Source organism: Dendropsophus ebraccatus, chromosome 13 (genome assembly GCF_027789765.1).
Source record: "Dendropsophus ebraccatus isolate aDenEbr1 chromosome 13, aDenEbr1.pat, whole genome shotgun sequence".
NCBI classification, from domain to species: domain Eukaryota; kingdom Metazoa; phylum Chordata; class Amphibia; order Anura; family Hylidae; genus Dendropsophus; species Dendropsophus ebraccatus.
The window spans coordinates 66,657,303-66,801,481 of NC_091466.1; the positions used below are offsets into that span (position 1 = coordinate 66,657,303).

General features: G+C 44.1%; 1 protein-coding gene across 3 annotated transcripts; it reads right to left on the bottom strand.

The window, feature by feature from the left end:
- Positions 1–56,910: 56,910 nt before the first annotated feature.
- On the bottom strand, positions 56,911–98,746 carry LBHD2 (LBH domain containing 2). Of its 3 annotated transcripts, none has more exons than XM_069950529.1 (4): positions 98,540–98,746; positions 68,046–68,133; positions 67,543–67,723; positions 56,911–56,989 (listed from the first exon to the last, which is right to left on the bottom strand). In XM_069950529.1, the coding sequence occupies exons 2-4, from the start codon at positions 68,130–68,132 to the stop codon at positions 56,928–56,930; spliced, it is 330 nt and encodes a 109-aa protein (XP_069806630.1). In that variant the 5' UTR covers position 68,133; positions 98,540–98,746; the 3' UTR covers positions 56,911–56,927. The 3 variants fall into 3 exon arrangements, with proteins under 3 accessions (XP_069806630.1, XP_069806632.1, XP_069806629.1); XM_069950531.1 differs by lacking the exon at positions 98,540–98,746 and adding an exon at positions 98,198–98,289; XM_069950528.1 differs by lacking the exon at positions 98,540–98,746 and adding an exon at positions 68,355–68,416.
- Between the last annotated feature and the right edge of the window lie 45,433 nt (positions 98,747–144,179).

Consider the following 144,179-nt stretch of genomic DNA (forward strand, 5'->3'; position numbering starts at 1 on the left):
CGACCATCGTTCTGTGTAATATGGTGATCGATTTCAGGTTAACGATAAACAATCTCGTTTGCGATTGTTTGTCGTTAATCGTTAAAAATCGCTCCGTGTAATAGGACCTTAATGCTGGGTTTACACGGAGCGATAATTCGCCCGATCGTACGATTAACGATTTCGAAGTAAAGATTTTTTTTTTTAACGATCAGCGTTTAGACGGTACGATATATCGTACAGAAAATTCGTTTTGCGATCGTTTTGCGATTGCTTAAGCCTATCTCACGCATAGGTAAAATCAGTGAACGACTGTTTACACGGAACGATCGGCGAATTTTTTGCGAACGACGATTTAAGAACATGTTAAAAGATCAAAATGAACGATTTTTCGATTGTTCGCCGCGTTTACACGTACGACTATCGTTCGTATTCAATCTTTATCGCGAAAATTCGCCCGATAATCGTTCAGATTATCGTTAAATTGTTCGAATCTAAACGATAATCGTTCGGTTGAAATGCAGTTAACGATTAGCGACCGAGAAATCGTTGATCGCTTTATGAGACCTGGACCTATTTTAATCGTTGCTCGTTCGCAAAACGTTCGCATTGAAAAAGACATCGTTCGGCCGTTCGCAATAGATACGAACGCAGTACTGAATAAATAGCGAAGAAAAACGATCGCAATTACGATCATAAGTAACAATTATCGTTCCATGGAAATGAGTGAACGTTTTCAGGTCTTTCGCAATAGCGGTCGTTTGAGATCGTTAACGATTATGCAAACGATAATCGTCCGGTGGAATTACCCCTGCCTAATGCTGGCTTTACACATAGCGATAATTCGCCTGATCGTACGATGAACAATTTCGAAGTAACCTTTTTTTTATAACGATCAGCGTATAGACGGAACGATATTTCGTACAGAAAAATCATTTTGCGATCGCTTAAGCCTATCTCGCACATAGGTTAAATCGGTGAACGACTGTTTACACGGAACGATCTGCAAATTTTTTTGCAAACGACCAACGACGATTTGAGAACATGTTCAAAGATCAAAATGAACGATTTCTCGCTCGACGCTTGATCATTCGCTGCGTTTACACGGATGATTATCGTTCGAATTCGATCGTTATAGTGCAAATTCGCACGATAATCGTTCCGTGTAAACGCAGCATAAGTCTCCTATTACAGGGAGCGATTTTTAATGATTAACCACAAGATTGTTTATCGTTAACCTTAAATCGTTCACCATATTACACAGAACGATGGTCGTTAGTTATGATCGTTACTACGATCGTTATTGCAATCGTTACTATGATCGTTTATTCCTTCTGGTCCCAGCAAAACAATGGACAATGTGCAATTACACTAAACGATTAGGGAAAAAATGCGGAACTTGAGCGAACGAATGTGGAATTACAGCGAACGATTAACGATAATTTTAGGTCCAGATCTAAATCAATGACATACAAGCGATTTTTCGATCGTTGCCTGCAATTACACAGAACGATTACCGTTAAAATTCGAACGATATAAGGATTTTTCGCACAATAATCGTCCCGTTTAATAAGGTCCTAAGAGCCTGAGGAGCCAATGTAGTCTGTCTCCCCCATATGAGACAGCCAGTACTATAAATAAAGCATTAGAGTCAATGGACCCTGGAAGAGCTTTCGCACTGGGACCTACTGGTTCTATGTTACCCCCCCTGACTGTAACTGAACCAATCTGAAATTCTGGTGGAGCAAATTATTTTCTACTTTACTATCAGCCCAGATACGCAACTTAACAATTACTCAGAACTATCTGTAAGACCCAAAAGACATAAACTGTCTGCAAATACCCAATTTCCTTCAATGTCTACTTACTATAATAGAATGAGTGCAAGCCTGGTGGACAAGACATGACTTAAGAAATTAAAGTCACCTAGCTGCAGTACCACTTTCTAACCAGCAGGTGGCAGGGTTTAATTACAGTCAAAGACAAAAAGTTTCCTGGTTGCTTTGGAAAGAACATTCTGTTTCCATTTTCTTTCCCTTCCATAGTAATTGTTACATTGATACGAAGCTTTTGTATATGTGTACACGCAGATATATACAGCGTCCTCCGCGGGGAGAACGCTTTGTATACTGACTTTTTAAGGTGACCTAAGGTAACTGTACTAGAAATGCCATGGACTGACAAAGAGACACCTGTGATTGCCACCAGTCTTGGATACCATTGCCAACATTGCACAGCGCCTCCTATAGGTGGCATGAAGAATTCATTGCTATAATATCCAAGTTAAGCGCAGTTTTCCGTATGTGTCAGTTAAGTATAAAATACAGGCCTCTACTCCATATCCTGGCAGATTAATGACTGAAATGTTTTACGTCCTACAATTTACCCCGGCAGGGAACTGGTCGCAGTAAATTGCTGTTTCTAACCTGTGATTTCTCTGATGTGTTTGAGCAGAATGAATAAACTGCTACTGTATGTGCCATTATATAGCATGATCTCAAGAGCGATCCGCATGATACTGATGCTCTATATCAGGGATGGGGAACCTTCCGCCCTCCAGCTGGGGCAAAACTACAAATCCCATCATGCCCAGACAGCCAAAGCTAAAGACCTGTCACTCGTTGCTAGGGACGCCGTCGGGTCTCCGTGACGTCACTCGGCTCCGGCGGGCGGAGCGACTACGCGCTCCCGAGCCGACCGCTGGAGCTGAGTTGGAAGGAGACGCCGCTGGAGCCAGGTAAGGTGAGTTCCTGACACATAACATACATTACAAAGTTGTATAACTTTGTAATGTGTGTTATTCTGTGAATAATTTTTTACCGCCGCACTACCCCTTTAAGGTGAATGGGCTCTGAGGCAGAGGGGCCTGTTCAATTTCACATTGCACTCTGTTGTGGGGGTTATAACAACTAGGGCTGGGTTGCAATAGGACTTAAAGGACTTAGAGAATGATCTGTACTCATGACAATAAAGTTCTATCTGAGCTGGAGAGATTATGAAGTGCCAAATCCAGTAGTATAGACCATGGGGTTGCACGACTGGGTAAAGCTAATCCCTCAACTTATTCCTCGTGAACCAAGCAGGGTACATCGGCTTAAGCAACTTCTCCAACTGCTTCAGAATAGTCCCTGTTAAGACTTGCAGGACTTTATAAGAACTTGACAGGAACATGAACAGTTGTGGTCCCTTCGCTTTTCATAGCTACCTCCTTAGTAGGTTGGCAGGCCATAGCCTGGTTTCCAGGAACGTAAAAAAAAGAAGTCTCTTAGGTAATCAGACACCTGGCCGCAGGGCCAGGCCCTGGAAAGAACTCTCTCAGGAACTTTGCTCTGGTGCAGAACTACTCAGGAACAAAAACTACTCAGAACTGCCCTCAACTTGTCCTGTGTGTCTTATCAGTAAGGGACAGGACTGGTTTCCTATTGGTGCAGCAGGCTGTGTGGTTACTCGACACCTGATAGGTAGAGAAACTTCTAGAAAGGCCTCTGATATGACTAGAGATGGCTGACAATCTTCCTGCCACGCACTTAAGCCCCTATTACACGAAGCAATTGTCGGCCATTCCAACTAATAATCACTTGGTGTCATAGGGTTCGTTGAAAGGTCACAATCAGCCGACTTGCATTAGGAGCGGTGGCAGTAGATCAGCGTGCTCTCCTATGGGCCACCCGGATGATTTAAAGATCATCTGGACAGCCCCTCCCCCCAGCTTCCCATGGCCCCCTGCAATGCCCCACTCAATGTCTGTATGTGAAATAGCAAGCAAGCAAGTGCTGATCTGAAAGGTCGGACGTTTAATAGGCCTGAAAGAAATAGCTAGTGCCATCTTGTGGCCAGGAAGCAGTAGAACACTCCCCAGTGCCGACCATAAGTATACACTGATATAATTGGTACACTGGGATCTGGGACACTGCAATTCCATTTCCCAAGATCAAGAAATACTATAGCTTTTAATTGCAATATAATGTACAAGATATTAAATTACTAAACCGACCCGGGCATGGTATCTAGAATTATATTGTGTGATGTCTTCCCATCATGTGTATCTAAACCATTTATGTGTGATACTGTCTACTGATCCTGTGAACCTAACCCTGCCATGGGTGATACTGTCTGCTGAGCTTGTATATCTAGGCATGTTGTGTATTATGTGCTGCTGAGTCAATGAATCTATACAGCTGTCATGTGTGCTCTGTGCTGAGCCAGTGAATCTAATGCTACGTTTACACGGAACGATAATTCGCCCGATCGTACGATTAATGATGTCGGAGTAACGTTTTTTTTTTTTCATAACGATCAGCTTTTAGACGGTACGATATCTCGTACGGAAATTCGTTTTGCCATCGCTTAAAGCCTATCTCACACATTGGTTAAATCGGTGAACGACTGTTCACACGGAACGATCTGCGAATTTTTTGCGAACAATCAACGACTTGTTGAAAGATCAAAATGAACGATTTCTTGCTTGTCGTTTGATTGTTCGCTGCATTTTCACGCACGATTATCGTTCGAATTCGATCGTTATCGTGCGAATTCGCACGATAATCGTTCAGTGTAAACGCAGCACAAGCCTATTGTGTGATACATGCTGAGCCAATGTATCAAAGTCTTTTATGGGCGATACTGTATTTTGGGCCAAAGGTTCTGTATTTTGTAGATTTGTAAATTAGTCCTATTTAAAAAATCTCCAGTTTACTTACAATACTTATCAGCTGCTGCATGTCCTGCAGGAAGTAGTGTATTCTTTCCAGTCTGACACAGTGCTCTCTGCTGCCACTGGAACTGTTTAGAGCTGGAGAGGTTTTCTATGGGGATTTGCTGCTGCTCTGAACAGTTCCTGACATGGACAGAGGTGGCAGCAGAGAGCACTATGTCAGACTGGAAAAAATACACCGCTTCCTGCAGAACATACAGCAGCTGATAAGTACTGGAAGACTTGATATTTCTTTATAGGAGTAAAATACAAATCTGTATAACTTTCTAACACCAGGTGATCTGAAAAAGAAAAATATTCTCCGGAGTTCCCCTTTAAGCCTATTGCTTGTAGTGCTGTCAGCAGTGTGGGCTGAGGTTATCATGTGTGATACGTTTAGCTTAGCCACTGTATATAAGCATATCTTGTGTGATACTCCCACCTGCACCATTGTATCTAAGCTTATCATGTGTGATACTCCCACCTGCGCCATTGTATCTAAGCTTATCATGTGTGATACTCCCAGCTACACTAATGTATCTAAGCTTAAGTGTGATACTGTCAGTTGAGCAGATGAATCTAAGCCTATCATCTTACAATACAATACACCTGTAATGACTACTATATGTGAGGCATACGGCTACATAGAAGAATATTCCATACATCAGGATTTGTGGGCTGTATGGAAGGAAAGGGTAAAATGTTTTCTGAATCGGTAATGTAAGCGATTGCCGCATGGGGTTTACCTCGTACTATTCCTGTATCCTAATGTAAACATGGCGCTGATGTATCAATCTGTCATCCTCCATATGATGACAAACCTACAGACTTATTTATAGAAGGGAAAGCAGAATGTCAGACAGGAATACATCAGATGTAGCGCATCTGTGATGTCTCGGATACGAGGTGCGAAGCTGCTAATGCTGCCGAGCCCGGGCCGCCCCCTGGGCTTTCTATGTCCTGGTGATTGTCGTGACATCCAGTGAATTACAGGACAATATCTTCTAATGAACAATTGCATCTAGTCATAGACTCAAGGCAAAGAGCAGACAATGGTCCATGGATGAATCACTGACTTCTGCGTCCATCAGATTGACTGTCATCATCCTGAAGGCTGCATGACTATGACTGTAGATTACATGTATAGAACACTTGTTCCGAAAGTCGAATATAACCCATTAAGATACTCACACCAACACAATCCTGGTCTAAACGATTATAACTCTCCATAGGAAGAAAATACTATAATGTAATTACAATGTATATACCTATATATAAGAGTATAACTACTATAATACTGTTCCTATATACAGGAATATAACTACAATAATACTGCTCCCTATATACAAGAATATAACTACTATAATACTGCCCCTATATACAGGAATATAACTACTATAATACTGCTCCTATATACAAGAATATAACTACTATAATGTGAAAGCGGATAGAGCTAGTCTGCACTGCTACAACGTTAACCCCTACTGGGCAAGGCAGAGCGTAGATGTGTCTTGCATGGAAACAACGGGGTGCTCAGCAGAAAAGGTAAATACAGTGCAGTATGTGGGAGAAATTCAAGCACTCACCGTTGTTATCTTCCAAGTCTTTATTACGTAGAGATCATAGCAGGGAGGGGATGGTGGATCAGTGAAGGTGCAGGCGCATCACCTGGTAATCCCCTCCCTGCTATGATCTCTACGTAATAAAGACTTGGAAGATAACAACGGTGAGTGCTTGAATTTCTCCCGCATACATAACTACTATAATACTGCTCCTATATACAAGAATATAACTACTATAATACTGCCCCTATATACAGGAATATAACTACTATAATACTGCTCCTATATACAAGAATATAACTACTATAATTCTACTCCTATATACAAGAATATAACTACTATAATACTGCCCCCTATATACAAGAATATAACTACTATAATACTGCCCTCTATATACAGGAATATAACTACTATAATACTGCCTCCTATATACAAGAATATAACTACTATAATACTGCCCCCTATATACAAGAATATAACTACTATAATACTGCTCCTATATACAAGAATATAACTACTATAATACTGCTCCTATATACAAGAATATAACTACTATAATACTGCTCCTATATACAAGAATATAACTACTATAATACTGCTCCTATATACAAGAATATAACTACTATAATACTGCTCCTATATACAAGAATATAACTACTATAATACTGCCCCTATATACAAGAATATAACTACTATAATACTGCTCCTATATACAAGAATATAACTACTATAATACTGCTCCTATATACAAGAATATAACTACTATAATACTGCCCCTATATACAAGAATATAACTACTATAATACTGCTTCCTATATACAGGAATATAACTACTATAATACTGCCCCTATATACAAGAATATAACTACTATAATACTGCTTCCTATATACAGGAATATAACTACTATAATACTGCCCCTATATACAAGAATATAACTACTATAATACTGCATCCTATATACAAGAATATAACTACTATAATACTGCTCCTATATACAGGAATATAACTACTATAATACTGCTCCTACTGTATATACAAGAATATAACTACTATAATACTGCCCCCTATATACAAGAATATAACTACTATAATACTGCTCCTATATACAGGAATATAGCTACTATAATACTTCTCCTATATACAAGAATATAACTACTATAATACTGCTCCTATATACAAGAATATAACTACTATAATACTTCTCCTATATACAGGAATATAACTACTATAATACTGCCCCTATATACAAGAATATAACTACTATAATACTTCTCCTATATACAGGAATATAACTACTATAATACTGCTCCCTATATACAAGAATATAACTAACACACTTTACACTGCTGCTCTGGGATCTTCAGTTCCCAGTCAGGTGGGTGGTTGACCAGTCATATACGGTATATTACATCACACAGTAGCTTCATTGCCCCAGGAAAATTTTGAGCTGTAAAATATTTCCAGGGTATTGGATTGGGAAATGTCTGCTTGGTGACAGGTAATTTAATTATACAATTGCAGAACTGTTGTGGGTTTCTGCTGAATGCCCATAGGAATGCAGCTTGTATCATCCTTAGGTTTGATTCCTCCAGTAAACAATCCACCATTATAACAGAACACTACACAGTGTATCCAAATCTGCAATATATGATCGTGTTATTTCTTTACCTTTTTTATAAAGGAACCAGTAATGTGGCTTGGGAGGTTTTATGCTGGTCAAGTTTATTTTGTTGTATTTCAGCATCAATCAGCTGCAGTTAAAGGGGCCAAGGTCTTGTCTTATTACTTTTACCATACTGATCCTGAGTTACATCTGTGGTGTCCCACCACGGGTGCTGTCTAGAGCACCTCAGTAAGTCACTCTTTCAGGTTAACAAAGTGGGAGATGTAGTACTTTGTCTTCCCCACTAGGTGTCACCACTGTTTTATGTCTCCAATGCACAGCTGAAGAGTCAAGGGTTAACTGTTTTTTACCATGTGTTTGTGTGCTGACCTGTCACAGGCGTTGTTTCCTCTAAACCTATCCTATGCTTTTTCTCTCACACCCACCACTCACAGTAAGTTAGTTCCATGTGGGAGGAAGTACAGTAAGGGTGGTATTACACGGGTCGATGGGGGCCCGATAATACCTGTAAACGAGCAGCGATGTCCTTGCAGCCCTTGTTCAAACTACATACATTACCTATTCATTCTCTAGGGCTGCTTCTGCGTTCCGCTTCTCCACAGGTCCCGCGCGTTCTAGCTTCAGAGTGGCCTGTCAGCTGACAGGCCGCTCAGCTAATCACAGGCCGGTGAGAAGACCACAGGAGCAGCCCGGGAGCGTGGATAGGTAATGTATATCGTCAGTCGCCGGCCGCGCACCGCTATTACACGTATCGGTGCGCGGTCGGCACCCGACGAAAATAGGTCAGAACCTATATCAACGATCAGCCGATGATCGTTGTCATCGGCTGATCGTTGTATTTATTACATGGAGCAATAACCGATTCAGCCGATTATCGTTCCGTGTAATAGTACCCTTAGTCTTTGGAGACCAAAGCAGACAGACTAGCGAGACACTAGCTTGTTAGAAGTTATCCTGCTATACACTAAGTTCACTATGCAGTGCTAAGTTTACCTTAGGGGAGAGAAGCCACCTAGAATTACCCACGCCAGGAACCTTTCTAAATCATGCAAGGCAGTCTCCTGACATTATAGAAACTGATCCCAGTAGGACAAAGCTACCAAGGAAAAGGTCTACGTATCCTACTGCACAGGATGACTGGGAAGTCTCGGGAACCTGCTACACCCAGATAACCGATGACTGGGTCTCGTGCTGCCAACCTACGACGGGTTCTACACAACTAGGGGGCATAGGCGGTTCAGAGCCACAAGTAGGCATCTGTGAGTATAAGTATCTCTTCTTTCTACACTCTTTCTACACTTTCTGTTCTGGCAGAGCATATATACTACATTGGGCAGGGCTCCTCTGGCAACGTCTCTCTTCTTCCTTCTCTTTGCACAGCACTTCTACAAAGCACCTACTGTACCTCAACAAAGCACCTACTTCTACAAAGTACTGGTTCTACCTTACTGTCAGCAACTACATTTCAGTGTCAAAATTTGCACTACCTGTATTACGTGTACTGTTCACCTCAAACCTTTCAATAAAGTGTTCTATTTTTCTACTAAATGCATGGGACTCTGTCTTGTCTACCTGCATCCACGCACACCACTGTTTTCCTTGGGTTATTTTTCCCTTTCTGTGGGTGGCGGTAACGTCATTCCGGGTGGCTATACAACCACTCCAGGTTACCGTGACAAGTGCCCAAGTGACCCTCAACCCTCCCAGAGATTACCGACTATTGGAGATAGACAGGTATCAACATCACACCTGTATACACCTGCACCTGAGGAAGCCAGCTGAGCTGAGCGCTCTCTCCCCTCCGCTTAGACCACCACACATCCTGAATTATACTCCAGAGCTGCACTCACTATTCTGCTGGTGGGGTCACTGTGTACATACATTACGTTACTAATCCTGAGTTACATCCTGTATTATACTCCATAGCTGCACTCACTATTCTGCTGGTGAGGTCACTGTGTACCTACGTTACATTACTGATCCTGAGTTACATCCTGTATTATACCCCAGAGCTGCACTCACTATTCTGCTGGTGGGGTCACTGTGTACATACATTACATTACTGATCCTGTACTGATCCTGAGTTACATCCTGTATTATACCCCAGAGCTGCACTCACTATTCTGCTGGTGGGGTCACTGTGTACATACATTACATTACTTATCCTGTACTGATCCTGAGTTACATCCTGTATTATACCCCAGAGCTGCACTCACTATTCTGCTGGTGGGGTCACTGTGTACATACATTACATTACTGATCCTGAGTTACATCCTGTATTATACCCCAGAGCGGCACTCACTATTCTACTGGTGGGGTCACTGTGTACATACATTACATTACTTATCCTGCACTGATCCTGAGTTACATCCTGTATTATACTCCAGAGCTGCACTCACTATTCTGCTGGTGAGGTCACTGTGTACATACATTACATTACTGATCCTGTACTGATCCTGAGTTACATCCTGTATTATACTCCAGAGCTGCACTCACTATGCCAGGGATTAGTTCGGGACCAGGATGTACCCGTACCAGAAGACAAGAAATCCTGTGATATAATAAGTCAGCTCTGAGTAATACAACATTATATAAAAATGTCCAGAATTCATGAAGCGTACGGGGCGCTGTGTGACTATTCTGAGCTGCGAGCCGTGTGATCTCGGAAGCTTTTGTCACCAGTAAAATGAAAGATTTTCTCTCCCATCATGTGTAATAAACCACGTTCAGATGCAAGTTGTTCCAACATAAAGACCCCCAGCCTTGCTCAGTGCACGCTCTTTCCAATCTCTGGGGGAGGCGCGGAGAAACAAAGCGGCAGCACATTGTCGCGCTCAATCCCTCCAGCGTGGAGTGTTTCTGCAGCAATGGAATATTCAGCTCTGCAAGGTGAAGTGACTGAGGGGGAGTGCGCACAGTGGAGCGCGCTGTAATGGATACGCTCCGCTCTAATCGCTGCTCCGCGTATTGGTATGCAGAGAAGAATTAATACTCTACCCGGCCCAATGCGCCCAACAGACAAAAGATTCCTGAATATGATCCTTTGTACTCGCACGGGGGGGGGAAAAAAAAACTCCCGCTGAGAATCAATAAGTAAATAGTAACGCAGTGAAGGGCTGAAATACAAGGTTTCTAGGAAAGCGTGAAGATATAGGCAATGGAAGAATGGGTGGTAGTGTCTGAATGCACTATAGGAGCTTAAAGGGGTACTCCGGCAAAAATCAACCGGTTTCAGAAAATTATATAGAGTTGTAATTTACTTCTATATAAAAATCTCCAGTCTTCCTATACTTATCAGCTGCTGTATGTCTTGCAGGAGGTGGTGTATTCTTTCCAGTCTGACACACTGCTCTCCGCTGCCACCTCTGTCCGTGTCAGGAACTGTCCAGAGCAGTAGCAAATCCCCATAGAAACTTTTCCTGCTCTGGACAGTTCCTGTCTTAGACAGAGGTGACAGCAGAGAGCACCGTGTCAGATTGGAATGAATACACCACTTCCTGCAGGACATACAGCAGCTGATAAGTATGGAAAGACGTCAGATTTTTGAACAAAAGTAAATTACAAATCTTTATAACTTTCTGAAACCGGTTGATTTGAAAGAAGATGATTTTCGTCTGAGTCCCCTTTTAAAGGTGTATGAAAAATTAAAGGGTTGTTCCATTTTGGAAGTGAGGGGGATCCTCATGATGTGCTGATAGCTGGGACAACTACACAACAGACAGGAAACCTGATATCACTCTTTATTCTTAATAGTACTTAAATAAGTTTGGGGTGTTAGCCAGCAACACATGCCCGAGCCACTGGGTGACTACTTTGTATCTCCATAACTTTGTAGAAAGGAATCCTGTCAGCCAACATAATATGACAGGAACAAAACATGTAATAAATAAGGAGCAGGGTTCACGGAAATCCTGTTTAAAATATTTCACTGCTCCTCAGGGGCGGGGCTTGGTTTCAATCTTGGCTTGGGGATGATTTATAATACAATACGATAGATGGCATGGGGAGGGGGAAGAGAGTTATTGATGCACTGGGCTGTATTAGCAGAAAGGAAAATAGCTACAGTATCACAGCAAGACAGGGGTTACATGACATAAGCAGCCCTGGTGTAAGCAGTAAACTGATGATAATGATGGTAACACTCTAAAGGAAGGGGAAGAGGAAATTACATCAAGTAAGAGGGTTACATTACAAAGCAGCCCTGGTCTAAGCAGTGAATAGCCATTGCTGCCACTAATGGTTATAATGACAAGCTACATGAGAGACAGCTGACCACAACTTTATGGGTCTTCAAACATAAAGATTTTACATTTCAGGCACAGAGTGGACTTGTTGTAGGAGGCAGACAGGCTCAGTTTGCATTCACATAGTCCAAGCTCTTTCCTGCACCTAGCAGTATCTAAGCCCCGCCCTCACTTCCTGCATTCTCTCTTGGTGTCTCTGTTACTAGAGATGGAATGAGCGTGACAACTACAGGGAAGTGAGACCCCCAGTGGGTACAACTTGAGACACATTTCTAGGGGGTAAGAAAGACAATACATTTGAGGTTTTGTGAGCACTTCTATTATTAGAGTAGTATATGCCCTGGGTTTTCCACAGTGGATTTGGGTGTAAAAAAAAATAAGATAAGATTTTAAGAAAACTGAAAAATCCTGCATAAAAATAAACCTGCGGTATGGATTTTAAAACCATAGTACGTCAATTTCCAGAGAAACCTGTCCAGAACAGGAGAGGTTTTCTATGGGGATTTGCTCCTGCTCTGGACAGTTCCCGACATGGACAGAGGTGGCAGCAGAGAGCACTGTGTCAGACTGGAAAGAATGCACCACTTCCTGAAGGACATACAGCAGCTGATAAGTACTGGAAGACTGGATATTTTTTAATAGAAGTAAATTCTATATAACTTTCTGACACCAGTTGATTTGTAAACATTTTTTTTCAACGGAGTACCCCTTAAAGGAGACAGACTTCTCCCCCTGGGCAACAGGGTTTTCAGCCTCTAGATCCATCTGTTCTAACCTGTTGCAAGACAAGAGAACCTGACAAGTTTCCAGCAAGCAGATGCTTTACTGAACTGCACCTTGAATGAGCAGATTTAAAGTGTCACTGTCGTGTTTTTTTTGTTGTTGTTGTTGTTGTTTTTTTCAGAAATCAATAGTCCAGGCGATTTTAAGATTTTTGTAATTGGGTTTATTAGGCAAATCTGCCATTATCTGCATTCAAAAAGCCTTCCCCAAGCCCCCCCCCCCCCTCCTCTCTCTCATTCACTGCTCATTATAAGGAAATTGTATCAGACATGCCCCTGTTTAACCTATGGAGAGGGGAGGGGGGAGGAGGGAGATTAGTCGGCAGCAGAGAGGAGAGAACAAAGGATTACACAGCGGGAGCTTTGTGAAAGCCTCTATTCAGAGGTCAGAGAGGTCAGTGCTTACTTAAGAGAAGATAGGCCAGTGATGTAGCTGTAAGTTAACTCTTTGTTGCCCTGTTTTGGTCTCCCCCCAATGAAGACAGGGGGGAGAGCTTCAAACTGCTTTCTCATGAATAAAATGTATTTTTGGCTAATAAACCCAATTAAAAAGTTTCTTAAAATCGCCTGTACTATTGATCTCTGGGGAAAAAAAAAAAAAATTAAATGACAGGTACACTTTAAGACCATAACCTCTTGCATGTAGATTTCAAATAAGCCCCGCCCACTTCAGCGATGACATCACACCTTCCAAGCATTCAATGCATCAAAGCAAGGCAATGCCAGACTCCTTATTCTGTATTTTTTTTACATGGTACATAGGTGTAGCTATCAGAAGTTGTAGTTGCACTTGGGCTGTGGTAGCTGAAGACCCCTCTGCCATATAAGATGCTGGGATAATAGATTGCCCCTGGTATATAGGGGGCCCATTACTAATTTAGCATTGACACTTAGTAGCTATATGTCACACCTCTTGTGGTTGCTCTACTTTCCCACTAGCACCTTTATGTATCATATTTATAAATAGGTCTGTAGGTTCCTCATAGAGAGCCCATAGTGTCACGTCCCCCACCCCTCCCCCTCCGATAGAACTAGGACATCTATAACCAATGTGGAGCTTCATGTTCCATCGCCTCTTTCCTCAATATGCAAAATCTCGGTGCACCTGCTCATCAAAGCGATTACCCGGGGCGGGGGGATACTCTTGACGTGTGTCACATACCATAGACATGTGCGGAGCAAAATCTCATCGGAATTCCAGGCTGATGCCGCCATTAAACCCCGTCTCCCCCTGTTTATTAATTCCACACGTCTTGTCCCATGCAATCACCTTCCCCGGACCACCGTATAGATGACCCCGGCCAACCGCGCTGTTGGACGGCGGCGTCAGGCAATCGCTCTCATCTCGCAGCGCTGAGATCTATTTGCACAGCTGGAGAAGAGGCTCTGATGATTTAAAGAAACAAATTGCTTCTAGATTCGGAGACGGTAAATGTAGGTGCGGGGAAGACGCCTGGAAGCTACAGCTTTTTAAAGGAGACTGCCACTGGAATAGTGAGGGGGGGAGGGGTATTTATAGTATATTTTTGTAAAAAAAATAGGGTTGATCATGCATGTGATGTGCAGAAGAAATTTGGGATTTATGACCTTGTTTTTTTCTTCTTCTTTTGTAAATTTGTATTTCCTAGTCCTATGATGGTTGGGTGGCCAGCGTCTGGTGGGTTGTGAAGATGGTCTGAGCCAATTAAATCTTTCCCTATTCCTTCCCTCTCCAAGTAGGTTATTATACTGTAATTAACGCCAGACTGACCATCCAACAATTTGGGCAATTGCCAGATGGATCAGTGCCCTCAGTGGGCTGATATTTCCCTGCAAATCACCAGGAGCAGACTGGCCATCCGGCAATTCGGGCAAATGCCAGATGGGTCAGTGTGCTCCTTGGGCTGGTCTTGTCTGCCTCCTGGTATTTCCCTGCAAATCACCAGGAGCAGACTGGCCATCTATCAATTCGGGCAAATGCCAGATGGGTCAGTGCACTCCTTGGGCTTGTTTTGTCTTTCTTCTGTTATTTCCTTGCATATCACCAGGAGAAGACTGGCCATCCGGCAATTTGGGCAAATGCCAGATGGGTCAGTGCCCTCCTTGGGCTGGTCTTTTCTTTCCTCCTGTTATTTCCTTACATATCACCAGGAGAAGACTGGCCATCCGGCAATTTGGGCAAATGCCAGATGGGTCAGTGCCCTCCTTGGGCTGGTCTTTTCTTTCCTCCTGTTATTTTCTTGCATATCACCAGGAGCAGACTGGTGCCATCAGTAAATGAGCGAATATAGTTAAACGCCGCACACTGACACAGAAAGAAGCTATTGGCTTCACATGCACCACCAGCCACCACCACTGGTCTTCTTCACATCTCCAGCTTCCCTTATGCTAATGTGTTCTAATAAAGTAACAACTTGATTCTCCGTCATTGTTGAGACTATACATTGTCAACTTTTAGGTCGGCATCTACGGGACTACAAATACGAAAGGACCTCGTAATATACTGATTTCATAAAGACGAGACATTCGACATTTCAGCATGGATGTTCTAGGTGACAGGGTCAGCTTCCAGTATGATAGACTTGCTGTGTTGGTGATATGTAAATACATATATGATACATTACCATATATATTGCTCTGTTTTTATTGCATCTCTTTGCGGCTCAGTCCATGTTCCAGAGAATTCCTGGGGGTGTTTGATGGTAATGGTACATTCTAGAGGTGTCATATTTGTCCACTTTATAATGTTCCTGCTGCTCACAATTGTCCATTGGAACATATATGTCTGTATATCTGAAGAGGGGTGCATGTACAGTAATGTACAGTATAGGGACTACCTGCAGAGAGTGGAGGGAGGTATATAGTATGGGGGGTACCTGCAAAGGGGGGGGGAGGGTATACAGTATGGGGAGTACCTGCAAAGGGGGGGTATACAGAATGGGGAATACCTGCGGAGGGTGGAGGGAGGTATACAGTATGGGGGTACCTGCAAAGGGGGGGGTATACAGTATGGGGAGTACTTGCAGAGGGTGGAGGGAGGTATACAGTATGGGGAGTACTTGCAGAGGGTGGAGGGAGGTATACAGTATGGGGGGTACCTGCAGAGGGGGGGAGGTATACAGTATGGGGGGTACCTGCAGAGGGGGGGAGGTATACAGTATGGGGAGTACCTGCAGAGGGTGGAGGGAGGTATACAGTATGGGGGTACCTGCAAAGGGGGGGAGGGGGTATACAGTATGGGGACTATCTGCACAGAGGGAAGGAGGTATACAGTATTGGGAGTACCTGCAGAGGGTGGAGGGAGGTATACAGTATGGGGAGTACCTACAAAGGGGGGGAGGGGGTATACAGTATGGGGGGTACCTGCAAAGGGGGGACAACAGTGAGACAGTGGGCTAACTACCATGTAGAATGGGGCTACAATGTAGGGGTGTTTCTAAACACATAGTATTGTTTACATTCCTTGAACCTTATGTAAGTAAACACTAGTGCTATGCAAGTAACTCTTTTCGTACCTCGGCCAATAAAGTGCTGACACGATCCTTAGTAGAGGAACAACACCCAACCCGGATATATATACTGGCTGCCATCTTTGAATAAACAAGAATCACCTGTACCATCATTGTGTTAGTGTGGTTATTCAGTTCACACTATAAACTTTATAACTTGTATCTTGGAACAGACTGTACATAGTAGTATATAACAGCACTCTTGAGGTGCATCGTTTATATTTGTCACCCAACATGGGGCAAGTAGCGAAATATCATCTAGAGGAACGGCCGCAATGCATTCACACACTGTACGAATACATACGAGGGGGAGACTGCAGCTCCAAGATAAGGAGGTAAGAAAATTATTTATCTTACCTACCAACACCCTCCTATGTCTCAGCTCTGTGCTGTGTGTGAGACGGTCATCCGGCCGGACACCTGACCACATAAGATAAGCCCTTGTCCCAAAAACCTGGTCAAAACCGGATATTGACTGCCTGTGTATCACTGCTATTTTAAGGAACTTTGGACTGGATATAGTATGAAATCTGTAAGCACTGTTACACACCAGCTCCGACCTCGAATACCATTAGTTGTGCCTAACTTTCTGTGCAGTGGATTATGCACTCAGGTCTACTACAGTAATAAAGTGTCAGAGAGGAGTTGTTTGTGCCGCACTCTGGCACACCTCACCACTCCTTCCTCCTCCCTCGTCTTCATGAATAATCAATACTGCCCGGCCTCCTGCTCGCTCAGCTGTCAGCCAGTGTCTCTGATTGCAGACCAGTCCTCTGTAGGCAGGTTATGTCTGAAAGAAACACTCAGATATAGTGGAATCTCTGACCGCAAATGTGTGGGAGCTGTGGTTTAGGGTTAATTCTTTCTTTTTACAGACCTGTCAGCCATTCATCTTTTGGTTCAAATTTCCTGATAGGGCTTTTTTTTCAATATTGTATCTTTAAAGGCTATGTTCACACAGTATTTTGCAACCAAAACCAGGAGTGGATTGAAACCACAGAAAGGCTATGTTCACACACTGTTGAAACTGAGGAGATGGCCACCATTTAATGGCAAATAACAGCTATTATTTCAAAACAACGGCTGTTGTTTTAAAATGACGGCAATTATGTGCCATTAAATTGTGGCCATCACCTCAGTTTCAACAGGTATTTGAACCAAAGGATAAACTGCTGGCAGGTCTCTGACAGGTGAGTTACCTCTTGACCACAGCTACGACACATTTAGGCTTTGAGATTCAACTATATCTCAGTGTTTCTTTCAGACATAACCTGCCAACAGAGGACTGATCTGCAATCGGAGACACTAACTGACAGCTGAGCGAGCAGGAGGCCGGGCAGCATTGATTATTTATTAAGAAGAGGGAGGAGGAAGGAGTGGTGAGTTGTGTCAGAGTGCGGCACAAACAACTCCTCTTTGACTATTACAGTAGGAGACCTAAGGTTGTACATAATCCACTGCACGGACAAATTACCAAAAGGCACCATGCTCACTAGGGGACTGCCGGCTACAGCACACTGTCAGCACCTTAGGTGGGGCTCGGATTCTAAAAGATGTTTTGCTCCAGATAAGAAGATAGAAGAAAATGAAGCATGATGGTACATGACTATCTGCTATGGAACTACAAATCTCTTCTTGACCAGCAACAGCTTTGACAGTAACGCCCCCCCATCAGGAACCACATTGTACCTATGTCTGTGCACGGCCACCATGTATCTGAGTCATACGTTGCCCTTTATATTATTTTTATTGCATGACTAATGATTATGAACCTTGTATCAATAGCCCCATCTTCCCCTCCCTCTCCTCCTCTGCTTTACCTTGAATGCGCCGTATAGTTCCTCCTTTAGCTTTTACACTTGTTATATTATCTTCCATTTCCCACATTAGCTGTAAAAGGATTCTGACATCTTGGCGGCGTTGAACGATTCGGTAGAAGAAAAAAAAGAGAACTCTCAGTTTTATTGTGTGCGAGATGAATGTCGTGCTGTCGCCTTCTCCAGCTAAAAGGATCATTCGTTTCATGGGAACATAGACTCCGAGCAAAAGTTGGGGGCTGGATGACGAAGCATCATCACAGATGTAACGGGAGATGAATTTATTATATGGAGGAAGGCTGATAGAGAACAGATGATAAAAATGGGAGGTGTATGACTGGTCTGTAGTAGAGTATTAGGGTGTACCCCAAAATACAACTATTTAAAACTTAAAGGGATTGTATAGAATTTGTCATATAGCTGGGAGATTAATGGGTCCAGGGACCACCAGAACATTTCTTGCATAAGTGGAGAGAGAGATCCAAACCCTTTGCAGTAACTATTAGAGAAGGGAGAGGAGGGATGTGCAGCTGCAGTTTCTCTTTCTCTTTGTTTTTGAGACTCTATGCTGTCAGATAGGAAGGGGAAGCAGACGAAGAAAAAGATTTAAAGGGGTTATCCAGCACTACAAAAACATGGCCACTTTCCCCCTCTCTTGTCTCCAGTTTGGGTGGGGTTTTGAAACTCAATTCCATTGAAGTAAATGGAGCTAAATTGCAAACCGCACTGAACTGGAGACAACAGTAGGGGGAAAAGTGGCCATGTTTTTGTAGCACTGGATAACCCCTTTAATGTGCTCAAGCCACTTGTTATCAGAATGCAGTGCCTTTGGCCCATAAGACACTACAGGGCACGTGTAGCACTGTTTTGTACCATTACTCTGGTGTCTTTTGTTTTTTTTTTTTTGCGCAGGAAAATTTTCTACGTCATTTATGAAGCAGTTTGCACAATTTTGAGCCTATTATACTCGGCTGTTCCGTTTTTGTTTTTTCCTTTTGAAGGGAGCATGGTGGGGGTGTGGTTTTATGTTAGCAAATGCTCCTAATGAATAAATTTTGCACAAGGACCAGAGTGTTTTGTGCAGCCTGTGAAAAGTGTGCAAACACAAAATGTGTTGTATGAATAATTCATACCCCCCTATGTCTACTCCACCCATTAGGGTTGAGAGCACCAAGATCACCACTGGTACCCTCATACATACTGGCCCAAGTATCTGTCCATTCCTATACAAGACTTATATGAGAATCTATGTCTGTACTTCCTATAACCTTCTACGGCAATACAGTAACTAGTTGTTTTGTTTGGCTCAAATCACCTTCATTTAACAATTCGGAGTCTTGAGCAACAATTGAAGCTCTGTTTCTTGACTCTTGGGTTGACATGTATTGAGAAGGCTACCATGGGCCCACCAAGCTCAAGAGACCGAAGTATCTGCGCTTCCCCAGGGTCAGGCGACTATGATCAGTAAATTATGGAGTAATAGGTCATGCATAGTTCTCAAACATTCTGATACCTTTCTAGATCTCCGCCGGTGATCCATCGTACCTTGGCCCATCTTGTACCAAATAATTTAAGGCTCACAGCCAGAATAAGCCTCCCACTGAGGATACAACCTCACCATTTACCACAATTGCTCCATCCACCCTCTAAAGAAACATATCCCATCAACTATCAACGCTGAAATCTTTATTTTTTTTTTCATTTCCTCCAGACACTAAAGAACAAACACGTTTAACAGGAACAACCAAGTGTGAGTAATGACACGGCGCCAAGGAGGATGGAGTGGAGCGTAAGGCTATTCGCTACCGGCTTATTGCTCGCGCCACATGTTGACTCCAATCAGAAAAAGACAAGAGCTCTTCTCACTCTTCGCCATCTCATCTGCATTCATCACCCGGCACGTGGAGAGTGTGTACATAGGTGTCCTCATTTTATTCTCCTGCAATTAAAATACCAGATAAGGGCCCTTGAGCGTAGACAAATCCAATCCTTGCTTCGACCATAGGAATAGCTGGGAGCTGTAGAAACGCGTTTCAGCGTTGATAATACATCTTTCTTTGGATATTTGTTATTTTGAAAGAAAACTGACAATGGAGCATAATGCTGAGGATCAAGACTGAGCAAGGCAAAATCTGGGGGGAGTCTTGTGTATCTCCAACCTTTAGTTTTGTCCATATCCTAAAAACTCTAGAAGACCTTGCTGATGGTGTCTGCGGAGCAGTAGTGTAATTTTTAATTATTATTATTATTATTATTATTATTATTATTATTATTATTATTTTCAGTTTTATTAGGTACTCTATTCCTAATGATTTAAAATGAGGCTTAAAGAAGATGAGTATATTGACTTTAATGACACTCACCACCACCAGCTTCTGATCCATGCCGACTTCACTGCCCAATCGGCTCAATGTTGTTTCTTTCTCTGCTGCTGTGCCCAGTCTGGATTGTAAGGTGCACACTCTTGCACTTGCCCAGTCTGGATGATTGGGTGCGCACATGTGCTCTTGCCCATTCTGGACCATAGGGTGCACACACACTTGCTCTTGCCCAGTCTGGATCATAGGGTGCATACATGCACTCTTGCCTAGTCTGGATCATAGGGTGCATACATGTGCTCTTGCCTAGTCTGGATCATAGGATGTGCACATGTGCTCTTGCCTAGTCTGGATCATAGGATGAGCACACTAGCTCTTGACCAGACTTGATTATAGGGTCCACACACTTGCTCTTGCCCAGTCTGGATCATAGGGTGCGCACATGTGCCCTTGCCCAGTCTAAATGATAGGGTCCGCACAATTGCTCTTGCCCAGTCTGAATCATAGGGTGTGTAGATGTGCTCTTGCCCAGTCTGGATCAAAGGGTGCGCACACTTGCTTTTGGGCACTGTTATTTGAAAAACTTTTGACATGTCCTAGGAACAGTTGGGTTCTGGGTGTTCAAACCTCCATTTAGAATAAATGGGGAGATATGTGTGCTTTTTCCACTTGTGTACAGAGCAGGGTGAGGCAGCGCAGTCATGTGCTTCTTTCTGCTTGTTTTAAAGTTGTCCCAAAGTCCTGAAATTCAAAAAAGTGGGGAAGGCATGGGGGTGCAGGAAAATATTTAAAAAAATAAACAAAGTAAACATACCTGTCCCTGTGCCTCCATAGTGCCGCCCCCAGGTCCTGCTGATGGTCACCGGATGTGATTTTCAGCTGGAATCCAGGTATGTCATGTACCCTGCTCTTCCAGCTGCAATGTCACAGCCCGAGTGATTGCCCGTTCAGCCAGTCAGTGATTGGGCTGGCGTCTGACCCTAGTTACTGATTGGAAGAGAGAGGAATCATTCAGCTGGATATGTAGCAGCTGGACCCGGGAGTGGCACTATGGGGCACAAGAACGGGTAAATTTACTTTATTATTTTCCCGCACCCCCGCCTCTTTCCCTTTTTTTTTATTTTGTGGGACTTCTCCTTGAATGATTGTTGGACTAATCAAATGATCCTTACTTGCTCTACCTGACCCTTTGGGGCTTCACACCAGTTTGTTTATTGTCTGCTGGACCAGCCACTACCTACACAAAGGCCACTAGTAAAGGGGAACTATCAGCAGGTTAGACGAATCTAACCTGCTGACAGCCCCCTATTGCCCCCTTTTTACCTTCCTCCTGGGCGCCATTCCCGTGCTGTCAGCAGTATAATCCTTGGTCCAGAGCACCGTCAGAAGCACTCCCCCACCCCCAGAACGCCGTTCTGACCCACCTGCTCCATTGATTATCATTCGTAGGAGCAGGGCTCTAACTTGATGGTCCAGCACTTAAACAGGAGTTGAACTTTAATGAAAATAGCTATAGTACAATACAGTGTGTAGATAGACTTTTGAGGTAGACTGAAGTTAGTTGGAAGAAGGAAAAGACTGTTGTGCGAGGGTAGTATAAAGGGGCTGGATAGAAGCCCTTGCCTAATTGGTAACAGTACTCTGCCAGGATGTGTGTTGCAGGATACTTGAAAGAAGAACTTCTCGTACTCACTTATAGATATATTCATATATCTGTCTGCCTTCTGCCTACACAGGTTCATTGATTCTTGAGGTAATACAAGTCCTAGGTCTCTATCCCACTGAAAATTTCCCCAAGTGGATGAGGGTGTATCAGTGAGGTACTTCGGCTCTTAGCATCTTTGCCTTACTGGGGGTCAGTCCCTCTGCCTTTTCTTAGGGGGTGATAGTCCTGACTGGAGAATCCTCAGTGTAGTCAAGGGTTGGTCCTAATCTTCCAGTTACCCCTCCTCTGAAGCTTAGCACTTCATAAGGTTACACGTGTAGCCTAGACTGGACACTTTTTTCCCTTCTTTGGCTAGATCACAACTTACTAACTACAAGAACTAAGGGTAAAAGAGTGTAAGAGGTGTAGAGTGGAGGCACCTGTGATTGGTCAAACATAGCTAAACCTTGAGACACTTCAATTGTGAACAGGGAAGAGTGAGACACCTAGTGGCTGGAGTGGAAAACACAGCTGCCAGCACTTGGAGTGACACTTGAGAGTGTTACATTCTAACAGGCAATAAAAAGCTGTACTGTACTGGGACACTACATTTGTCTAACCTGCTGATAGTTCCCCTTTAAGAAATGTCCTTGTATTACCTGGACTTCTAGCAGCAGAGATCCAACTGAGCGCTTAAAATCCAAACTTCAGCTCCTGCAAAAGCAGACTCCACCCGTTTAGGCCATCTGTATCCCCTTCTCTCCCGATCAAACAACATAAAATTAGTAATAGTAACTACACAGAGGCAGCATTATGGTGGAAGTGGGGGTCGCCACAGCTTTATTGATTGAATAACACATCGGAGAGCCTTGCCAATAACTAGACAAACAACACTTGCCATCTCACATGCCAGCCGCAGGCTCGGTGAGGAGTCAGATGGAATTGATCAGCTGTGACTTCTGTAAGTAGAAACAGCAATAAATACGAGGAAATATTAATATAGACATTAAAAGTGTCACACTACAACCACATCTCATAAAGAGGAGGAATTTATAGTTATAGTTAGAGGAGTCTGTAGGGTTACACAGTAGCAGTGGCAGACACAGCCCCCCAAACTGCCCACATCTGGTCTTGTCCTGCCGCTGCTGGGCCATCCCTGAGTGCATGCAATATCCAATTGTGCATGCACCGGGCACTGACGGATGGCAGAGACCTCTACCGCAGGCAGTGTCACAGTCATGTCACGCGCACTGTCCATGCCAGAATACAGTAAAGGACAGCAGCAGCAACTGGGGAGCGTTGGGGTTTTTTTTCTCCCCATTTTTTATTATCAAGATGGGGGGCATGTACTAAAGAGGGGACCAGCAACCAAAAAAGGAACTACAAAGAAGGGGGACTAGATGGTAACCATCTACTAAAGGGAAACTACACAAGAGGGGGCTATCTCCTAAAGGGGGACTATATTGGGGGCCATCCTCTAAATGGGGACTACATTGGGGGCCATCCTTTAAATGGGGACTACGTTGGGGGCCATCTACTAAAGGAGGACTACATTAAGGGCCATGTACTAAAGGGGGGCTACATTTGGGACCATCCTCTAAATAGGGACTACATTGGAGACCATCCTCTTAATGGGGACTACATTAGGGGCCATGTACTAAAGGGGGACTACATTAAGCGCCATGTATTAAAGGGGGACTACATTGGGGACCATCTACTAAAGAGGAACTACATTGGGTACTAAAAGTGGACTACACAGGGGGCCATCTACTATATGGGAACCTACATAGGGGGCCATCTATTATTGGATGACACAAGCGCTTTAGGGCCCCGTTCAATGCGTCTGTGTATTGGGGGGGGGTGCAGGATGGGTGGACAGCCCGGGGCCCAGGGTACATTTAATCCGCCCCTGCACTATAGCAGTGGCAGATTTTCCTTTCCTCTGGATCATTCATTAGGGTCTGACAACAGCCGCGAGTAAGGGACCTCAGGAACTGCTGTGTATCTACCTTTACATAACGTCTAGTATAGAAGAACGGCCTCCCCCACACTTTTTTTTTTATTGCACTTTGTAGATTGTTACTACGTACATGAAAGAGCGAGAGCGGAGCTATGAGTCAGACGAGTACCGCAGGTATTGAGCCTGAATACCTCATACAGGCAGGGATTCCATTTATCCGTACATTTAGTCATCATGGAATCAATTAATAGCGCCATTTATAATGGAATGCAGAATTCTTTCATTGTGTCTCATGTGTCTGTAGATTTACAGGGATCGATCAGTCATATACCAGTTACACAACATACAATGGTATAAAGAATATCCAGGGACAGTCCATGTATCTAAGCCTTTCCATGCGTGATGCTGTAAGCTGACTCACTGTATCTAAGGCTAGATTCACACAGCATTACTGTGGTATATCCCAGGTATACATACGTATCCCATCAATAAAGGGATGCTAACATATACCGTGGCACAGTGTAGCAGGCCCAATTAATTTGTTGGCCCTAATGTAGTCGCCCGGCAAGATGTGTGATACAGTGTGTTAAGCTGTTTTGTCTGAGCTTATAACCTGCAATACTGTCTACTGTATCTAAGCCTGTTATGTTGGATACTGTCTTCCAAGTCCCTGTATTATCTAAACCAGTGCTTCTTAATTCCAGTCCTCAGGCCTCACCAACAGGTCATGTTTTGAGGATATCCCATACAAAGAACACCTGTGAGAATACCTGATGAACCGAGTATAATTATATCACCTGTAACATACTAAGGAAATCTTGAAAACATGACCTATTGGTGAGGCCTGAGGACTGGAATTGGACTGGAAGATCATCTCAGCCCATGCTGTGGACTAGAAGAGTCACAGTGCAGGACAGTATTCACAGACAGCAGTAAGCTAGGAACTGATCCGGATAGAGCAAAGTTGCTAAGAGCCTAGGAACTCTATCTCGCAGCGCGTTTGTCAGCTGGAAATGCTCAGCATTCTGCTCATCCCAGGTAACGAGGTTTGGGGCCTTGTGTCACCCGACACTTGTGGGCATTAGGTGGTGCGAAGACCCAAAGGTCAATACACAGGCACAAGTATTCTCTTCTCTAAGTATTCTCTAAGTATTCTTCTACCTCATCCTCCAACATCCTGGCAGAGCACAGTACTACATGGGTTCGGACTCTCACGACATCCTCCTCTCTGCTACTCTGGTTCTTTGTATCTCTCAACACGCAACTCAGTCAGCACGACTGTGCTCTTCCCTGTATCCCTACCACAGATCTGGTTGCTGTATTATCAAGTGTACAACCGAGTGTATTATCAAGTGTATTAGCAAGTGCTTTCGAAAGAGAAATGTACCCTGTCAAGGGAAAGCTGTATAACTTGCTGCACACAAGTACTTTACCAGTAAAAACGAGATTACTTATGGTAAAGAGACTCTGTGATTCTTCACCTCACACCGACACAGTGTACACTACATCCTTGGGACATTTCCCCTTTCTGTGGGTGGCTGTGTCTGGGAGGGTCACTACACCCCTCCGGCCCACTGTGATATCATCCCAAGGGATCTCGTAGCAGCCCGGCAGGACACTGTCAACAGGCGAACAAGGTACAACCGGCCCTTAAAACTAAAAGTAGGTAAGCCACCGTGCCTGTGTGCCCAACTGGCACTGGCGTCACGACACAACATCACTGGGCTTGGCTGTATCTCTGCCAACCACCACCGGAGTGGCGTCACACCTTACCATCTAGTAAGTGACCGGCCGTACCTCCTCCATAACACCCCAGGGAACACCACAAGGACCAGAGTCCAAAAATTGAATATAGTGGATCACTGCCTTCCATTAGTTCTATGGAATATCAGGTGCACACTAAAGTCTACTCCATCAGTACAGACCACCTGACTATCATCCCTGTCACATCCCAGGACATATTGCTGATGGTTTTTCACATGTTTTTCACCCGCATCTTCATACTTCCCAGATGTCACTTGGTGTTACCTTTATAATTGCTGGATAATTACCGTTTTAATGTATTCTATTATTAGGTGAGCCGCCACAAACGTCGCTCTCCGTTCCCTGACGAGATGATTAAAGATTTGCTATTCAAAGACTTTGTCGCATTTCTCAGGGCTCTGAATCTCGTGTCTTCAGATCTGTTCCCACGTACTGCTAATTTATTTATTCCTTGGATACTGGAACCTATACATTATGTTATTATACAGAACAGACTGTGACATTGTCACGCTGCTGTCCCTCAGGGGCTTCTGGCTTGTCCTAGGAATACAGCGCTGAAAAAAAGTATGTGCCCCCTTCCTATTATTCGAACGAATGTTCAATCCCATTATAGTCTATGGGGAAAAAAAATTCTCGGCATTTGGAAATTCAGGTTCGACCACTTGGAGGTCACCAAGTCCCCCCATGAAACCTCCCTAAATGATGCCAACACCTCCGGAATGACACTGGGACATTAGGGGGAGCATGCCTGGGTGCACCCAACACCCCAAAATCGCAGTATAATGCCACTCTCCACAGTTGCGAATGAAAAATATTTGCAAACGCTTTACGAATGTTTACAGCAATGTTTACATATTTCCTTCGTATTTCTTGCGCAGCGTTACATACATGTTTCCATTGTGCGTGCATAGAGCGTCACGGTATTCGCGCTTATCACGCATCATGCTGTACGAACGTTACTGGAACAGTATGTGTGACGTGCCTTTTATTGGGCTGCTGGAACAATAGGTATAACGTTTACGTGCCCTTAGTGGGCTAAACCAGGGACACTATAAGTCACTTGTACACACAGGGTACTGGAATGAATACACCTGCTGATGCTGCAGCTGTTGCTGTTATCATCTATGTCTTAGCAATGAGAAGTGCTTTGGATTCAGAGATGACTTTTTCGCTAGATCTTAGCCCTAAAAAGGACTTTTGGGTTCCGTAGTAATCCTGCCTAACCAAAACGCTACTAAAACCTATCTCTCCCTGCTCCAAGATCTTTCCCTGACTAGGTTGAAAGCGCATCTGTGGTTCAAAGGTGGAAGTCAATTATTAAATATTCGAGGTCATGTGGTTCAGCCATCCAATGAGGGCATACGCCGTTTTCGTGTCCCTCACGGCCTCCCTGCATGGTGATTGGATTAAAAAAAAGCGCCAACTGCGATGGGAGGGCTTTTGAATGTTTCCCGCGTATTCGCCTCACTACTCGATAGAATTCGAATCTTTCGAATACCGCAATATTCTATCAAATACCATCTTGATCGAATCGTATTCGCTCATCTCTCTCTCTCTCTCTCTCTCTATATATATATATATATATATATATATATATATATATATATATATGTATATATACGCACTTCTATCCTACATCACCATTCCCCTGTCATATACACATGTACATATATATCTTTATTGAGGAGAGCAGGTGCTGCAACCTCACATAGTCTGCAGTGAACAGGGCCGGATTAAAGGGAGGGCACCAGGGGCATGTGCCCCGGGGCCTACACCACTAGGGGGCCTCCACCAGCCCAAACATGGAAGGAGGGTTTGTGAAAAAAAAAGCAAACAGTAGAGGATACACAACCTCACACAGAGTGTTGTATATCCTCACTGTTTGCTGCTAACCATGGCTACAGCAGCCTGTGAGTCCTGTGACTCCTGCTCCTCCCTGTGAGGACTGTGATATGGCTGGGAGACAGGAAACCAGGGCAGCTGCAGGACGGGAAACCCTGCTCAGTGTAAGCTAAAGGACCTGTGGTGATGTTAGGCCCATGTGATGTGGGAGGAGCCAGGCTCTGCAAGGTGTCGGAGAGGATGTGTATGGAAAGGACCTCATGTCCGTATGAGCAGGTAACCAGCCCTTCAATGTACACACAAACACCACAGCACAGCACTGCCTGTTACACACACACACACACCTGCCGGTTACACATACATATCTTTTATTAATGCTCACACACATACAGCTCTGCTACTCTCCACATTGCCCCCTTAATGCCATCTCCCCCCCCCCCCCCCCCCAGTATCCACAACATTGCCCACATTTTGCGGTGAGACCCGCTACCCCTTCAGTGGCTCAGTGCACAGTATTGCTGTACTGCTGGACAAATAGCCTCTGTCCCCATTACCACATAGTGGCTGCCATGTTGCTGTTATATAGCATCTACATTAACCAGGCTGAAGTTGGTTTCTTATTCAGCAGTTTCTTATTCAGAGGATTTTTATTTTTCCTGTTTTAGCCATTATTCCTACAGAAAATTATATAATATTAGTATAATATTATATATTATTAGTAAATTATATAATATTAGTATAATATTCATAACCTGCCTGTAAGTGAGCTGCCCTGTAATGCATTGTCCCGGAACCCTACTGTCCAATGCTGCTAAGTGTGCACTGTATATATGTCAGGCAGCAATGCTTATATCTTTATTTAAGTCTAAGGGCAGCCTCACATGCAGCCATGGCACCGAGCTGGTAATGTATGCGGTGGGGGGTTAAAGGGGTCGGGTTACATACTACTGCGGGTATGTTACCCCATTGAACTTCACAGTACGTCGTTATCATTAATATACGAAGGATAATTGCTCCATGTAAACAGACCATTAAGCTCCACCACTAGTTAACAGCCAAGAAGTCCATCAGGAAGGGTGAAGAGAGCCAAGTCTAATGGTTCGTTTACATGGAGCGATTATCGTTTGAATTTTCCCGATAACGATTGCATTTTAAAGAGAATCGCCTCATGTAAACACAGCAAACGATCAAGCGATGAGCGAGAAATCGTTCATCGTGATCTTTCAACATGTTCTCAAATGGTTGTTGGCCATTCGCTATAAATTCGTAGACCGCTTCGTGTAAATCTTAAAACGATCGCAAAAACTAATTTTTCTAACGATTTATCTCTTTGTCTAAACGCTGATCGTTATAAAAACCAAATTGTTGCTTCAAAATCGTTCAACGATCGATTGGGCGAATTATCGCTCCATGTACACGGACCATAAGTCAGTGTGTAGTAGAGGAGCGTACGCTGTTCTTGTTTCCAAGAGTTCTTGCTCCAGCTTATTATGGCCTGCTAAGCCACACGTGAGGTGACTTCTGCCAGAGGGCTATACCACTGCTGGGTTTACCTAGGGGTCACCCCGACGGCTAGCTCTACCCATCCCTGGATGTGTGTCACTCATGCCCACAGATAGCATTAGACACATGTCCATGCTAAAGGGGTTCATTATCAATTCCTTCTGCAGTGTCCCAGAATGGGTGGCCACTGCTGTTTATAGCCACAAGTGTAGGTCGGTACTTATGTGTTTATATGCTCTGGGCTAAAGTATTGTAGTATGCTACTCCCACCACTTGGTGTCACTGTATCTTATGTCGTTCCTAGCACAGCTGAAGTAAAGTGCCAAATGGTTAACTGCTTTGTGATTGATTGATTGAATGTATGTATGTATGTGTCCTATGCCAATGTCTTGTACAATTTTATTGTTAAGCCAATGCTTTGGCTGGTTACCTCATGCAGTCTCAGAGCTCCTCAGCAGTATAAAGGGTAAGGTAACAGTAGTTGGAGTGTGTTCTAGTCAGTGTTATAGAGAGAAGGAGCTCCTGCTGCAGTAACTTCCAAGGCCTGGAGGCCAGGTCCCTTGTGCGGGACTATCTATGACAGACTCTATTCCTCTTCTGTCAAGTCAAGTTATCCTAGCTGTGTCTGGCTAGTGCTCAAAGGCGTGAGACTGAGGTGAAAAGGGGACAGAGGGACAACCCTATCTATGCTGGGCAGCTATTCTTTTCTTCATCCCAATTCCAGGATATTCAGTCAGTAGTTAGTTAAGTGCAACTAAGCCGAAAACTCTATTGCTTTTGGTAGCTCTACCCACCTCTGGATGTGTGTCACTCATGCCCAAAGACAGCATTAGGAGAATGGTCATACCCGTGGGTGCAGGAACTCTTTCCCTAACCTCCACCCCCCCTGACTCTCTGCACTGGGGGCAGGTTCGCCATTTACAGTGTGGCGAAACCCCCTCCCATCTGTGACGCGGCTCCATTGGAATCAATAGAGCCGCCTCAAAGAGTAGAAGGGGATGTGGTCACACTGGGGGGCAGTGGGCCCACCCCCAGTGTATAGAGCCACGCCGGTACATGGACAAAGAACGGCGTGGAGCACGGGAATTAGGCCTGGTTTCAAAAAAAGGGCTGTGCCAGCGGGATCCATGCTAGTGTAAAAAAGAAAAAAAAGCAATGTACCTAATGGTACTTTCGTTTTAAGTAGTAAAAGCAAACCTGCAGTAAGTACAGCAAAAATAAGAGAGTCCTGTGTATTATAAGGAAGTCTTATGCCTTAAAGATGCCTGAGCCTGTGTAGGGATTTATTCTGATTCTAAGGTTAGGTGTAATAAATGGAATACAGGAGTGAGTTAATCCCGCTCACTTACAGCCATCATGTTCTAGGAGCCGTATTATTATTTCATACTCGGGGAGATCAATGTAAAGCTTCGTCTCTCGGCTGATTTGTGCCGTGTAATGATCCCGCCGACAACTGACGTTTCAGAAATAGCCGTCCCCGAGCGTTGGCTTCTATTCTGCATGATTCATAAAGGCATGTGAATGCAGGGGGGGGGGGGGGCCGGGGATGTGTACATTCTCCACCAGCCGCGCACACAATGTCGATTTGTCATCTTCTTTGTTACAATCAGAATACAAATCCAGCGTTTAGTGGATGTAATTATAGAAAATGACGATGAGGAAGGAGAAGGGGGGGGGGGAGGGTGAGCGCAATGTGCGGCAGATAGTGGAGGCACATCCACCATATCCAATGAGTGTCTTGTTAGGAAGAGCCACCATCCACTGCACTTTCTACAACTTATTAGTTACATTGTGTTTGTCTATAATTGTGACAACCAGACCACAGTTTAAAGTGAACTACGACTATCCCCCCCCCCCCCCCCCCCATAAAAAAAAACAAAAACCGGCTGGTACTGTTACATAGCCAGGTTCAATGCAAGACCCCGTTTGGCTGCTGATGCCTTTGTTTTCATAAAAAACATCATTTATTAGGGTGACACAGTGTCACGGAGGCGGGACCTAGGCCTGCGTCACCTTTCGAGTCTTCCTCCCTGCCCTCCTCTAAAGCAACGACCCCTGGGCAGGCGCAGTGGCAAGGTAGCCTAGAACAAAGAGCCTGACCTTGTCCGTGCATGTGCGCAACTTGGCAGCAATGGTGCATTCTCAATTCTGTTGTTGCCAAAGAGGATAATACTGGGGGCCCTCTAGGCCCCGCCTCTTATTTAAAAAAAAACAAAGGCATCAGCTGACAAACAGACCCCAGTACACCTCGCTATGTAATGGTACCAGTAGTTTGGTTTGATAGGTAATGGTACCAGCAATTTGCTTTAATAGGTATCATTGCAGAAATTCACAGATTTCCAAAGGGTTTGATTACTTTTTCTCTGCCCCGTAGATGTTTATTCATTGTGCTCAATAATAATCATGTACGGAACAAGTGTGTTCTTTTAGTTTCATTGTGTTTGGATTACAGTCATTGTGGATTACAGTCAGATCACATCTTATTAATAATCAATGCAAAAATTTAGGTGATTCCACATTTACTTTTTTTATGTTTATTCAACTCAAGTCCGACCATTCGGTATGTAAATACCTGTAGCTGAAGAAGTTGGGTGCAGCTCTAGGTATTTCGGGAAAACATGGAAACACTCTATTGCATATGGCCGTGTCCATGTTTTCCCAGACTCACTAGGACTACATCCAACTTCTTTAGCCACCAGCGTTCAAATGCCAAATGGTCAGACTTAATCATGGTCAAGTTGCGCTCATCTCTGGTGCTAATGCATTAGTTTGGTTACATTGTCTATATTGTTAAATTTTATTGTTGGTAATAAAGTAATTGTTTCCTCTTGCATTGTGGATGTTTACTGAAAGAGTGCAATATGGACACGAACAGTACAATTGTTTGCGTGTAATTTTTTAAACTGCATTCAGTTTGCTTATAATTATCACTTAGACCATGTTTTATTAGTAGTAAATACAGAAATCTTTTCAGTTCCAAATGGTCCACATATTTTTTTCTCTCTGCACTGTGAATGTTTACTCAGTAAGCTCAACAGAGGACATGAACAGTACACTTATTATTCAGTTTGCATATAATTATCACTTAGACCATGTTTTATTTGTAGTAAATACAGAAATCTTTTAAAGTTCTAAATGGTCCACATATTTTTTCTCTCTGCACTGTGGATGTTTACTCGGTAAGACCAATAGAGGACACAAACAGTACAATTATTTGTGTTTTATTACATTGTCTTTAGGGACAGTCCTACTGTCTCTGGCTGCCACTCACATCCGTTCATCGCAGTCTGAACCTGGACTCTCTACTTTTAGCAGGGGCCTCCCACAATTCGCAGCAAACTGCAAGCCACTTTGGTAGTAATCAGTACAGAAATGCTTCTAATTCCCATGGGTTCACTTACTTTTTCTTGCAAAAGTATAGTGCTGGAGAGAATTAAATTGCATTATCTAATCCTATTGTTTACTGACAGCTGGAGCCAATTCTTCATCAATGCCCCGGAGTAAGGACTCTGCCCTGTGGTTATACATGATAGATACGGGTGCAGAGATCTTGTGTGCTGTATGTCATCAGGCAGCTGTGCTTTCCTTCCACTACGCTGACAAGTCGTTGAGCTAGTCTCCGCTGAGCATAGAACAAATTGAGTAAAAATTATTTGATGTGGCTGTAATATGTTCCAGATAAGAGTGGAAAGTCACGTGAACCGTGGGCTGCTAAGTGCTGGCACGCCGAATGACTCCGCTTCCCACCCAGACACCTGCAGCTCAATCTAAGAAACACGGGATAGTGCAATGTCTTCTGTCTTTAAATGCAGCAGTCTCTAATACAACTACCTGACAAAGACGTCCTTCAGTCATCTGGGCATGCTGGGAGTTGTAGTTTTGCAACAGCTGAAGGGCGGCTGAGGTTGCATTAAATTAAATCGTAATTTTGGCTTTGCTTCTGAATGTTTCAGGGTAAAAGTGCGAGAGGAAATTGCATGATTCTGTATCAATGAATATGTTCTGGGCTGCTCATATCATTTCTCTGGGAAGTTTTCCTGACATTGTGTGGGCTGCAAGCTGCTGGTTACAATGGGAATGATTAAAGAGGAGAATGATTGTTTAATGTTCATGTAGCAAACGATAATTCATAATCAAAGCAAAGTTCTCAAGGAGGAAGTCGTCCGAGAAGTCTTAAAGGCGGCCATGCAGATCACAGGCCATCCCCATTTCCATACGGTAAAACAGACATGCTCAATTCCAACCATCAAAAATTTTAAATTTTTTTTATTTATTTTATTTTACTATAAATAAAAAAAAAAATTAAATCTTATTTATCCACTTACAAAACTGTCTGCGGGCTCAGTTTTTGCAACATGATCCATCATTTTTTACAGTGCAATTTTTGGATCACTTTTAATTCTTAGAAAAAAAACTTTTTCATTCACTTTTGGATCACTTTTAATTCTTTTGATATTTAATAACTAGTATTGAGCAGACTTGCTGAACTGTCCAGGTTTGGCAACGTTCTCCAAACCCAAAATTTTAAAATTTGACTCCCAGCGGCTGGAGAAGTTGGATGCCCCCCTAAGGAGTCCTAGCTTGCATCTACCTACCTTGTTTCACTGATAACCCCTAAATAAAGAAGGCATGGGCTGGACTTACCTGAGCTCTTGCTGCGCTGGGGAATTTCTGGAGAGGAAGAGGATTTTGATATTTTACAACACAGTCCATAGGGTTCTTTGTGGTACTCCCCGAGGAGGGATACACCATTGAAGGGGTTATCCGGGTAACAAAAACAATATTCTAAACAATCCCCCTTCCCAATACCACCCTATGTCTAATATACATGTCTAACCTATCTTGCGTCCTTTCCCTGTTTTTTTCTTATTCTTATGAACTCTTGTTGTCTCCTCTACTTTCAGTCCACTCTGACCACGCTCTGCTCCCTCTTCCTTTGAAGACACAGGACATGTGATCTACTCTCTGGGGGTCGGGTTAGCTGCTACTTCCATAGACTTACATGTGTCCCTGAGGCTAGGTTTCTGTAATATAAAAAGATATAGTTCTATCTCTGCTTGCTGTCAGTGAACGCAGGGATATGTACCTGTCTTTGTGTCACAGCTGTTTGTTTTGTAAGTGTTATGGATGTTCTTTGAGTCTCGATGGAACTAGAATGTTTTCATTTACAGTCAGCAAGCAGAGATCTAAACCTACACTACCCCCCACCACCACCACCTCCGGTAAACAGATGCCCGTTATGCAGCACAAAGTTAAACCATGCATGTGTCAGCTCTGCTACACCATATGCGCGTCAGCTCTGCTACATCATCAGCTAGTATTGAATACATATTGAGGTGATGTGATGCAAAATCAGTGAAAAAAATGTCCTGGGCAATAGTAATGATAGCAAAGGGCAGGAAAGAAAGCTTAGGGAGCGAGTACACAAATGGACCAATCAGGAAGATGCATGATGGGAAATGTGGTTTCCTATCTTGGATATAGATCGGCTTTTAGAAAAACTTGTAACTCAGGAACGGCAGCAGCTAGAAAGACAGAAGACGGCTTAAAATACTCAGGGGGACTTGCTGAGTAAGACCAGCTAGCGTTGTATTTTTTCGCTCTTAGGTGGATAACCCCTTTAAATCCCTCTATAAAGTATCATGGAGCAGGCCACCATTTTTTCTTTTGAAAGTTGGGCATGCAGTAGGAATAACCCTGAGAATGTCTAATATATATACATATATATATATATTAGCCTTGGCCGGAAGTCAAATGCTGAGTGTTTGGGTTTGGAGAACGTTGCCGAACCAGAACCATCTACCATTCCCTATCCGATCCAGCCATGTCATTATCCATGTCATTATCAATAGGAATGCAAAGAAACTGCGTCTTCTAAACTAAGATTCTTCCCTTCAGTCTTCTTTAGCTTCATCTTCCAAAAAAAAGGGAAAAAAATCTCTCGGCAGCAAAGAGAAGGTTAAATTGGCGCTGGTGTCTCTCTTAGCTCATACATGCTAATAATAGATAAGATTAATGGAAGGGACTCAGCAAGTTGGGAGGAAGAGCCGCAACAACTTTACGGATGAAATAGGGCAGAGACGGCAATGGAACTTCAGATGTCTAACAGGTGAACAGACGAGATAGGGAACATTGTCTCCAAACCTAATGTCTCCTTCTACCAGTCTAACCAGATCGTTAACCAGACGCAATGTGTTACCACTCTGAGCTGAGGTTGACCATCCACAGCAGCACAGAGTATTTCGGAAGATACCCAGGGCTAAGATTTGTTATGGCGGCCTCCTTTTCCCCCATAATGAGGGGGTTGTGTGCCATGTGGGTGAGAGCAAAGCAAATCATGGTTCTTGTTACCAAGATGCACTACTACCCTGGGGTTGTAACTTGTGAACTCCATTTACTGGCACCTCCTGCCAATTGTTGTTATGGTAATTTCTGCCCCCTAACGTACACTATGTAAATATCATCAGACCCCTCCCTTCAGACCCCTGAAGCATACAGTCCCAAGTAAATAACATCAGGCCCCTCACTTTATACCCCTGAAGCATACAGTCCCTTGTAAATAACATCAGGCCCCTCCCTTCAGACCCCTGAAGCATACAGTCCCATGTAAATAACATCAGGCCCCTCCCTTTAGACCACTAAAGCATATAGTGCCTTGTAAATAACATCAGGCCCCTCCCTTCAGACCCCTGAAGCATACAGTCCCTTGTAAATAACATCAGGCCCCTCCCTTTAGACCCCTGAAGCATACAGTCCCATGTACATAACATCAGGCCCCTCCCTTTAGACCCCTGAAGCATACAGTCCCATGTACATAACATCAGGCCCCTCCCTTTAGACCCCTGAAGCATACAGTCCCATGTACATAACATCAGGCCCCTCCCTTTAGACCCCTGAAGCATACAGTCCCATGTACATAACATCGCTCACTAGCCCTTCAACCTGCTCCACTGTGCAGTCCCCTCCTATCAGTCCCTCCAACATGCAGGTCCATGTAAAGAACATCACCCCTCCCTTCAGACCCCTGAAGCATACATTCGCATGTACTGTCCTGTCAAAAAAGAGTGGACTCTGCTGACAAGGGTCTTAACAGTTTTGGCTTGGCTAGAGTTTTGAAAGAAGAGAGAAAAGCCTGAGACCAGAGAGGCGCATGCAGAAATACTTGGCAGCAACATAGCTGGTAGACGTCAACCTTGGTTTTAACCAGAACTGACTTGGCAAAAGCAGGGGGGCCCTTCAGTAAGATCCAGCTTCTCCAACCCTTGACTAGCCTGGCTCTGCACTTTGCAGGACTTGACTTGAAGACGTTCACCCACTCAGCGTGGACAGGCTAGATCCCTCAGCAGTAGATGCACTTTTGGTGTTTTACCACTGCATACTCAGGAAGGCGGGAACTCAGGAACAGACAGTACAGACAGAACAGACTGGAGTCTACACTCCAGTACCACAGTAGACTAAATTCTGGACTGAACTGAACACATTACTCTCTCCACTTCTAAATATAGACTCAAGGGCTTGTTCCATATTGGTGGAGAGAGGCCTGAGATTACCTAAGAGCTGATTGGCTCAGGGGAATGAGGAGATAACTTGCTTTGCCCTGATAGGCTGAGAGATGGGAGGAAACCCAGACAGACTGGCTCCAACTTGTGGCAGACAATTTCAATCAGAGTAAACACTATCAGCTCATGCTACCTGTCAGTGAATATAAACCACATAGAAAGTATAAGAAATGCAGAATCCCCCTGAGAAACAGAATAAAGTGTTAGGACTGTGTGCGGCCTCCCATGCTCTGCGCCACTGCTGCACCTCGCTCCTCTCACTGTGTGTTGTGGGCAGACACCAAAGCCATGTGCAAGGGCCTCTTGAGAACCCTTGGGCGTCTCACCTGGCGACGATCCAACCTGCTTCTTTTCCATCTGGTGCATGCATCCCCACCATCCATGGGGCGTGCGCCCTAGGCACTTGTGATATAAAGGGCCAGTGCACCCAATCACCTGTGCCTATAAATGTGCATCTGCCCTGTCCTTCCCTGTTGGAGCCTCTGCATTCTTCCCATAGTGTATACTGCCAGCTCTCCTGTGATTCCTGCCCAGGGTTCCTGACGTTTCTGGTCCCTGTTGCCTGTGGTCCCAGTCCATGATTGCTGTCCTGCTTCCATCCATGTGTTCCTGCCTACGTGTCTCCAGCTGCACCTCACCCACTGCCACTAGCAAGCTAATCCAGGGGTAGTGACCAGGGGGTGGTCTGCCGCAGCAAGTCCATGCCACCTTGCGGTAGGTGCTGGTCAAGACCAGCTGCCTCTTACATTCCGCTCCCTGCTGCAGCTTATACCATCACTTGCAGTGGTACAGCGGATCCACGACACTCCACAGTCCTATATAAAAAACATCACTCAAATGTGCAGTCCCATGTAAATAACAACAGTCCCTCTAACATACAGTCCAAAGTAAAAATATAACACCACTGACCCTCTTCACTCAGCCAATCCACTGTACAAAATGTGCCTTTAAGTGGTTGTCTGATATATACACGGGGTATAGGAGCGAAGTTCCCTACTCTATAAGCTGCCTGTGGTCCCAGTCCATGATTGCTGTCCTGCTTCCATCTGTGTGTTCCTGCCTAAGTGTCTCCAGCTGCACCTCGCCCATCGCCACTATCAAAAAATGACCAGCGATATGAATGATCATCATGTAAACTGCAGTTTGTTTGTCCTGCAATACCTAATTTCTCCAGTAGTGGCTGCTGCAGGACAGGCAGTGATCAGCCGATTACGCTTTGATCCACCCATTAGAATTATAAGCGGCTTTAAGGAATGTTTGGTTATATATTCACATGTTATGTACTGTTTCAATGTTTATGTGACCATTATTTTTTCTTATACAAATAGCTGTAAAAAAATTCTTCAACACAGGACAATCAGATATTCTAGGCAGGGCCCTGAGCCATAGCAAGGGCATAGAGGTACGCTGGCCAATGCAGTGGCTTGCTGGTACCCCATGGCACCTAGCATACGGCTAGGGAATAGCTGGTATGGAGCATTGATCATGGCCGTTACACCCTCCCCCCAGCCAAACTTCCGTCTGGTTATTGTGCGAGGAGAGAAAATCGTCCCTGACATTTTTTTCCTGGTTTGATGATAATTGGACATCCAGTTGCTCATATCTGAACAGAATTAGACACGATTCTAGAATATTGAATAAAACTTAAATACAGTAATTTAATTGTCAGTGTCAGGATAAAAGCTTGTCTGAGGTAATGGCCGCCCTCTAGGCAAACCTTTCCATATATAAATTCTGAGTGTTACGCACTAACTCCCTGTAACTCTATGTTCCTACATGAGCCAGGGGGTGAAAGATGACAATAAAGAGACTAGAGACAGGTCTAGAGAAGCATAGCTGAGTTCTACCAAAAACAGCGCCACATCTGTTCTCAGGCTGGGAGCGGTATTGCAATTTGGCTCCACGTGAACTCGTTCTGAGTTGCAGTAACATACAGTAGCGCTACCACCACAGAGTGAATGGAGCCAATTGCTTGTGGCCCAATTCAGTGTGTAGCGTAGAGCAGTGCTGTGACGATCAACGACTGAGTGCTGATCCTGAGGATAGACCATTGGCATATTAGCCTGGGAAACCTTTTTTAAAGAAGTATTTGTTTCCCATATAATAAACACTCACCTTCACCAGTGTCATTTGTTTCATACCATCCATGTAGTCATTATTTTAACTGGGTCATGTGATTAACTGCCAGACCCACAAAAAAATCACAGTGTTTAATGTGTCAGAGCAAGTAGCCTATCCCAGCTCAGATGACCTCCTGTGAACTTCATGTTACATCACCACCTATTAGATCCATTCTGGCTGCTCAGTTAGAATCCCCTATGACCACCTACCTCTATATATCTAGATGTACTTAAGTGGTCACCAAGACAGGAAGCAAAGTGATAGTGATAGTGACAGTCAACCTAAGCGGAAACTCTGCATAATACAATAGGAGGGCCTATGGGAAGAGGGAAAAACATGAGTAATTGTATTCTCTGTACTATCTAAAGTTATATAGTGAGTTGACATAACATCCCATACATCTACTGTATAAACTATAATGTGCTGCAAACAATACAATACTAACACTGAGGAGCCCGAGGAGGGAACTAACACAGAAAGACCTGAAATCCTGACTCAGGCAGCCGAGGAATCCAATCCATGTAATAAATGTTCAACTTCATGTTCTACCAGAATTTAATTAGAGAAGCTTGTTTCACTGTGATACGCGATTACTGCATACCTGTCACAGGCGCTAGGGATGATAAACCAGATATAGAACCGAGCGCAACGTATGAAACAAGCTGCTAACAACTTCAATATTCTCTAAACAATCCCCCTATAGCTATCTAATAAAAACAGAGAGACATCTTCAAATAGCTAGTATTCCCAAACCTGAGGTGTGTACAGGGGCAATATAATTCCCAATGAATAATAACGGGAGCTGTGACCAAGTTTCTACAGTTTCCTATGTGCATAGTAATAAATGCTATAATACTGCCCCCTATGTTCAAGAATATAACTACTATAATACTGCCTCCTATATACAAGAACATAAATATTATAATACTGCCCCCTATATACAAGAATATAACTACTATAATACTGCTCCTATATACAGGAATATAATTACTATAATACTGCTCCTATATACAAGAATATAACTACTATAATACTGCTCCTATATACCAGAATATAACTACTATAATACTGCTCCTATATACAGGAATATAATTACTATAATACTGCTCCTATATACAAGAATATAACTACTATAATACTGCTCCTATATACCAGAATATAACTACTATAATACTGCCCCTATATACAAGAATATAACTACTATAAAACTGCCCCCTATGTTCAAGAATATAACTACTATAATGCGGTTCAGGGAAGAAACAGAGTGCTGCACCTCACACCTATGGCTGATACTAGTGCCGCTAGGCTAAATAAAAAACACATCAGAATTTAGTGTATGAATTGATCAAGCCATACTGCCCCATGTACCTCGTGCCGGTATCTGATACACATGGGTCCCTACACCGTGCCAGTCAGCGGCCACCAACCCCGCAGGCGTGCACAGTCAGGGAACGGGGGCCATGGGACGGCCCTGCAACCCCCATGCCACAGGACCAGACCCAAAAACACCACACCAGAACCCGGCCAGCACCGCCGGCGGAGAAGGTCGCCCCCAAACAGCACAAGTCTGGATAAGGAATTACACTCACCAGGGCCGTTTCTAGGTAGTTTTGACTACAGGGCGAATCTTGCTAAAAGCGCCCCCCCCCCCCATCCCCTCTCAAGTGATGTCGGGGAGGGGGGTGAGGGCGTTGTTGCTATGAAGAAGCAATGTGTGTATTATGGCATTGAGCAGTGTTATTTAACCATTTTCAACTGAAACAAAAAAAAAGTCAGTGACTGACAGGTGACGTCTTCTTTGATCTGAGGCGTCATTTTCCTTTCCCTCTCCATCTGGCCCAGGCCTCCATGATGATTTCTTGCAGCTACAATTTGTCTCTTCTGAACCTGCCAGACAAACATCTTAGGCTCCGCACTTTTACAACAACTTCCCCTTTTTATGACGTCTGTGCTCTGCCCCATAGTAATAACCCCCCCCCCTCCCGTGCTGTCCCTATAATAATATGCCCTGTGCTGTCTCTATAGAAATAATCTTCCCTGTGGTCTGCCCCATAGTAATAATCCCCCCCCCTGTGCTGTTCTCATAGTAATAATCCCCCCTGTGCTCTATCCCCATAGTAATAATCCCCCTGTGCTTTGCCCAATAGTAATAATCCCCCCTGTGCTCTATCCCCATAGTAATAACCCCCCTGTGCTCTGTCCCCATAGTAATAATCCCCCTGTGCTCTGTCCCCATAGTAATAATCCCCCCTGTGCTCTATCCCCATAGTAATAATCCCCCTGTGCTCTGTCCCCATAGTAATAATCCCCCTGTGCTCTGTCCCCATAGTAATAATCCCCCCTGTGCTCTATCCCCATAGTAATAATCCCCCTGTGCTTTGCCCAATAGTAACCCCCCCCATGTTCTGCCCCATAGTAATAATCCCCCTACAATGTTCTGCCCCATAGTAAACCCCCCCATGTTCTGCCCATAGTATTAATTACCCCTCCCATGTTCTGCCCCATAGTAATAATCCCCCTCCCATGTTCTGCCATATAATAAATAATCCCCCCTCCCATGTTCTGCCATATAATAATAATCCCCCTCCCATGTTTTGCTATATAATAATAATCTCCCCCCCCCTCCCCCCATGTTCTGCTCCTTAGTGATACCCTTCATTGCCGCAACACAACACAAAAAAAAACAAAACATTATACTCACCTTCTTGCACACAGCGGATCCCTCTCTCTCTCATCAGATCTTCTCTTCTGGCCTGTGAGGAGCCGCTCCTGCCTCCCCGCCCAGCGGCCACATTATCTACCTCCCCCGACCGCAGCTCTTGCCTCCCCGCCCAGCGGCCGCATGATCTGCCTCCCCCGCCCGACCGCAGCTCCTGCCTCCCCACCCGCCGGCCACATTATCTGCCTCCCCCGACCGTAGCTCCTGCCTCCCCACCCGCCGGCCACATTATCTGCCTCCCCCGACCGCAGCTCTTGCCTCCCCACCCGCCGGCCACATTATCTGCCTCCCCCGCCCGACCGCAGCTCCTGCCTCTCCGCGCGCCGGCCGCATGATCTGCGCAGATCGCCGGACTGCAGCTCCTCCCCGGCCCATCACCTGACAGCAGGCCGCCACCCCCGAACACATCTTCTCTATCCTCCAGCAGGCGAATTACGTCATATCACGGCGCCTGCTGGAGGATAGAGAAGATGTGTTCGGGGGCGGCGGCCTGCTGTCAGGTGATGGGCCGGGGAGGAGCTGAAGTCCGGCGATCTGCGCAGATCATGCGGCCGGCGCGCGGAGAGGCAGGAGCTGCGGTCGGGCGGGGGAGGCAGATAATGTGGCCGGCGGGCGCGGAGGCAGGAGCTGCGGTCGGGCAGATAATGTGGCCGACGGAAGGGCTGGCGGCTGGCGGGGGCGTGCGCAGCTAGGTGAGGTCTGGGAAGGTGCCACCAGCGCCCCCTAGCTGTCGGCGCCCCGTGCGGTCGCCCGGCCCGCCCACCGCTAGAAACGGCCCTGACACTCACCATAGCTGCAGCAGACAGAATGGGAAAAATAGGAGGGATTAAAACCATGTGCACTCAGGTGTCTCCTGCTAATTGTGGTCATGTGGGTCTCACCAGGAGGAGTGCAAAACACGGAGAAAAGAGAGAAACAAAATGCGGTTCAGGGAAGAAACAGAGTGCTGCACCTCACACCTATGGCTGATACTAGTGCCCCTAGGCTAAATAAATAACACATCAGAATTTTGTGTATAACTATTATAATACTGCTCCTATTTACAAGAATATAACTACTATAATACTGCTCCTATATACAAGAATATAACTACTATAATACTGCTCCTATATACAAGAATATAACTACTATAATACTGTTCCCTATATACAGGAATATAACTACTATAATACTGCTCCTATATACAAAATATAACTGCTACAATGCTGCTCCTATATACAAGAATATAACTACTATAATACTGCCTCCTATATACAAGAATATAACTACTATAATACTGCCCCTATATACAGTAATATAACTACTATAATACTGCACCCTATGTTCAAGAATATAACTATTATAATACTGCTCCTATATACAAGAATATAACTACTATAATACTGCCCCCTATATACAGGAATATAACTACTATAATACTGCACCCTATGTTCAAGAATATAACTACTATAATACTGCTCCTATATACAAGAATATAACTACTATAATACTGCTCCTATATACAAGAATATAACTACTATAATACTGCTCCTATATACAAGAATATACTATAATACTGCCCCTATATACAGGAATATAACTACTATAATACTGCCCCTATATACAAGAATATAACTACTATAACACTGTACGGCTATGATATATATAATGATGGGTGTAGGCTTGTTATTATACACAGGATGCTCACATTGATCTCTCTATAGCGGTATATATATATATATATTTCCTAAATCTAGGGCCTGGTGAGTCTCATCTCTCGGGTTTACATTCCATTGCTGAGTCTTGCAGTTTTGTTGTTTTTTTTTTTCATGTAAATTTTTCAGCCTTCATCCCACGGTTTGCTAACCCATCCATGGCTAACATCCCCGCGAGGCTGGGAATTGGCTTTAAACGCGTCTTTTCATGAATATTACTGATGTTGAAGATTCGGTGATTATAGGCTTTTTTATATTCTGTCAACATCCGAGGAAAAACACTGGTTAAATCCACTCGAAATCTATTGTTGATGAATTGCGGTTTAATTGATTAGAGGGCAGGGAGTCTGTCACCCACCGAAGTGTCAATCACTGGAATGACTGGTCCTTTGAATTCAGGACTCCGGAGGTGTCCATGTTTGATTTACGATGCCAATCATGAGGAGTGGAAGCCGAGGTGCATTCATGATTCATTACTAATCTTCTTGGCTGCTGAATCTCCCGATTTCTGCCAGTGTCTTATGGTAATGTACTGGAGGGACGTAAGGAAACACCAGGCTTTGAGGTCTACAGCCCCAGGAATAACATGTAATTACTGCATCCAGCCCCATAACTGGGGGGGGGGGGGGGGAGGGGTGTTACATTAGAGCACCGTCAGGTGGATTATTCCTTCTACAGGTTATAATGATACCTCAAAATACACTGGTTTTATCTAGAATAAAAATCCAATAGGTTGCAAGCTTATTTTATTTTGGAGAATTATCCCTTTAAGACAATCTTTTTAATAGGATTCTTCAATAGGATTCCGCACGATATCCCATTCTGAGATGCCCAACATGATCTGTATTCTTACATAATATGATGACATTCCCTACAGTGCCCCCATAGGAGAAACAAGGTATTACATGGTGTCTATGGAAATCTATAGGCTTGTATAATGTAGGGATATGCTGGGGCATCCGGGGCAAGATGTGGCTTTGGTTGCTCTTCTCTGTTCTGCTTAAAGGGGTAGTTCACCAAATTTTTTATTTATTTATTATATTTCAAATCAACTGGTGTCAGAAAATGCCAAAGAATTGCAATTTACGTCTATTAAAAAAATCTGCAGTCTTCCAGTACTTATCAACTGCGGTATGTTCTGCAGGAATGGGTGTTTTCTTTCCAATCTGACACAGTGCTCTCTGCTGCCACCTCTGTCCATGTCAGGAACTGTCCAAAACAGTAGCAGCAGGAAAAAAAATACCACTTCCTGCAGTACATACAGCAGCTAATAAGTACCGGAAGGCTGGAGATTTTATAATAGAAGTAATTTACAGATCTCTGGCACTTTCTGGCACTAGTTGATTTAAAAGAAAAGATTTTTAGGTGAACGACCCCTTTAGGAGTGTGGCGGTTGCTTGGCCAGTGATGTTATTTGTCGTGACGCCAGTGCTAGTCCAGCACACAGGTGTTGTGTTGATACCTGCTTTGTGTATGGCCGGTCTCTGTCCCCAAATGGTTGGTATACTTACAGATTTGTGCGGGTCCCTTGGGCTCTTATCACAGCATCCTGCAGTGATAACTTACCCGGGATGTCGGTACTGCCACCCATAGAAGAGGATAGAAATAACCCATGGTGTACGGTGGATGTCTGTATTAGTGCAGGTGGGAACAGAGGTAGAAATAGTTCTGTGCGTTTGATGAAAAAAAATAATGTCTGACCACCATGTGTCCCCTAGTGTCATTGAACCCAGGTGGGTAGCACGAGCCCCAGTTGCCGGTTATCTGGTAGTAGCTAGGTATCCAAGATTTCCCAGTTACTTGCACTACGCAGTAGGATACGTGGACCTTCTTTACGGAGTAGCTTTGTCCTACTGAGATTAGCTCTTATTGTTTCAGGAGTCTGTCCTGCACTTTTTAGAGGAGTTCCTGGCATGGGTTAGGGTATTTATTGGTGGCTGCTCTCCCTTACTTTTGCTTAGCACAGCATAGTATAGGTAGTTGTTGCTTTAGAAGAAAGTCTTTTTCTGCATCTGTCCCTGTCAGGGGTCCTGGCAAAAGCCAGGCCCTGACTTAACTACAGCAGGAGCTTGGTTTTTGTGTGTCGTCTCTCACTAGAAACTGAAACTAAGCTAAACCCACTTCCTCCACCATAATAACTCCTCCTACAGAGGTACTATCTAAACCCTCCTGTGAGTGATGGGGCTGAGTGTGGGTAAGAGTAAGGCTAGAGAGGATAAGGTAGAGAGAAAGAGCACCTGTAATAGGTCAGCAAATAACACATGACATAATTTAACCTACAACCTTCCTTCAGCTGTGCATAAGAAATACATATATATATAAAGAACAGTGACACCCTGTGGGGAAACCAAACACTTCATCCACCATTTTACCTGAGTGCACGACTTACTTGCGTGCATGTACACAACACCTGTGGTGGGACACCACGGGAGAACCACAGGTAGAGGAACATTGCACTAGTCATGATGGGAGCTGAAGAGTTACAGGTTCGGACATGCTGACCTATGCACAGGTCACAGGTTACATGTTACAGGTTGTAGGAAGCTGCTCTAGGCATGATGGGAGTTGTAGTTTTGCAACAGAGGGAGACTGACAGGTTGTAGAAAGCTGCTCTAGGCATGATGGGAGTTGTAGTTTTGCATCCAATAAAGTCATCCTGTGTGATCATGCATCATCACCATATAGAATAACACGAGCAGCATGACAATTGGCTTTTTATGCGTAATGTAATCGATTTCATATACATTTCATTTAAGGTTGCCATTGAGTTATACGAGAAGACTTCCAGCGCGCAGATATAAATAGATGGCAGATGAACGATCCAGACCAAGACTCGCTGACCTGTGACAATGTCACGGCAGGGAAGTATACATATTTGCTTAAGGTGTTGGCGTGACTTCTCCAAACACTACAAGCCAAGGATACACTTATTGTCCAGGTGAATTTAACGGAACGAGATCTGGATCACAACAATGCCTTCCCTATGTTCTCACAACAGGAAATCGAGAACTTCCTTTGTTTCATTAGTTCAACTCAATTTAAGTTATTGGTTTAGTCTTATTGGGATTTAAAGGGGCCTCAGAATTTAAAGGGCCATCCCTTGAACTTTTTAAGGGTGATTAGCAGTAGATGGGGTGAGTTGCAATTCCAGTAGAGGCCATCAATGTCATAGTACGGAAAAAAAAATAGAGATTTTCGTTTCAGGCACAGTACAATTTCTCTTGTTCCTTTTGCCAGGAGATAATTCGCTGAATATGAGTAGGACATGGATAGCAGTGTGTGAGAAGAGTGGAGGGGTCATTGTGAGCTGTGTGTGAGAAGAGGGGGGTCAGGAGGAGCAGTCTGTGAGAACAGTGAGGGGTCATTGTGAGCTGTCTGTGAGAAGAGGGGGGTCAGGAAGAGCAGTCTGTGAGAAGAGTGAGGGGTCATTGTGAGCAGCCTGTGAAAAGGGTGGGGGGGACATGGTAAGCAGTCTAAAAAGGGTGAAGCCATGAAGAGCAGTCTGTGAGAGGTGTGGATTACTAGGAGGAGCATTCTGTAAGGGTGGTTATACATGGTAAGCAGTATGTGAGAAGGGTGGAGGGCTAGGGTAAGCAGTGTGTGAGAAGAGTGGGGCCATGGAAAGCAGTCTGTGAGAGAGACGTAGGGCCATGGAGAGCATTCTGTGAAAAGGATGGAGGACCATGGAGAGCATTTTGTGAAAAGGGTGGAGGGCCAGGGTGAGCAGTCTGTAAGAAGGGTGTAGGGCCAGAGGGTAGCGTTCTGTGAGAAGGTTGGAGGGCTAGGGGAGCAGTTTGTGAGAAGGGTGGGGGGAGCAATGGAGAGCAATCTATGAAAAAGGTGGGGCCATATTGAGCATGTAGGGGCGTCTGTGAGAAGGGTGGATGACCATGAAGAGCAGTCTGTGAGAAGGGAGGAGGGCCATGGAGAACAGTGTGTGAGAAGGATGGAGGGCTAGGGTGAGCAGTCTATGAGAAGAGTAGGGGGCCAGGATGAACATTCTGTAAAAAGGGTGGAGAGGGAGAGGGAGCAGTCTGTGAGAAGGTTGGAGGGCTAGGGGAGCAGTCGGTGAGAAGAGTGGGGTCATGGAGAGCAGTTTGTGACAAGGGAGAGGGACATAGTAAGCAGTCTGTGAGAAGGGTGGAGCCATGGAGAACAGTCTGTGAAAAAGGTAGAGGGCCATGAAGAGCAGTGCCTGAAAAGGGTGGACAGCCAGGGTGAACAATCTGTGAGAAGGGTGGGGCAATGTAGAGCAGTTTGTGAGAAGGCTGGAGGACCATGGGGAGCAGTCTGTGAGAAGCCTGGAGGACCATGGAGAGTAGTCTGTGAGAAGGGTTAAGGACCATGGAGAGAAGTCTGTGAGAAGGATGAAGGACCATGGAGAGAAGTCTGTGAGAAGCCTGGAGGACCATGGAGAGTCGTCTGTGAGAAGGGTTAAGAACCATAAAGAGCAGTCTGAGTAGGGTGGAGGACTAGGGTGAACAGTCTTTGAGAAGGATGGGGTCATGGAGGGAAGTCTGTGAGAAGAGTGGGGGGCCAGGGTGAGCAGTCTGTGAGAAGGGTGAAAGGCAATGGAGAGCAGCACCCTGGAGTTACCACCAGCAGTGTGGTGCTTGGTAGTCATGTGGAGGTGCTCACCGTATGAGGCCTTAAAGGGGCTCTATTAATGTGTGGAGGACATACTGTGCTTCATTTACGTGGGGCACTATAGGTTTGGTTTATCTAGTGCTATAGTATTGAATTATACCTAGAAGAAGTCATCATTGCATCTGGGTGTTATGAAGAAGAAAAAGTAGTTAATAACTCCTATCAGTGAAGACATCAGCTGTGAGCCCAAACCTTTCCCAGGGAAGACGCTATTTTGTGTTGTTGTTTTTTTAACAATGCTAATTTTTCCTTAGATCAAAAATGCTAAACAAATACACGTACATGTACATATACACATTAAGGCAGATTTATCAAACAGCTGTAAAGTAGAATTGTCTCAGTTGCCCCTAGCAACCAATCAGATTCCACCTTTCATTTTTTAAAGAATCTGTGAGGAATGAAAGGTGGAATCTGATTGGTTGCTAGGGGCAACTAAGACAATTCTACTTTACACCTGTTTGATAAATCTGCCCCTATGTCTTCAAAATCTTTTTAAGTGTTGGTGGGTAGTCTTCCATTAGCATTGGACATTCCAGTGGACAAGTAGGTAGCACCATAGGGCCGCCAGCTGACCCCACAGCTGCCAACACCCATAAGGTCCTCTAGGCCTCAGATTCTACCATGAATGGACGTGCATAGAAGTTCCTCAAAGACAGCAGCTACACACCGGGTCAACAAAGAAGGTAACTATGGAGAATGATGGCTTCGTATTGTGCAGCCAGAACCTTGAGTCCTCCTTAGATACAAATGGACAAGTGGACGTCTGTCTAATAGCCCAGTGGATACAGATGGCCGGCCCTGGAACGAGCAAAGAAATCTCTGAAAATCTCAGTAACCGAATGAACAGATGATCCTGCGATTTTACATTTCTGCCATCTTCCAGATTCGTTTCCATAACAACCTCTTTTTTGTTTGATATCAGGACTATGTGATAGATTGCGATCCTGTTACTCTTAACCCAAATTTACTGAGCCAGAAAGCAACATGGCGGATTGTCTGCAATTTCTCAGTACAGGGTGTTATCTGCCACAATATTGTCCTCAAACTTAGTTAAAAAAAAACCTGAAATTGTAAATTGTTGGTGCCTTGTTTTATTCCAAGATTTTGATGACATAGTAATATAGAGAATGAAGATACAATGTATTCCTTGCTGCTTTTAATTAAAGGGATTGTCCAGTATGATTTCATACTTCAAATCGTGCCGGGCTGCTGCGCTATGTCAGTAATGTATACTTACCTGTCCCAGTCCCCCGCCACTGTCAAATTTCAGGCTGGCCGTTCTCCACAGCTGTTAGTGTTTTGGAAACATCCGGTGACGACCCGCTCCCTCCGGAAATGTCCGTTCAGCATAAATCCTATACTGTCTATGCTGATGACCATTTTCGGAAAAAGTAGGACGGTAAGGGATGTTTCCAAAACACTGACAGCATTGGAGAATAGACGGACCAACAGTGGTGGGGGAGCGGGACAGGTAAGTATACATTACTGACATGGGCGTAGCTACCATAGAGGCAGGGTAGGCAGTTGCTATGGGGCCCATGCAGAATGGGGGCCTGGGGGAGAAGGTAAAAGAGTATGTCCTTCTGCTTAACCCCTTATGTACTCTAGTGTGTAAGTGACCCAATGTTTACTTACATGCTGCAACACAAAAAAAAGGGGTTAACAAGCAGAAGACAAAGATCTCTGCTTCACTGCTCTAATAACCCATGACCACTGTTCTCCAGCAGGCAATCAAGTAGGAAAGAAAAGTGTGCAGAGCCCCTTGCAGAGGTCAGGGGTTATTAGTGCACCAACAGTAAAGCATATATACAGTATATATATATATATATATATATATATATATATATATATATATATACACACACACACATATACGCAGCGTTTTGTGTTAAGCTTAGGGGAGGGGGCCCCCTAAAATTCTTTGCTATGCGGCCCTGTGAATCCTAGCTACGCCCCTGATTACTGACAAGTCCCCCGCAGCCCAGCAGGATCCGCATACATCATCATTACATCACACATGCATCACAATTACATCACACATACATCACACATAGAAAGCTTCATTCCATTCCAACCATTCTTTCTTGATCCCCAAGCGTCAGTGTTGCACTTTAAGTGTAAGAATTGGTGACACCTCTCTCCCCTGACATCACCTTTCCTGCATGGCGGTAACACATCCAAGGAGTGGAGATATCTCACCTGTCTGTGCATTGCAATGTAGTGGCCATATTTGAGTTGCTGCTTTCTAAATAATGGGGGGGGTCATACCATTATCCATGAGGGAATATTAAGGACTTCCTAACACTGACACCAGAAACCCCCCCTCTAGCTTAGAACCGTCTTCACTTTCATAATTTTACGGAATTTGATTTTCAAGAATTCTGTATTTGACTTTTTTTTCTTTGTTTTCCTTTTTTTCAGATCTTTTAATTGTTCCACATTTAGATCGGCAGCTTGGCATATTTTGCAGCCCGGTAATACAATGGCACAGCGTGCTCCGCCGCAGTTTATTTTTGCAATGCATATTTCTGGTCTTCAACAAGATATTAGGAAATGTAATTTTCGGGCTCCTACAACGAAGCTGGCAGTGAAAACAAAAAGGCTTTGCGTTTATTTGCCTTTGTGGCCCGATTTCTTTTCTGGAAGAAATTACAGGGACCTGTCGGGGACTGGGTCATCCTAACAGGAAAACAGCTCTGTTGGGTTTTAGTTAAACTTTATCCTTCACTAGCGTTGGTTTTTGAGACTTGTTGCCGTGACCGAAAAAGCATCAAATATAATAGGTGTGAAGTAACAAGTCCACATCTACTGTCATCTGTGATCCAACGTGTTTCATGGATAGAATCTCCCTTGAAGCCCTTACTTCGCAATACAAACTAGGTAATAGTCCATCACCCCCCTTATATAACTTTATCATATTGTCTTCTTATGTGGGTAAGGGCCAATAGACCCCAGGGGCACCAAGGCTTAAAGCGCTCACTTGTTCCTCTTTCCCCTATTACACACGGCGGCAGCGAGCGGGTAAGTGGGGAGGGGGCGGGGAGCTGGGGGGGGGGGCTGCCCGTGTGATCGCTAGATCGTCTGGGCAGCACATAGCAGATAGCAGCGGTTTGCTGCTATATTAACGTGCTGAAAGACAAACGACTGCAACCAGGGCCGATTCTGGGGTCTCTGCCGCCTGAGGTTTGCCCCTCACTAGCAACATCTCCCCCCCCCCCCCGCCGTAACCAAACCACCCGCGCCCGCACAACCCGACACCCTCCCCCGCACCTCGCCTGTCCTGCAGCAGCCGTCCCGCCGCCAACGCTCACCGCTGTCACGCGCCGTCACTCAGCAGCTGTCATCGCCGCCAGCGCTCACCGCTGTCTTCCCGGCCCTGCAGCTGCTCACCTGTCCTGCCGCAGCTGTCCCTTCCCCCCGCCAACGCTCACCGCTGTTCCCTTCCGTGCTCCCGCGCCGTCAGTCAGCAGCTGTCATCGCCCTCCAGCCATGAGGCCCCCACTGACCCCGGGCACTCATGACTCGCTGGAGGGTGATGACAGCTGTTGACTGACGGCGCGGGAGCACGGAAGGGAACAGCGGTAAGCGTTGGCGGCGGGAAGGGACAGCTGCGGCAGGACAGGTGAACGGCTGCAGGGCTGCTGTCTGCCGCCCCCTGCAGGGGCGCAGAATCTGCCGCCTGAGGCGGAATACTCATTCCACCTCTTGGCAGAAACGGCCCTGACTGCAACGATCAGCCGACATGATCACTGCCTTCTATTACACAAGACGATTATCGGCTGATATCGACCCAATACGGACGATAATCGTTTTGTGTAATAGGGACTTTAGTGTACTTCTGGACCACTTTTAGTTTTTATCCTCTTAGATGTGAGTTCCCTGAAGAACATTGACCATAGCCAGAAATATGAATCTCAAAATATGAATTTTCTACTTTTCCTTAAATGCATCGCCTGTGGGCCCAGACTTCGCTACCTGATTGAAGCTTCTTTGGAACAACACGTTTCATCGATAGACCGTCCTCTTAGGGTGGGTTCACACTGCGTTTTTGCAATCGTTTTTTTTAACGGTCAAAAAAGTAGTGTCAACAGTACTTTATTGTGCGTCAAAAAAACTCATCCGTTTTGATAGGTTTTTTTTTATAATGGAAGTCAATGGAAAAAACGGATCAAAAACGGATGCACACAAATGCATCCGTTTTTTGCAATCTGTTTTTTGCAAAAAAACGGATCAGTTAAACGGATGCTAAAAACGCAGTGTGAACCTAGCCTTAATCACAATTTCCCTTCTCACCTGCTTTAGGTTTTGACGAATAGCAAGGTGTTTCTTAGCTGGGATCTTCCTGTTGGTTTTTACTATCTGAATACGCCTTTTTAGGATTTTTGCTGCTGACAAGGGGCGGCACGTTTTACATCTCTCCTGTTTAGCTGTCATCTAATCGGCAAAACACTATTGTAACATAGTCAGTGCAGTCACATTATTGTGGGCACTTCCCACTATCGACATCAGTGCCGTGTAGCTCATGAAGGAGTCGTGTATGGTGGGTATACGAGAGGTGTGATAGTCTGCACACATACCTGTCACTGCTGTCAAGGATGATTAATCAGAGTTGAAGAAAGGGATGGTTATTGGCTAATGGGTGGTGGTGGTTTACTGGCACAGCTATCAAATCCCTGATTCTATCATTTCCCTGCAACATATATACAATAGGTCAACATTCATGGTGGCTAGAAAGTCTGGGTGACCATATCTAGGCTGCTATTATTATTAGGATTGGACAAAGACAACGCGTTTCGGGGCCAGAGCGGTCTATTCATCAGGTTTCATCTTACACTTTACCGATCAGTTCTCATAAATGGGGAGACTGATAAAGAGGCATTGGCCAATGACCCAGCTACTGGGTGCAGCTGAACCCATTCATCGGCCTCTCTTAAGGTGTTTTCTCTCCTTGGCGCTGTCTCTTTAAGGATTTTGCAAGATGAGCAGGTTGACATGGAAGACTAATGAAAATGTACGTCATACTCGAGATGCTCCAAATCTCCTGGTATAAATCTGAGGGAGCTGGTTGGAAATCAAAGGGCTGATTACTACACATCTCGAAAATGAATTGTGAGTGTTATCTCCCTCCTCCGGCCCCTTGTGCCTACTTTATGTTTTATAGGAAAATCAAGAGCTCCCATCCGCCGCTCTCATCAGCCGCCTGCACTCACTTGAATTTTGATGATTTATTTCTCCACTTTGTCAATTGTGGATATAAGATTCTGAGGGTTGTAAGAATGGAACGTAGCTGGGGCCCCTGTGTAACAGCCATATATTGGCCCTCGTGTGTTATATATGCACCGTGTAAGAACCCATAACCCCCCACACACATACATTTAAGAGCCATATATGGCCCCCCATGTAAGAACTGTATATGGGCGCCCCCCACCCCCCGTAAGAGCCATATATGGCCCCCCTGTAAGAGCCATCAATTGTCCCTGTATAAGAGCCGTATATAGGCCCTGTATAAAAGTCGTTCACGGGCCCCCATGTAAGACCCATATATTGGCCACTGTGTAGAAGGCGTATATTGGCCCCTCGTGTAAGAGCCGTATATGCACACACACCCCCAGTGTAAGAGCCATAATTTGTCCCTTTGTAAGACCTATATATTGCCCCTGTGTAAGAGCTGTATATGGGCCCCATGTATGAGCCATATATTGCCTCTGTGTAAGAGCCATACTGTATATAGGCCCCTGTGTAAGAACCGTATATGGGGCCCTTGACAGTGATATGATGATACTGCCCACTGGAGTTCCTATGTATGGGGCCTAATGCATCATACTTAGCACCATTTAGAGGCCACTGTATTCCCGCCAGTCTACAGTACAGTACAGACTGGTAATGTATTGAGACAGTGCTTCCCAACCTGGGGCACTCAAGCAGAGAATGAGATGAGCGAACTTACAGTAAGTTTGGCCGACACTGAAGCGGATCACGCGGCCAGACTTACTGTACAACATGGCCCTATATTTTTATTAAGTGAGCACCAATCTTCTAGATCGACGCTCGCTTACAAAGCCTTTAAGACGGCCTGATGGTCATGAAGCTCGGGCTGCACGGACATAGTTAGAGGTCCATCTCCACGCTCCCTGGTGTCCTTCTAGCTTCACTCAGCTCAGCCCGCCTGCCACTGGCACTGCTGAAGGTGTCTCAGCCAATCACTGACAGAGGAGGGACGAGCCGCGGCCAGTGATTGGCTGAGCAGGCTGTCACTGCCCCGATGGCTCCAGATGGCTTTATTATCGGCCTGATTCAGCAGATTATCGCTCTGTGTAATAGGGCCCTCATCTCTACTCTCTACTTCAGGGATGGGGAACCTTCAGCCCTTAACTACAATTCCTGTCCAGGCATGATGGGAATTGTAGTTTTGCAACAGCTGGAGAGCCAAGGTTCCGCATCGCTGTTCTACTTATTGCAAAACTACAACTCCCATCATGCCAGTTCTCCAACCTGTAGCTCCCCAGCTGTTGCACAACACTGGGAGTTGTAACTCTGATCCATGTATTTCCTTTCCTCCTCTGTATTGCAGTATAAGACACGGCGTCTCATCCCTGAACCCTAATCTTGGCGTTTTCTTCTCCTCCTACTCGCTGGAATCGCCGTCACCATCAAATATTCATGAGCGAGCCCTGTGCAGCTGCCGGGAAATCTGTCACCGGCGTCCTCACCGCTCTCCCAGGCCTCCATAGCCCTGGATATCATCAAGATATATAATAATCCCCAAATATAGCCGCACAGAATGGGAAGCGCTAGTTACGCCTGCTCCGCCATTGTCCGACCGACGCCTGCTCCGACAATGGAAGCTCCGACTATGGGAGGAAGACAATGGGCTCATGATGGCTGCGGAGCTGCCTCCTCTCCTGACACAAAGGAACGCAACAGATGTACTAATCATCCCATGACTACAAGTCCTGGAAGCTGAGATATAAGGAGCTATTTGAAGGGGTCCTCACACTGTTAGGATCCTCACAATATCCCTTTCTTTGTATCAGACGGCCTGGAAGCTGAGATATAAGGTGCTATTTAAATGGCCCCTTACATTACTATTCACACAATATCCCTTTGTGTCAGGCGGCCTGGAAACTGAGATATTAGGTGCTGTATGCTGGGGTCCTCACAGGATCCTCACATTACCCGTTCCTGTCAGGCTTCCTGAAAGCTGAGATATTAGGTGCTGTATGCTGGGGTCCTCACACTATAAGGGCCCTCACAATACCCCTTCCTCTATGTCAGGCTTCCTGGAAGCTGAGATATAAGGACCTGTTTGCAAAGGCCGCACATTGTTAAGATACATAAAATGTGTCTTACTCTCTGTAAAACAACTTGGAAGCTTGGGGACAAGATGCTACTTGCTAGGATCTGTCTGCAAGCTTAGATATGAGGAGCTTTTTGTTGGGACCCTCTCATAGTGTCAGTCTGTATGGAAGCTGAGATACGCAGTGCTATTGTGCTGGGATCCTCACATTGATGGAGTCTTCACAACATCGCTTCTTCCATGCCATAGTGCCAGGAAGCTGAGATAGGTGGAGTTCATTGCTGAGATCCTTACACTCTTGGGATCCTTACATAACCCTTCCTACTGGCTGGAAGCTGAGATATAAACAGCTGTTTGCTGGGATCTTCCTCTCCACAGTGTCCAGCTGCCTGGAAGCTGAGATACAAGGAGTTATTAACTGGAGTCCTTACACTTCGAAGGAATCTTCTTGATTTTCCTTCTTCCATGTAACACTGGCAGGAAGCTGAGATATGAGGTGCTATTTGCTGGGATCTTCAAACTGTAGAGAAACGTGAGCCATGTCCATCAATATCTCCAGACCCATGTCCCTTCTCCCCACACTGATGTCCCTTCTCAGACTACCAATGAGTAATCTAATAGGAAACATGTCTCCCAGCAGCACAGAGTATTTCAGAGGCTTTCATTACAATGCGAAGGATCTATCCAGTCTATATGACTATTCTTCAAAGGAAAATCTACCAGGACACTTAAAACATGGTGTAAAGTGAAACTGGCCCAGTTGCCCCTAGCAACCAATCAGATTCCACCTTTCAGTTTCCAAAGAGTCTGTGAGGAATTAAAGGTGGAATCTGATTGGTTGCTAGGGGCAACTGAGCCAGTTTCACTTTACACCATGTTTGATAAATCTCCCCCTGGCGCAGTTGCCCCTAGCAACCAATCAGATTCCACCTTTCATTCCTCACAGACTCTTTGAAAAATGAAAGATGGAATCTGATTGGTTGCTAAAGGTAACGGAGCAAGTTTCACTTTACACCATGTTTGATAAATCTCCCCTTTAGTGCAAACACCAAGCAAGATAAATCTTTAAGTCCCCCATTTAAATGAATGGGAGGAAACAAAGCTGCAGTCTGCGGCTACTAGCCCCATGCATTTCCATACAGACTATAGAAAATAATGACGCGCCATGACATTTGCAACCAGAATGAATATGTATTTAGTCACATCTTCCATGTAAATTATCGTACAGTGAGACTCCTAAACGGAAAGCTATATACATACGGAGCGGGATTTCCAATGGCGTGATGACGAGGAGGAGCAGGGTTCAGAATTTAGTTAGGATTTAGTCAGGATTTGCTAAGCCCCCTGCTCCCGGCGGGGGTTATACTGCGCCTCGCTATCGTTCGAGGCCTTTTCAGCTGAGATTTGTACATGTTGGAATCTTCTGCTTTGTGATTCAGCTCGACAGAAAGTCCAATCCTAAAGCTGGAGGGGGGGGGGACTACGCGGAATAATCGGTGCCGAGCCATCCCGGCGATTTCCTGGAAAAATCAGTGTCGTCCCAGCGCTAACTACTCCACTGATACTAATGGGTCTCTGTTCTATTCCTGCCTATTCTCACAATGATGAGAACTTAAAAAAAAACAGAGAGAGAGCGAGAAAGAGAGAGAGAGACGATCTTTAAGGCTTTTAATTTGCGCTGTTCCCCCCCGCTCTGCATCCGGCGTAATGTTCCTCATCACGTGCGGCACCTGCAAGAAACACACGAGAACATTATTCCTTCCTGTACTTTGCCTTCCGGTTCTTATTGCTACGGAGTACAGCGCCACTGCTGTCCTCAGTTTGTATGTGGTACTGCAGCTCAGTTCCATTGACGTTAATGGAGTAGAGTTGTAATACCAAACACAATCTGAGGGCAGGGGTGGCGCTGTTTTCATGGGAAAAAAAATCTCTGTTTTTCTAATCCTGGATAACCCATTTAACATCAGTGGTAGATGGTAGACGGTAGATCAAAATAATTTCAACACCTGCAGCGGCTGCGTTCAGCCTAGAGAGTATTCTATGGATTGGATACCACTCAACCAAAACATCAGCTGTGAGAAAGTATTACAGAGGCGCCCTATGAGTAGCAGCAGCCAATGGGCACATGATTTTGCCCACCAGATATCACCAGGGCACAGCACATATAACCACGGCACACCACATAGCACCAGGGCTCACCACATATACCCAGGCACACCACATAGCACCACGGCACACCACATAGCAGCAGGGCTCACCACATATACCCAAGCACACCACATAGCACCAGGGCTCACCACATAGCACTGGGGCTCACCAGATATTATCAGGGCATACCGCATAGCACCAGGGCTTACAAGATATCACTAGGGCACAATGCATATCATCAGGGCATACTACATATCACTAGAGCCCATCAGATACCTCCAGGGCCCACCGGATATCACCAGGGCACACCACATATCACCAGGGCACACCACATATCACCAGGGCACACCACAAATCATTAGAACCCACCAGATATCAGCAGGCACAACACATATCACCAGGGCACACCAGGTATCACCAGGACACCCCACTAATCACCAAGGCCCACCACTAGTGGTGTACCTACTATAGAGGCAGACCATGCCACTGCTAAGGGGTCCATGCACTAAGTCGGGCCACAGGCCCTTTAACTTTGAGCGTTCGTGATGAATGATCAAAGTTAAATGCTGCAATGCCATTGGCTTCCTGCCCTTCTATTCTCTCTTGTGGCTGGAGGCAGCATTGCACCTCCAGCCACAAGAGCCGACCACCACCCCTCACCAGGGCCGTATTTACCACTAGGCACCCGTGGTCCGGTGCCTAGGGCAGCACCTTGCAGGGGGGCAGCACCAGGGGGACAGAAAAAACTAATTTTTTTGTTTTTATTTTTTTAGTTTCCCTCCTCCCGTTCAGACTTGCCAGTAAATCTGGTGTCTTTTCCAGGGGGGTGGGGGGTATGGTGGTTTTGGTCAGGTCTGGTATCGCCAATAGGTGCGTGTAGATGGGGCATCTTCAGGTTTAGTGCCTAGGGCAGCAGCAGCTGTTAATACAGCCCTGCCCCTCACCCTAAGCACATACTCACCTTTCCTGACACAGTTCCCTGGTGTTTATTCGAGGGTCAGGTCAGATGAGTAAGGGGGGGGGTTCATGGCGTACAAGATTCATGGGGCCCCGTTCAGTTTTTTTGCTATGGAGTCCCATGAATCCAAGCTAGGCCCCTGCCCACCTCTTTTCACTAGGGCCTACTAATATCACTAGGTCAGACCACATGTCACTTACTCTCTAGTCATCTCCCCTCAGCTCCCCTGCTCCAGGCCGTTCAGCTGGTAATCCGGCTGCAATGAAGAAAGTCCACCGCTCCATATAACGTCTTACCTTTATTTTCTCATCCTTAAAATGACAAAGTAGTAGTACAAAGTCATGGCTAAGGGACTTTGTCCTGAAACACGTCGGAATGTTTTTATCTACTTTGTATGATTTTAAGGATGAGAAAATAAATATAAGAAGTTATGTGGAGCTGTGAACTTTCTTCGTTGCATGCAATTTTAGAGCCTTCTAGTGATTTGACTTACAAGACATCTCCCACAATGCAATGCAGCAGAGTTCAGAACAGGGCACTATAGAGTGGTTTGTCTCTATGGCCCACATGTCAAGGCCAGCTCTGCTCCTCCTATACCAGGGGTAGGGAACCTTGGCTCTCTAGCTGTTGCAAAACTACAACTCCCATCAGGCCTGGACAGCCAAAGCTTTAGCTTTGGCTGTCCAGGCCTGATGGGAGTTGTAGTTTTGCAACAGCTGGAGAGCCAAGGTTCCCTACTCTGTCCTATAGCGACACCCCTGGCTCTCAGCATAATGGGTGATCCATCCCTTTAAACCCTCCCTGCTTCATCATGCTTTCAAGTGTAGAAGCCAAAGCTGTAGAAACATGTGTTTTTCGACATATTTTTGGAGCAATGATGATTCAGCTCTACTTACACAAAGCTTCCCCCCTCCTCCCCCTCACCGCACATCCAAGGTTTAATCTTTGCAAATAATGAACATGCAAATCGTGTTTTCTCTTCTCTTTCCGCAGATCGCAAAAACCTATGTAAATACAGATCGATGGCTTCCCAGAGCCCAGGTACAGACCCAGTCCCATAGGTCGCCTGCATAGCGGTAGATACAGCCGTCTCCAACCTGGGGCTCTTCAGCTGTTGTGAAACTACAAGTCCCAGCATGCATCAGCTGAAGAACCATATACTGGAGCAGAATGCTCTAAAGCTTAGGCTGTCCAGGCATGATGGGAAGTTTTGTAACGGGGTCGTGAGTTTGACCTCCCGCTTTACTACTATGTCTAGGTCTCTTGTGCTTCTACTGTACAGCAGTCTGGGGTTTTTGGCTAGATTTGGACCATATAGCAAACCACTATAGGACTCTCTTCACATATACAGAGTTAACCACCCCCTCTCTTCTCCCTCATCCCCCTCCCCCCAGGAAGTTGTATTTTATGAGAAAAAATTTTTTGCACTGACACTGCATTGGCTTCCAGTTTCATGTAATTAAAGCTTAAAGGGGTATTCCTGCCTTGAGCATTAATGGCATATACCTATGATACCCCACCCGTATATATCTAACATATGCATTTATTACCTTTGTGAAGAACAGTGGTCCCCCAACAAGGAACTTTCTAATATACTTTGTGCTTACTGTCAATAAATAGGCACACAACACTCATAGGTATATTTGTAAACTGAAAATCCTGGGTCTTAAAGGGGTAGTTCACCAATTTTTTCTTTCAAAATCAACTGGTGCCAGACATTTGTAATTTACTTCTATTACAAAATCTCAAGTCTTCCAGTACTTATCAACTTCTGTATGCCCTGCGGGAAGTAGTGTATTCTTTCCAGTCTGACACAGTGCTCTCTGCTGCCCCCTCTGTCCATGTCAGGAACTGTCCAGAGCAAAAGAAAACCTCTCCTGTTCTGGACAGTTCCTGATATGGACAGAGATGGCAGCAGAGAGCACTGTGTCAGACTGGAAAGAATACACCACTTCCTGCAGGACATACAGCAGCTGGAAGTACTGGAATACTTGAGATTTTTTTTTTTTTTTTTTACTAGAAATAAATTACAAACCTCGTGCACTTTTCGGGACAAGTTGATTTGAAAAAAAAAAGGTAAACTACCCCCTTTAATGCAAAACACCATTGGGGATATTTATCCAGGGCGTTGCTCCTACCCCACGTTCACATACAGTTGTGCTCAAAAGTTGACATTCTCCAGCAGAATGTTTGCCTTTTTTGGCCTTTTTTCAGAGAATATGAATGATAACACATTTTTTTTCCATTCATGGTTAGTGGTCTGGTGAAATTATTTATTGTCAAACTAAAAAAAAAAAAAAAAAATATCCAAATGACTGTGATCAATAGTTTACATACCCCAGTTCTTAATACTGTGTATTGCCCAACATCAATGACAGCTTGAAGTTGTGGATGAGTTGTGGATTTATTTTCTTTGGGTTTTTTTTTTTTGTTACAGCTGTTCTACTGTACAGTTCCTGTAAATTTCTGGGCTTTCTTGCATGAACTGCATGCTGGAGATCTCTGCAGAGCGGCTCAATGATATTGAGGTCAGGAGACTTGAGCTGGCCACTCCAGAACCTTCACTTTGTTGTGATCAGCAGTGATTAAATTGTGGTTAACAATAGGCTTTGTAAAAACCAAACCACAGTCAGGTAGACCAACAAAAATTTCAGCCACAACTGCCAGGAAAATTGTTTGGGATGCAAAGAAAAAAACCCAAACAACATCAGCTAAAATACAGGACTCTCTGAAAACTAGCGGTGTGGCTGTTTCAAGATGCACAATAAGGAGGCACTTGAAGAAAAATGGGCTGCATGGTCGAGTCATCAGAGGAAAGCCAGATGCCACAAAGTATCTCGCCTACAATACGCCAAACAGCACAGAGACAAGCCTCAAAACTTCTGGAACAAGGTCATTTGGAGGGAAGAGACTAAAATGGAACTTTTTGGCCACAACCATAAACATTACATCTGGAGAGGGGTCAACAAGGCCTATGATGAAAGGAACACCATTCCTACTGTAAAGCACGGAGGGGGATAGCTGATGTTTTGGGGATGTGTGAGCTACGAAGGCACAAAAACTTGGTCAAAGTTGAAGGAAAGATGAATGCAGCCAGTTATCAGCAAATACTGGAGGCAAATTTGCACTCATCAGCCCGGAAGCTGCGCATGGGACGTACTTGGACATTTTAGCATGAAAATGATCCAAAGCAAAAGGCCAAGTAAACCTGATATTAGCTACAGCAGAACAAAGTGAAGGTTCTGGAGTGGCCATCTCAGTCACTTGACCTCAATATCTGGGGAGATCCCAAGCACGAAGTTCATGCAAGACAGCCCAGGGATTTACAGGAACTGGAGGCTTTTTGCCAAGAAGAATGGGCAGCTTTACCATCTGAGAAAATAAAGAGCCTCATCCACAACTACCACAAAAGACTTCAAGCTGTCACTGATGTTAGAGGGGGCAATTCACGGTATTACGAACTGGGTATGTAAACTTTTGATCAGGGTCATTTGGATGTTTTTGGTTGTCATTCTGATTTAAATAGAGAAAACACAGAAGTATGACAATAAATGGCTGAGTGGGAAAAAGTTTTTGTGTTATCATTTATATTCTCTGAAAAAAGGGAAAAGAAAGCAAAAATCTGCCTGGGTATGTAAACTTTTGAGCACAACTGTAGATACTAAAGTCCTGACTGCTCATATAACCTCAATTTAATTCACATAATATATTTTTAAGGTGGAATTTTTTTTTATTCCTGATCACTATTCTTACATAATAATGAAATTAGACACAATTTCCTTTAGGCTCGTTCTTTAAAAATACATTTTATCCGCTTTAGAGAGGAACGAGAATCAGAGTCCTAAATCACAGATCATCCCATTAGCCGCACAGTCGGAGATCTGTGAATATTTGAACAGGAGACTAAATGGAAGTTGTAAACGCAGGCAAATCGCTCGGTACACACATAGAGCGATATGCAAACAATATATGGCGGCATCGACTGGCGGCTGCATATGCAGTACCGGACAGGAGACTGAGGACAATGCACTGGCATCAGCACCACTTTAAACATATAATACACAAAGTACCAGACAGGAGACTGAGGACAATGCATGGGTGTCAGTGCCGCCCTAAATCTATAATACACATACAGTACAAGACAGGAGACTAAGGACAATCCACTGGCATCAGTGCCGCCTTAAAGGGGTATTCTGCTTAAACATTACTTTTGATAAGTTGCTGCCCATGGTGAGACTAACAATTCCTTACATACTTATTATCTATTCAGTCTCCTTCCCCCAGTTCTGAGCTGCTGCTTTCTGCTGAAGACGCAAAAATCTGTATGTGAGCTTTTCTCTCCATCTCTCCCCCCCCCCCCCCCTCTTTTCTGAGATGGCTAATGTAAACAAGTCCCTATCTGCAACTTTGTAGCTTCTTTGTAATGCTGGGAGGGTTGAAGCGGTTATCCAGCATTAAAAAAATATGGCAACTTTCTTCCAGAGACAGCACGACTTTAGTTGAACTTACCGTGATTATCCCTCCTGGCATTACAAAGCTGCCACAAAGTTGCAGTTAGGGACTTGTAATAGATTGAATGAGAAATAGTTGTGCACCATGGGGGGGGGGCTTACAGGGGCTGCATAGCAGCAGAGGGGGCACTAACATCTCCTGTCACCCTTTTGAAAGGTTACTGTAACAAAACCAGGCAGGTGTATAACCATGTTTTTAAATGACAGGTACGCTTTAAATATTATGGTAGGTACATGAGATATTATAAATGGATATGATACGATGCCAAGGATATGACATATGAAATCTTTAAATGGGATTTGACTATGATATATTATAACAGGGATGTGACATGTGACAAATAAGAGACCTTTTGCTGAAATTTGACATATTACACCATGGATATGAGATATTATATAAGAAGATGGGATGTGACAGGGATCTGATTTATTACTCTGTGCATGAGAATATGCCGTATTACACCAAGGATAGGAGATAGATAGAGAGATAGATAGATAGAGAGATAGATAGAGAGATAGGAGATAGATAGATAGATAAATAGATAGATAGATAGATAGGAGATAGATAGATAGATAGATAGATAGAGAGATAGGAGATAGATAGAGAGATAGATAGATAGAGAGATAGATAGAGAGATAGGAGATAGATAGATAGATAGATAGATAGATAGATAGATAGATAGATAGATAGGAGATAGATAGATAGATAGATAGATAGATAGATAGATAGATAGATAGGAGATAGATAGATAGATAGATAGATAGATAGATAGGAGATAGATAGATAGATAGATAGATAGGAGATAGGAGATAGATAGATAGATAGATAGATAGATAGATAGGAGATAGGAGATAGATAGATAGATAGATAGGGGATAGATAGATAGATAGATAGATAGATAGATAGATAGGAGATAGATAGATAGATAGATAGATAGATAGATAGGAGATAGGAGATAGATAGATAGATAGATAGATAGATAGATAGATAGATAGATAGATAGATAGATAGGAGATAGATAGATAGATAGATAGATAGATAGATAGATAGGAGATAGATAGATAGGAGATAGATAGGAGATAGATAGATAGATAGATAGATGACATATTACACCAGGGATATGATATGAGCATATGGGATACGACATATTACTCTGGGAATATAATACAAGAATATGGAATATGACATACATATTACTCTGGTGATATATATATATATATATATATATATATATATATATAAATATGACATATTACATTACTCTGGGGATATATATATATATATATATATATATATATATATATATATATATATATATATCATATTACTTAGGGGATATGATACAAGAATATGGGATATGACAGGGATATAACATTATGCAGGGATAAAACTATGGCATATTACATTAGGCATATAATAAAAGAATATAGGGTATGAGGGGGATATGACATATTACTCTGGGGATATGAATAAGATACATCACAAACAGGAATGTGACATACAGGGTAAGCAGATATTCTGCAGGGATTTGGTATATTACACCAGGCATATAAGATATGTATATTACAATGTAATGTTATAAAACAGACATTACATACTCTGCGGGTATAGGAGATACAAGATACAAGGTATTCTGCAGGGATACAAGATATTATGCACAAGTATGACATGTTATAATACAGACATTACATATTCTACAGGTATATGTGATTTGACACATTATATTACATTATTATAGAGATCTGAAAGTGACATATTATGGAGGAGATATGAGAAATTATACAAGAATATGATATATTATGGAAGACATATGAGATATTATACAAGAATATGATATATTATGGAAGAGATATGAGATATTATACAAGAATATGATATATTATGGCAGCGATATGAGATATTATACAAGAATATGATATATTATGGAAGAGATATGAGATATTATACAAGAATATGATATATTATGGCAGCGATATGAGATATTATACAAGAATATGATATATTATGGAAGAGATATGAGATATTATACAAGAATATGATATATTATGGCAGCGATATGAGATATTATACAAGAATATGATACAGTATATTATACTAGGGACATGACATATGCTTGGCATATGAGATACTATAAAAGAATATTATATATTATACCAGGGATATGAGATATTTTACAAGGATATGTGATATTATACAAGAATATGGGATATTATAACATATGAGATATGCACAAATATCAGTAATGTGATTTATGCCATGGACATTTAAATTTATTTTAAAAGAATTTTAATGTGACTTAATATAAGATAGCATACAAGAATATAACATGTTATAATAGGGATACGACATATACAAGAGATTTGAGATATTCCGCAGGAATATGTCATATTACACCAGGGATGTAAAATCTTCAAGGATATGGGATATTATAACAAAGATATACTGTATTATACAGGGATATGACACACTGTACCACAAAGGATAAATGTATGTATATGTATACCACTGAGATAGTATAAAAGGAATATGACATGATCCCTGAGATCGCACCCAGTATAAGATATAAGTTTTTACATCTGACATGTTGTAATAAGGATATATATATATATATATATATACCAAATATATATATATATATATATATATATAATGTGTGTATATATATATATATATATATATATATAGGATATTCAAATAAATCGGCATGGATATCAGATCACTCTAGTTATATGAACCATAATAGCACAGATGCACAGCAAAGAAAGGGTTCCACCAAGCACTGAACTGCTAAGATGAGAGGGAAGTCTTAATTTACCTTTCAAACACAGAATGGGTCCCCTAGATGAGGCAGACAGCCTTACAGATTGCAGCTACACAGCCAAGGCTCTCTTTCTCTACTGCACATAGCACATGCTAAGCACCATCAACCTTTTCCTGTGTTCTGTCTTGATTTGTCGGTTGCTGGAGATGGAATGAACCCAACAACAGGCAGTAAATTGTAGAATTTCTAGGAAGTTAGAGACCTAATGGCTGAGACTTTAAGGGGTAAGGAATCATTTTTGGTAAATAAAGTGATTTTAAAAAGTTACAGATCACATAGAGGGAAGTGTTTAAAATGATAGTGACCATTCAGTCTCATAGCTCTAAAATCACATCAAGGGACCATAGAAGGTACAAAGAATATACTGCAGTAGATGAATAGATACAATACGCTAATGTAGTGTGCAGCCAAATATAGGTATTCCGTCCCCTCCTGCCCAAATCCGGCATTAAGCGGCCCCTTTTAGACGGTGTGATGTGTAAGAGGTTAACTGTGGTGATAGAGCAGGAGATCTTGTGAAGATTAAAGCGACCAGGCAAAAAGAAAGATTCGCAGAAAGACCACTGATTATAGGATTTAGCGATTTCACAAAATGTGGGATTGCTGCAAAACACAGTCTGTCTTCTTGGCCTGAAAAAAGAGGTCAAGAGGGGATTTTAAGATATATTAAATAGGAGAGATTTCGCTGTTAACCGGAGAGCTAGCCCGTGGCGAGAACGCAGCGCTCGAGGTGCAGCGTACTGCTGTATACTGGGTGACAGCGCAGCAATTATACGCCGGCCAAATAGATACAATTACAGCGAGATCTAAAAACAGGCAATCTCCATAGAAATGTCAATACTCTAAGCGGCATAGGATTGCTCTATATAAAGAAATGGACTTCAGAGCCACATTCACAGTTCTGCACGCTTCAGTGCCTGCACAGAGATAGTTCACTGTTGGTACAGTAGGTCTGGCGAAAAGCTTGCTGTTTGTAGTAACAACAGCAGAATAGTGAGTGCAGCTCTGGAGTATAATACAGGATGTAACTCAGGATCAGTACAGGATAAGTAATGTAATGTATGTACACAGTGACCCCACCAGCAGAATAGTGAGTGCAGCTCTGAGGTATAATACAGGATTTAACTTAGGATCTGTACAGGATAAGTAATGTATGTACACAGTGACCCCACCAGCAGAATAGGGAGTGCAGCTCTGGAGTATAATACAGGATGTAACTCAGGATTAGTACAGGGTCAGTAATGTAATGTATGTACACAGTGACCCCTCCAACAGAATAGTGAGTGCAGCTCTGGAGTATAATACAGGGTGTAACTCAGAATCAGTACAGGATCAGTAACGTAATGTATGTATACAGTGACCCCACCAGCAGAATAGTGAGTGCAGCTCTGGAGTATAATACAGGATGTAACTCAGGATCAGTACAGGATCAGTAATGTAATGTATGTACACAGTGACCCCACCAGCAGAATAGTGAGTGCAGCTCTGGTGTATAATACAGGATGTAACTCAGGATCAGTACAGGATAAGTAATGTAATGTATGTACACAGTGACCTCAACAGCAGAATAGTGAGTTCAGCTCTGGTGTATAATACAGGATGTAACTCAGGATCAGTACAGGATAAGTAATGTAATGTATGTATACAGTGACCCCACCAGCAGAATAGTGAGTGCAGCTCTGGGGTATAATACCGGATGTAACAGATAGCAACCAGACACAGTCTGTTCTGAGAAACACAGCTGAGTTGTAATTCAGCTTTTTAATTAGATATCTACTGGTGAGACGAGAGGCAGGTAAGACACCACTATGCCCGTCTTACTTTCAGCCGACACCCGTTCTTACCTTCAACATCTGAGCGTCCTTGGCATGACTTTGCTTCTCGCTTGTCATCTGTGGGCGAGATGTCCTCTGGAGGCCAGCGGAGTTCTCCACTCTCTACATCACCGGATTCTGTGGGCTCCACTACTATGGATGGTAACCTCTTTGTAAGCTTAGGGTGCTTGTCATGGGAGTCTGGAAATATCTAGAATAAAGGAATGATACCTTAATCTTTCTGGTCCCCATTGACTTTCTCTTATACTCCCCCCGCCCCATCAGCTGGGATACACACCTGCTATAGAGGTATCCCAAGTGACTAGTATGGGGTTCTTGAAGATGAAGGGGCCAGCTCAAGGTTTGGCCCAATGAACCTAAGATGGTTAACTACTTTATGGCCTAGAACAAGTGAGGGCCAGAAGACACCAAATCCTTCATGGACTATACGATGTCATTGACCATTTTTATAGACGGGGCCCCCCTTTAACTACATCTACTAAGAGCCCAGATGATAGGAGCACTGACCATACCTGAACAGCATGTCCTTCAGCCCCAGATGGTGCACTAAGCGTAAACTCTTCCATCCCAGGTTCACACGTATTCATCACTTCCGTCATTCTACAAAGAGTCAGAACAATAAGAGGGTTATTAAAGTAATAAGAGAGTCAGAAAATGTGCTGCCTGCGCTGACGGCTGACACCCTGAGACATCGCAGACCGCTGACCCAACACCTATCCCGCCCCTGTCATTCTCCTCAACTGCAAAATGACTCCTAATGTTTCCAGATGAGATTTTACAGGAATGTTTCCAGTTAATCCGAGGTCGAAAGATTTATTTACCGAAGGTTTAGCTTCATTTGCTCAGTCAGATTTTGCCCTGATTTCATGGTCCCGTCACCCAGGGCGTCCCTCAGAACTGACAGGAGCGTCTTACCGGGCACAGAGATCTTCTAACATATAGGAAAATCTCTGCATGACAATCCCCAGCCCACAAAGCAGTAACTAAGGGAGTTTATATATATATATATATATATATATATATATATATATCCTAGTCCAGAGTTATCACTACAATATAACTGCTCCACATTTCAGCCGATATGGTGAGTGCGTTTCACTTTCTCTATTGCTGCAAGTTATAACTACTATAATACTGCTCCTATATACAAGAATATAACTACTATAATACTGCTCCTATGTACAAGAATATAACTACTATAATACTGCTCCTATATACAAGAATATAACTACTATAATACTGCTCCCTATATACAAGACTATAACTACTATAATACTGCTCCTATATACAGGAATATAACTACTATAATACTGCTCCCTATATACAAGAATATAACTACTATAATACTGCTCCTATATACAGGAATATAACTACTATAATACTGCTCCTATATACAAGAATATAACTACTATAATACTGCTCCTATATACAGGAATATAACTACTATAATACTGCTCCTATATACAGGAATATATACTATAATACTGCTCCTATATACAGGAATATTACTACTATAATATTGCTCCTATATACAAGAATATAACTACTATAATACTGCTCCTATATACAAGAATATAACTACTATAATACTGCTCCTATATACAAGAATATAACTACTATAATACTGCTCCTATATAGAAGAATATAACTACTATAATACTGTCCTCCTATATACAAGAATATACCTACTATAATACTGCTCCTATATACAGGAATATAACTACTATACTACTGCCCCCGTGTATAAGAATATGATCCTAAACAGACAGACATTTGCAGGCACTGTATAACAGGATTAGTGGGGCTGTTCCCCTTTAAGGTACAGCTTCTGTATAATGTACATTTCTCCAGATTATTTTAGAATGTATATAGGTCAGAGCAGAGGATTCGGCTCTGGTGCAGTCAGATGCCGGGCGCAGTGGCACTATATTATTTTTCTCTCATCTAATGACTAATTTAGAACGCGTCGCAGCCAATTAGATCTTATTTACTTCTCATTTACTAAACCTTTAGCGAAAACATCGGCTCATCTGCTGGTTGGCGCAGCAGATGTATAGCTGACACGAGCTCCGCCGCAGACGTCCCGCTGTCAGTTCCAACATCACAAGATCCTTGACTGCAGCTTATATTGGCAAATTGAAACTGAAAAGTAATATAGAGAGATATATAGCAATATAAATATTATTACACAGGGGTCTGCAGTAGTGAATCTATAACTCCCAGCAGACCCTTACGTCATGTACACTGGAGTCCGTCAGTCGCCCTTTTCTCTCAAGATGATAAAAATTCAATTTACTGACATCTGATCAGTTATATCTGTTTTTAGGAAAGCTGCCTGACAACCAATATGGCTGCCATAATCAGTCCGACAATGGTTGTCAACTAGTTTACCTATAATCTGCTTAGTAATACAGTGATGCATCCCTTTCTTTCACCAACCGATATATTTAGAAGCTAGACTTCAGGTAAGCTGGGAGGATCCACATCAGCCAGTAAATGAATGGGCATTTTCTGTAAGGAAGTGGGGAACAGGAAGTGGAGATCAGTAGGGAACAGGAAGTGGAGATCAGTAGGGAACAGGAAGTGGAGATCAGTAGGGAACAGGAAGTGGAGATCGGTGGGGACCAGGAAGGGGATATCAGTGGGCACCAGGGAGTGGAGATCTGTGGGGACCAGGAGGGGGAGATCAGTAGGGACCAGGAAGTGGAGATCAGTGGGGACCAGGAAGTGGAGATCAGTGGGGACCAGGAAATAGAGATCAGTGGGAACCAGGAAGTGGAGATCAGTGGGGACCAGGAAGTGGAGATCAGTGGGGACCAGGAAATAGAGATCAGTGGGGACCAGGAAGTGGAGATCAGTGGGGACCAGGAAGTGGAGATCAGTTGGGACCAGGAAATGAAGATCGATGGGGACCAGGAAGTGGAGATCAGTGGTGTCCAGGAAAGGGAGATCAGTGGTTACCAGGAAGGGGAGATCAATAGAGACCAGGAAGTGGAGATCGGTGGGGACCAGGAAGGGGAGATCAGTGGGGACCGGGAAGTAGAGATCAGCAGGGGCTAGGAAGAGGGGATCAGTGGGGGACCAAGGAGGGGGGATCAGAAGGGACTAGGAAGAGGAGATCAGTGGGGGTCCAGAAAGAGGAGATCAGTAGGGACCTGGAAGAGGAGATCAGCAAGGGTGAGGAAGAGGAAATCAACAGTGGACAGGAAGAGAAGATTAGGCAGGTGCCAGGAAGAGGAGATCAGTGGAGACCTGAGAGACCCGACCCAAGGACCAAGATGAGGATAACAGCAAGGACTAGAAAGAGAAGATTAGCAGGGACCAGCCTATCTACTTAGAGACTAGCCTTCAGGAAAGCTGGGTGGATTCACCTCAGGCAATCATTGTGGGCTTTTCCTTCATTAATGCGGGGATCGGGAAGTAAAGATCAGTGGCAGTGTAAGGACTGTACCTGTTGGATCCTCGGCACAGTCCTTAGGTCGCAGAGCACGACCATGATTGCACTTTTGGTTTTATTTTGTGCTTGTTCTATGTTTTGTTTTGTGTTAGGCCTTATTCACACTTTCCGTAATCTACGGATCCATATTTCTGTACTCGAGTTAGTGCACATTGATGTCTATTCGGCTATTAACACGACCAGTAGATTACAAGGACACAAACCAATCCTGGAAGAACATGTCCTAGCACGGACCCAGATTTTATTTTGTGGATTCTCTCAAAGAAATCAATGGGACCCACTATATTCTATGGATTGTAAGCTTTTGGCATTCGTATTTCCGTAAATGCGGATTCACTACAGATGCCCATTCATGTCCAAATCTCCGGACATGAAAAAAATACTGAACATGTGCACAAGGCTTTAATCCCCTAATACACGGGGAAACCTGTCAGATCAGCGCTTGCTTGCAACTTGTTCGCTGTCGGCTTGTGTAATAGCGCCGGCAGCGAGCAGGTAAGTGCGGGGGGGGGGGTTGCCTTTTGCCTTTTGGGCCTTGTTTTTGGGACAGTAAAAATAGTCTGTCTGGTGATAGGTACAGTTCAGGGTCAGTCCTTATATTTGTTTGGATTCATCATCTTCGGCCTTTCTGCTAGTATTGATGTCCTTTCACGTCATCTTGTAATACTTTTCAGTTCTACTGTAAGTCCTGGGGGTATTTAAGGGCCACATACAGCATTTTTTACACATACAGGTAGGCAGTTTAATAAAGGCCACAACATGCTGTAAAACTGCATAAGAAGGTCAGAGATGGCGCATTTTAAATATAACAGATTTTTGCGATCGATGCAAATATTGACTTTCTGCAGAGACTGAGAAAAACACGCGACCGCTCAATCTCGCTCATGAAATATTTTCCTGCAGCTCCCGCTCAGTCCCTGTCTTAGAAAACATGGATTTTCCTCGACGATCTGTCCGAAGCGATCAATACTAATGACTGTGACAAAGTCATGGGTTACCTCCTAAAAGGGCGATAAAGCTGAATCGCACATGCACATATACAAATGAGGCGCGAGGCACGGGGCGCCGCGGCTGACGCTAAGCACAACGCTTTTTATTAACCTCCTGTCATGGGTTAAAGGGGAAATCTGGTAAAAAAAAATTCTTTCAAATCAACAGGTGTTAGAAAGTTATACAGGTTTGTATATGACTTCTATTAAAAAATCTCCAGTCTTTCAGTACTTATCAGCTGCTGTATGTCCTGCAGGAAGTAGTGTATTCTTTCCAGTCTCCTGCCACCTCTGTCCATAAGAGGAATTGTCCAGAGCAGGAGAGGTTTTCTATGTTCTACTGCTCTGGACAGTTCCTGACACGGACAGAGGTGGCAGCAGAGAGCACTGTGTCAGACTGGAAAGAATACACCCCTTCCTACAGGACATACAGCAGCTGATTAGTACTGGGAGACTGGGGATTTTTAAATACAATTTACAAATCTGTATAACTTTCTGACACCAGTCGGCATGAAAGAAAAATGTACCCCTTTGAAGTGGTTACAAATACACTAACAGTCAGTGACCAGGCTTCTGGAGATGTGTAACCATAAATTTTGTACATATGCTACAGAGTTTGGGCCTTTCTTTCCCTTCTTCTTGTCCTGTTGGGTAGACACCCTCGCCACCTCCTTCTCCCCTCTCACAGCATGTGTTGTTAAAGCAAAAGCAGCTGCATCTCCCTCCCTCAATTTACTATTTTACACTAGATGGCTCTTTTGGGAGACTGAGGGGGTTTCTGAACGGCAGCCACTACAGGTACAATCTGGTATTACATCTATTCATATGACTTAACTAAGAGTCAGACTGAGAGTTAGTGCTAGTCTTGCAACATATTTTTCCTTTACCTAATAGAAGGGAGTCCTAAGTTTAGAACCACACCCCTTTGACAAATAAAATGGTAACACCCAGTTGACATTTTGCGCATAAATTTCCATTCGGAATAACAGAGGACTAGTACAATACAAAATTCTAAGAAAAGATGCTACATAAGTCTTCCAGGGAAGAGAGCTGACAGATCACCTATAAGAGAGCCTCTGTTTTACCTATATATTCACGAATGTCATTACTCCTAGGTGCCTAAATGGCGTCATCTTTCGCTTTAGTATAACTCCCTGTATGTGGCTAAACCTCCGCATTCATTGAAATGTTTGTCATAACGTCTGATCATAATCTACCATTCATTGTTTCCTAAATGTTCCTCGCCATAATAAAGTGCTTAAGAAGGCAGACAGTGTTCTATGTTATTGTGCGGCAGAATGCACTGTGACAGCCCCCACTACAGAGAAGACCTGACTGTACAGCTAGAAAGATTAGACATGGCACTTCTGGAATACAACAGCCTGAATCAGATAATATTTGACCATCCTTTCACCTTTAACCAAAAAGAAGGCATTTAAAGGAATTGTCCACTTTAATGTATATGTAAGACATGCATTTAAGGAATTGTCCACTTTTATGTCCATGTAAAAGATATCCCAGAAAAATAAGTCTTGGTCCCTAAGCAGTCCACTGTCCATGGCTTGTTGTCAGGAGATATCTGTCTCTAGTAACAGCGTGAGCAAGACAGAACACAGGAAGTGGGGCATACCATGTCCACGTTTGTGTATATGTAAGACATGCATTTAAGGAATTGGCTACTTTCATGTCCACGTAAGAGAGGCATTTATACCCCAGAAAAATATGTTTTGGCCCCTAGGCAGTCTGCTGTCCATGGCTTTTTGTTACAGAAATCTGTCTCTAGTAGTAGCCTGAGCAAGACAGAACCCAGGAAGTGGGGCATACAACGTCCACTTGTATATCCCACAGTCTCCCTGTTGCACTGCATAACAGGGAGAAACAAAAAAATGTTATATAAACCAGTGTCCCCAATCAGTGGTTTTTCAATTGTTGCAAAACGCCCGCCATGCCCTAACAAGAAATGAACATCAACACATAAGATTTGGACCTTTTAAACCTAAGATAACCTTGAGTCGACAACTTTTAAGAGTCAACTCTCTCAAGGCCGGCTTATTCCAGCCTGTGGCTCTCCAGGCTTCGACTCTCAAGGCATGATGGGAGTTTTTGTTTTGCGACAGTTAAAGTGAACTGTAGGATGGGGAATAGATGTCAGGGCATGATGTGAGTCGTAGTTTTGCAACAGCTGTAGAGCTATAGGTGGGGGGGGGGGCATTTTACCTGCACTAATAGATACAATGTAGCAAAGGAGAGGATAGAGATTTGTGCTATCTCGTTGCCACTGTCATCTCAAACAACACCTCCCTCCCATTTGATGCTTTATGACTCCTAGCATTTAACAAAAACTAATCCTTGTCCAGAAAAAATAATTCTTGGTCCTTGTCCATGGCATGTTGTCAGGAGAAATCTGTCTCTAGTAACAGCTTGAGCAAGACAGAACACAGGAAGTGGGGCATACCAAGTGCCCTGTGCAGGAGAGGGGGAGCCTGGGCTATGGGTGTTTTCCAGCCTACAAAGGTGAAATAGGTCACGAATTACACACCAGTGGGGACCCCTGCAGACCATCCTGCAGGGAGCAGACAGGATGCTCCTTTACAAAAACTGCTGTGTTGTGGGATCAGCAGACCCCCATCATTTATAAACTGACGTCAATTTCAACATTAACATGGTAATACCCTTTTTAAAGGGCAATTACAACCAGCTAAAGGCTGTCAGGGCATGATGGGAGTTGTAGTTTTGCAACTGCTGGGAAGCCGCAGTTTGAGTTTCTTGTTACCAGAGAACAGTGGGAGCTTATATGTCAGTCAGTCACATGTCTAAACCAAGGCGGAGCTAAAATACTTATAAGCCGCTCTGGATGTGAATATAAAAAAACTCAAATGTATTAAAAAAAAGAAAAGTATTTAAAAAGTTACTTAAGTTCTCTCATAGGTTCAAACAGTGAAATTCTTTTAAAGGAGAAGTCCAGTGAAAATTTCTATTAAAGTAATGTATTGCGCCCCAAAAGTTATACAAATCCCCAATATACACTTATTACAGGAAATGCTTATAAAGTGCTTTTTTTCCCTGCCTACTGCATCAAGGTTTTACTTCCTGGATAAAATGGTGATGTCACGACCCGACTCCCAGAGCTGTGCGGGCTGTGGCTGCTGTAGAGGATGATGGCAGAGGGATGCTTAGTGTCCCTCCAGTGCCCTGTGTCCCTCAGTGTCCCTCTGGCAGAGGGACACTGAGGGACACAGGGCACTGGAGGGACACTAAGCATCCCTCTGCCATCATCCTCTACAGCAGCCACAGCCCGCACAGCTCTGGGAGTCATGTCGTGACATCACCATTTTATCCAGGAAGTGAAACCTTGATGCAGTAGTGCAGGGAAAAAAGCACTTTATAAGCATTTCCCGTAATAAGTGTATATTGGGGATTTGTATAACTTTTGGGGGGCAATACAATACTTAAAAAATTTTTTTTGCTGGACTTCTCCTTTAAACCATGTCCTTTAAATAAGTGCTCCCCCCCCCCTTCCCCAACACATATAGGGTCAGCTATAGAAAAGAATGACTCCATGTTGTGCAGCATAAACAGCTCTGCTACACACAATCACTGCAGCAATTTTTGGACTAAATTAACGTTTGATTGTAATGTCCATTTGAATGAGTACTTCCCGTTCTCCCGAACAGTCTGTCAGATGCGGAGAGATGACATCCCACACAGAACACATGTCACTTCAGAGATCTTCAAATGACAAGATCAAGAAACTTCTATTTGGTTTCTTTCTTACAGTCGTTGGTTTTTATGGCACCTTATGGGCTTTTGTGCCTCAGTGAGCCGCGAGGCGCCGATATGTAGTGACGCATAAGGGCGGATTAGAGGCTGGTGAGTTTTGGTAAAAGACAAGTCCTTCTGGCAGACATTGTAGGGACAGGGAAATGCCTGTATTGATACTGTATCTTAGATGATGGTGCCACGCTGTAAACCTTCAAACCATTTCTAATCCCAAATCCCAATGTTTCAGAATTTGCCTATAGTGGGGGATTTAAAGGAGCAATACATTTTCATTGCACATATACAGTAGACTAGGTGGAGTCAGACAACTTCTCCTGATCCATGAGTTCCAAAGGCAACTCATACCCCATAAGATCCATGGGGTTCAACAACTCCACAAACTCCATAAGATCAGTGGCATCCAACAGCTTCTTCCACCCTACAAGATCAGTAGGAACCAATAGCAACTCCAACACTATAATATCCATGGGATCCAACAGTTCCTACCACCCTATACGATCAGTGTGTCCCAAGGGCATATCCTACCCTATAATATCCATGGGGTCCAAGAGCTCCTACCACCCTAAAAGATCAGTAGGGCCTAACAGCTCCTGCCAACCTATTCGTTCAGTGAAGTCTACAGTTCATCTCACCCTATGAGGTCAGGTAGGTTCAAACATTTCTCCCACCCTATAAGATCAGTGGGGTTCAACAGCTCCCACCACCCTATAAGATCAGTGGGGTCCAACAGCTCCCACCACCCTATAAGATTAGTGGGGTCCAACAGCTCCTACCCCCCTATAAGATTAGTGGGGTCCAACAGCTCCCACCACTCTATAAGATCAGTGGGTTCAAACAGTTTTCACCACTCTATAAGATCAGTGGGGTCCAACATCTCCCACCACCCTATAATATCAGTTGGGTCCAACAGTTCATCCCCCCCTATAAGATCAGTGGGGTCCAACAGTTCCCACCACCCTATAAGATCAGTGGGGTCCAACAGTTCCCACCACCCTATAAGATCAGTGGGGTCCAACAGTTCCCACCACCCTATAAGATTAATGGGGTCCAACAGCTCCCACCTCCCTATAAGATCAATGGGGTCCAACAGCCTCAACCATCCTATATGATCAATGGGGTCCTACAGTTCCCACCACCCTATATGATCAATGGGGTCCAACAGCTCCCACCACCCTATAAAATCAGTGGGGTCCAACAGTTCATCCCACTCTATATGATCTATGGGGTCCAACAGCTCCCACCACTCTATATGATCAATGAGGTCCAACAGCTCCCACCAACCTAGAACATCAATGGGGTCCAACAGCTCCCACCACCCTATATGATCAATGGGGTCCAACAGCTCCCACCACCCTATAAAATCAGTGGGGTCCAACAGTTCATCCCACTCTATATGATCTATGGGGTCCAACAGCTCCCACCACTCTATATGATCAATGAGGTCCAACAGCTCCCACCAACCTAGAACATCAATGGGGTCCAACAGCTCCCACCACCCTATAAAATAAATGGGGTCCAACATCTTCCACCACTCTATATGATCTATGGGGTCCAACAGCTCGCACCACCCTATAAGATCAATGTAGTCCAACAGCTCCCAACACCCTATAAAATCAATGGGGTACAACAGTTCCCCCACCCTATATAATCAATGGGGTCTGACAGCTCGCACCACCCTATAAGATCAGTGGAGTCCAACAGCTCCCACCACCCTATATGATCAATGGGGTCCATAAGCTCGCACCACCCTTTATGATCTATGGGGTCTGACAGTTCCCACCACCCTATAAGATCAGTTGGGTCCAACAGTACGACGACTCAGAAACAGCAGGGGGCGACAATGAACACAGAGAAACCTTCCCACTAAGTGAATCTGAAATCTGTCCTGAGGGATCATGGGTAAAGTGGCTGAGCTGCTATTCCCCAACGCAACCTGCAGATTGATGCCGCGCTGTCTCAGGAAGAATGTAGATATGTTTGCTCATCATACAAGGATAGAATTGGATGTGTAAGATGTCTTCCCCGTGTTACTTCGCACTGATTCCTGCTCCCCACATATTATTATCAATCATCACTGGGAATACAAAGACAAGACATGTAAATTACAGTGCGGCATTAATATGGCCTCCATGGTAGACTCATCCACCTGCACGCAGCGCTTCCCCCGTCACACCGGCGCTCCATTTATCGCAGAGATGATGTAGGCGGCGCCGCTGATCCTTTGTCACAATAATTATGGTCTCATATCAGATGAATTCATCAGTCACATAGGTTTCTACGCAGCAGATCCGGAATCCAGACAGCGAAACGTGTAACCTGATATTATCCAGCGATCAATATACGCAGATCAGTCGATCAGGGATAGGGCTTCAGGAGCGCTCGCCAATATTAACCCTGTGCTTTATGGTCAAGAGTCCAACCATGATGTCAGCTCCGAAGCTCAGCGTGGAAAAAGTTACTTTATCCCTTAGTATATGTTAAAGAGGGAAATGCCCTGTTATATCCTGTGCCATAACCATACCCCTCCATGTTATATCCTGTGCCATAACCATACCCCGCCATGTTATATCCTGTGCCATAACCATACCCCTCCATGTTATATCCTGTGCCATAACCATACCCCTCCATGTTATATCCTGTGCCATAACCATACCCCTCCATGTTATATCCTGTGCCATAACCATACCCCTCCATGTTATATCCTGTGCCATAACCATACCCCTCCATGTTATATCCTGTGCCATAACCATACCCCGCCATGTTATATCCTGTGCCATAACCATACCCCTCTATGTTATATCCTGTGCCATAACCATACCCCTCCATGTTATATCCTGTGCCATAACCATACCCCTCCATGTTATATCCTGTGCCATAACCCTACCCCGCCATGTTACATCCTGTGCAATTGTGGTGTCCTACCACGGGTGTTGCTATTAGTTACACCCTCGCGTAAAAGCCTGTACTTTTTGGATGTAAGTGGTGATGTAGTAGTGTTAAAGTTTCGCCACAAGATGTCACTCTTGTAAGTATATGTACTTAGTTATTGCAAAGCTGTAGTATTGAAAGCGTTACTGTTTATTTGTATGTCACATGGATCTGAAGACCAATAGGAGTACTTTCTTTTTCTATCCTATCATTTCTCTCTTTACTTCTCACATATGCACTCTTCACCCATTTACAGCACACCTTACAGGGGCTGTAGATAGGACGTCACATGGGTAGAGGAAGTGTTGGGTCTTTTGTAGCTGAAGAGTCAAGATACAACCTACAGTTTCTTCTCAAGTAACTCCACTCAACACTATGCAGTGTTAGACCTTCACTAGAGAGGACAAGTCAGAGATTATCTCAACCCACACCGTGGACAAGGAGAGTCACAGTGCAGGACAGTATCCACAAAGAAAAGTAAAGAAACTGATCCGGATAGAGCAAAGTTGCTAGAAGCCTATGAACTCTATCTCGCAGTGCAGGTGTAAGCAGGGAACCCTCAGCATTCTGCTCATCCCAGGTAACAAGGTCTGGGGCTTGTGTAATCCACTAGGATGGGTCCCCTGACACTGGTAGGGCAATAGGTGATGGAAAGACCAAAGAGTCAAAACACAGGCACAAGTATTCTCTCTCTCTTTTCAAGTATTCTTCTATTTCTACCTCCAACATCCCGTCAGAGCACAGTACTACTTGGGTTGGGACTCTCACGACATCCTCCTCTCTACTCTTCCTGATTCTTCTAAACTACTCAACATGCAACCCAGTCAACACGACCGTAACACTCTCTATACCATGGGTCTTCAAACTGCGGCCCTCCAGCTGTTGCGAAACTACAACTCCCATCATGCCTGGACAGCTAAAGCTCTGGATTTGGCTGTCTGGGAATGATGGGAAATGTAGTTTTGCAACAGCTGGAGGGCTGCAGTTTGGAGACCCATGCTCTATACTCTCACTGGATCCTGAACTATCAAGTGTCTTATCAAGTGAAACGTCTTATATCAATGCAAAGCTGTATGATCTGCTGTATACAAGTATTTTTGGAGTAAACCAGATTCTATATATGATAAAGAGACTCTGTGATTCCTCGTCAAGCACCAGCACAGTACACACACACTCCTTAGGTCATCCCCCCTTTCTGTGGGTGGCAGTGCCAATAGTCCGGGTGGGTCACTACTGCACTTCAGACCACCGTGACAACAGCCCAAGGGACCCTGCAACAGCCCGGCAGGACACTGTCCACAGGGCAACAAGGTCTAACTGTATCCTGTACCATAACCAACCACACCCCACCATGTTCTATCCTGTGCCATAACCAATCATAACTTGCCATGGTATATCCTGTACTATAACCGACCACACCCCACCATGTTCTATCCTGTGCCATAACCAATCATAACTTGCCATGTTATATCCTGTACTATAACCAACCATACCCCACCATGTTATATCCTGTGCCATAACCAATCATAACTTGCCATGGTATATCCTGTACTATAACCGACCACACCCCACCATGTTATATCCTGTGCCATAACCAATCATAACCTGCCATGGTATATCCTGTACCATAACCAACCATACCCGCCATGTTATATCCTGTGCCATAACCAATCATAACTTGCCATGGTATATCCTGTACTATAACCGACCACACCCCACCATGTTCTATCCTGTACCATAACCAACCACACCCCACCATGTTCTATCCTGTGCCATAACCAACCATAACCTGCCATGTTATATCCTGTACTATAACCAACCACACCCCACCATGTTATATCCTGTGCCATAACCAATAATAACTTGCCATGTTATATCCTGTACTATAACCAACCACACCCCACCATGTTCTATCCTGTACCATAACCAACCACACCCCACCATGTTCTATCCTGTGCCATAACCAACCATAACCTGCCATGTTATATCCTGTACTATAACCAACCATACCCCACCATGTTATATCCTGTGCCATAACCAACCATAACCTGCCATGTTATATCCTGTACTATAACCAACCATACCCCACCATGTTATATCCTGTGCCATAACCAACCATAACCTGCCATGTTATATCCTGTACTATAACCAACCATACCCCACCATGTTATATCCTGTGCCATAACCAACCATAACCTGCCATGGTATATCCTGTACTATAACCAACCATACCCCACCATGTTATATCCTGTGCCATAACCAACCATAACCTGCCATGGTATATCCTGTACTATAACCAACCATACCCCACCATGTTATATCCTGTGCCATAACCAATCATAACCTGCCATGGTATATCCTGTACCATAACCAACCATACTTGCCATGTTATATCCTATACCATAACCAACCATACCTAGCCATGTTATATCCTGTACAATAACTATACCCTGCCATGTTATATCCTTTGGCATAACCAAGCATACCCCGCCATTTTATACTCTGTTCTTAACGGGATTATCCAGCTAAAATCTTTTTCTTTCAAATCAACTGGTGTCAGAAAATTATATAGATTTGAAATTTACTTCTATTAAAAAAATCTCAAGTCTTCCCATACTTATCAGCTGCTGTATGTCCTAAAGGAGATGTTGTTTTATTTTCAGTCTGACACACTGCTCTCTGCTGCCACCTCTGGCCGAGACAGGAACTGTCCAGAGCAGGAGAGGTTTTCTATGGGGATTCAGAGAAAACCAAAACAGAGTTCCTTTCTCGGCCAGAGGTGGCAGCAGAGAGCACTGTGTCAGACTAAAAATAAAACAACATTTCCTGCAGGACATCCAGCAGCTAATAAGTACGGGAAGACTCGAGATTTTTTAATCGAAGTACATTACAAATCTATATAACCTTCTAATATCAGTTGATTTGAAATAAAAAGAATTTCGCTGGACATCCCCTTTAACCATATAACCATACCCTATCTATTCATTTATCCATTTAAGAATAGGGGTGACCTTCTAGTGGGGTGCAGTTCTCTCTATTAAGACATTTGAAAGGTGCCCTGAAAAAAATGAAGCTGTTCCGGTATTTGCTTGTTGAGTGACTCCGGAGCAGCGCTTCACTTCATGCTATAACACTCACACTGACAGGTCCTGATCTAAAGAATTTCAAAAGAGGAGGCAAAAAAAAAAAAAAGCAGCTTGAGTAAGTCTGGGAATTTCCCAGTGTAGGTGCAGCAGCAGCAAAACCTGTAGCTATTACCGAGAGATGAGATCAGTACAGTACAGAGGGCAGAGCCAGGTACAGCCAGGTGGATGATGGAAAATCCCATGCAGATCCAAGCATGAAGGAACCCCAACAACTTTATAAGTACACTGGTGCCTTGGATTTAGAGCATAATTCGTTCCAGGACCGCGTTTGTAATCCAAATCAACTCTTAAACCAAAGCAAATTTTCCTATAAGAATTCATTAAAATGCAGACAATTGGGTCCACACCCAAAAATTTTTTTATTCCGTACAACATGTAAAACTAATGAAACAAACATTTAGAAACAGCTGGATATGTGATATTATAAGTTACTGTACAGTATAGTACCAGCATGTGGAGTATAATGTATAGTAAGGGCATATTCCTGACAACACAGCAGCAGTTTGTAGATACAGGATGGAGCTGCAGATCCCCATAATGCAGTAGTGTAGTACAACAAGCTAGAATAGAGAAGCAGGGCTGCTGTCAGAGGTCTGTGTGGTCACATGACAGCAATGGGGAAGGGGGGGGTGTTCAGTTTGGACCAATCAGGAAGTGAGAATCACAGAGCTGTGCAGGAGGACAGTGACAGAAACTTTTCTATACAGCAGTATAAATGGCTGAGTGTAAGTGCAGGCACATTCTAGCAGCAGTATGTATAGCTTAGTGTGAGTGCAGGCACATTATAGCAGCAGTGTGTATTGCTAAGTGTAAGTGCAGGCACATTCTAGCAGCAGTATGTATAGCTGAGTGTGAGTGCAGGCACATTCTAGCAGCAGTGTGTATAGCTGAGTGTAAGTGCAGGCACATTATAGCAGCAGTGTGTATACCTGAGTGTAAGTGCAGGCACATTACAACAGGAATGGAGAGGATGGGAAACACAAGGGCTGACAGAGACTGCAGGGAGCATGAATGAGCAGGACATATGAGTGAATGAGTGGGCACATACATGCAGCACTCTCTGTCCGGGGAGAGAGGGGTTACACCTATGAAGAGATTACCTCCACAGTCCTGTCCCCTGATGCAAGCCCCAGCCTGAAGTAAATCTGCCATGATTTGGAAGGTGAGGGAGACTACGCTATGCAGACCATGCCCTTCCCTTACTCCCCCTCCCACCCAGTACAGGGAGCTCTTAAACCAAAGCAATGCTCTTAAACCAAGTCACAATTTTGAAAAAATATGAGCTCCTAAATCAAGGTACCATTGTATCCTAATAATAGTCCCATAGAGTCATACGCTCATACTAATCGATCATACCATTCCGACATATGGTCCACACATAATTCTATATAGTAATCTAACTGTGCTGTACAATAACAGTCCTAAATAATACTGCCATATAGTCATCAAATACTGCAGTATCATAGAGATATCCCCATACAGTATCCCAGGTCTAGGAATATAGCAAATAATAATGCCATATGGTGCCCACATAGTAATAGTCTCATACATCGCACCGCCTGCTCGCACACGGATTGACAATGATCATTTTAAGTCCGCAATAATGGAAACAATAATCCAATGGAAAAACACATGTGGGTGTCATTTAGCCTCATAATAAAACCAATATCCTCCTAACAGATGATACGGTTATTCTGAGCAAAAAAGAAAAAACGCTGTTAATTGCAAAGAGCAGAGGAAGAGGAAGTCAGAGCAGATTGAATTATTCATTGCTCACATCCTGGAAATTGGCCCCGCGTAACAATTAGACAAGACAGAGAAAGTTTGATCATTGTGCATTATGGGAAATACAATATATACAGAAAACAAACATACATGGGGGGCGCTGGGACTTGTAGTCATGGAGGTAATGTGGTAGATCTCAAAACAAGACCCAAACCCTTAGGCCCGAAGGCCTCGGCCGCTATATGGGAAGAACCACTTTAAGGCTATGTTCACACTACGTAAAATAAGGGCCGTTATTTTCAACGGCTGTTATTTTGAGGCCAAAACAACGGCCGTAGAATTACGACCGTACGGGGCTAGTCGTGAAACTACGGACGTTGTTTCATTTTGATTCCTAGCATGTTTATAAACGGGATGAAACAGGTAATTTACTTTAAATACTGCGCCCAGCCCGAGAAACCACTAAGAAATTTTTTTACATTAAAATCAAGTTTAATTCGGCAGATATAAGTTTTACGTTCGCGGCCGCATTGAAATCTACGGCCGTTGTTGCAGTATTACCGGACGGAAATAATTGACATGTTCATTTTTCACGGGGCCGTATAAACAACGGCCGTAATCTGATACGTAGTGTGAATTCAACGGCCGTAGTTACATTGCATTACAGTCATTATAGGGAACCTCAAAACAACGGCCGTAGTTTTGCGGCGTGGACAACGGCCGTTATTTTACGTAGTGTGAACAAAGCCTAAAACGTAACTTTTGTTAATGTGAACATACCTGGTGAGGAGCATGCTCAGTGTATTCAGATTGGCACTCGACTTCATCCACTCCAACTGTGGACGTCTGATGCACTGAGCATATCAGCGGACTTAGGGGGACATTAACTAAGATGCTTCCCTTAAAGGGGGCAGATTCGCCATTCCTCTCTAGCATATGGCAGCCGTATCCCCCGCACGCCTGAAGGACAGGTGCGTGGCCTTCTCCCGCATCTGATTTATTAAAAGGGAACCTGTCAGCTCCCGGGCCCTACCTAAGGTACTGACAGTGTGCTGTAGCTGGCAGCCCCCTAGTGAGCATGGTACCTGTGGGCTATGGATAATCTCACGTTTCCTACCGTAATGAAAAGGGAAAGAGGAGTTGTTTGTGCCACACTTCGACACACCTCACCACTCTTTCCTCCTCCCTCCTCTTCATGAATAATTGCTGCCCAGCCTCCTGCTCACTCAGCTCTCAGTCAGTGTCCCTGATTGTGGATCAGTCCTATGTAGGCAGTTTATGTCTAAAATAAACACTCAGACATAGTTGAATCTCTTCCCCTAATGTGTAGAAGCTGTGGTCTAGGGGTTACTCACCTGTCTAGACACCTGCCAGCAGTTCATTCTCTGGTTTAAATCAATTGATGGAAATGAAATAGAGGTCTTTTTTTCTCATTATTGTATAATTTTTAAGGCTATGTTCACACACAGTATTTTTGCTCAGTATTTTGCTCAGTATTTTGCAACCAAAACCCGGAGTGGATTGAAAACATAGAAAGGCTATGTTCACACACTGTTGAAATTGAATGCATGGCCATGATTTAATGGCAAATAACAGCCATTGGTTTCGGTTGCAAAATATTGACCAGAATACTGAGCAAAAATACTGTGTGTGTGAACATAGCCTTAAAAATGATACAATAATGAGAAGAAGAAAAAAAGACCTCTATTTCATTCCAATCAGGGAATTTAAATATGTCTTTAGACAGGTGAGTTACCCTAAACAACAGCTCCAACACATTTGGGATCAGAGATTCAACTATATCTGAGTGTTTCTTTCAGACATAAACTGTCTACAGAGGACTGATCTGCAATCAGAGACACTGGCTGACAGCTGAGTGAGCAGGAGGCCGGGCAGCATTGATTACTCATAAAGAGAAGGGAGGAGGAAGCAGCGGTGAGGTGGCCAGAGTGCGGCACAAACAACTCCTCATTACAGTAGGAGAAGTGAGATTGTGCATAATCCACTGCACAAAAAATTACCAAAAGGCACCATGCTCACTAGGAAACTGCCAGCTACAGCACACTGTCAGCACCTTAGCTGGGGCCCTGGAGCTGACAGATTCCCTTTAAGGTTTACGCCTGGAAACAGGCCTAAACCAGGCTCAGAGCAGGTGTAGATTTCTGTGTAATGGCTGTGCCGGGTGCAGGGCTGGTTGTCTTTACTAAGCGCCTCTTGTCTTTGCGCCTATTAGTAAATCCTGCTGGGAAAAAGGGTGCAGTATTTATTTAAGACTGGCAGAGTCTTGATAAATGTCCCCTTTAGTGCAAAAGTGCCCCAATATATACCTGCACTGAGCATGTCTGGACACTTAAAGGACGGATTGCTCGAGCCCTGAAGTGATGCGCATATGAACGGACTTAGGGCCCTATCACACAGAGCAATTTTCTGCCAGACTAGGCTAAAATCATCGGCCGTGCATTGCTACGTGTATGTGATGCGCCGCCCAACGGCTGATAACAGTGTAAAGTAAGATAATAACATGATACTTACCTGTCCAGGCTCCCCCGGTGTCTTCCTGCCTGTTCGCTGCAGCTGCCTCTGAAGCTTCTGTAGTGACAGGGCGCTCAACCAATCACTGGCCGCGGCTCTGTCCTGTCTTGGCCAGTGATTGGCTGAGCAGCCTAACACTGCACAGAACTTTAACAGCTGCGGGGAACAGGCAGGAAGACAGCAGGGGAGTCTGGAGAGGTAAGTAAAACAATATCTTTATTACTTTTTATATTTAAGCAAGGGCTGCATGGATATCGCTAACAATGTCTGTGCAGCCCTGTCGCATGATCATCAAGCCGTGTATAGGCTTGGTAAACGAGTGCCAATCTAGCAGATCAGCGCTTGGTTACAGTGCAGGTTCGGGCTGTGTAATATGGTCCTTAGCGTGTAAACCATAATAGTTACAGAAGCTCTTCATGTGGCGCTTATGAGCAAATGTGGCTGCCATGATGGGGCACTGACTATTATTAGGAGGGAACTCAAAAAAGGGCATTTGTATGTCATAGAGGGCTGGAAAAGATGGAGAAGCTCACCGATAGAATGGCCCAGACGTGTGTAACACAACAGATCGGTGATCCCTACAGTAGGGGGATTCGGAGCAAATGGTCACTGCTCCTCTGATAACCAAGTTATATTAGTAGAAAAGGCTTCAATGTTCCCAACAGTATCGGGATTGGACTTGGTAAAGGGGATGGGGGGATGTTCATGTGGCCACACATGCATGTTGGGTCACTCTCAGCCAATCTGGGTATGAATCCATCCTTGTAGATACACCCATTATCTCCCTGGGGTGGATGGCATCTTCCAGCAAGACAGTATATCATGTCACACAGCTAGAAATGTCCAACATTGGTTGGAAGAGCGAGACCAAGAGTTTCCAGTACAACCCTACCTCCTAATTCCTCAGACTTGAACCCACCTGATCATGTGTTGGACCACCTTAATGGACCCTCCAGCAGCTGTGGGATGTAGTCAGCATGGCTCCAGATACCTCCAGATGCAATGTAAGCAATTGCCTGGATCGCTGGATCAGCGCTCACTTACTTACCTATTAAACAGTTCACAAATTGTGTGGGCTTAAATATGTTGAAAGACAACATTCAACCTATGAGCAAATGCTTGCTCGCTCCTCGGCCGATTATAGTCTTTATTTCTTTATTATACATGTAGTAGGGCCTTCACTCCCGACTAGAGATGAGCAAACCCAAGAGTGCAGCATTTGATCTGTGGCTGAAGAAGTTGGATGCAGTCTTAAGGAGTAGTGTTGAGCGGACCTGTCATACTGTTCAGGTTTACAACGTTATCCGAACCCAAATGCCCAGTGTTAGATTCCCCACAGCTGCAGAAGTTGCATGCTGTCCTAGGGAGTCCTGAAAAACATGGATACAGCCAAAGGCCATAGGCTGTATCCATGTTTTCCTGACAGCCTTAGGGCTGCATCCAACTTATTCAGCCATCAGTAATCAGATGCTGCATGTCTGGGTCCGGATGAACCTTAGTGTGTGAGAGGTTTGGTCATCTCTACTCCCAACTCATCTAGCTGCTCTGCATGCTGCACATGGTGGTCACTCTGGACATTAGTTGCTGGTCAATATATATATATATATTTAGCACATGCTCGCCATTTCCCCCTACTTGTACAAAGATATAGAAGCCTTTAAAGCGCAGCCATCACCATGAATAGCCATATTGTCTCACTATAGACATTTTTGTGCTGAGTTTGGCTCGGTTCCCATCTTGAGGTGGCGATTCGTTTCCCTACAGCTCACAAAAAAATAAACCCTTCAGACATGGCCCCCCCCCCCCCCCCAACCCATCCTCCCCCACCGCCCAGGGCTGCGAGCGAGGAGAAATACTCTCCTGTAACAGTTGAAATCGGAATTTTTGTGGGATTTAATTTTGGCAAAGTACAAACCGGTGAAAAACACATTCACACCCATAGAACAAACAGCGACCTATTTACAGGATGTGGCCGGCCTGTCCTGCTGTACGTGAAATTATAATCTGTTTGCTAAAGTTACGGAAATATTGAAGTTTACTATTTAACTGTTCAGGGCCCAAGACTGGTGGCGGCCATTTTTTTTTAGAGATACAGGAAACGAGGACATAGGGGGAGATTTATCAAGCATGGTGTAAAGTGAAACTGTCTCAGTTGCCCCTAGCAACCAATCAGATTCCACTTTTCATTCCTCACAGACTCTTTGGGAGATGAAAGGTGGAATCTGATTGGTTGTTAGGGGCAACTGAGCCAGTTTCACTTTACACCATGTTTGATAAATCTCCTCCATAGTATTAGAGCAGGGGGGTTAAACTCACAGGCCTCAAGCTGTTGCAAAACTTCAATTCCCATCATGCCTGGACATCCAAAGCAAAAGCTCAAGGCATGATGGGAATTGTAATTTTGCATCAGATGGAGGGCTGAAGGTTCCCTACCCCTGCTGTAGAGTCACAGGTGGTAAAAAAAAACAGTCTACCGGTACATCAGGTTTTTCGTGCACCGAAACGTATACGCTCAACGTATAGCAAAATAGTGACGTGAATAAGCCCTTAAACTGAGGGTTTTAGAAGAAGTTTATTACAGGAGTTTTACTACCTGCTGATGGTTTCCTTTTGTTGAACACTATATACATATTGGGGAATAGCATAACTTCCTCTGTAAGGCCCCCTTCACACCGTGGCTTTCTCTCAGAAGGCTTCAGGAAACCATCCATGTTTCCTGGCTTTAATAACAAAGGAGAAGAAAAAATAACACACACCTGCTGCAGGCTGCAATGGTGCTCCCCTCTGGCTTCTTTGCTTTTCTGGTGCCATGTGCGCACAAATGACATCACTCTGGCCTCAACAGTGATTGACAGGGTTGGGAGCCAGTGGCTTCTGGCCCTGTCGATGACATAGCCCCATGTAATTGTACAGGAGCATTAAAATAAAGGGCCAGCATGAGCCCCAAGCACCACTTGCCTAGATGCTGGCACTGAATCTGGCTGCCATGCAGTGCATCCAGAATTCCAGAAGTATTCCACATGGAGCTGTCCAGAATTCTGGATGCCCCCATAGGGCTCTACGGGACATCTGTGCCAGAATTCCAGACAAATATAGGACATGTTGACATATTTTCTGGAACTATAGTCCAGCATAGACTGCATCTGAGGGGTATCCGTGTCCAATAGAACCCTATGTATCTGGAAGTTTATCCAGATTTCCTGATAAGAAATCCAGATAAATTTAAGGACGTGTAAAGGGGGCTTTATCACACGTCCATAGTTCTGTCCACAATTGCCCACTTTACATGTCCATATGTGTGTATGGGGCGGCAATCCGTGCTGCAAAAAAAAGCGCATGTTGTAGTGCGGACCGGGATGTGCGGCACTGTGTTTTCAGAAGGAGACCTTCACAATCAGAGGAGCTTTCTTGTTTAAAGTTGAATGAGGCAATGGGTCCAGATGGTGTCCACCCCAAGGTTCCTAAAGAACTCAGATCTGTGATTGCTGCCCCCCTGAAAGATCTCTATAACCAATCCCTCCAAACAGGAGATGTTCCTGATGATTGGAGAACGGCTAATGTTATACCAATCCACAAGAAGGGGAATAGAGAAGAGCCCAGTAACTACCCCGTTCCCACTGAGCAAAGCTAGCGGAATTCCGCGACGGAATTGTCCGCCGCGGAATGCCGTTAGCCTCCCGCTCATAATGGGACTCTATGGGAGGCGCGCGCTCCTGCCCTGTCCGCGCTGAAGAATGAACATGTTCATTCTTCAGCGCGTACAGAGCAGCAGAGCGCGCCTCCCATAGAGTCCCATTATGAGCGGGAGGCTAACGGCATTCCGCGGCGGACAATTCCGTCGCGGAATTCCGCTAGCTTTGCTCAGTGGGAACGGGGCCTATAATAGTAAAAATGATGGAAACTCTTCTAAATAAGAAGATACAGGATCACCTAAGTATCAACAATTTGATGGATCCAAACCAGCATGGCTTTACTGCGGGCCAATCATGTCAGACTAATCTCATTGATTTCTTTGATTTTGTCACAAAAGTGTTGTATAAAGGTGGCGTGGATATCACCTATCTGGACTTCAGCAAAGCCTTGGATACAGTTCCCCATGAAGAGCTGATAGAGCCGTTGGAGAAAATTGGACTTAATCCCAGGATAGTTCAGTGGATTTGTGGTTGGCTGAGAAATAGATATGAGAGGGTTGTTAGTAATGGTGTTTATTCCAAGCAGAGACTGGTTACAGGTGGTGGCAACGAGGTTCTGTTCTGGGTCTTATCCTGTTTAATATGTTTGTAAGTGACATAGGAGCAGGTTTGGTAGGTAAGGATAGTGATATAGGAGAAGGTTTGGTAGGTAAGGTTAGTGACACAGGAGAAGGTTTGGTAGGTAAGGATAGTGACACAGGAGAAGGTTTGGTAGGTAAGGATAGTGATATAGGAGAAGGTTTGGTAGGTAAGGATAGTGACATAGGAGAAGGTTTGGTAGGTAAGGATAGTGACATAGGAGAAGGTTTGGAAGGTAAGGATAGTGACATAGGAGAAGGTTTGGTAGGTAAGGATAGTGACATAGGAGAAGGTTTGGTAGGTAAGGATAGTGACATAGGAGAAGGTGTGGTAGGTAAGGATAGTGACATAGGAGAAGGGTTGGTAGGTAAGGATAGTGACATAGGAGAAGGGTTGGTAGGTAAGGATAGTGATATAGGAGAAGGGTTGGTAGGTAAGGATAGTGACATAGGAGAAGGTTTGGTAGGTAAGGATAGTGACATAGGAGAAGGTTTGGTAGGTAAGGTTAGTGACATAGGAGAAGGTTTGGTAGGTAAGGTTAGTGGTATAGGAGAAGGTGTGGTAGGTAAGGATAGTGAGATAGAAGAAGGTTTGGTAGGTAAGGATAGTGACATAGGAGAAGGTTTGGTAGGTAAGGTTAGTGGCATAGGAGAAGGTTTGGTAGGTAAGGATAGTGATATAGGAGAAGGTTTGGTAGGTAAGGATAGTGACATAGGAGAAAGTTTGGTAGGTAAGGATAGTGACATAGGAGAAGGTTTGGTAGGTAAGGATAGTGACATAGGAGAAGGTTTGGTAGGTAAGGATAGTGACATAGGAGAAGGTTTGGTAGGTAAGGATAGTGACATAGGAGAAGGTTTGGTAGGTAAGGATAGTGATATAGGAGAAGGTTTGGTAGGTAAGGATAGTGGCATAGGAGAAGGTTTGGTAGGTAAGGATAGTGACATAGGAGAAGGTTTGGTAGGTAAGGATAGTGACATAGGAGAAGGTTTGGTAGGTAAGGATAGTGACATAGGAGAACGTTTGGTAGGTAAGGATAGTGATATAGGAGAAGGTTTGGTAGGTAAGGATAGTGGCATAGGAGAAGGTTTGGTAGGTAAGGATAGTGATATAGGAGAAGGTTTGGTAGGTAAGGATAGTGACATAGGAGAAGGTTTGGTAGGTAAGGATAGTGACATAGGAGAAGGGTTGGTAGGTAAGGATAGTGGCATAGGAGAAGGTTTGGTAGGTAAGGATAGTGATATAGGAGAAGGTTTGGTAGGTAAGGATAGTGGCATAGGAGAAGGTTTGGTAGGTAAGGATAGTGACATAGGAGAAGGTTTGGTAGGTAAGGATAGTGACATAGGAGAAGGTTTGGTAGGTAAGGATAGTGGCATAGGAGAAGGTTGGTAGGTAAGAATAGTGATATAGGAGAAGGTTTGGTAGGTAAGGATAGTGACATAGGAGAAGGTTTGTAGGTAAGGGTGGTGATATAGGAGAAGGTTTTGTAGGTAAGGGTAGTGGCATAGGAGAAGGTTTGGTAGGTAAGGATAGGGACATAGGAGAAGGTTTGGTAGGTAAGGATAGTGATATAGGAGAAGGTTTGGTAGGTAAGGATAGTGACATAAGAGAAGGTTTGGTAGGTAAGGATAGTGACATAGGAGAAAGTTTGGTAGGTAAGGATAGTGACATAGGAGAAGGGTTGGTTGGTAAGGATAGTGACATAGGAGAAGGTTTGGTAGGTAAGGTTTGTCTGTTGCTGATGACACATATCTGTGCAATAGGGTTGATATTACTGGAGGTATCAGTAATATGGAAAATGATTTAACTTTACTAGATGAGTGGTCCAAACAATGGAAATTGAAGTTCAATGTTTCCAAATGTAAAATGATGCACTTAGGGAGGAGGAATCCTCTAACCGTCTATCACATTGGCAGTTCTGTGTTGGAAAAGACTCCAGAAGAGAAGGATTTAGGGGTAGTGATTTAGGGGTAGTAATTTCAGACCTCACCAAAGATGGGTGACAAAAATGGTGGAGGGTGTGAGGCATAAAACATATCAGGAAAGATTTAAACGGGTAATCCAGCGAAAAACATTTCCCCAGTAACTGAAACACATTACAAAGTTATAATAAACTACAAACTATTCATAAAAAAAAATTAAAACATTAGAAATGCTGTGTCAACCTGCATATGGTTGTGTTCGGGCTGACCTATAGAATAATGGTATCATGTCGCTGTTACCGTATAGTGCATTACGTAGACACAGGAACCCCCCAAACGTTACCATATTGCATTCTTTTTTGCTATTTCACCAGTTTATATCTTCATAAATAATATATTTGGGATTCCATCATACATGTTATGGTAAAAGGAAAGACGCCGTTACACAGTACACCAGAGGGGCGAGTATGTTTGTAGCCAGGACTGGGAGCTGAGGGATGAGCGACGAAACTCATCCATATGAAATAGCTGACAGCGCACAGACCGGAGATAGGCCACAGCATGGGGGAATGGGAGATAGATGGCGTACAGCACCATGGAGTCAACAGTTTTCAGCACTAATTCAACATTCATAAAATTGACAGACACCAAACATGACATTAAAGGGAACCTGTCAGCAGGGTATTGCTTTGTATACAGTACACGAAAGGGTAGCGACACCTTTGATCACCATGTTACAGGTTATATATAGACATAACACAAGTTGAGTCATTCTATATACATTACATTACTTATCCTGTACTGATTCTGAGTTACATCCTGTATTATACCCCAGAGCTGCACTCCCTATTCTGCTGGTGGTGTCACTGTGTACACACATTGCATTACTTATCCTGTACTGATCCTGAGTTACATCCTGTATTACACCCCAGAGCTGCCATCACTATTCTGCTGGTGGGGTCACTGTGTACATACATTACATTACTGATCCTGTACTGATCCTGAGTTACATCCTGTATTATACTCCAGAGCTGCACTCACTATTCTGCTGGTGAGGTCACTGTGTATATACATTACATTACTTATTCTGAACTGATCCTGAGTTACAGCCTGTATTATACTCCAGAGCTGCACTCACTATTCTGCTGGTGGGGTCACTGTGTACATACATTACATTACTGATCCTGTACTGATCCTGAGTTACAGCCTGCATTATACTCCAGAGCTGTACTCACTATTCTGCTGGTGGGGTCACTGTGTACATACATTACATTACTGATCCTGAGTTACAGCCTGCATTATACTCCAGAGCTGCACTCACTATTCTGCTGATGGCGTCACTGTGTACATACATTACTTATCCTGTACTGATCCTGAGTTATATCCTGTATTATACTCCAGAGCTGCACTCACTATTCTGCTGGTGCGGTAACTGTGTATGTACATTACATTACTTATTCTGTACTGATCCTGAGTTACATCCTATACAAAACTCCACAGCTGCACTCACTATTCTGCTTGTCATTAATCGTATCAGTCAGCAACACAGTCATTATATATGATTGCTTTTATATAGCACTGATTGTAGATGGTATAAGAAGTCTCTAGTGTTCACTATTGTACAGCCTTTTGGCAGGCACACTGACGGTGATGGTGGCCACTACTTCTGCACCTTTCACATAGGTGACGTGTCCCCTTTAAGAAGGTAAGTGGGGTGGTGCTTTACGATGTGCTGATCTGCTAATTCATGATAACACAATCCTAATTTATCTCTTCAAGTGACCCCTTAAACCCTTAAAGGACTCACAGCCCCCTACAGCTACGATCCCACAATATAATACCGTATAGTTATTTATTATACTAATATATGACATTGCTTTATACTACACTACTATATTATATTGTATACCAATATATTATACCATTACGTTATACCGCCACATGCTGTTAAATTATACTGCTATACTACTATATAAAGCTTGTACACAATATTGCTATAATATACTGCAATACGTTATTGCTATGTTATAGTATTATGCTTTACTGTTATATTAGACCACTATATTATACCGCTATACTGTGCTGCAACATATAGCAATATGTGATGCTGTTATACTACTCACTATATTATACTATGTCACCAAATATACTGCTATGTTATCCTGTTATACCGCTATATTATATTGTTAGGTTATGTTCCCACCTCGGGAACACATTGGGCAAAGACGGCCGTCTCATTATATGGACGGACACTAATTCTGATTGTGATCTTTATTAGGGGCCGTCTATGAAACCAAATGACCGTTCTTGCCTGATATGTTCTCAAAGTGAGAACATTGTCTTATACTACATCACTGTATCATACTGCTATACTATATCACTATAATAAACCGCTACATTGTATCATTATATTATACTGCTATAATAATACATTAAAATATACTGCTAAATTATATTGCCATGTTTTACTGTTATACTATATTGCTGTATTATACTGTCATGTTGCTGTACTAAACCACTATACAATATCGCTATATTAGGCCTGGTTCACACTACGTAAAAACACGGCCGTATTTCATAACAACGGACGTATTTGTGCAAACAACGGCCAATATCTGTTAAATAGCCTTATCCTGCTATACTATACTATACCACTGTAACACTTATATTAAACCATTATATTTAATTTTTTTACAAATTTAAATATATTATACCACTACATTATGCCAGTCTGTTATACTGCTATATAGTACAGCTGTTCTATATGTTATACTGTTATAATACTATATGGTTAGATTATACCGCTCGATTCTACCATTCTGTTATACTACTATATTGTATAGCTGTTATATATGTTATAGTGTTATATAACTATATGATTGGATTATACCGCTCTGTTTTGTACAGCTGTTATATAGGTTATACCGTTATAACACTATGTGGTTATATTATACCGCTAGATTATACAATTCAGTTATACTACTATACAGCTGTTATGTACTGTATGTTATACTGTTATAACGCTATATGGTTATATTATACCAGCCTGTTATGCTACTATACTGTTATAACGCTATATGGTTATATTATACCAGCCTGTTATGCTACTATACAGCCCTATACAGGTGCGGTTTCTGTGCAAGTCCTCGCGGCAAGACTTTCATGTTGATGTGGATCCGTATAGGTGGTGCCGGTGATATACTTTCTCTATAGACTGTGTGGCTACTATACAGCTGTTATGTATGTTACACTATTATTATAAGGCTATATGGCTATATTATACCAGCATGTTATACTACTATACAGCTGTTATGTATGTTACACTATTATTATAACACTATATGGCTATATTATACCAGCATGTTATACTACTATACAGCTGTTATGTATGTTACACTATTATTATAACGCTTTATGGTTATATTATACCAGCCTGTTATGCTACTATACAGCTGTTATGTATGTTACACTATTATTATAACGCTATATGGTTATATTCTACCAGCCTGTTATACAGCGGTTATGTATGTTATACTGTTAATATAATGCTATATGGCTATATTATACCAGCCTGTTATACTACTATACAGCGGTTACGTACGTTACACTGTTATTATAACGCTATATGGCTATATTATACCAGCCTGTTATACTACTATACAGCTGTTATGTATGTTACACTATTATTATACCGATATATGGCTATATTATACCAGCCTGTTATACTACTATACAGCTGTTATGTATGTTACACTGTTATTATAACGATATGGTTATATTCTACCAGCCTGTTATACTACTATACAGCGGTTACGTACGTTACACTGTTATTATACCGCTATATGGCTATATTATACCAGCCTGTTATACTACTATACAGCTGTTATGTATGTTACACTATTATTATACCGATATATGGCTATATTATACCAGCCTGTTATACTACTATACAGCTGTTATGTATGTTACACTGTTATTATAACGCTATATTATACCAGCCTGTTATACTACTATACAGTTGTTACGTACGTTACACTGTTATTATAACGCTATATGGCTATATTATACCAGCCTGTTATACTACTATACAGCTGTTACGTACATTACACTGTTATTATAACGCTATATGGTTATATTCTACCAGCCTGTTATACTACTATACAGCTGTTATGTATGTTACACTGTTATTATACCGCTATATGGCTATATTATACAAGCCTGTTATACTACTATACAGCGGTTATGTATGTTATACTGTTATAACACTATATGGCTATATTATACCAGCCTGTTATACTACTATACAGCGGTTACGTACGTTACACTGGTATTATAACGCTATATGGCTATATTGTACCAGCCTGTTATACTACTATACAGCTGTTACGTACATTACACTGTTATTATAACGCTATATGGCTATATTATACCAGCCTGTTATACTACTATACAGCGGTTATGTATGTTATACTGTTATAACACTATATGGCTATATTGTACCAGCCTGTTATACTACTATACAGCTGTTACGTACATTACACTGTTATTATAACGCTATATGGCTATATTATACCAGCCTGTTATACTACTATACAGCGGTTATGTATGTTATACTGTTATAACACTATATGGCTATATTATACCAGCCTGTTATACTACTATACAGCGGTTACGTATGTTACACTGGTATTATAACGCTATATGGCTATATTATACCAGCCTGTTATACTACTATACAGCGGTTACGTATGTTACACTGTTATTATAACGCTATATGGCTATATTATACCAGCCTGTTATACTACTATACAGCTGTTATGTATGTTACACTGTTATTATAACGCTATATGGCTATATTATACCAGCCTGTTATACTACTATACAGCGGTTATGTATGTTACACTGGTATTATAACACTATATGGCTATATTGTACCAGCCTGTTATACTACTATACAGTTGTTACGTACATTACACTGTTATTATAACGCTATATGGCTATATTATACAGATATATTAGGTTACTATAGGATACCAGTATACTACTATACTCAGCATAGGAATCTGGCAAGTCCAAGGCGTCATGCTGACACTTGTAGTTCCCAGCTGAGGGAGCATCACAGGGAAGCTGTTCTTTGTATGAGAAATCCTGGATTATACGCTCCATGCGGAGCAGAGAACGGCTTTATAGCTGCTGCATAACACAACAATCCTTATACCAAACTCATTTCCTACAGAAATCCTTTTATTCCAATAAAGAAAGCGCTCTCAGTCTCCTGTCTCACCTGGAACTTCCATCACAATCCAGCAGAGGGAGCCAGTACAAACAACAGACAACTGTGCCCTCTAGAGGCAGCACTGGGTACTACAACCAAGCAGCCCAGAAGCAGCTGGCCACAGCTGGGTGACTTTTTCCATACTGGTACTGGTCTGACCAGTCTGAAATAGTTTTCTAATTTACATATTTTGTTTCCCATGAAGCACTGCCTGAAACATACCCCACAGGGTCTCTCCAATGAGAAGCAGCTCTCCACCCCCCACCTCATCCCCTGAAGATGAAGCGAGCTGATTGGCTCATCCTATTCCTAACTACACAGGAGGGCTCACCCTAGCTGCAGGCTTTGGTATTGCAATTAACAATTGTTTTGCCCTATGACCTAGTTTGCCTTGTGGGGGAAATAACATTGTTTTGTACTTGATATGGAAACCTCATCAATCATCAAGAACAGGTAACATATCTGCTGTCATTTTTTTCTTACCCACCCAACACATTCCTACAGAGGGCGCTAAACAGGAAAAATACCATTGACCACAGCGCCACCTAGGTGCCTGTACTGGGTACTGCAATTCTCCTATCAACTCATATAAACTCTTCTCTTTATCATAGCAGTTATACAGATATACAAGGCAGTTCTTACCTGGACTATGCTCCTTCACCTGGTATACCGATCCTATGTGTGCAATCTGATCCCTACCGATCTTTGCACCCCAGCTCAGCAGCCTGTAGGATCCAGCACATGCACTTGGCTGGGAGTTTTCTACAGAGCTCAGGCTGCAAAGTTCTTTTTTTTTTTTCAATTATATTTTTAACTCCCATTTCCTTCCTTCCTCTTGCAAACTCAATTCGTGCAACATGAAGCCCTGAGAGATGAGCTGATAGCTGGGCTGCACATCACAGGCAGGATCTGTATGTGTGATGGATGCAAGCTACCAATGCATAAGGGGGAGAGGGAGGCAAGCAAAAGCTGGGGGGCACTCACCTGGAGTAGGGGGTCCTGCTGCTGCCTCCTTCCCTGGGTCAGTGCTGCTGCTCCTGCTGTTGATCAGTGTGCTCTGTGCTTAGCAGAGCTGCTAATACTGGGTCAGGGGTGGGAGAGAAATGACTGTGTGCAAGGCAGAAAGAGAGAGAGCTGGAGAGGAGGAAAAAGAGGAAGAGACAGAGAGAGACCTTGATCCTGAGCAGCACAGAAGAGACAGACTGTGCAGAGCTGAGCAGAGTGTAGTGCAGGCAGAGGGAGCCCAGCACCAGCAGAGGAGGTGCCACACACTGCACGACTACTGGGGGCACTGGGGAGGATGAGGATGATGCACACTGGGAGCAACTGGTTTTACTGGTTATTTCAGGTTGTATTGGAAAATATAGAAAGTATCAGAATTCTGAATATGCTGCTGGTTACTATTATGTATTGCAACATATTGTCATGGTGCCAGCAAAAAAAAAGAAAAAAAAAAAATCTGTAAAAATCCAAGTAAATGAACACAGTAATAAAAATCAGAAATTATAGTAACAAAAATAAGTAATGTAATATATATGTAAATAATAAAAAAAAAAAAAAAACAATATTAGAATTATTTATTTGGTTGGTTGGTTGTTTGTTTGATGTATGTATTATATTTGTATTTATTTATCTGTATGTATCTATTTATTTATATATTTATTTATTTATATGTATTTATTTGTATTTATATATTTATCTTTATTTATATATTTATTTATTTGCATGTATTTATTTATATTTATATATTTGTACGTATTTATTTATAGATTTATTTGCATGTATTTATTTATATTTATATATTCGTATGTATTTATTTATAGATTTATTTGCATGTATTTATTTATTTATATATTTATCTGTATGTATCAATATTTGGATTTTTATATATATATATATATATATATATATTTTTTTTTTTTTTTATGTAATTATTATTTTTGTGTTATTTATGATTTTTTTTTTTTTTTACACATTGTCATATACCGGGAAGCAAATCCTATATAATAATAAAAGTTATCCTACTGTTGCTAAGGGTTTTTTTTTGTTTTTTTTTTACATGGCTTTCATGTTGGTTTTGACACAGATTATGCATGAAAATCATGTGACGTTGATTTCAATGGGAAATGTAAAAGGGTTCTGCGGGATTAGAAAACCGCAGCTTCTTTCTTCCATAAACAGCGCCACTCTTGTCCTCAGTTTTTATGTGGTATTGCAGCTCAGTGTATTGAAGGGAATGGAGCAGAGATGTAATACCGCACACAACCTGGGGACAGGGGTGGTGCTGTTTTTGGAAGAAATCGGGTTATGTTTTTCTTATGCTGGATAACCCCTTTAAAGGGAAACTATCAGCAGGTCAGAAGCATGTAATCTGCTGATATGTCCCTATAGTGCACAGGGCACAGTGAATGTTCTTACCTTCATCCTCAGTGCCGTTTTCATGATATTAGCCATTCATTCTCTATGCTAATAATAGTCATTGGGAAGGGCAGGCTAGCCAGGGCGGATCAGTGCAGAGGGTGGTAGGCCCAGTAGAAGTCCCCCAGGGGGTAATCCTGCCCCAGTGCACCAAAACACCTCACAAGTATAGGGATTAAACTCAGGGATTAAAGGAAAACAGATTTACCTTCATCCTCAGAGCGCCGTGTCTTATAGGGACTTATCAGCAGGTTAGATTCTTCTTACCTTCTGATAGTTTCCCTATAAAGAACCCCGGGCAAATGTAATAAGTCACGGAGGTCATGAGGTGATGGAAACATAATCAAGTAATACTTACCTATCCCTGTGCCTCCGCAGCACCACCGCTCACTGTCAGCCTCCGATCTCCTGTTTCTCCCAGCTTCCGTTTTCATCATGACCCGGCAGGAACTACCTGCCTTAGTCACTGACTATCTGAGCGGGCACTTCTGAGTCGGGTTGTGGCATCACAGGAAGCCGGAAGATCCTGTCCTGCAGGGGCACAGGGACAGGTAAGTATCTAATGATTGTTACGTTCCCACCACCCCCTGTCCTCCATGATTTTTGTTACATTCGTCAAGAGTTTTCCTTAAATCCACAATACAATGGTAGATCTATCAGCCTCTGCTTTGTTGGATGGTGTCGCACTCCTTTGCCGATGATTGCAGCCAACATCCCGCCATTTGTAAGTTGGTGCAAGAAAACGTCCTGTCCTGCTCATAGCTACCACGTGTTTCTTGGAGTTACCTCTCTCCGTGTTTTGCAGGTTTAGCTGTCAAGGTTTGTTGTATATTGTTGGCAATTGGGCTGATATATGTGTTGGAAAGAACAAGCGGCTCATAACGTACCCTAATAGTAACAATAAATAATAGATAAATAAATTATCATTATTATTGGTATAATTATTATTAGTGTTATTATCAATATTATTGTTATTATCGGTATCATCATTATTAGTAGTAGTATCATTGATATTATTATTAGTATTATTATAATAGATATTAGTAGTAGTAGTAGTATCATTGATATTATTATTATTATTGATATTATTAGTATTAATATTATCAGTATTCTTATTCTTATTATTATTATATTACCGGTATTATTATTATCAGTATTACAATTGTCGGTATTATTATTATCGATATTATTATTATTATTGGTATTATTATTGTATTATTATTATTATTATTGGTATTATTATTTGTATTATCTGTATTATTATTATCAGTATTATTATTATTGTCGGTATTATTGTTATTGGTATCATTATCGGTATTATTATTATTGGTATTATTATTATTATCATTATTGGTATTATTATCTGTATTATTTTTTTTTTGTATTATTTTCGGTATTATTATTATTAGTAGTATTATTATTATGATAATCATCTGTATTATTATTATTATCATCATTATTGGTATTATTTTCTGTATTATTATTAATATTATTGGTAATATTATTGTTATATTACTTGAGCAGAGTTACAAGGATCATAAAACTTTGCTTTATCAATATTAAGCAACTTATATAGGACATATACGCTGATCCGGAAATCCTCCATCTGTCTTGTTTTAGCGGATAACATAATAGTATTATTGCGTTTAATTCCCTTTTTTGTAGTGTATTTTGCAAGAATTGACCAGATATGTTGCTTAGCAACCACCAGACTCCCGGCATGGGTGACCACTAGTCCTTCTGCCTCCCTGTGCTCCCCAACCTTCGGCTCTCCAGGAACAAACACCACACTGATGCTTTCTCTGATTGCTTCTCTATTCACATCCAGAGCTGCATTCACAATTCTGTGGGTAGGGTAATGCTTTATAATAGTGGCCTATGGCCCCTTTCCACCAAGCTCCTTTAAACATGATCATATACTTTTGCAGGAGAGTTGTGCAGGCGTCCGCCAGCTGAACCTGCTGAAGTTTTCAGGGTCAAGCACCTTTAGGCTAGCCATAAAAATTCACATCCCACATCCAGTGTGTATAGGGGTGTACTAACCCCCCAAAATGGGGAAAAGAAGGAGTTTGGAATGTCTTTTGTTCTAAGAAAAAACATATGTTTTGCACCGGCTTATATTGCTGCCACATTAAGAAAATTTTACCAAACTTTTGGTATAAAATACGGGTGCAAAGTAACCCAAGTTAGACAGCGTAAAGATAGAAACAATATCATTGCCATTGTCTGATCTACATATTGCTCGTCTAAAGTTTGGATGCAGGTTTTGAAACTCAGTTCCATTGAGGTGAATGGAGCTTAAAGGAGAAGTCAGGTGAAAATTTTTATTAAATTATTGTATTGCCCCCCAAAAGTTATACAAATAACCAATTACACTTATTACAGGAAATGCTTATAAAGTGCTTTTTCCCTGAACGTACTACTGCATCAAGGCTTCACTTCCTGGATAACATGGTGATGTCACTTCCTGGATAACATGGTGATGTCACTTCCTGTATAACATGGTGATGTCACTTCCTGGATAACATGGTGATGTCACTTCCTGTATAACATGGTGATGTCACTTCCTGGATAAAATGATGATGCCACGCCCCGACTCCCAGAGCTGTGCGGGCTGTGGCTGCTGGAGAGGATGATGGCAGAGGGACACTGAGGGACACAGGGCACTGAAGGGACACTGAGATTCCCTCTGCCATCATCCTCTCCAGCAGCCACAGCCCACACAGCTCTGGCAGTCGGGGCGTGGCATTATCATTTTATCCAAGAAGTGACATCCCCATGTTATACAGGAAGTGACATCACCATGTTATACAGGAAGTGACATCACAATTTTATCCAGGAAGTGACATCACCATGTTATCCAGGAAGTGACATCACCATGTTATACAGGAAGTGACGTCACAATTTTATCTAGGAAGTGACATCACCATGTTAACCAGGAAGTGACATCACCATGTTATCCAGGAAGTGACATCACCGTGTTATCCAGGAAGTGAAGCCTTGATGCAGTAGTAAGTGCAGGGAAAAAAAGCACTTTATAAGCCTTTCCCGTAATAAGTGTATATTGGGGATTTGTATAACTTTTGGGGGGCAATACAATAATTTAATAAAAAATTTCGACAGACTTCTCCTTTAATTGCAAACCACACCTGAACTGGAGACAAGAGTCGTCCGTTTCTGGAAGAAAGTGGCCATGTTTTTTGTAGCGCTGGATAACCCTTTTAACATTAATAGCATTGGATAGAATTTAAAGGAGTTATCCAGACTTAGTAAAATTTGGCAGCTTTCTTCCAGGAACAGCACCTCTCTTGGCCTAAGTTTGGGTGCTTTGATTGGATGCAATTCCTTAAATGGCCTGATAAAGGGGGGCGCTGTTTTAGGAGAAAAAATAGCAGGAAAGTATACCCCATGCTGTAGCTTCATGGGATCAAAGCTGTCAGACTAGACAAGTAGACCTTGTATGATAATATTATTTAACCCCTCTATGGCCGTGTAGCCCTCATACACCAGTGTGAACAGAGCCTGGTAACACTAAAGCCCACAATGTCAACTTTTCTTGTCACCTGTAATTATGATTTCAATGACCCGTTCCCCGTATATTAGGAATTAGAAAAGCTATTTTTACCACGAGGAATAATTACTACGCCGCGTCCAGCATTAGCTTCTCCGCTATTCCAAGACCTGTAATTGTCGACCCCGGCAGAAGGAGGAGAGAGGCTCGATACTGATTCATGAACGGAGCGATTAAACTTCCCCAGAATCAGAAGCCGCGTGACATACCGTATATATGTGGCGGTGTATACGTGACATACCGTATATATGTGACGGTGTATACGTGACATAATGTATATATGTGCCGATGTATACGTGACATACCGTATATATGTGGCGGTGTATACGTGACATACCGTATATATGTGACGGTTTATACGTGACATACCGTATATATGTGATGGTGTATACGTGACATACCATATATATGTGACGGTTTATATGTGACATACCGTATATATGTGACGGTGTATACGTGACATAATGTATATATGTGATGGTGTATACGTGACATACCGTATATATGTGATGGTGTATACGTGACATAATGTATATATGTGATGGTGTATACGTGACATACCGTATATATGTGGCAGTGTATACGTGACATACCGTATATATGTGGCAATGTATACGTGATATACCGTATATATGTGGCGGTGTATACGTGACATACCGTATATATGTGGCGGTGTATACGTGACATACCGTATATATGTGACGGTGTATACGTGACATACCGTATATATGTGGCGGTGTATATGTGACAAACCGTATATATGTGACGGTGTATAAGTGACATACCGTATATATGTGACGGTGTATACGTGACATACCGTATACAGTAGCGGTCTTTGGCACCATGCATCCCAAGCGATCGCTTGGGGCCCCCAACACCAGGGGGGCCCCCACACCCCGCTCTTGTGCTCAAGACCGCTGGACTGCTGCGATCTGAACTGTAACTATGAGCACTCGTAATGAGCACTCATAGTTACATGCAGCAGCAGAACTGACAGGGCGGGAGCCATTGGCTCCCTTCCTGTCAGTCACTCTTGTGGCCGCAGAAAGTGTTTTCCCTGCGGTCACAAGTGGCCACTTTGTCCTTGTGGTGCTGGCGCTCCAGTGACATCACTGGAGCATCGGCGCCAGGACAAGGGGAGTGCGGCTTCTTGTGATCACAGGGAAAAGCCTTCCTGCGGCCACAAGAGTGAAGAGAAGAGGAGAGGCCCAGACCCAGGTGAGTATAAGTGTTTTTTTTATTGTGTTATATACTATATGGAAGGGGGAGCACACAGGGGTCTGTTTAACTGGGGGAGCGCACAGCGGGGGAATATATAAATGGGGGAAGCACACAGGGGGGTCTATATAAATGGGGGGAGCACACAGGGGGGCTATATAACAGGGGGAGCACACAGGGGGGCTATATATAACTGGGGGAGCACACAGGGGGACTATAGACTACTGGGGCTTCACAGAGGGGTCTATATACTACTGGGGGCAGCACACAGGGGGTCTATATACTACTTGGGGCAGCAGAATGGGGTCTATATACAACTGGGGGAGCACACAGGAGGTCTATATCCAAGTGGGGAGAACACAGGGGGGGCTATATACTACTGGGGGAGCACACAGGGGGTCTATATACTACTGGGGGAGCACACAGGGGGTCTATATACTACTGGGGGGCAAACAGGGGGTCTATATACTACTGGGGGAACATATAGGGGGTCTATATACTACTGGTGAGGCACTCAGGGGGTCTATATACTGCTGGGGGCAGCACACAGGGGGTCTATATATAACTGGGGGAGCACACAGTGGTCTGTATACTACTGGGCGCAGCACACAAGGGGTCTATATACTGCTGGAGGAGCACACAGGAGTCTATATACTACTGGAGGAGCACACATTTGTCTATATCCAAGTGGGGGAGCACACAGGAGGTCTATATCCAAGTGGGGGAGCACACAGGGGGGCTATATACCACTGAGGGAGCACACAGGGGGGCTATATACTAGTGGGGGAGCACACAGGGGGTATATACAACTGGGGGCAGCACACAGGGGGTCTATATACAACTGGGGCAGCACTCAGGAGGTCTATATACTTCTGGGGGAGCACACGGGGGGCTATATATAACTGGGGGAACACACAGGGGTCTATACACTACTGGGGGAAGCACACAAGGGGTATATACTATTGGGGGCAGCACACAAGGGGTATTTACTACTGGTGGTAGCGCACAAGGGGTATATACTACTGGGGGCAGCACACAGCGGTCTATAGTTGTGGAGCACATGTAGAGGGGGGGGGCCCAGACATAACTTCGCTTGGGGCCCCAGAAATGCCAAGACCGCCCCTGACCGTATATATGTGACGGTGTATACGTGACATACCGTATATATGTGACGGTGTATACGTGACATACTGTATATATGTGACTCCCCACAGGCAATCAGACCCTGCGGGTTCATAGGGGTTTTGGCAGCAACAGTGGCCGTGCACCCCAAAAAGTTACGGACAGTGACAGACAAAGCGGCTTTGTAGCCCCAATCTTAGCTGCCGCACTAGTCTCATTGGCTGAGAGGTGTCACCTGACCATCTCCAGTCTAGGCTGGGTTCTCTTTTGTAGCGGGGCTCTGTTCAGGTCCTTAAAGGGGTAATCTAGTAATTTACTTCTATTTAAAAATCTCAAGTCCTCCAGTACTTATCACTGATCTTTTCTGGTGCACATCTGGTGCCGGCTGATTCTGCATTCCGCCGAAAGAAGTGACATGTCAGTTCTTTCAGCGGAATGCGGAATCAGCTGGCCCATAGAATGTTGTCTATGGAGCCGGCTGAAAGGCGCGCGGCCGTGCGTGCGGGCAGCCGACGGAATTCCGCAGAGTTTATCCGCGACAATTCCTCAGTTTAAACCCACCCTGAGTCAAAAATTGTCCAGCAGATATCCTATTGTTACCTTACAGGGGTACTCTGGCGAAAAATGTTTTCTTTCAAACCAACTGGTGTCAGAAAATTATAAAGATCTGTAATTTGCAAAATCTCCACTCTTCCAGTACTTATCAGCTGCTGCATGTCCTGCAAGAAGTGATGTGTTCTTTTTAGTCTGACACAGTGCTCTCCGCTGCCACCTTTGTCCATGTCAGGAACTGTCCAGAGCAGGGAGAGGTTTTCTATGGGGATTTGCTGCTGCTCTGGACAGTTCCTGACATGAACACAGGTGGCAGCGGAGAGCACTGTGTCATACTGGAGAGAATACACCACTTCCTACAGGACATACAGCAGCTGATAAGTAGTTGAAGACTGGATATTTTAAAATAGAAGCAAATTACAAATCTGTATAACTTTCTGACACCAGTTGATCTGAAAGAAAAAGACCCCTTCAAGGTCTCTACCAAACCTGTGGGTGGTATGATCAAAGTGGTTGTCACCCAACTTTCCCAGAAAGTCACAGTTATTAGTGAAGGCAATGTATTTACTATCTAAAACTTTAGGAAACATATCAAAGCTATGTATATTTCCATAGTATTTGTCACCCAACTTTTCCAGGCTCCTGAGTGACAAGCTAACTTTACACTAATACAACCTATACCCCCATATAGTGCCATAACCTGTCATAGTCTCACACTCTAGGAAGCCTGTTGCCTTAATGCAAGATCTGTACTGATCACTCAGCTTTTCCAGACTTCAGAATGACAGATTTTTGAGCTTTGCACAAATACACCCAGATTCCATAATGCTACATAACTAAATATAATCGTCATCAATGGCCCTGTAATAGTTGTGAAGGTGGTCTTATTACTTCTCACTAGAGATGAGCGAACTGCTTCGCCCGGTATGGGATCCGGTTCTGATTTTCCAAAATGTCCGAGTCCGATCGGATTCGGATTTTTAGAAGTCCGCTCTGATTTTTTTTTTTTCTTGCTTTCTAAAATGGCAGCTGCTATTTTAGAAAGCAGGAAGTGTTCCGGGCGGGAAAAGCGCTTTCCCATGATGCCCGGAATACATCCAATCAGCAGGGATGTTGCACTAGCCCACCCCATGTGTGACGTCGGTATTGCTTTAAGAGGAGCGGTCACATGACCGCATGAGGCAGTCTGCACAGAGAGAGGAAGAAGAGTGTTACTACTCCACACAGCTCGTCAGTGACAATACGCTGCGAATACTGAGAAGATATTGTACAAAAGCAAATACCAAAAGATTACTAGGAAAGCGGAGAGGAGAAACATATAGTGATTGAGAGAAAAATAGATAGATAGATAGATAGATAGATAGATAGATAGATAGATAGATAGATAGATAGATAGATTAGGCATAGGAGAGCAAAGGGTGCACAGAACAAAAATGTCAGAAAGAAAATAGAAACCAGAAAAGAGTTTTCTCAACCTTAGTGTCAAATATACCTCTTGTGCATGTCTGTATAATAGTAAAAAAAAAAAAAGTGCTACACAGATATCCAAGTACTATAGTGGCACCCTTGCGAGAGTGTATATGACATATGTGGTTTCCTGAGACACAAATATATTGTGACCATTTGTGACCTTTTTCCTACATAGACCCTGTAATGGTGAATATTGGAGATATTAAAAAGATAATGATGTTACTGACATGTAGAGCCCTAAATTCAACCAAATACACTACCCCCGTATTATATAGATGCTTTAAAGGGGAACTCCAGGTAGAGGTTAAAAAAATGAAACTTCTGCAGAAGCATAACGCATTACTTACCTGTCTATCCCAGTTTTAAAACTACCAAAAATCCATTTGTTTTGGGTTTTTTTGCTCTGTTTTGTGTTTCTGTTCTTCTTGGTTTGGCATTTCCCAGAATGCAATGCTTTCCCTCAGATGACCATCACAGTCCCCCACCCACACAATCAGTAAAATGAGTGCAGCAGCTGCTTCTGGCTGGTCAGAGATAGTGAATCAGTCAGGGGATTTGGTTATCCAGCCAAGCCTCCTGTGACATCACGTCCTGCCCCCTGTCTGCATCATCAGCCTGTGCTCAGCAAACACACACAATGTGAGGCAGAGGAATGGAAGATTTGTTTCCTAGACAGCAGAAGGAGCAAGAGGCAATGTGCATTTGCACAGAGGCCATTTTTTTTTCACTTCCTGGATTTCTATCAGCTACCAGTGTGGCAGAACCGTACAGATACAGTAATAGGCTGCGTTCACACTACGTATATTTCAGTCAGTATATGTATATTTCAGTCAGTATATTTCAGTCAATATTGCAACCAAAACCAGGAGTGGATTAAAAACACAGAAAGGATCTGTTCACACAATGTTGAAATTGAGTGGATGGCCGTCATTTAATGGCAAATATTTGCTGTTATTTTAGAACAACGGCTGTTATATTGAAATAATGGCCGTTATTTACTGTTATATGGCGGCCATCCACTCAATTTCACCATTGTGTGAACAGATCCTTTCTGTGTTTTTAATCCACTCCTGGTTTTGGTTGCAATACTGACTGAAATAAACTAACTGAAATATATGTAGTGTGAACGCAGCCATACATTGTATAGACACATATATATAACTTTTAATGTACTTTTAATAGAAAACAAGTTTTTCTTATCCGGAGTTCCCCTTTAAACTATAAAATCTGGGGAAAAAATCCGAAATCTGGTCGGAACAAACTTTTTTTTTTTTTTAAATCCGGAAGTCCGGTCGGAACGAACTTTTGAGACATTTGCTCATCTCTACTTGTCACCCAGCTTTCCCAGACTCCTGAATGGAAAACTTGCTTAAGTATGTCTATGTTACCAGGTATAAACCAGGCTCTATAAAATGTATGGGCGATTGATTGTCATCCAGCTTTCCCAGAATCCTGAATGGCTAATATGTCATCTTCATAGTGATACAAGATGCATACTGACTTATTCCCCAGCTTTCCCAGACTCCTGAATGACTAATGTCATCTTCATAGTGATACAAGATGCATACTGAGTTATTACCCAGCTTTCCCAGACTCCTGAATGACTAATGTCATCTCCATAGTGATGCAAGAAGTAAACTGGCTTATTACCCAGATACACCCCTCTGAACCTGCAATGGTATCTGGAATGACTAACCACCCAGCTTTTCCACACTCCTGAATGACACACTTACCTAACTGCGCCCATGCTGCCACACTGTTACATAAATGGGTATATTAACAATCTAAGACTACTGAAACAACGGAGGTGACCTTATTGGTTGTCACCCAACTTTCCCGGAGTCAGACATAACTAAGAAGCGGCTGACAGAACAGAGGGGACTCCATGATTATGACTGTAGGGGAGTCGCAGTAACTGCTCCATTGAACCCTGTTTATTTTTTTTAGAACCTTAATCCAGAACGGAGCCTTTTTGTGGCCGGTTTGGCGTCTCTTGTGCATTTCTGAGGCCGGACCCAGTATAAGGCGTCCTCAGTAGTCTGTGTTATTGCTCCAGTACACACAGCATCTTTCTTGGCCACCAATAGATGGGAGTAATATAGGTTCAGTCTGTAAGCTCTAGGGGGCGCCAGAGGGTTGGATCCCTGCAAGAATCTATGCTGGCGTCTACAAGGTCCTCACCACCAGGAACATATCATGTGACATCAGCAAAGTAATGAGGATATCATGTGACATGGCTGTGAATCACCTACTTAAAAAAAAAAAGTCTTGCCCCAAATTTGTGATGCAATTGCGCCCCCCTGTGGAGGCAGAATTTGATTTCTGCCCCTTTTAAGTGAATCTGTGACCCTTTGTCCACATACTGAGCTGATGGCACCGCTGGATAGGTATCAATGAAAGCATTCAAAACATGTCGTTGTTGCCTGTGTCTGTGTTTTTATTTCCATTAAAATGGGCTTTTTATTTGGGCTGTGATAAGAGTCAAAGGGGTGGAGCCTATTATTTCTTGGGCCCTAGCACCGCTACGCCTTGCTGTGTTGTATGAACACTGTACAATGCTGACTGTGCAAGGAGTGGGCATACAGCACAGTGAGGAGCATCAGTGTTTGGGCCCAATAAATAATAGACTCCGCCTCCTTGACACTTATCACAGGCCAAATTGTTGTTTTTTTGTTGTTTTTTTTTTTTTTTTTTTTTTTTTTTGTAACACAGACACAGATAACCAAGGTTTGTTCTGGATACTTATATTAAATTTTATCCAGCAGTGCCACCAACTCAGTCCACGGTCAAGGGTTACAAGTTCCCTTTAAGTAATATATTCCTTAGCAGCTACACACACCGTTCAGAGGTGGGATCTGGCTTGATTTCCCCTACATTGAGCTGATGATTTTTAAAACAAACTCTAAAAATTCCCTACATGCTCCTCCAGCAAATATATTCCCTATAAATGCATCCAATTCCATAAGTCTAGTAAAGCAGGGGCGTGACCTTCAGCTGTTATGGCCACACCCCCGCTGTAGTATTCCGTTTATACACTAGGGGTCATTCTTATGTATAAAAATCTGTGGAATCTATAAAGATTAAAATCTTAAGTCAAACCCCAAAACATTTCTCTTGTGGCTCCTCTAGAGTCATCTAATCACATGGCTCTAGTAAAGCGGGGGCGTGACCATAAGAGCCGCCCCCTGCAGTATCCGCCCCTGCAGGACCAAGCTCACCCACTGGTAATAAATTGGCCACTTTAACTCCGCAATTCATCTGTTTCCATTCCAGATCCTCGTCAGGTTCGGATTTCTACATGACTTTGTTCATTTCACAAATAAACCCCCCTCTAAGAGACAGACCCTTCATGAACCCTTCAGGGTGTACAATGGCGACATTGAGCCGGCGTGCCAGATGCTGAGAGCGGTAATTTCAGGCGGCATTGTGATGTAAATGTAACCTTTCCCATAAATAAAACCTATTCCTTACATTGACACTGTATCCGTCTTAACGCTACACAAGAATGTATCAATCAACAGAATTGTGTAGCTTTAGTTATTAGAACAGCTGAGCCGGAGCAGTTTATTTAAAGGGGCCGCTGCCTAATAAAAAAAATGACCTGCGTACCTGCCTTATTGCTTCCAGCATCTCCTGGATGTCTAGTAAAGCCATAAAAGATCTGGCTGGTCTCCCTGAGATCAGTGATCTGTTTCTCTTATGGCTTTACTAGGCATTTCTCCCACCTAGCCAGAATTCTGCTCCACACTGATGAGGGGCAACACCCCGAAACAGCTGTTTGTGGACGGTTACCTGGCCTTGGTTTTTCCCTTGTCATTACATTGACTTATAGGGCCACTTAATATGGTGGTTTTGGGAGTTTCCCTACTGGACCCACAGTCCTGTGTAAACTCTTAAATTTTTTGCATATTCATGTTTCCCAGGGAGAAATGCACCAAGGATTTCACTGCATTGAGCGCTTTAACCAGCAGCCAGTATTGTTATCTTTGGCTGGTCTGCCCTAGATCAGTGATCAGTATATGGACAGAATTATAAATGACACAAATCTAGATCACAAGTGAGAAAAACATGTACAGGTGATCCGTGCACACGGAGGGGAGGAGCCACAACAAGAGGGTGGAGCTTGGATATATGACTTTAGTTAGATGGTGACTCCTAACTCTTCTCTGACAGATTTAAAGAAGCGCTCCGGCGAACTGGTGTCAGAAAGTTATATAAATTTGTAATTTACTAATATTTTAAAATCTCCACTCTTCCAGTACTTATCAGCTGCTGTATGTCCTGCAGGAAGTTGTGTATTTTCTCCAATGTGACACAGTGCAACCTCTGGTCATGTCAGCAACTGTCCAGAGCAGGAGAGGTTTTCTATGGGGATTTCAGTTCCTGACATGGTCAGAGATGGCAGCAGAGAGCACTGTGTCAGACTGGAAAGAATACACCACTTCCTGCAGGACATACAGCAGCTGATAAATATGGGAAGACTGGAGATTTTTAAATAGAAGTAATTGACAACTTTCTGACACTAGTTGATTTAAAAAAAATTCTTTCCTCCAGGGATAATCTTTTTCTTTCAGATCAACTGGTGTCAGAAAGTTATATAGACTTGTAATTTACTTCTATTAAAAAAATTTCAAGTATTTCCATACTTATCAGCTGCTGTGTGTCATGCAGGAAATGTTATCTGACACAGAGCTCTCTGCTGACATCTCTGGCCGAGACAGAGCAGGAGAGGTTTTCTATGGGGATTCATAAAAAAGCGAGACAGAGTTCCTGTCTCGGCCAGAGATGTCAGCAGAGAGCACTCTGTCAGACATTTCCTGCATGACATACAGCAGCTGATAAGTATGGGAAGACATGGGATTTTTTTTTTAATAGAAGTAAATTACAAATCTATATAACTTTCTAAAATCAGTTGATCTAAAAGAAAAAGATTTTCGCTGGACAACCCCTTTAAACTCAAGTTTTCATTCACTGACAGCATGAAAAGAATGACAAGGAAACACAAAGTGTATGGATGAGGGTTTATGTCATTGTTCTCCAGCCGCATGATGGGAGTTGTAGTTCTGCAGCAGCTGTAGAGCCCCATTCTGGTGGAGGAGGTGGCGGCTGCACTCGGAGGATCGGCTGCCATTGTATGCAGATGGACTTTGTATATAGCAGAACCCTCTGTGACCGGTGTAAATCCGGAGCCTGGCACTCCGCCGCCTCATTGTTTCCTGCCATTTGTTGACATATTCACCTCGGAGGGAAAAATAACAGGCTGCTTAAAATATCATTGTGGAAATGGCGTAGCCAGGTATTATCATATCCCTTCAGAGGGAAAGTGTTGACGCTGAGTGACGCGCGCTCCGCCAAGAAAGAAACACAATGTCAACCGCGAGGAGCAGAGCTGTGATTAGAGAGGGAACCGATCGCCGTAATTGTAACGGGAACAGGTTCAAAAATATACAAAAAGAAACATTGGAGGGGAGATTTATCAAACATGGTGTAAAGTGAAACTGGCTCAGTTGCCCCTAGCAACCAATCAGATTCCACCTTTCATTTTCCAACGAGTCTGTGAGGAATGAAAGGTGGAATCTGATTGGTTGCTAGGGGCAACTGGGCCAGTCTCACTTTACACCATGTTTGATAAATCTCCCCCAGCGCTGAACTCAATGTACGTCGGCCTTATAGAGTTCATTTTGTCTAAGGATCAGTAGGGACCCCCACCAACCTATGGACAGGGGATAACTACTTCAGATAGGAATACCTCTTTAATGCAGTCTGAAGGCATCATGATTCTATTAAGAGAAAATGCATCTTAAAGGTGTACTCCAGCAAGAAAAAAAATTATTTTCAAATCAACTGATGTCTGAGTTTTGTAATTTACTTTTATAAAAAAAAAAATCTCCTGTCTTCTAGTATTTATCAGCTGCTGTATGTCCTGCAGGAAGTGGTGTATTCTTTCCAGTCTGACACGGTGCTCTCTGCTGCCACCTCTGTTCATGTCAGGAAATGTCCAGAGCAGGAGAGGTTTTCTATGGGAATTCTGCTGCTGCTGCTGCTGCTTTGGACAGTTCCTGACATGGACAGAGGTGGCAGCAGAGAGCACTGTGTCAGACTGGAAAGGAATACAACACTTCCTGCAGGACATACAGAAGCTGATAAGTACTGGAAGACTGGAGATTTTTTTTAATAGAAGTAAATTACAAATCTCTTTGATTATTTTTTTTTTGCTAGATTACACCTTTAAAAGGGAACTGCACTGCAAATATCTCAGTCACCAGAGAGGACCAAGCTACCGTTTACATAAGGCATACTGATCTCAGTACAGTTACCTGCTAACCTGTCTATATTATGTCAGCAGACAAATCTAAGTGTGTTTCCCCTTTAAGAAGTATATAGCGTACACCTCTGCTGAGACGATGAATGATCACTAGCCGCAGCTCCGGGTCCGCTCGTCTTCCTCATCTTCACCTGTTATTTGCTTATGACCGTGACCTGCGGCAGTCACATAGAACTTTGCATTGCAAACCAGGGATGAGCTGGAAGAGAGAGAAGAGTCGTGCAGATCAATAGGATTATGCAGGGCTGTAATGGCACCTTCTGTTTAACCGCAGGCGAATGTGCTATCTGCATCACAACATCTCCAGCTATGGGGGACTACAAACACCAGCATGGACTATGAAAACCAAGTTAGAACACTGGTGTTCTTTCACTTCTTTTATGCACCTGTCATAAAGCTTTCCCTCAGGTTAAGTGATGAATGAGGTATATTAAAGGACAAGTCCGGCGAAAATTATTTTTTTATATGTTATTACTTATGGAAAGTTATACAATTTTCTAATGTACATTAATTATGGGAAATGCTCATATACTGCTATTTCCCTTAAAGGACAAGTCCGGCGAAAATTATTTTTTTATATGTTATTACTTATGGAAAGTTATACAATTTTCTAATGTACATTAATTATGGGAAATGCTCATATACTGCTATTTCCCTTAATTTAGTGTATCAGGAAGTGTTAGAATTATCTCTGAAGCAGTGACGTCACGACCAACGGTGTAATTCCTATGGAGTGTCCAGCAGGGGGCGCTCTATATATAGAAGTCAATGAGTACCATTGACTTCTATATATATAGTGCGCCCCTGCTGGACACTCCATAGGAATTACAGTGTATGTAATGTAATGCACTGTACTGTTGTGACTTTATGAATACATTTATGGAATACTTTGGGGAGCAAGTGTCCTTGCTCCCCAAAGTATCCCATAAATGTATTCAATGAATACATTTGCAGGGCACCGAGCAGGGAGGGAGAGAGGTGCCATCTACCTCCCCCTTCCCTGCTCGGTGCTGGGAACATATACAAAGTACTACTCCCCCATTATCTGCAGATAATGGGGGAGTAGTACCTTTTGCTATCCCTATCATCGCCCGCGCCGCCGCCGCTCACACAGGGGCTGCTATTCATGCCCCCCGCCGCTCCCCCTCCTCCTCCCGGCATCAAACTTACGATCGCGCTGCTGATTCCCCGCCTCCCGCGCCGCTCCTAACTACCCGCCCGCTCGCTCGCTCGCCCGCCCCGTTCCTGGCCGCCGTTCTCTGCTCATGCCGGCCGCGTCAGCCCGCCCCCACCCCGGCCGGGGACACCAGGAAGCGCCGTGCTCCCGGCCGGGGTAGGGGTGGGCTGACGCGGCCGGCATGAGCAGAGAACGGCGGCCAGGAACGGGGCGGGCGAGCGAGCGGGCGGGCAGTTAGGAGCGGCGCGGGCGGCGGGGAATCAGCGGCGCGATGAATAGCAGCCCCTGTGTGAGCGGCGGCGGCGCGGGCGGTGATAGGGATAGCAAAAGGTACTACTCCCCCATTATCTGCAGATAATGGGGGAGTAGTACTTTGTATATGTTCCCAGCACCAAGCAAGGAGGGGGGAGGTAGATGGCACCTCTCTCCCTCCCTGCTCGGTGCCCTGCAAATGTATTCATTGAATACATTTATGGGATACTTTGGGGAGCAAGGACACTTGCTCCCCAAAGTATTCCATAAATGTATTCATAAAGTCACAACAGTACAGTGCATTACATTACATTACATTACATACACTGTAATTCCTATGGAGTGTCCAGCAGGGGCGCACTATATATAGAAGTCAATGGTACTCATTGACTTCTATATATAGAGCGCCCCCTGCTGGACACTCCATAGGAATTACACCGTTGGTCGTGACGTCACTGCTTCAGAGATAATTCTAACACTTCCTGATACACTAAATTAAGGGAAATAGCAGTATATGAGCATTTCCCATAATTAATGTACATTAGAAAATTGTATAATTTTCCATAAGTAATAACATATAAAAAAATAATTTTCGCCGGACTTCTCCTTTAAGTTTCCCCACTAGGTGTCAGTGTTTCTTATATGTATATGTATTGCACAGCTGAAGGAAGGTAATGGGTTAATATTATTTACACCATGTGTTTTATAGTGAGCATTAGGAGGTGCTCTCTCTTTCCCTACCTATCCTTTTAGTTCTTTCTCCTGCGCACACTCATCCTTACCACTCACAGGCAGGCACACGAAAGGCCTCTGTAGGGGGAGTTTCTCTGGTGGGGGAAGTACACTTCACTTTTAGTCTGATTCTCAGGGAGAGAGGACACACACCAGCCAAGTTCCTGCAGAAGTGAAGCCAGGGCCTAGCTGATGCCAGGACCCCTGTCAGGGACGCAGTTCAGTTGAGTCTAGCCACGAGTGTGAGAAAATGCAGATAGAGACCAATGCTTCTTCTATAACTACCACTACGTTCACTATGCAGTGCTAAGCACACAACATGGAGAGTAGTCACCAAGGTACACCCTGACCCACGCCAGAAACACGTCTAAACAGAGCAGGGAGTATCCTGAACAAGATAGGAACTAGCCTCAGTAGGACAAAGCAACCAGTATACAAGGTCTACATATCCTACTGCGCAGTGCACGTAACCGGAAAGACTTGGACACCTAGCTACACCCAGATAACCACGGCTGGGACTCGTTCTACCCTACTGGGACAGGTTCAACGCTACCAGAGGGCAGAAGGTAATAAGACAGTATCTAAACGTGAGTACGAGTAGCACTTCACTCAAGATATCTATCAAAAGTTCTGGCAGAGTACAAAGCTACACTGGGTTAGGGCTCCTCTGGCAAACTCCTCTGGTCTTCCGCCACCTTTGTCTTTGGCTGTCAAGGCATGATGGGAATTGTAGTTTTACAACAGCTAAAGGGCCGAAGGTTGCCCATCCCTGGTCTAGAGCAGTGGTGGAGTATTGCAAAACTACAACTCCCATCATGTCATAGCTTTTAGATTTTTTTAGTCTATGTTACCCAACCAGTGACTCCCCAGCTGTAGCAAAGTCATAACTCCTATCATGCCACAGAATGTAACTTTGATGGTCTAGGGCAGCGGTTCCTAAACTGCAACTCATTAACTGTTTCAAACTACAACTCCCATCATGCCACAGATTGCAGAATTGTTGGGTTTTAGGGCATTGGTTCCCAGGCGGTAAATAATCCAGTGTTTTAAGCTATGACTCCCATCATGGCTTAGTTGCAGCTTTAGCTGTCCATGCATAATGGGAGTTGTAGTTTTCCCACAGCTGAAGAGCCTCGGTTCCCTACCCCTATTGTAGCTCATCGGCTGTCTTAAACTATAACTCCCATTATACCCCAAATTGGAAATTATGATGGTTTAGGGCACAGGTCACTAAAACTACTATTCCCATCATCCCCCAGATGGCCGCTTTCATGGTCTAAGGCAGGGAAAGGGAACCTGTGGCCCTCCAGTAGTTACAAAACTACAACTCCCATCATGTTTAGACAAGCTTTGGCTGTCCAAGCATGATGGGAATAGGAGTTTTACAACAGCTGCAGAACCTTAGGTAAAGGCATGGTTCCCCAAACTGTGGCCCTCCAGCTGTTGCACAACTACAACTCTCATCATTGCCCATATTGCACATTTGTTAATATAGTTCAATGTTCCCCAACCTGTGGCTCTTACAAAACTCCCACCATGAGTGGATATTATAGATCGGGAGTAGGAAACCTTGGGAACTACAACTCCCACCATGAGTGGATAGTATAGATCAGGAGTAGGAAACCTTGGGAACTACAACTCCCACCATGAGTGGATAGTATAGATCAGGAGTAGGAAACCTTGGGAACTACAACTCCCACCATGAGTGGATAGTATAGATCAGGAGTAGGAAACCTTGGGAACTACAACTCCCACCATGAGTGGATAGTATAGATCAGGAGTAGGAAACCTTGGGAACTACAACTCCCACCATGAGTGGATAGTATAGATCAGGAGTAGAAAACCTTGGGAACTACAACTCCCACGATGAGTGGATAGTATAGATCAGGAGTAGGGAACCGTGGCTCTCCAGCTGTTGCTAAACTACAACTCCCATCATGTTTCAGACTACAGGTTAGTTGGCAGTTAATATTTTCTAGGACTCCTAGTTTCTCTATGGCACCCTCTGCAGGACAGACCTGGTATTACATGCCGGCCATCAATATAGAGGTGCTTGTAATGTTTCCTGCCCCTCAAAGCTGAGTGGATAGTATAGATCAGGGGTAGGGAACCTTGGCTCGACAGCTGTTGCAAAACTATAACTCCCATCATGCCTGGACAGCCAAAACTAAAGCTTTGGCTGTCCAGGCATGATGGGAGTTGTAGTTTTGCAACAGCTGGAGAGCCAGGGTTCCCTACCCTTGTATAGGTGGTGCTGACTCTGCAGCATTTGTAGAACTACAAGTCTCAGAATGCATTGTTGGAGTTCCCAGCTGCACCTGTGGCCGGGCTCTATATTCGCCGTCACGTTTCCTATAAGAAGCTATTTTCGGTTCTATGTCAGCTCATAGGGACGAGCGGCTTTATAAATACTATATCCTCCCCCGCCTTCATGCCACCCTGAAATGCCCAACATATATTTACACCACATCCCGCTGGCAGCAGGCAGGTGCAGGCAAGGTATTTATAGCCAGGTCCTTGCGGCCGACCACCTCCCCCCACCTGGCTATTATCCCCCAAAAATCGGTGGCCTCTCCAAGGAGCTTATTTTAGGTTCCACAGCTGCACCCGGCAATGGTAGGGAAGACAAGACATCTCTCTTTTTTTTTTCTTTTATCCCAAATGACCGGATTTGCATAAAATTAAGGTTTTCAAAAATAGCATGTGATGCCGAGCCAATAGGAGCGTCCCATACACAGATGTTCAGAGCGTCGGTCACCGGTCTGTAGGATTAACCCCGTCATCTGCTGACCCTGGTGGTGATAGGCGATAGCATGGACTGAGCTTCATCATTGTATAAACTGAAGTTCTGGAGCTTTCTAAAAAAAAAAATACTTTGCATGTCAAGATCTCTGCTGGCTGTCAGTGATGGGACCCTTTTATTCCATAGAGAATCACAACCCATCATGACATGATTATTTTTTCAAATCAACTATGATCAGAAAGTTATATACATTTGTAGTTTACTTCTATTAAAAAAAATCTACAGTCTTCCAGTACTTATCAGCTGCTGTGTGCTCTGCAGGAAGGGGTGTATTCTTTTCAGTTTGACACAGTGCTCTCTGCTGCCACCTCTGTCCATGTCAGGAACTGTCCAGAGCAGCAGCAAATCTCCATAGAAAACCTCTCCTGCTCTGGACAGTTCCTGACATGGACAGAGGTGGCAGCAGAGAGCGCTGTGTCAGACTGAAAATAATACACCACTTCCTGCAGGACACACAGCAGCTGATAAGTACTGGATTTAAATAGAAGTAAATTACAAATCTGTATAAGTTTCTGACACCAGTTAATTTGAAAGAAAAAGAGTGTCCCTTTAACATGATATTCAGTTTATTGGTTATAACTGCTGTTACTCAACTTTCTCAGACCCCTGAATGTCAAATACTCATATAACACAAAAACTGGTCATATCTATCATTATGCATACTAGGAAACCGGAGTAATAAGATGCAGAGCATTGTGTAAGATGCAGAGCATTGTGTAAGATGCAGAGCATTGCAGCCTTAGAGCCTACAGTGCAGTTTAACACTGAAACTCCTATGACTATCAGAGCATGATGGGAGTTGTAGTTTGGCAATGGCCATAGAGCCAGAAGTTGAGAAACGCTGATCTAGACACTGATACATTTACATGCACAGATACATTGTAACAAACCATGAAGACAGTAGAGAGATTTGTGCTGCCGATGTGTTTGAGGATTGATCCGATTAGACACAGTTGTAGTAACTCTCACCTTAAGGGTGTGTTCACACCTACAGGATCCGCAGCAGATTTGTTGGTGCAGATTTAATGTTGTGTTCAGTTATTTAAATGAAATCTGCTGCGGATCTGCAGCAGAAAATCAGCTGCAGATCCTGCAGGTGTGAGCGCACCTTTAAGAGGTATCCTGACTGTACAGGTTCATCATCATCTTAAGATTTTTTTAATAGAAGTAAATTACAAATCTATATAACTTTCTGACACCAGTTAATTTAAAAAAAAAAAGATTTTTGCTGGACAACCCCTTTAACCTGCACTGATCTAGATGTAGTGATCCCTCAGCAGTCAGAGTGTCCTCCTTCATTGACAGCAAGCAGAGAACGACGAGAGACTGAAACATGAAGAAAGTTGCTGTATATTTAACTATATGAATAAGACTAAAACTAAATCCCTTTAACTCTTTCATTGATCTGTATAATTACTATTGATGATCAGTTTCCCGCGGCGTGGCTTCATTACGGTGGTATGGTGCCATTGGGGTCCTGCTGGCGGTGACATCACTATTGTTCTGACCCTCTTCTTTCCCCATTGTTTTTAAAGACCGGAATTCAGGGTCTCCAATGCATCTGTATGAGAGCGCTCTCATAGAGATACATTAACTTCTGACCTTCTAGATGGCGAAGAATGGGACTCGATCGGCGCCGTAACACTAGAGTGATCCTATTCTTAGGGCCCTATTTCACCAGACGATTATTGTTCAGATTATCGTTAAATCGTTCGAATCTAAACGATAATCGTTCGGTTGAAATGCAGTTAACGGTTAACGACCGAACGAGAAATCGTTGATCTGGACCTATTTTTATCGTTGCTCGTTCGCAAATTGTTCGCATTGAATAAGACGTCGTTCGGTCGTTCGCAGTAGATACGAACGCAATAGCGAAGGAAAAAACGATCGCAAATACGATCATAAGTAACGATTATCGTTCCATGGAAATGAGTGAACGTTTTTAGGTCTTTCGCAATAGCGGTCGTTTGAGATCGTTAATGATTATGCGAACGATAATCGTCCGGTGGAATAGGGCCCTTAGTATAGATCAGGGGTAGGGAACCTTGGCTCTCCAGTTGTTGCAAAACTACAACTCCCATCATGCCTGGACAGCCTGTCCAGGCATGATGGGAGTTGTAGTTTCTCAACCGCTGGAGAGCCAAGGTTCTCCATCCATGTTATAGACAACCCTGGTATGATCAAGAGGGTCGGACCCCCAGGACCTCCCCAGCAGTAGCAGCCATGGCTCTCTGTATGGATGACCTCCGCCGATCACATGGAGAAGTTGTATATCAGTATAGAAGGCCGTATCCCGCCATTGAGCGCTGTGTCTTTATCTATAGCTGCACATATGTATCCGCTCTCTATATCCCTTATATCAGCTCCTGCGCACATTTATGGTCCGGGATTTGTCTAATGAAGGGTGAAGGGGCCGGTAATGTCTTCATGTGACACCCAGGAGATCAGATCACACAGCAAACACAAGAGAGTTGGAGTTTTGCAGCGGCTGGAGAGCCGACCGTTTGGGACACTGCTTTACTGTATATTCATACTTTACCTTTTTTTTCCCCTCAATCTTTTTTAAAAAACTGCGTTTGGCCACATTAAGTAAAACATATTAAAAGTATAGGAGCCCTTACATTATCTTCATATGTAGAAAGTTAGAAAAAACATAGCGGGCACTCACCATAAAACTTTGTGCTTTATTGAAGATTTTTAAAACGCCATATCAGGTTTAGCAGGCGGCGAGGACGCCAGTAACCCCAAGGCAGTGTGACAGCTGTTCCGTGTGTGGTCGACGACCGGTCACTTGCTAGATGGTGAAGTGTGACTCCACTTAGTGGTTGGTCGGGGTATACAGTAGCTCAGCCAGATGTCAGGTTGTTGTGACGCCAGTGCCGGTTGGGCGCACAGATATGCTGGCACCTGCTTTTATTTTAGATAGGCTGGCTATACCCTTTCCCCTGTGGTCAGTAACCTGCCGGGCTGTTTGGGGGTCCCTTGGGTAGTTATCACGGTGGTCCGGAGTGGAGTTGTGACCCACCCGGACTATCAGTACCGCCACCCACAGAAAAGGGAGATAACCCAAGGAAGATGAATAAGTAGAATACTTGAGAGTAGATAGAATACTTGTGGCCATGTTTTGACTCCTAGGTCTTTGTACCACCTATTGCCCCCCAGTGTCGGGCGGCCTGTCCTAGAGAGTGACACAAGCTCCACACCTTGGTACCTAGGTTGAGCAGAATGGTCAGAGTTCTCTGATTACACCCGCGCTGCGAGATAGAGTACGTAGGCTTCTAGGAACTTTGCTGTATCCGGATCAGTCCCTCTTTCTTCAGGATACTGTCCTGCACCTTTAGGCTATGTTCACACTACGTAAAACAATGGCCGTAGTTTTCACCGCAAAACTACGGCCGTTGTTTTGAGGATGGGACGATATAGCAATTCGTACAAACTACGGTCGTACAATGCACACAGCGTATAAGACTATGGCTGTAGTTCGTAATGAACTGGTCATTTATTTGCGGCCGGTAATGCTACAACTACGGCCGTGAATTTCAATGCGGCCGCACACTTAAAATTTACTTCGGCCAAATTCAACTTGATTTTAATGTAAAAAAATTACTGAGTGGTTTATTTAGCTAGTCGCAGTGTTTCAATTAAATGACATGTTTCAGCCCGATCAAAAACATGCTAGGAAGCAATATTAAACAATGGCCGTTGTTTCACGACCAGACCGTATGCTTGTTATTCTACGGCTGTTGTTTTGACCGCAAAATTCCGGCCGGTGAAAACAACGGACGTTGTTTTACGTAGTGTGAACATAGCCTTAGATTTGTTCACAGAGTGGGCTGGGATGATTCCTGACTTGTCCTCTCTTAGTACTTAGCAATGCATAGTGTGTGGAAGTGCTGCTTTCAAGAAAAAGGTGTCTAAGTCTCCTATAAACGTCTGCTCTGCTCAACGTCCAGACTAAGACTTGACTTGTCCTTTAACAGGGGACCTGGCATAAGCCAAGGCCCAACTTGACCGCTGTAGGGACCGTTCTGGCTTGCGTCCTTCCTCTACAGAAACCAGAGTAAGACTCACTAAGGTGTGGCTACACTTCCTCTCCCCATGTGACTTCCTCCTACAGCATCTGTAATATGTGCTGTGAGTGGGTGAGAAGAGAGTGCAAGAGAAAGAGAATAATAGAGAGAGGTAGATAAGAGAGAGAGCTCTCAATGGTGGACAAATCACAGAAGGAATAACCCTTTAGTTGCCTACAGCTGTGCAATACTTACGCATACAATATACATACTAGTGACATCTAGTGGTAAAACTTAGGTACTACTTCATTACCACTACTACTTTGATGTACAGGCTTTTGCGAGGGGTATAAAGACAAGAAACACCCATTCATTCATCTCTACTTGAAGTTGTTTTTGATTCAGTAAATGGTGGATTTTGGATAATCTTGTCCTTGCCTGGAAAGCTCTTTTGATGCGAAGCGATGATCACTGCAAGTGTTTCTTCTGTGGTAACCATGAATAAGAGGAGAAGACAATGGTTCAGGGTTGCGGTACCAGCCTACAGCTGCCAAGTGTCTCACTTGACTGTACGCGACGGCTGTATAAGGTATATATGTATAGGCTTTAAATGGTTAAATTTCCAGTGCCCTCTAAGCTAGTGGGAGAGTACCATCCTGTATGATGTCTCCCATACACTGCACACAGTAGATGTATCCAGCTCCCCTATATCTCTATAGTAGCAGCAGCAGCAGCATGGAGGACATTATAGAGCAGTACTGAGCAGTGAATCCTGCACTGGGGAAAGACCCCATACCTAGCCTTTCAGCAGCTTCTTTGTGTGTCTCACTCTGCACCTTCTTTCTTCTCCATAGACTTTTATGGGCAACCGTCACCTGATCCCTCATAAAAAATGTACGTGAATGAGTAAGAAAAGAGAAGTCGTTTTTGTGTTTTTTTCTGGAATGATAGACATTGCATTGATTTGTGCAGCGTCTATTGAAGGGGTAAAGTTGTTAGTGACAGCAAGCAGAGATCTTGAAGACTGTTTCAATAGCAGATCATTGTCAGCGCTGCAGGTCACTTCCCGCCTCCATAGATTCACTTATTATGGGCACAGGTACGGAGGAGTTCAGCCATCAGCTCCAGTCACTCCATTTTTCCCGCGGAGAAGCTGCTGTATTCGACTCGGTAACAATGGAATCGGCCTTGAGAAGAGAAGAGAGAACGTTGTGCCTGGGGACATTGCAGCAGATATCAGCTGATCGCCCATTCCTGAATGTAACACTGTGAGAATCAATGCAAAACAGGTTCTTAAAGGGGAAATGCCAGCGAAAGAAATCTGCCGTGTCATAGATTACCTCATAGGAATCCATGAACAGGGAGAGCAGTGGATTACAGAAGAAAGCAGCTGCAATGCTCTATACATGGATCAGCACCATGGGGGAGATTTATAAAACATGGTGTAAAGTGAAACAGTCTCAGTTGCCCCTAGCAACCAATCAGATTCCACCTTTCATTTTCCAAAGAGCCTGTGAGGAATGAAAGGTGGAATCTGATTGGTTGCTAGGGGCAACTGAGCCAGTTTCACTTTACACCTATGGCTAGTGCTACGTTCAGCCCCGTTTAGGACGAGCAGAGCCAAATGGGTTTGGGTGCTCAGAAATAGCGGCAGTTCTGGGCTCCAGCTGATGTTATGTGGTGACACATTGGAAAATCTCATCTGGGTGAAATTCTATTAAAGGTGTAGTTTACAAAAAAAAACTTCTTTCAAATTAGCAGGTGCCAGAAAGTGCCAGAGATTTGTAATGAACTTCTATTAAAAAAAAAAAAAAAAATCCAGTCTTCCAGTACTTATCAGCTGCTGTATGTCCTGCAGGAAGTGGTGTTTTCTTCCCAGTCTGACACAGTGCTCTCTGCTGCCACCTCTGTCCATGTCAGGAACTGTCCAGAGCAGGAGAGGTTTTCTATGGGGATTTGCTGCTGCTTTGGACAGTTCCTGACATGGACAGAGATTGGCAGCAGAGAGAACTGTGTCAGACTGGAAAGAATACACCACTTCCTGCAGGACATACAGCAGTTGATAAGTACTGGAAGACTGGAGATTTGTTAATAGAAGTTAATTACAAATTTCTGGCACCAGTTGATTTGAAAGAAAACATTTTTGGTCAAAAACCCCTTTAATAAAACAGCACTGCTGACGGATCTTCTCATGGTATCACATCCATCAGGAAGGTGTCGGATATCTGTGTTCTGTCTCTGATTTTGCTCCGTACACTATAGAGACATACGGGTTGCTTTGTAGAATCTGTCAACAAGGAGGGCTGGCTGCTGTTGACTGATCTTATCATGGCTTCTTGTTATAGAAACTTAAAGGGGTTATCCAGCGCTACAGAAACATGGCCACTTCCCCCCTACTGTTGTCTCCAGGTGGGTGGGGTTTTGAAACTCAGTTCCATTGAAGTAAATGGAGCTTAATTGCAAACTGCACCTGAACTGGATACAACAGTAGGGGAAAAAGTGGCCATGTTTTTGTGGCCCTATTCCACGGAACGATTATCGTTCATAAACTCGCTCCGACGACCGCTCGTTAACACTAAACGATTTTTTTTAGCAAACGATAACACATAACACATGTGGGAACGTGAACGATGTAGTGTAACGATTATTTTGCGGTCGTTACATGGTCGTTTAAAACGTTCGCCGGGGTGATCATGACCATACGACACACTTACTTTTTTTTAACCCTTTTACAAACGACTAAAAGATTTCTAATTTTACGAACCGATTAGCGAATCATCTTTCAAAGACCAACGATTTTTTTTCGAAATGCCGAAAAACAATTTTGAACGACAATATAACGATTTCGCCTTTTGTCGTTCGCTCGTTTACACCAATTCCACAAAGCGATTATCGTTAACGAGCGGTCGTTGGAGCGAGTTTATGAACGATAATCGTTCCGTGGAATAGGGCTTTTACGCAGAAACTGAAGCACATGAATCTCTGAAACTAGTCGTATCACGCAGATTCCCATGTGGCTGCGACAAAGCGGGGGGGGGGGGGAGGGGGGTCATATCATGCGTCATACAGTTCAGGGAGGTGAAAAACATAGACACAGCTAGATGCAGATATTTCCATATACATCTAAAAAGCTACAGTCGACGCATTTCAAGATGTTCATGAACCAGAAACCATTCTACATATGATTAGGAGCGAAGATCAATCAATGTCAGCTTGCTGATGGTTTCCAAGTATCTCGGCTCTCCAACTTATTTGGTTCAGGAAAGCAGTGTGAGCAGCGAGCAGCGTCTTCCCATAGGAAATAATGTAAATGTGTTTAATTGGTTCCAGCACCGACCAATAATTACCTACAGTACCCATATATTACATTGTATAGTGCCCAGTATAATCCCTACAGTATAGAGCAGCGCTATATACTGTACAGGACATTACAGAGCAGTGCTATATACTGTACAGGACATTACAGAGCAGCACTATATACTGTACAGGACATTACAGAGCAGTGCTATATACTGTACAGGACATTACAGAGCAGCGCTATATACTGTACAGAACAGAGCAGCACTATATACTGTACAGCACATTACAGAGCAGCACTATATACTGTACAGTACATTACAGAGCAGCGCTATATACTGTACAGGACATTACAGAGCAGCGCTATATACTGTACAGGACATTACAGAGCAGCGCTATATACTGTACAGTACATTACAGAGCAGCACTATATACTGTACAGTACATTACAGAGCAGCACTATATACTGTACAGGACATTACAGAGCAGCGCTATATACTGTACAATACATTACAGAGCAGCGCTATATACTGTACAGGACATTACAGAGCAGCACTATATACTGTACAGGACATTACAGAGCCGCACTATATACTGTACAGTACATTACAGAGCAGCGCTATATACTGTACAGGACATTACAGAGCAGCGCTATATACTGTACAGGACATTACAGAGCCGCACTATATACTGTACAGTACATTACAGAGCAGCGCTATATACTGTACAGGACATTACAGAGCAGCGCTATATACTGTACAGTACATTACAGAGCAGCGCTATATACTGTACAGGACATTACAGAGCAGCACTATATACTGTACAGGACATTACAGAGCAGCGCTATATACTGTACAGTACATTACAGAGCAGCACTATATACTGTACAGGACATAACAGAGCAGCACTATATACTGTACAGGATATTACAGAGCAGCACTATATACTGTACATTACAGAGCAGCACTATATACTGTACAGGACATTACAGAGCAGCACTATATACTGTACATTACAGAGCAGCGCTATATACTGTACAGGACATTACAGAGCAGCGCTATATACTGTACAATACATTACAGAGCAGCACTATATACTGTACAGGACATTACAGAGCAGCGCTATATACTGTACAATACATTACAGAGCAGCACTATATACAGTACAGGACATTACAGAGCAGCGCTATATACTGTACATTACAGAGCAGCACTATGTACTGTACAGGACATTACAGAGCAGCGCTATATACTGTACATTACAGAGCAGCGCTATATACTGTACAGGACATTACAGAGCTGCACTATATACTGTACAGGACATTACAGAGCAGCGCTATATACTGTACAGGACATTACAGAGCAGCGCTATATACTGTACAGTACATTACAGAGCAGCACTATATACTGTACAGGACATAACAGAGCAGCGCTATATACTGTACAGTACATTACACAGCAGCACTATATACTGTACAGGATATTACAGAGTAGCACTATATACTGTACATTACAGAGCAGCACTATATACTGTACAGGACATTACAGAGCGGCACTATATACTGTACAGGACATTACAGAGCAGCACTATATACTGTACAGGACATTACAGAACAGCACTATACTGTACAGGACATTACAGAGCAGCACTATATACTGTACAGGACAGAGCAGCACTATATACTGTACAGCACATTACAGAGCAGCACTATATACTGTACAGAACATTACAGAGCGGCACTATATACTGTACAGAACATTACAGAGCGGCGCTATATACTGTACAGAACATTACAGAGCGGCACTATATACTGTACAGGACATTACAGAACAGCACTATATACTGTACTGGACATTACAGAGCGGCACTATATACTGTACAGTACATTACAGAACAGCGCTATATACTGTACAGGATATTACAGAGCAGCGCTATATACTGTACAGGACATTACAGAGCAGCGCTATATACTGTACAGTACATTACAGAGCAGCGCTATATACTGTACAGGACATTACAGAGCAGCGCTATATACTGTACAGGACATTACAGAGCGGCACTATATACTGTACAGTACATTACAGAACAGCGCTATATACTGTACAGGATATTACAGAGCAGCGCTATATACTGTACAGGACATTACAGAGCAGCACTATATACTGTACAGGACATTACAGAGCAGCGCTATATACTGTACAGGACATTACAGAGCAGCGCTATATACTGTACAGTACATTACAGAGCAGCGCTATATACTGTACAGGACATTACAGAGCAGCACTATATACTGTACAGAACACAGCAGCACTATATACTGTACAGAACACAGCAGCACTATATACTATACAGTACATTACAGAGCAGCACCAAAGCTGCTGCTGCGCCACGGGACCCGGGGAGGAAGACGGAGCGGAGGAGAAGCCCTGCTAGGTAATGTATGCTGCTTCTCAAATTGTCGCTCGCCCGCTGCTTACCGCTATTCCACACAGCAATGCGCGGTGGGGGACTGATGATTTTAGGTTTGGGCCTAAATAAACGATCAGCCGATGACACGATCATCGGCTGATCGTTCTCTCTATTCCACTTAGTGATAATCGGGCCGATTCGGCCGATTATTGCTCTGTGGAATAGGCCCCTTATGATCGTAATTGCGATCGTTTTTTCTTCGCTATTTATTCGCTATTGCGTTCGTATCTATTGCGAACGACCGAACGATGTCTTATTCAATGCGAACGATTTGCGAACGTTTTGCGAACGGGCAACGATTAAAATAGGTCCAGGTCTTATAAAGCGATCAACGATTTCTTGTTCGGTCGTTAATCATTAACTGCATTTCAACTGAACGATTATCGTTTAGATTCGAACGATTTAACGATAATCTGAACGATAATCGTCCGGTGGAATAGGGCCCTTATGGTCCTTTTACACGGAATGATTGATCGTTCGTTTTTGCACGATAACGGTCGAATTCGAACGATAATCGTACGTGTAAACGCAGCGAACGATCAAACGACGAGCAAAAAATCGTTCATTTTGATCTTTCAACATGTTCTCAAATCATCGTTGATCGTTCGCAAAAAATTCGCAGATCGTTCAGTGTAAACAGTCTTTCAGCGATTTTACCTATGTGCGAGATAGGCTTAAACGATCGCATAGCAAATTTTCCGTACGATGTATCGTTCCGTCTAAACGCTGAAAAATTGTTCATTCAAAATCATTAATCGTGCGATCGGGCGAATTATCGATCCGTGTAAAAGTACCATTGTACAGTACAGGATGGGAGATGGTGGTGCACTGACTGTACTACTACTGTGCTGTATATGCACTCCAGCAGTCTTATACAGTACAGGATGGGAGATGGTGGTGCACTGTCTGTACTACTACTGTACAGTATATGCACTCCAGCAGTCTTATATAGTACAGGATGGGAGATGGTGGTGCACTGATTGTACTACTACTGTACAGTATATGCACTCCAGCAGTCTTATACAGTACAGGATGGGAGATGGTGGTGCACTGATTGTACTACTACTGTGCTGTATATGCACTCCAGCAGTCTTATACAGTACAGGATGGGAGATGGTGGTGCACTGTCTGTACTACTACTGTACTGTATATGCACTCCAGCAGTCTTATACAGTACAGGATGGGAGATGGTGGTGCACTGATTGTACTACTACTGTGCTGTATATGCACTCCAGCAGTCTTATACAGTACAGGATGAGAGATGGCGGTGCACTGTCTGTACTACTACTGTACTGTATATGCACTCCAGCAGTCTTATACAGTACAGTATGGGAGATGGTGGTGCACTGACTGTACTACTACCAGGGCCGGATTAAGGTTGGTGGAGGCCCTGGGCAACAATTTTGTTGGGGGCCCCCCCATTTTCTTCCCCCACAAATAAACCATACAGTGATCTATACAGGTGGCTGATTACTGTAGGGACTTAGCACCTACCCCTCCTCACTCCTGGCTGTGTGGCTCAGCATCCCCCTCTGTTCTGCATATGATGGTCCCTAGAGGCTGCAGTCCAGAGGAAGATGTCAGGCCCTATAGACAGGATGGGGGAGGGGAGAGCATTGCGGTGTGTTCCCACCCTTATTCAATGCGAGAACACAGCACTTTAGTACTTTCTGTGCTCTCTTGCCCTCTGTGTCAGCCACCACAGCTAGCATGTGCAGTTGTGAATCGCAGGCAGAACCTGGACTTGCAAGTCTAGGTCCCATATTCAGTTCCCAACCATATAAACAACCTGAAGCAGTAAAGAGCAGAAAGTACTTAAAGGCTGTGTATAATCTATAGCGGATATGCTACATGTGAATATACCCTAAGGATCATGGCATATATAGCTGAACACAGGCTACATGTCATATGCTGCACACAGCTTATATATACACATCATATGCTGCACACAGGCTATATACTGTACACTGCACACAAGCTATATATCATACACTGCACACAAGCTATATATCATATGCTGCACACAGGCTATATACCATACACTGCACACAAGCTATATATCATATGCTGCACAAAGGCTATATACCATACACTGCACACAGGCAATATATCATAGGCTGCACACAGGCTATATATCATACACTGCACACAGGTTACATTTCATATGCTGCACACAGGCTACATACCATACACTGCACGCAGGCTATATGTCATATGCTGCACACATGGTATATATCATAGGCTGCACACAGGCTATATACCATAAACTGCACACAGGCTATATACCATGCGCTGCACACAGGCAATATATCATAGGCTGCACATAGGCAATATATCATAGGCTGCACACAGGCAATATATCATAGGCTGCACACAGGCTATATATCATAGGTTGCACACAGGCTATATATCATAGGCTGCACACAGGCTACATATCATACACTGCACACAGGCTACATGTCATATGCTGCACACAGGCAATATATATATATGCCCCTATAGTATATACCCCTGCTCTGATATATGCCCCCATAGTATATGCCCTCGGCTCTGATATATGCCCCTATAGTATATATCCCTGCTATGATATATGCCTCTATAGTATATACCCCTGCTCTGATTTGCCAATACAAAACAAAACCTCATACTCACCTGATCTGGGCAAATGACAGGTCTTCTCTCTTCTGGCTCTTCTCTGTTCCTTCAGCCTGTCAGCCACTGTGACAGATGCTCCAGCATGCTCCATGATATCACATCCCTGCTGGAGACATCAGGTTTCCTTGCTAAGGTCCCACGTAGTCCTCTCCTCAGTGAGGGGGAGGGGCAAGGGGGAGTGAGGACCTGCAGGAGACAGGCACTCGGAAGCTTGACAGGAAGAATCCATTCAAAGACCCACCGGGGGGGGGGGGGGGTCTGAGCCTTCCGGGAGGGAGATGCTTACACAGGATTAACCTTACACCTCCCTCCCTACCTGGACAGCATGCAGTGTGGCCAGTGCTGTGTCCAGGTAGGGTTTCCACATTCTTTTTGCGCGTAGGACTGGCTCCCAGACACCACTTCTGGGTTTGGGCTGGTGGAGGCCCCCTAGTGGTGGAGGCCCCTGGGCACGTGCCCCTTGTGCCCTCCCTTTAATCCAGCCCTGACTACTACTGTACTGTATATGCACTCCAGCAGTCTTATACAGTACAGGATGGGAGATGGTGGTGCACTGTCTGTACTACTACTGTGCTGTATATGCACTCCAGCAGTCTTATACAGTACAGGATGGGAGATGGTGGTGCACTGACTGTACTACTACTGTACTGTATATGCACTCCAGCAGTCTTATACAGTACAGGAAGGGAGATGGTGGTGCACTGTCTGTACTACTACTGTACAGTATATGCACTCCAGCAGTCTTATACAGTATAGGATGGGAGAGGGTGGTGCACTGTCTGTACTACTACTGTACAGTATATGCACCCCAGCAGTCTTATACAGCACTGTGCTGTATGTGAAGCCTCACCAGGTACAACCCACCATCCACACTTCAAGACTGGGGGGCCCGAAAAGTGGTTGCGAACCAAGCAAACTTTCCTTGAAAATACAGTTTCTTACATCATAGACCCAGTGCACATGCTGGGGAATTTCCACATTTCACAGTTTTTACAAATGCAGATAATGGTGGAAAGAAAGACATTTTTCCCACACCTTTTCTGTATGATAGATGGATGGATGGATGGATGGATGGATGGATGGATGGATGGATGGATGGATGGATGGATGGATGGATGGATGGATGGATGGATAGATAGATAGATAGATAGATAGATAGATAGATAGATAGATAGATAGATAGTGAGAGATAGATAGATAGATAGATAGATAGATAGATAGATAGATAGATAGATAGATAACTAGGAGATTTCTCTATGTGATCAATACTTTCAGGGCCGCACACAGAGTATGTAAATATGTTAGTTTTGTTACTTTTCCCTTGGTTTCCCCCAGTCTTTCGCTCCCATTTCGGCACGCTGTACAACACTGCCCTCTTGTGGATTTGTGTTCCCTTACACTCATGAACAGCAGACTAAAAATTTTACTGTTGCAACATAACAAGAAACCTTTTGGGGGAGATTTATCTGGAATACTCTTAAAGGGTTTGGCCACTTTATAGTAAAATTATTTTGTGTGTAGTATTAGTAAGTGTATTGACATTATTTAGTGACAGCAGCTCCCTGTGTGCTCCATAGAACTACAATCAGACTTCCCTCCTCCAGGCTGTGCTGCCCTGCTCTTTGGTGTCTGTCCATAAGGCATATGTGGTGTGAGCCCCCGGTGATGATGATGTTGTGTCGGAGGAGTGGCCGGTCACTTGCCAGATGGTGGTTGGCCGAGATACAGCTGGACCTTGGGGTGATGGCACGCCTGCGTTTATTTTACAAGGCCGATTGTACCTTTTTCCCCTGTGGTCAGTGCCCTGCCGGGCTGCTAAGGGGTCCCTTGGGTTAGTGTAATCATGGATGACCAGAGTGGTGTAGTGACCCTCCCAGACTATCGGATCCGCCACCCACAGAAAGGGGAAGTATCCCAAGGTTGCGGTGTGTGCTGTGTCGGTGTAAGGCGAAAGATCACAGAGTCTCTTTATCATAAATAAATTGGATTTTACTAAAAATACTTGCTGGAGCAGGATACACTATTAGGCTATGTGCAGACTACGTATTGGACCAGCCGTTCCATGACCCAGCCGGGTCACGGAACGGCCAGTCTCTGAAAAGATCATCCCGGCCGGTACTGCAGTACCGGCTGGAAGATATTTGCAGTCGCAGAGTTCTGTCTTGGATGTCGTGAGAGTCTCAACCTATCTAGTACTGTGCTCTGCCGGGATGTTGGAGGATGAGATAGAATAGATAAAAGAAGAAGAAGAGAACACCTGTGCTCGTGTATTGACCTTTGATTAGTCTTCACACCACCTTATGCCCACTAGACTCGGCTGAACCTTCCTGGAGGGTGACACAGGCCCCAGACCTTGTTACCTGGGATGAGCGGAATGCTGAGGGTTCCCTGCTGACAACCACGCTGCAAGATAGAGTTTCTAGGCTTACTGCAACTTTGCTCTATCCGGATCAGTTCCTAGCTCTGTGGCTTTTGTGGATACTATCCTGTTCTGTTATTCTCCTAGTCCACGGCGTGGGTAAAGGTTGTCTCTGGCTGGTCCTCTCCTGAGAGGGCTTAACACTGCATAGTGTTGTGTAGCGTTAGTGAGAAGAAAACTGTGTACTGTCTTGCGTCCTACCCATACGGGGTTCTAGCTAAGACTGACTCTTGAGGGTACGGGGACCTGGCAGAGGGCCAGAGCCCAGGTAGAACCACTGTAGAGAGCTGTCTAGCTTGCGTCCTTCCTCTACAATGTCCCACACGAAAGACTCTTGCACCTCCTCCACCCACGTGACTTCCTATCTCCCAGCATCTAAGGTGCACTGTGAGTGGGTGAAGAGTGCAAATAGAAGAAGTAAAGAGAGAGGTGATAGGAGAGAAGAACAGATTCCTGTTGGTCCGCAGATCCATGTGACACACAAATCAACAATAACCCTTTACACTCAGCATCTGAACATACACTTCTAGAATAGCGACATCTAGTGGTGAAACTTTATCACTACTTTCATCACCGCACATGTACAATAAGTACAGGCTTTTACGAAGGGTGTATATAACAGTAACACATGTGGTAGGACAACACACATATACAGGCTCATTGGTGGACACAGGGGGCGGGGCATGATCACATGTTCCTCCATGTTGGCCATCTCATGGATAAACTCACCACACAGCACAACCTGAAGGAAGGGAGTCTGATTTTTACCTCTATGAGGTACAGAGGGAGCTGCTGTCAGTATATACAGTGAGCACACTTACTAATACTGTACACTGAGCAATTTTACTTCAAATTGGCCAACCCCTTTAAAAAAAGCTTTGTCCCCATGCAGTCCGCTGAATTTACCAAGAGGTGCAGGCCTGTTAGTAAATCCAGCGGGAGTTGCGCCTGTCACACAGCAGGTGTACACTTCAGCCATGGTTTATGCCTTTTTGAAGGTGTAAGCCATGATAAATCAGGTGTGGGAGGAGGCCATGACCCCTCCACACCTTACTGCAGGCCCACCCACCCATCAGTTTGGGTGTGGGGGTTTTGCAGCCCATTGAAGTGAATGAATCTGAATTGTAATACCACACTTAACATGAGGACAAGGGTGGTGCTGTTTGTTGCAACAAGCTTTGCTTTATGTAATCCTGGACAACCCCTTTAAAGGGGTTATCCAGCACTACAAAAACATGGCCACTTTTCCCCCTACTGTTGTCTCCAGATCAGATGTGGTTTGCAATTAAGCTCCATTTACTTCAATGGAACTGAGTTTGAAACCCCACCCAACATGGAGACAACAGTAGGGGGAAAGTGGCCATGTTTTTGTAGCACTGGATAACCCCTTTAACTATACAGCTACATTGTAACAAACTACAGATGTTTGAACAGGCACTCCTATTTGAATAAACTTTGCATAAACCAATAGTACAATGTAAGAAACATATATAACATATCTTATCAGAGAAATTGTCATTCACTCTGAAAAAGCAGCTCTATTCCATCCTGTGATTACAAGACCTGTAGCTCAGTAAGATCAGGTTACAAGCTGCCAATACATGTCTATACAGATGGGAGGGGGAGTGACTGAAAAGACCACACGATCCAAAGAGACTGCGCAGGAGTTACTGTAAGTTAAAGTTCTTATCAGATACATAGTTTAGACCAGGGGGGTCAAACATCGGCACCCCAGCTGTTGCAAAACTACAATTCCCATCATGCCTGGACAGCCTTAGCTTTGGCTGTCCAGGAATTATGGGAATTATAGTTTTGTAACAGCTGGGGGGGTCTGAGCTTGACACCTGTGGTTTAGACTGTTCAGTAGTGCTCTATAATATTGGCCATGCTGCTGCCACTTCTTAGGGACTGTGTGCGAAGTGTGGTGTCCTCTGTACGGTCTCTATCATAGTTCAGATACAATGAACAGAACTGGAAGCAGATGGCGCCGTTCATTGTGTAGTGGTCATTCTAGGCTACTGCAGCTCAGCTTTCAGCTGTCACCTTGCCGAACAGTAATCCTTAGGGTCAGGGGCAGATTAACTTTACTATAGGCCCCTGGCTGTTGACCATGCATGGGCCCCCACCCCACTGTAACTATGGCAGCACTAGCCTGGCGTTCATAGTACAGGATAGATAATGTCATGATGTCCTGATTTGTGCAAAATTGCGGTAAAAAAACTGTGATTTTTTGCAAATCATGGCGGAAGTGTAGCCAGGAGACAGTACACCACTGAAAGTATAAGTCTTTTTGGGTGGTCATGGGCCCCCCAGGAGCTCAGGGCCCCGGGCTACCGCCCGAACGAACCTATTATAATCTGCTACTGCTCAGGGTAGATCATCAATAGAAGAGTTCCAGAAAAACCCTTTAAGGGTAGCTTCACACGTACTGACTCGCAGCGTTAATAACGCTGCGAGTCGGCTAGGTCCTGGCAGATCACTTTCACTACATACACACAGCGGTCTGAACAACTGCTGCGTGTATGTAATTCTGCCGGCCGTTTAACCCCTTCAGCTCCCGCCCGGCTCCAACTCTGTATACATTACCTGTCCTCGCTACAAGGGGTCCCGGCGTACTGCTCTCCCGCCCGGCCAATCAGTGTGTTGACCTGCCGCAGCCACTGATTGGCCGGGCGGGAGAGCAGTACGCCGGGACCCCTTGTAGCGAGGACAGGTAATGTATACAGAGCGGGAGCCAGGCGGCAGCTGGTAATTAGTAATTTACAATTTTATATAACTTTCTGGCACCAGTTGGTTTAATTTTTTTTCACCAGAGTACCCCTTTAAAAAAAAAAGTCATACTCCAGCACCTGGAAGCTGGGAACGGAAACGGCCATTTTGATGGTCACAGTTGAAGATCCAGGCACAGCACCCAGTGGCCCCATATTGCTGGGTGGTGACGCAGACCCTTCTGGCAGCATTAGGGTGGCACTTTGACTAGCAGTACTATGGGGACACCTTGGCTATCATGGTCAGTGTCATTGCTGACTCCACCCTGAAATGTGGCCGTTAGGTGGAGGAAGCAACACAACATTGACTTCACCAAGAATTACATAGGATTGTAATGGGGTCTATAGGCTATAATACACTGCAGGTATATGCAGGCTGGTATATGCTTGTGTATAGGGAGGTGCACCCCTCAGCTGGCTTTACACCCCCTGTATAATACAAGGAGCAATGTGCAGCTGCGGCTACTGACACAATGTACCAGAGAGACTGCTGTAGGTTCCTATGGTTACAGGTTACTCCGTGTAACAATGTTTTACATACTGAGAGTAATTATCATCCGAGATAAGAGACGTAGGAAACTAAAAACAATTCACATGCACAAAATAGTCCTAATAATATATATACTAATATATACACACACAGTGGTACCTTGGTTTAAGAGTAACTTGGATTGAGAGCGCTTTGCAAGAAGAGCTCACAGTTTTTCAAAATTGTGACTTGGTTTAAGAGCATTGCTTTGGTTTAAGAGCTCCCTGTACTGGGTGGGAGGGAGAGTGGAGGAGGGACACGGCCTGCATAGCGGGGTCTACAGCACTGTACTCTGACCCAGGAAGTCTCCCTTTCCTTCCAAATCATGGCAGATCCACTTCAGGCTGGGGCTTACATCAGGGGACAGGACTGTGGAGGTAATCTCTCCATAGCTGTAACCCCTCTCTCCCCGGACAGAGAGTGCTGCATGTATGTGCCCACATCTGCCCTGCTCATTCCTTCATGCTCCCTGCAGTCTCTGTCAGTCCTTGTGTTTCCCATCAGCTTCTGCTATAATGTGCCCGCACTCACACTCAGCCATACACAGTGCTGCTATAATGTGCCTGCACTTACACTAAGCCATTCACACTGCTGCATAGAAAGGTTTTTGTCTCTGTCCTCCTGCACAGCTCTGTGATTCTCACTTCCTGATTGGTCCATGCTGAGCACACACCCCTTCCCCATTGCTGTCATGTTGTCACGGCCGCGGCGGCGTCCCGTGGTCCTGGCCGCCGCCGCGACTCCCCACTGCCCCATGCAGCAGCCGGTGTCCGTAGGCAGGGACCCGGCGCTGCTGTCACTTCGGCCCCGGGGGGCGCCTTACCTCTCCACGCTCCTGTCCGTCGCTGTGCCGGCCGGCGCGCGTGTCCCCGCCTCCTAGGGCGCGCGCGCGCCGGCTGTCTCTGATTTAAAGGGGCAGTGCTCTCCTAATTGGTCCATGTGCACAATCACTCCCTATAAATTCCAGCCCTGCCCCACTACAGGTGTTGGAGCCTCTACATGCTTCCCATAGCGTTTGGCCCAGCTCCCTGTTGTTCCTGATTCCTGTCCACTACCTGGTCCCTAGTCCTTGTTCCTGGTTCCTGCTTCCCCGTTACTCTATTGCTCCTGTGTTCAGCCTGTCTCCTCCGGTCACGACTACAGACCTCTGCCACTACCATCTCCTGCCTACTGCTCCTGCCACGCCTCGCCTGCCATCACCAGCAACCAAGCTAGGGGTAGCGACCTGGGGGTCGCCTGCCGCAGCAAGTCCATCCCGCCTTGCGGCGGGCTCTGGTGAAAACCAGCGGCCCCTTAGACTCCGCTCCCTGGTGAGGTTAGTGCCATCGCTGGTGACGGACCAGTGGATCCACTACTCCAGGCGTTACAGTAGGCTCCAACCATGGATCCCGGCAAGGTGCCTGATCTCCGTGACGTCGCCAGAGTGGTCGCGCAACAGGCTCAACAAATCCAGCAACAGTCGCAGCAAATCCAGCAATTGACTGCCGCCCTACAGCAGCATGCTACAGGCCAGCGCTCACCACCACCAGCAGCCACCTCGAGACTTCGATTGGCCCTCCCGACTAAATATGGAGGCGATCCCAAGTTGTGCAGGGGATTCCTGGCTCAGTGCACCATGCATATTGAACTTTTAAGTAGTCAGTTTCCCACCGAGCGCTCTAAAGTGGCTTTCATCATCAGCCTATTGGAGGGTAGAGCTCTGGCCTGGGCCACGCCGCTGTGGGACCGAGATGACCCTGTTGCTGCCAATCTCCGAACCTTCCTGGCCGAGTTTCGCTCCGTCTTTGAGGAACCTGCCCGTGCTACTTCGGCTGAGACAGCTCTCCTCAACCTCTCTCAGGGGAGCTCCTCTGTTGGTGACTATGCCATCCAGTTCCGCACCCTGGCAGCTGAATTGGACTGGAACGAGGCCGCCCTATTAGCCACCTTCAAGAAGGGCCTTTCCACTTGAGTGAAAGATGTGCTCGCTGCCCGAGACCTTCCTACCTCCTTGAACAAACTCATTCTACTGGCTACCAGAGTCGACACCAGGTTTTCCGAGAGAGAGGAGGAGGTCCGACAAGAACGGCGTCTGAGTCTGCCCCGTCGCCATCCTCGGTTGGCACCGGTATTCCAAAATCCCGTTGCTCCTATGCCCCAGTCGTCTACAGAAGTTCCTATGCAGGTGGATCGAGCTCGCTTGACGACTGAAGAAAGGGCCCGTCGACTAGAGCTGAATCTCTGCCTATACTGCGGTGGCGCTGATCACTTTCGGCAGAGATGTCCCCAACGTCCTTAGCGTCCGGGAAACGCTCGCACCTAGGTCCAGTGGGAGAGGTCTCCCTAGGTGTGAATGCCACCTCTCCAAGATTGACTATGCCAGTCTCCATCCAGACACCCTCAGGGCAAGTTCTCCAGACTACTGCCCTCATCGACTCTGGCGCTGCTGGCAGTTTCATTTCTGCTTCGTTGGTCCAAAGATGGCGGCTACCCGTGATACAGCTAGCCCAACCCCGGTCTATCTCTTCGATCACGGGCGAGATTCTTACCAAAGCTGTGCACTGCCAGACTGAACCCCTAGTCCTCCAGGTGGGCGCCTTACATCAGGAGAGGATCTCCTTCTACGTCTTGCGCCATTCCTCTTCCACCATCTTGCTGGGTCTTCCTTGGCTGCAATTACATACCCCTAAGCTGGACTGGAGAACTGGGGAGGTTCTCAGCTGGGGCCAGGACTGTCCAAATAGGTGTCTGAGACCTCCTCAACCCAGGTGCTCTACGAGGTCACCTGCTAATGCCAAGCCTTTGTCTGGTCTACCGCACGAATACCAAGACTTTATTGATGTCTTCTCGGCCAAGGAGGCAGACTCTCTACCACCTCATCGGTCCTATGATTGCCCTATAGACCTTCTTCCTGGAACTTCTCCCCCACGTGGTCGAGTATACCCTCTCTCTGTGCCCGAGACGGAAGCCATGTCCTCCTACATCCGGGAGAACTTACAGAAGGGCTTCATCCGTAAATCCACGTCTCCCGCTGGCGCTGGATTTTTCTTTGTGCAGAAGAAGGACGGTTCCCTCCGCCCATGCATAGACTACCGGGGCCAGGGGCGGGCTGGGCCGGGGGGCAGGGGGGCATATGCCCCCTGGGCCGGGCTTCCCCCAGCTGTCAGGGCCGCATGGCTGCTGACAGCTGGCTGGAGTCCTCAGTGCCTCCCCTGCTTACAGCCCCGGCCCTCTTCAGTCATATTTACCTGTGGCTGTGGTGGATCCGGACTGTGATGGAAGCGGCCGCCGAAGCCCCGCCCCCATGCCGGTAAGCCCCGCCCCCTGTATGGCCACTATGCTTTCCTATAAGCCTAAGAGGCTTATGGTAAAAAGCAAACTGCTGTACGCAGTATCTTCCTCCGGCCACCAGAGGCCGCTCTCTCCTCCCAGCTGGTTCTCCTGCAACTGGGCTAGAAGAGCCTGAAGACGGAGAAGATGGTGTCTGCAGCAAGCAAGGTACCTACACAGGAGGAGATCTACACAGCAGGCCATAGGGCAGGGGGAGGGAACCAAGGCCCTCCAGCTGCTGCAAAACTACAACTCCCATCATAGCTGGAGAGTGATAGGCTGTCCATGGATGATGGGAGTTGTAGTTTTGCAACAGCTGAAGAGCCAAGGTTCCCCCTCCCTGACATAGAGGATACATATATACAGGAGACCTACACAGGAGGATACATATATACAGGAGACCTACACAGGAGGATACATATATACAGGAGGAGACATACAAAGGGGTACATAGAGCATACATATATACAGGAGGAAGCATATATACAGGGGTACATAGAGGATACATATATACAGGAGGAGGCATATATACAGGGGTACATATAGGATACATATATACAGGAGGAGGCATATATACAGGGGTACATAGAGGATACATATATACAGGAGGAGGCATATATACAGGGGTACATAGAGGATACATATATACAAGAGGAGACATACTGAGGAGTATATAGAGGATACATATATACAGGAGGAGACATACAGAGGGGTACATAGAGGATACATATATACAGGAGGAGACATATATACAGGGGTACATAGAGGATACATATATACAGGAGGATACATCTATACAGGGGTACATATAGGATACATATATACAGGAGGAGACATATACAGGGGTACATAGAGAAAAAGAAATGGTGTGGAGACAGCATCCATCCAGTGAAAAAATATTTTTACTTTATTTTAAGCCATTGCATATAAAAAGATTACCGACGTTTCGGCTCTAACACTTAAGAAAGGCTCAGGAGTGTTAGAGCCGAAACGTCGGTAATCTTTTTATATGCAATGGCTTAAAATAAAGTAAAAATATTTTTTCACTGGATGGATGCTGTCTCCACACCATTTCTTTTTCGCTATTGAGTATCAGGTGTGGGCCCACCTGACGGAGACTGTGCATCCCTGGGAGGTTCCGCTGTTCCAACCTTGGACTTTACCAGGGGTACATAGAGGATACATATATACAGGAGGAGACATATATACAGGAGGAGACATACAGAGGATACATATATACAGGAGGAGACATATATACAGGGGTACATATAGGATATGTATATACAGGAGGAGACATACAGAGGGGTACATAGAGGATACATATATACAGGAGGAGACATACAGAGGGGTACATAGAGGATACATATATACAGGAGGAGACATATATACAGGAGGAGACATACAGAGGATACATATATACAGGAGGAGACATATATACAGGGGTACATAGAGGATACATATATACAGGAGGAGACATACAGAGGATACATATATACAGGAGGAGACATATATACAGGGGTACATAGAGGATACATATATACAGGAGGAGACTTATATACAGGAGGAGACATACAGAGGATACATATATACAGGAGGAGACATATATACAGGGGTACATAGAGGATACATACATACAGGAGGAGACATATATACAGGAGGAGACATACAGAGGATACATATATACAGGAGGAGACATATATACAGGGGTGCATAGAGGATACATACATACAGAGGAGTTAGGGCTGGGCGATTAATCAAATTAATTTGCCCAGAAGGTTAGAATCAATTTCGATTAAAACCGTAAATTCAATTTTCACAAAAAATCATTGCAGGTGGAGCAGCGTAGAGTGACGGGTTGGCGGCCGGGCAAGAGGTGCAGGTCAAGCAGTCGGCGCGGAGGTGAGGTGCATGGCGGGCGGCGGTGCGTGGAGTGGCGGGCCGGAGGTGAGGTGCAGGGCGGTCGGCAGTCCGCCTAACAGAGCCGCGACTGACCTACCCCAGCTATACATATCACGTCCTGCTCCCCTCCCGGCCACACGTGCAGGTCCCCGGTCTCTGGAGGAGGCTGCAGGGACTGTAGTGGTGATAACGTTGCTTCGGGTCCTGGAGCTGAACAGCGGGATCTGCATCCCCCGATCCCGCAGTACAGCTCCAGTAATGGCAGTGACGCTATCACCTCTACAGTCCATGTGGCCTGCTTCAGAGACCAGGGACCTGCACGTGTGGCCGGGAGGGGAACCTGTGTGCCGGGGTGAGAGGAGGAGGGATATGTGCACTCCTGCCCCAATCACCCCCAGCTGCCCAATCCCTCTAGAGTCACCCCCAGTCTGCCTTAGTCCCCCTCTGTCACCCCCAGCTGCCCCAGTCCCCCTAGAGTCACCCCCAGTCCCCCTCAGTCATCCACAGTCTGCCCAGTCCCCCTCAGTCACCCCAGTCTGCCCCAGTCCCTCTCAGTCATCCACAGTCTGCCCAGTCCCCCCTCAGTCGCCCAAGTCTGCCCCAGTCCCTCTCAGTCACCCCCAGTCTGCCCTAGTCCTCATTCAGTCAACTCCAACTGCCCCAGTCCCGCTTAAGTCAACCCCAGTTTGCCCCAGTCCCCCTCAGTCACCCCCAGCTGCCCCACTCACCCCCCAGTTTGCCCCGTACACCCCCAGCTCTCCCAGTCATCCCCAGCTGCCCCAGTTTCCCCCAGTATGCCCCTATCACCTCTCATCTATACCTTTATTCCTACTACACCCCTCATCTTTACCTGTACTACTACAGCCCACATCTATACCTGTACTACTAATCCCCCTCATCAGTATTACTAATACCCCCCATATCTATACCTGTACTACCTCACCCCTCATCTTTACCTGTACTACTACACCCATTATCCACTATACCTCCACTACTACACTCTACCTAGATGGAGGCACCATGTGTCCCGCTACCCCCCCCCCTCGCTTATCCCGGAAATGCCCCTGCCTGCATGTGTCCCTGCTACATAGAGGATACATATATACAGGAGGGCATAGAGGATACATATATACAGGAGTACATAGTGGATACATATATACAGCAGTAAATAGAGGATACATGTATACAGCAGTACATAGAGGATACATATATACAGGGGGAGGCATATATACAGCAGTACATAGAGGATACATATATACAGGGGGAGGCATATATACAGTAGTACATAGAGGATACATATATATATACAAGAGTACATAGAGTATACATATATATACAGGAGTACATAGAGGAGGCATATATACAGGAGGACATAGAGGATACATATATACAGCAGTACATAGAGGAGACGTATATACAGAAGTATATAGATGATACATATATACAAGAGGAGACCTACACAGGAGTACATAGAGGAGACATATATACAGAAGTACATCGAGTGATATAAACTATTGTAAAAATACAGTAACCCCAGCTTTCCCAGCATCTTGCGTAGTAGTCAGTATAATGAGGGTCAGGCAGCTTTCCCAGCATCTTGTATTTGTAGTCAGTATAATGGAGGTCACC

What these genes read in the sequence shown, in the direction of transcription:
- LBHD2 (XM_069950528.1), bottom strand. Translation starts at nt 68,401, where the DNA reads ATGAAATCAGGGCAAAATCTGACTGAGCAAATGAAGCTAAACCTTCG. An exon ending in CAAATGAAGCTAAACCTTCG is followed by an intron (nt 68,134 to 68,354) that starts GTAAATAAATCT and finishes GACTCTTTGTAG; the next exon opens with AATGACGGAAGTGATGAATA. An exon ending in CTGAAGGACATGCTGTTCAG is followed by an intron (nt 67,724 to 68,045) that starts GTATGGTCAGTG and finishes CCTTTATTCTAG; the next exon opens with ATATTTCCAGACTCCCATGA.